At 42.8% G+C, this 105,829-nt stretch overlaps 8 protein-coding genes, 1 long non-coding RNA gene and 2 other non-coding genes across 25 annotated transcripts; 4 read left to right on the forward strand and 7 right to left on the reverse strand.

The window, feature by feature from the left end:
• The first annotated feature begins 1,264 nt into the window (after window positions 1-1,264).
• LOC119010098 (cerebellar degeneration-related protein 2-like) lies at window positions 1,265-10,949 on the forward strand. The gene is made up of 6 exons (XM_037081968.1): window positions 1,265-1,600; window positions 2,822-2,934; window positions 4,919-5,067; window positions 5,159-5,329; window positions 7,354-7,573; window positions 8,061-10,949. Exons 1-6 carry the CDS (start codon window positions 1,519-1,521, stop codon window positions 8,676-8,678), a joined length of 1,353 nt encoding a protein of 450 aa, XP_036937863.1. The 5' UTR covers window positions 1,265-1,518; the 3' UTR covers window positions 8,679-10,949.
• A 1,778-nt stretch (window positions 10,950-12,727) lies between these two features.
• Window positions 12,728-24,984, reverse strand: polr3e (polymerase (RNA) III (DNA directed) polypeptide E). Of its 2 annotated transcripts, none has more exons than XM_037082081.1 (21): window positions 24,811-24,984; window positions 23,858-23,978; window positions 22,431-22,481; window positions 22,232-22,309; window positions 22,035-22,150; window positions 21,317-21,399; window positions 20,941-21,048; window positions 20,655-20,704; window positions 20,434-20,553; window positions 20,137-20,222; window positions 19,767-19,811; window positions 19,561-19,652; window positions 18,795-18,915; window positions 18,587-18,668; window positions 18,424-18,483; window positions 17,677-17,834; window positions 17,509-17,570; window positions 16,620-17,086; window positions 14,450-14,527; window positions 13,836-13,958; window positions 12,728-13,744 (listed from the first exon to the last, which is right to left on the reverse strand). In XM_037082081.1, exons 2-21 carry the CDS (start codon window positions 23,894-23,896, stop codon window positions 13,688-13,690), a joined length of 2,076 nt encoding a protein of 691 aa, XP_036937976.1. In that variant the 5' UTR covers window positions 23,897-23,978; window positions 24,811-24,984; the 3' UTR covers window positions 12,728-13,687. The 2 variants fall into 2 exon arrangements, with proteins under 2 accessions (XP_036937976.1, XP_036937977.1); XM_037082082.1 differs by lacking the exon at window positions 24,811-24,984 and adding an exon at window positions 24,607-24,745.
• Window positions 24,985-25,127: 143 nt separating this feature from the next.
• On the reverse strand, window positions 25,128-25,209 carry trnal-aag. Its single transcript has one exon. It is a non-coding gene; the product is annotated as a tRNA-Leu (tRNA).
• An 891-nt stretch (window positions 25,210-26,100) lies between these two features.
• eef2k (eukaryotic elongation factor 2 kinase) lies at window positions 26,101-38,322 on the reverse strand. Of its 9 annotated transcripts, none has more exons than XM_037080707.1 (19): window positions 38,059-38,322; window positions 37,179-37,438; window positions 36,599-36,658; window positions 34,918-35,018; window positions 32,879-32,939; window positions 32,747-32,784; window positions 31,953-32,124; window positions 31,242-31,391; window positions 31,036-31,168; window positions 30,827-30,954; window positions 30,527-30,740; window positions 30,382-30,446; window positions 30,021-30,098; window positions 29,316-29,381; window positions 28,640-28,771; window positions 28,136-28,324; window positions 27,922-28,046; window positions 27,605-27,783; window positions 26,648-26,757 (listed from the first exon to the last, which is right to left on the reverse strand). In XM_037080707.1, the coding sequence occupies exons 2-19, from the start codon at window positions 37,431-37,433 to the stop codon at window positions 26,648-26,650; spliced, it is 2,256 nt and encodes a 751-aa protein (XP_036936602.1). In that variant the 5' UTR covers window positions 37,434-37,438; window positions 38,059-38,322. The 9 variants fall into 9 exon arrangements, with proteins under 9 accessions (XP_036936599.1, XP_036936604.1, XP_036936607.1 ...); XM_037080708.1 differs by having other exon boundaries at window positions 37,179-37,441; XM_037080706.1 differs by having other exon boundaries at window positions 38,036-38,322.
• Window positions 38,323-39,578: 1,256 nt separating this feature from the next.
• Window positions 39,579-39,660, forward strand: trnal-uag. Its single transcript has one exon. It is a non-coding gene; the product is annotated as a tRNA-Leu (tRNA).
• Window positions 39,661-40,259: 599 nt separating this feature from the next.
• LOC119009442 (probable low-specificity L-threonine aldolase 2) lies at window positions 40,260-43,604 on the reverse strand. The gene is made up of 7 exons (XM_037080713.1): window positions 43,164-43,604; window positions 42,310-42,393; window positions 42,137-42,225; window positions 41,871-42,056; window positions 41,171-41,308; window positions 40,835-41,027; window positions 40,260-40,741 (listed from the first exon to the last, which is right to left on the reverse strand). Exons 1-7 carry the CDS (start codon window positions 43,462-43,464, stop codon window positions 40,434-40,436), a joined length of 1,299 nt encoding a protein of 432 aa, XP_036936608.1. The 5' UTR covers window positions 43,465-43,604; the 3' UTR covers window positions 40,260-40,433.
• Window positions 43,605-44,964: 1,360 nt separating this feature from the next.
• On the reverse strand, window positions 44,965-48,489 carry LOC119009444 (probable low-specificity L-threonine aldolase 2). Its single transcript, XM_037080716.1, has 8 exons — window positions 48,475-48,489; window positions 47,599-47,807; window positions 46,933-47,016; window positions 46,752-46,840; window positions 46,486-46,671; window positions 46,208-46,345; window positions 45,614-45,806; window positions 44,965-45,516 (listed from the first exon to the last, which is right to left on the reverse strand). The coding sequence occupies exons 2-8, from the start codon at window positions 47,780-47,782 to the stop codon at window positions 45,209-45,211; spliced, it is 1,182 nt and encodes a 393-aa protein (XP_036936611.1). The 5' UTR covers window positions 47,783-47,807; window positions 48,475-48,489; the 3' UTR covers window positions 44,965-45,208.
• A 3,883-nt stretch (window positions 48,490-52,372) lies between these two features.
• LOC119009443 (probable low-specificity L-threonine aldolase 2) lies at window positions 52,373-55,792 on the reverse strand. Its single transcript, XM_037080714.1, has 7 exons — window positions 55,609-55,792; window positions 54,943-55,026; window positions 54,764-54,852; window positions 53,719-53,904; window positions 53,441-53,578; window positions 52,861-53,053; window positions 52,373-52,763 (listed from the first exon to the last, which is right to left on the reverse strand). The coding sequence occupies exons 1-7, from the start codon at window positions 55,790-55,792 to the stop codon at window positions 52,456-52,458; spliced, it is 1,182 nt and encodes a 393-aa protein (XP_036936609.1). The 3' UTR covers window positions 52,373-52,455.
• Window positions 55,793-67,610: 11,818 nt separating this feature from the next.
• LOC119009446 lies at window positions 67,611-71,403 on the forward strand. The gene is made up of 2 exons (XR_005071736.1): window positions 67,611-69,900; window positions 70,055-71,403. It is a non-coding gene; the product is annotated as an uncharacterized LOC119009446 (long non-coding RNA).
• On the reverse strand, window positions 71,150-78,154 carry LOC119009445 (suppressor of cytokine signaling 3-like). 4 transcript variants are annotated; one of them, XM_037080719.1, is made up of 4 exons: window positions 75,452-75,868; window positions 74,866-75,347; window positions 74,329-74,674; window positions 71,150-74,054 (listed from the first exon to the last, which is right to left on the reverse strand). In XM_037080719.1, the coding sequence occupies exons 3-4, from the start codon at window positions 74,455-74,457 to the stop codon at window positions 73,506-73,508; spliced, it is 678 nt and encodes a 225-aa protein (XP_036936614.1). In that variant the 5' UTR covers window positions 74,458-74,674; window positions 74,866-75,347; window positions 75,452-75,868; the 3' UTR covers window positions 71,150-73,505. The 4 variants fall into 4 exon arrangements, with proteins under 4 accessions (XP_036936614.1, XP_036936615.1, XP_036936612.1 ...); XM_037080720.1 differs by lacking the exons at window positions 74,866-75,347; window positions 75,452-75,868 and adding an exon at window positions 77,368-78,154; XM_037080717.1 differs by lacking the exon at window positions 74,866-75,347.
• A 619-nt stretch (window positions 78,155-78,773) lies between these two features.
• LOC119009832 (CDP-diacylglycerol--glycerol-3-phosphate 3-phosphatidyltransferase, mitochondrial) lies at window positions 78,774-105,227 on the forward strand. 3 transcript variants are annotated; one of them, XM_037081482.1, is made up of 11 exons: window positions 78,774-79,025; window positions 85,802-86,012; window positions 88,654-88,731; window positions 91,740-91,839; window positions 91,930-92,119; window positions 93,275-93,453; window positions 95,114-95,418; window positions 97,455-97,746; window positions 98,946-99,094; window positions 99,197-99,327; window positions 99,438-99,619. In XM_037081482.1, the coding sequence occupies exons 1-10, from the start codon at window positions 78,910-78,912 to the stop codon at window positions 99,314-99,316; spliced, it is 1,740 nt and encodes a 579-aa protein (XP_036937377.1). In that variant the 5' UTR covers window positions 78,774-78,909; the 3' UTR covers window positions 99,317-99,327; window positions 99,438-99,619. The 3 variants fall into 3 exon arrangements, with proteins under 3 accessions (XP_036937377.1, XP_036937375.1, XP_036937378.1); XM_037081480.1 differs by lacking the exon at window positions 99,438-99,619 and adding an exon at window positions 104,618-105,227 and having other exon boundaries at window positions 78,776-79,025; XM_037081483.1 differs by lacking the exon at window positions 99,438-99,619 and adding an exon at window positions 104,618-105,227 and having other exon boundaries at window positions 78,780-79,025; window positions 95,219-95,418.
• The last annotated feature ends 602 nt before the right edge of the window (window positions 105,228-105,829 follow it).

Consider the following 105,829-nt stretch of genomic DNA (forward strand, 5'->3'; position numbering starts at 1 on the left):
GACAAAATGGTGGAAGGGGACGTGGAGCGGTTGCTACTAGCAACAGATTGATCATCTGAAAGCAGTTCCGGCAAAAGCAGCTCGTTTTCCAACTGTTTACAAGATTTACCAATAAAAACGCTTTAAAAGGAATTAAAATCTTTATCTTGATCACATTATTATTCTACTAATCATCTGTAAACAACATTAAAATACTGAATCCTGGTGAATCTGCCTCAGTACAGGTGTGTTTTGTCGCTGCAGCGCCCCCGTGTGGCCGCCAGGACTCGGTGCGCTGCGGTTGCCAGGCAGGTGGAGCGACGGTCAGAGTCAGCAGAGACAGGTCGACACCGGAAATTACGCTCTGCGATTTTCTAAATAAAAGCACCATTTTGTGAAAGGAAAGGAACAAACAGTCATCACTTAACAATGAAGATGTTGATTTATATGTTGAGTTATTCTATATTTGTAAATGGAAATTATAATGTGCTTTTTATAGTTATGCATAATGTTAATTATTAATTAAAGAAAGGCTGAACACAATGTTAGCCTTAGATGTTTTTAGTTGTTTTTTTGCCCTTGTTATCCATTTCTATTTGATTTGCATAACTATGACTGATACCTTATTTTCCAAATGATCCGGTATTGATTTTTTTTTTTTTTTTTCCATTTGTGATAGTTATTTGATATGAAAGAGTAACTCCATTTCCAAACACAACACCCCGACAGCCTTTTGTCCCGGTCTCATGAGGAGTGTCTCCAGGCTCCTTAAGCAGAGCGGACAGGCCAGTTCTGCCCACCACGGCTCTGCTACCTGGTCTGTTTGCCACCAGGGGCAACTACAGTTTGTGAGTGAGGACGGAGAGGAAGTTGTGAATATAAAAGAGCAGGTGACCCCAGCAGAATTTTGTATTTATTTGTGTGTTTTTCATTGTTGTGTTGACGTAATTATATATTATTATGATATTATATTGGCCCATACGAAACTTATGAAAAGGTTTATTTTTCTCTCTTCTTTAAATTTCTTTTTCAAGTAAGAGCCGCTAATTGTGACCAGGCACATCCATGTTGTCAAAAGGTGAACAAAGGTGAGATCTGACGAATAAATCAACTGTCAGGCCAGAGGTTGCTTTGAAAGAGGAATGTATAATAACCAGCATGACCATGAAAACACCCCCAAAATGTTGCGTTATGACCCTGAGGGGCCACCTGGGACCACATACTCTGCGTTTATTTTGAAATTCTGTACCGGAAACATGCCCTGAACGTAGCAGAGTTTCGTCAGCAGTGAGTTGTCCGCCTGTGAGTGTGTGTGTGTGTGTGTGTGTGTGAGAGTGTGTGTCTGTCCGTCCTGAGATGAGCGCACACCGGTGCCGGCTGCAGGTTTTCTGTGCAGACATCAGCTGAAAGGCGGCGGACTGAAAGCGTTGATCACCTTGTGTGTGTTTGTGTGACTGTGTGAGTGTGTGAGCGTGTGTGTGACATGTTTAAAATCCGGATCGATCCTCAGAGTGTTTGACTTGATCTTGAACCGCGAAGATGCTGACCGACAGGATCGTGGAGGAAGAATTTGAGATCAAGGAGGAGGAACCGTGGTACGACAAGCAGGACCTGGAGCATGGTACAGTTCCCTCTCAGTCTTTGTGTCTGGAGCCTTTAAAAAGAACCACATGGGTCCTTTTATCTAACAGCCCGGTGACATTCAATCTGTAATATATGTGACATCTAATACACGTATCACACTACCAAGCCCTGCAGGTGCACAGGAAGTTGAATTTGCATGAATTTCCATGTGATTTTCTGAGCCTGTAATGTGTCATAATTTGAATCAGGATGTTTTATTTAGTGTGGAAGGTGTTGAAGCACCTTGACACGCTGCAGAAGTCAGCGGGAGGACGCTCACATATGGTGCAGAGTGGAAAAAAAAAAGACCTCTGACTGAAAGGAAGAGGTGGCTTTGACTTCCTCCATCTGAAGTGTGTGAAATCCCTCCATATTTTTACACAATTGTGTCATTTATTTTGGTTTTATTTTGAAAGGGGCACTGTGTAGTTTTGTAGAAGAAGAATGTTAATATTTACAATGTTAATGAGGTGATAATACAAGGTCAAATATATTGATTTTCTCCTTATAAGTGAATAAACAAGCTTGTATGGGAGGAAAATAAGGTCCCCAGGTGGAGAGGTGGCAGGGTCCGCCACATAAAAACAAAGGAGAAGAGAAAGATCTTCATTGAGTGTTTTTTTGTTTGTTTGTTTGTTTTTTTTCAATGCCGAAACAAACAAAGTAAACAAACTGACAGTTTCACTTTGTTGTTTAGACGTGGCGGACCCTGCCACCTCTCTAGCATCAAAGTGTTCTGGGGATCTAATGTTCCTCCGAGAGCAGCTTGTTCATTCAGAAATGGAGAAAGTAAACATTTCTGAGCAATGTCACCTCATTAAGATTGTAAATATTAATATTCTAAGTTTGAATTTCTTCCCCCAAGCCACACAGTGCTCCTTTAATATTAGATGAAAGAAGGGCCGAGTCAGGTAAATTAATTCAAATGCAGTAGCTTAGGAAGTAACCGTCAGTCCTTTACTTATCACACAGGTCTTTAAATAGTCTTAAAATCATCTTACGAAGCATTAAATAGTTCCTGTAGGCACCTGGTGATAAAAAGCTTGAGTATTCAGTTAGTAAAGGTGGATAAACCCTGTGGCACACATTTTAAAATGTGGGTTACTGGATTCCTGCCAGCCAGCAGGAATCCTCCTCAAAGCTGCCTGATGTGTCAGTCAGTCAGACTGAATAATGAGCGCTGAAGCACTTGTGGTTCTTCGCTCCGTCCCTCCTGCAGACCTGCAGCTGGCCGCCGAGCTCGGGAAGACTCTCCTGGAGCGGAACAGGGAGCTGGAGCAGGGCCTGCAGCAGATGTACTCCACCAACCAGGAGCAGCTGCAGGAGATCGAGGTAAAGAGTCCGTCAACTATAGATTCAGGCCTGCGTTAGGGCTGCATGTAGGGTAAACAAGAGTGTCAGTGAGGTACCTGCAGGTTTGCAAAGGCCTCAGATTGCTGCTCTGAAAGGATTTAATTTTCCACCATTTATGTTTGAAATGGCCTCTAAAATGGAGAACATCTGAGGTGACCTAACTGGAGTCGCCTTCACTGAGTTTGCTCCTAAGGCAACAAACAAGCTGCCCTCCTCTCATGATGGAGGTTGTGTGAGGACGACCTGCAGCAGTTATTTTAATGCTCATCATTTACAATAAAATGTTTGAAAAGAAATGTTAAAAGATACCCATCCAAGTTCTCAGGGCACAAAGTGACATCTTGAAAATGCTTCTTTTGTCCAAAACTTAAGGACTCGTCATTTACTGTCATAAAAGACAAACTAAAGCAGCAAATGTTTGAATTTAAGAAGCTGGAACCAGCTAAGATTTGACATTTTTGCTCGGAAAAACTATTAAATGAATCTGTTATTATACCTATTGCAGTTTGAGTAATTTTGAAAGGAAAGAAAAAGTGAATTGGCTCAGCATTAAAAAGAATGACCAAACCACTATTGATTAATGGAGAGAATAATCCACAGATTATTTGACAATTAAAAAAAAAAAAGAAGACATGTTTGTTGCAGTCTGAGTTGGCTGATTGGATGATTTTTCTTTCCATCGAATAATCACAGCAGCTCTAACCTGCAGACAAAACTCAGGGCTAAAAGAAGTCCTGAGCTGAAACAATCATTTATGTGTAAATCTTCTACAAAGTCTCCATGACTAATCACCAATCAAAGACAGAAAAAGAACTTTATTTATTGAGTTTAAAAGTTCACTGTTATCAGTGGAAATAGCTTTAATTTTTATCAATATCTATCAAAAAAATGATTAGTCAGTTAATTGTAATGGTGCTCTAATATCATTATAGAAGGCATGGTAACCAATTTAATCATAATTTATTATTTGCTACATTATGTAAATATATGTTCATAAAGAAAATAACATTTACATTACTTATATATTCGTGTTTTGCTGTGTTTTCACACTCTTGTATTATCGTATACAGATTTAAAAGGTGCATGATGATTTTCATGTTTAAATTTGAATAAATGATTAGTTCGAGGCCTTATGTGAATCTAAAAAGTCAGAGAATCAATATTAAGCTTTACGTTTTTGGAGATTTTTTTCACTTTTTAGTTCTTTTTATTTTTTCATTTCCTTGAGTAAGGTGGTCAGTCTGGGCTGCGTGGCACTAAATCCTCCCCCGCCTCTCTTTGCTGACAGACAGATTTAATCTCTTAAGACCTGGACTGGATACTTGTGACGTCACGTCTGATTCAAGCTCATGACCTGTGTTGCAATTAATTACCTGATTGACTGCCGCTGTTTACTGGAAGGACAGCCCCCCCCCCCCCGACGATCCACAGCTGCCCTCAAAACACTTTAAGAATAGATCCAACCTGTTAAACTGCACCGTCCTGCACATACAGGCGTGGTATTCTTTGTTTTTTGACAGTGAACTTGGGAAAGTTTGACATTGAACTGTTGTTCTGACAGCAGGTCTGTTGTCACTGTTAAGTTTCCTCAGCCGGCTGATTAGATGATGTAAAGGTTCAAAGTGTCCTGACTGCAGCGGCTGATAAGATAAACTGTTCTTAAAGAAACTCTCGCTGAACGGAGCCGCTGATGGAGCTCTGCGTGACGTTCAGGTGTCACTGGGGGGGGGGGGGGAGTCACATCATCTCTTCATTTTGTAAATGTGATGCAGCATTCTCCTAAATAGCTAAAGTAGATGGGAACCTTCTTTTTTAAAAGGTGGGGAAACAAACATGGTTCCATTCTGCTTGTTCGGTGTAGTCCAGATCCTTATTTTTCCAAAGGATTAGAAAGCTAGATGGACTGTAGCCCATCGCCATGCCATCATCCCGTCCCTGAACACCTCCTGTGTCTCTCCCCCAGTACCTGACGAAGCAGGTGGACCTTCTCAGGCAGGTCAATGACCAGCACGCTAAAGTGTACGAGCAGCTGGACGTGTCGGCCCGAGAGCTGGAGCAGAGCAACCACAAACTGGTTCTGGACAACAGGGCGGCCCAGCAGAAGATCCAGGGGTGAGACGGGAGATTTGCATTGTCTTTAGTAGTTTTAGACTGAAATATTCCGTACTGGTCGACTGACTTGAGCTCTGTTTTCTGTGTCCAGGCTGACGGAGACGGTGGAGCTGCTGCAGACGCAGGTGGAGGAGCTGCAGCATCAGGTGGAGGAGCTGAAGTTGAGTCCTGTTCAGTCTCAGAAGCCTCTGCACAGAGAGAAGTGGGCACCTCGCAGCACCCAGAGTGTGTCCTGTCTGAAAGAGCTGCAGAAGGATCTCAGGTGAGGACACTCGAGCACTGTGTATTGTTGATGACTTTAAATTGAGGGTCAGTATAGGTTTACACGTCTTAATGCTCAAAAACACATCAGTTTTCTCGTATTGTCCAGAGCTGCAGCACTCTGTCCAAAACACTCCATATAGCTACTGTCTCTTTAAGGCCCCCATCCTGAATACACAGTCTGCTCTGATTGGTCGGCTCATGCACGCCTGAGCCAACAACGCTAACAACAACAGAGCAGCTGTGCTAAATTATTTCTTACAGTACCAAGTGCCAAATTAGCAGCTGGGCACCAATTACGCAACTGTGTGACTTAATGCGATGTAGTGGAACTACTGATGAGGCGTTCAGGAGCACTATTTTCTGTGGGAGAGAGGAGCTTTGGCTGGACTTTGACCTTTTTAACTAGCGATAATTCTAGATTAATCTGATGATTATTTTGACCCATAATTAATTAGTTTTTTTGGTCTAAAATAAACAAAAATATTCAGTTTACAGTTGTAACTGAGTAAAGAAACAGAAAAATGTCATATTTAAGTAAGTTGGAATCTGGGAATTTTGATTTTGTTCCTAAAAAAATATCTAAACCAATTAATCGATAATCAAAGTAGCAGACGTTTAATTTAATATTTGAAATAGCAATACCCTGTTGCTGCTTTAATCCAAATAATGCTTATCAATGGTCTGACATCTGCAGTTAACATCATCAGTGGTGGTAATATTAAATATATCCTGGTGATTTTATTAGGAAATCATTTGGTCTATTTTTAATGTCTGAGATGTCAGCATGAAAAAAGTGTTCGGTAAACTTTCTATGAACTTCTGTTATTAACTTCACTCCTTAATGTGGTACAGAAAGCTCTTAATTGCTTCGTCACTGATCCTGAAGCTTTTTGTAAAGCAGCAAATCCTCCGCTGAGTCCTTCAACTCTCTATGTGTGCTAATCCTACACGCTGGCAGGCGGCCACGTTTACCTCACAGCGGCCTGAATGTTTCATGCTGCGGTCACTTCCTCTTGGCCCTCGACCGTCGTGTGCTGTGACAGGTTCATTCACGGCCTGGGTTTAGTCTGTGTGTGTGTGTGTGTGTGTGTGATCCTGTTAGGACTGCTCCATCAAAACATCCAGCTCAGGTGGATGGAAAGTCTCGCCGATTTACCCGACGGCGAGGCGGGTCTGAGCTGTGCGGCGTGGAGGATGAGGTTGGAAGGAGAGAGGTCAAAGTCTGAGCACGTCTCAGTATCTCTGCGGCTGTGATTGATTCCTCAGCTAATTTTTAATCTGCGCACTCCCACTGATAAGTTCTTGATTTCGCACCTAGTGTGCTTCCCTCATTCTCTTGCGTCACCTGTTTTTTTATTTGCTTTTCCTCTTGCGGTGGTCGTTGGCTTAGCGTATTCTGTCAGAAATACTCAAATAACACATAACAAAGTCACCACAATATGCACAATTAAAAACATTACCAAAAAAACAACACATTTCTCATGAGCTTTGGTTCCATCCTCACTCTGCTGTGGATTTCCTGTCACCCTTCGCTTTTGTTTGTGAAGCGATGAGTGAGAGATACAGTCGAGGTCGACTTGCTCGCCTGTTCTGGAGTTTTTGATCATATCACACGGTCTTTATCAGCAAGAGGAATTTCCCCGGTTGTTGTGGAACTGTACATGTTTGCACTTTGCATCAGGACATCTTATCCAGGCTTGGGGAGTAACTAGGTTACATGATTATGATACAATAAAAGGTAACTGTACTCTGTATATTACAGGAAAAAGATGTAATTAGGTTACAGATACATTAAGTACAACAGGGGATAACCAACAGGAATACACCTAAACTCACACTTGTGTCATTTTAATGATATTTATTTTCTCATCTTTGCCTATGTTTGGTGTTTGGAGGTAATCCAAAAGTAACAGAAAGTAATTAAGTTACTTTAATGTTGTGATAATTGGATTAGTATTTAAGAACTAATGAGCTGAGACTGAATTAAGAAAAATCTATAAAAAAGTAACTGTCTCTGTGCAGGTACGACTATGAGACCGATGGACCCTCTGACGGCGGCGAATCCTCCGACTTCTCGTGGCACGAGGAGGAGCAGGCGTCGCTCCGACAGTCGCTCCGCAGCCTCCAGACTCAGTTCGCCGCTGAGCGCGCTCGGAGGGAAGAGTCGGAGCGAGAGGCCGAGCTGCTCGCCGCTGAAAATGAAGCTCTGGAGCAGCAGCTGACAGGGATGGACGCATGTCGGGTATGTGAGAATTTGCCACCCCGGCAGCATATTGGTAGTGTGACTAAATGTAGCTGCTATTAGCTTGTTAGCTCAGTTAGCTGAGCAGCTAGCGGTCTGGGAATGTTTGGTAAGCTGGTTAGCATGCCAACGTCAGTCTTTATCTCTGCATCACAACATGTGGACATCATAACATCAAAACTTATTTCTTCACATTCTGGTGATGATTTTAGTTAATTTTTTTTAATGTTATCAACCAAAATCTTACATATTGCACCTTTAAAATCATGTAGATGAACTCAAAAATGTATCAGTTAACTTCTGTAATACGCCCTTCTGTAAAACTTTGATATAAAAGTACAAAATATAGACTAGATTGATAAAAAAAATGTTGTTGCTGTCGACTTGTGTTCCTCTGAAGTAAAGTCAGAGTGGAATCACAAGGACTCTTGGACTCATTCTCCTCTCACATCATCTCTTTTCTAATTTATTCTTCTCTCTGCTTCAGGCCAGAGTGTCTGAGCTGGAGCGGGAGGTCGATGAGCTCCGTCAGCTCTGGAAATCAGACTCCTCCACCAGATCCAACAGGCCGGACATCATCCACAGCCTGCTGCCCAACTCCATGTTCCTCCACCCGGAGGAGGAGGGTGAAGGGTATGGGGCTGCAGTGAGAAGCCCTCGGGTCCTGAAGCGTTGGGACAGCGAGCGGCTGATGAAGGCGGCCCAGATGCCCGACTCTCCTGATAGGATCTACGACCACGAGTGCTCCTGCGTGCGCCGAGCCGAGGTGGTGAAGTACCGCGGGATCTCGCTGCTCAACGAGGTCGACGCCCAGTACAGTGCCTTGCAGGTGAAGTACGACGAGCTGCTGCGCCGCTGTCACCAGGGGCAACCGGAGGAGGAGGAGGAGGAGGATGAGCAGAGCCACAAGTCGGTCCAGACTGCGTCCCTCGCCACCTCTTGTCCCGCTCTGACGGACCTGGAGGGCTTTGAGGACGACTTTCACCAGCCGGAGTACAAGGAACTTTTTAGGGAAATTTTCTCTCGTATTCAGAAAACCAAAGAGGACCTGATGGAAAACAGAGAGAGACTCTCAGCTGGTGAAGTGCTGCCTTCTTTGCATTAGAAAAGGAACAAAAAAAAAGACCTGCTGCAAATTAATTATTGGTCTTCCAGTTAAAGAGCGACTCTTTGGAAAGACTTCAAAACAGCAGCACATGAAGCTAACAAACTCTCCACTTTACTGTATGTTATTTTCCCAGAAATGGTGATCACCATGCAAAAAAAAAAGGGGGTTCAGAGATACGAGTGATGCAGGAACAAGAAGGCCGAAACACCACCAGCTCAACACGTGGCTCATATTTGCACAGAAACACCAGTGCCTGACGCTGCCGTCTCTACTGTACAATCACTCTACCTCACTTTGCACAACCCTGATCGCAGACAGGGGATCATTTCTGGGTCTTCTCTTCATAAGCTGCTTCGGTGACACTTTATTTTACGGGTCGGGTGGTATCCTGTAGTTTCCTACAAAGAACTGGACACGTTAGTGGAATTTCACAGAGCGGTTCCTGGACATAGACATAAAGATGTAATTTGGTGATAATCAGAGAGAAAACAGAGACGTATTCAATCAGTACTATTTCAGTGTGACCTTAAAGTCTTGTCGTCAGTGACAATGCAAAAGTCCGAAAAAAGTCCAAAAGTCAGAAAATCCAAAATCTTTGTTTGACTAAGTGACGAAACTCAAAAGTTTGTTCAGTTTACTGTCATAGAAGACAAAGGCAGCCAAGAAATACTCACATTTGAGAAGCTTCAACCACTTACGTTCTTATTTTTTGCTTGAAATAATGTCTTAAATGATTCATTGACTAAATTATGCTGATATATATTGTGATCAGCTGATCAACTGATTAACATATTATTTCAGCTCTAATTGCTGTAACCTTGTTACAGTTGTAACCTAAAAAGTCTTTTGGATCGGGATGAGTTAGCTGGATGCTAACCAGACAATCCCACCAATTGCGACTCTCTTTTAGCTCCATTTTTGGTCTCCACCACCCTGTGAGGGAAATATCAGACTTTTTAGCTGCTTAATGCTGCGCTGTGTTCAACAGCTTGCTTCTACCTGTGTCTGTCTGCTGTTTGGTGATGAGCATCATATATGGTTTAGACAGTTTTAGAGCTTTAAGTCTGACAAATCAAAAACAATGCTAGCAGACTGAGCTAAAATAGCCGGGCAGCTGGACAATGAGATGACTGGAGCTGCAGATTCAGGTGATAAGTCTTTGTAGGTTTGTCACCGTCTGCAGCGTCATGTTGTTTCTACATGATCAATTTAGGCTTTATGATAAAAATATTGAACGCCTATAATCAGCCAAAACTTTCGATCTATTTTCAGTGTAATTAATCCTAAATATTTTGATAATTCGTCAATCATTTCAGTCATTTTTTCAAGAAAGACATGTCAAACATTTGCTGTTTCCAGCTTCTCACGTGTAGATTTGCTGCTTTTCTTTGTGTTTAATGACAGTAAATGAAGAGTCTTTGTGTTTCGGACTGCCGGTCGGACAAGCGAGGCACTTTGAAGACGTCACTTTGGTCTCTAGGAAGTTGTGACGCGCATTTTTCACAGTTTTTTGGGCATTTTATAGATCAATCGTAAAAACATAAATGTCATATTAATCGATAATTGAAAATGTAGCCGCTCTTTCCTGGAAACTTAAAAGAAAAAAAATGAGGGAATTTCAGATCCATAAAATAAAATGTGATCACTTTAACTGCTGTTTATTTTTGTTTACTGAGCTCCGATGATCCAGCGTGAACCTTTTTTTAATTTATCTTTTCTTTCTTTGGGACTGTGTACAAAAAAGAAAAAGTAGCTTTCTTGTCGATGGGTTTTTGCCTGTGCCTGTAAGGGCAAACGAAAGAGTGACTGTCTGACGTCATGTTGGTTTATATTATCTTTAGAACAAGCTGTTGATTCAAGGTGCTAAAAATGTATAATCGTGGCAAAACAATACTTGATTATTGTACGATAGGGTTAGCGGAGTGAATGTCATATTAAAGGGAAGTTTTCCTGAAAGACTAACTGTATGTGCTGTATGTAGCTCCTGGTGTATTAGCCTGATGAAGCCATGTATGATTAGAAGCTTTTCTCTGGCTGCCTGATGTTCACGTGTCCTCGTTAAGCTTCAGACTGTGCACATAGTTCGTTAGATGTCCATTAAATCACGCTGAGAAGCACTTTAGCACATTAGCGCTGCTCTCCTGTCACTTTACATGTCTGTCTTATGTAGTTGATGTGCTTCCTGAATAATCTCGCAGTATGTACGTACGATGTTTTTACCTGTTTCATGGTTTGAGCCATAAAAACATGAAGCAAGCCGAAACTGAAGCTGAACCTGAGTTTGTCTTTCTTTGCCAAGTCAGCGTGATTTCATCTTATTTTTAGAGACAGTGTGACAGCGACGCTCTTTTGAAAATGCATTTTGTTTTTTGTGTGATCCAGAAAAATAAAGCTGGAGAAAAGAAGAAACACTGGCAGCTAAAATTAGAGATTTAACGTCCCCGAGACCTGTGGGAGATGTTGATGCTGCAGCGGGGATAAGGCTGAAAACTGAATCGTAGAATATAAACAAGCAACAACAACAGAATTTGGAGTTATGTTCAAAAGTGTCACTAGTGATTTTAACACATTAAAATGTATAGTTTACCCCTGAAATAAAAAAAATAAAAAAAAGTGGTGGCATCCATAATAACACGGTTTGGATGTTGTCAGGTTGAGAGAAAATAGTTCCTACATTTTTCTGGTTTTGGGGTGAAGTGTCCCTTTAAGCAGTAACACAGTGGGAACATTTAGCATGAAAATCGTAATAGATAAGAGTCATTTTTTAGAGGTTTGAGCTGAAACATACATTTCTTTTGGTTTTCAGAGAGATTACAAATAGCTTAGAATAAAAAAAAACTGATTATGATCTGATACATGAGAACAATTGAATCAGAATCAAACTGATTTTTGTGGAATTTGACAAGAATTTAAAGCAACCATGAAAAAATGATATACAGAGCTTTGATTAGTTAGTTAATAAGTTAAATTGTCCATACAGTTAGTTGTTAATAATTGTGTCATGCACGTATAAGTTCTTATTGGTTGCAATGGTGAAAAATATTAAGCACCACTGCAAAGATCTTCAGTCTCACCTAAATGACAAAGGTGTACCTCTGTTTTAATGTCTGTTTTCGGTACATCAGTTATAAAATGGTAGATGCTGAATACATAATAGCAATATTATTTACATTTATACAAAATATTCCAAAAAAAAGTACAGAATTTACATGCAGACACACGTAAAACGAGGCAATCCACACAGGAAGAGGGACATTAGATAGCCTCTCTGGATATTAACCAGGGTACAAAGCTGCTTCACATCGTATTAACTGACATCTTACTTAGCCCAGTTACTGTAGCAGAGAGTTAAGAGGTTACATAATCGATAAAGTGCTGCCAAGACTTGTGGGGTAAAGTCAAACTGAGCTTTTCCACTTTAAGCTGCATGATATCTTTTATAAACATGGTGAAAGTGGGAGGTTGTGTTGTTTCTGGTTCAATAAATTGACTCTGCATGACAGCAAATCTGTTAACTCGGGTGTGAACTGAACATAAAAAGGCAATTTAACCACATATATAAAAATTAATTCAGTAATATTTTATGATATTGTGGTGACGATATGAGGTCTCATCACCACCATGACTATAGCAATGACAACACACGTCAGACAATTTGACATTATAGATTTATTGAGCAAAGTAACAAACCAACGAAAACAAAACGCGCCCGTCGTGACTTGATGATGAGCCACTAAATTTAGCCGGTGAACGCAAAACACTTGATCCACGTTTCTTCTTCCACTTGAAAGTCTTCCAAGTGTTTTTGATGAGAATCAAAGCATTGTTGTTTCCATTGTTCTGCGTATGAAGGTGTGGGAGTCGGTCCTGAACGTCTCGTGAGGCAGAGGCACTTTTAGATGGAGGATCAAGAATAGCAACGCATGACCAGCGTATCCATAGCAACAACTCCCCCCCTCAGATCATGGTCCAGAGATCCAGGTCCTCGATGCATCAGTTCCACTTTCATAAATCAGGTTTTTAATGATGAAAATATGACAAGTGAGTTCAAAACTGTTATCTTTTATTGACCATCATCAAAAATCAGTCGCTCTCTTAAAATAATTCAAACTCAACATTCAACCAGGAACAAAAAGCATTTAATCCACTTTTTCTGTCTGAGTTCATGTTTCAGTTCACACTGAAGAATACAGAAGTGTGGGAGACGCCACATTGAATGCAGCCGTTTCCAGGTCCATCATTGCTGAAAACATGAAGTGGTTTCAGTTGTACAACATGAGCATGAAGACATTCAGGACTTTTTCTTTGTTTTGTTTTTTTTGCATCATTTGATGTTTCCCCTTTTTTTTTCTCTCCTTGAGTTTGGCAACGTCCCTTCAAGTGCTTTAACACGTTTTAATAATGTATCACCCCGAACTTTCGTTTGTGTTCTGAAGCTGGGGTAAATATTCAGTCGATATTCCTGAACAAAGTCAGATCTGGATGAAAAACTAAATCATGTTTTTTCTCTCCACAAGGCCTTTAACAACATTTTGCTTTGTTGATGATATGATAAAAGTAATGTTTTCTCAGGCAAAACTCACAAATCAGGAGTAAAATGAAAGCAATCTGAGCCACGTTTGCTCCCGACAGTAAACACCATCCTGATCCGGTAAAAGTTTAATTCAAAATTAATCAAACGTGAGGTCATAAATCCAGAAATCTAAGGATAAACTGTATATATAATCTTCCCATTTCTTCATTTTTTTAAACATTTTTTCATCTCAGACACTCCACACTCCAGCTCGTCTCTGTCCTCTGCACTGCGTCAGGGCGCTCATGTGTTAATGTCAGAAATGCTTTGTTGAAAAAGCTTTATGTTCTGAGCAGAGCAGATGGCCGACATCTTTGTCCTCAGAGCTGGGCGAGCTGTGATTGGCTCTCTTCTGTCTCACTGCCCTCCCACTGGACACCTGGGAGAGGATCTGATTGGCAGACGGTGACCGCAGGGGGCAGGGCGCTCAGTGTCAGGACTGTATCGTTCCCTTGAGGTACCACATCCCTGCGTGGCTGCTGCAGCACTCCTAAAAAAAAGGACAGAAGAGCTGTTAGATCAGGGATATTTACAGAAAAGCTTGTAATAACATAAATGTTCAGTCAAATCATCCATCTCACATTGAGCAGCCGGTCAACGTCAGCCTTACAGACGTCTCCAAACTCCTGGTTCAGCCTGGCTTGCACCATGTTCCTCCTGACCTTGTAGTTCTTGGTGAAAAGGTCGTACAGCAGCCGACGGTGCTGCAGGAAGAAAACACAAACACAGCGAACATTAATCTAAAAGGAGCAGTTCAGCAAAATGTTTATTTGCTTTGCTTATCACCATTTCCAGTTCAAAGCTAACCGTATGCTGGCTGTACTGCTGCTTTGTATTCAGGGTTAAGACATAACTATATTAAGGATAAACATATTTGTGCTATTTAAGGCTTCTGTGTGTAAAAGAATATCTGCAAAGTGTCAAAGTGTCTTTTCCTCCATTTTACACTAAAGAAAGAAAGAACACACTTGGCGTGTAGCTCTATCGCTGGTTGTGGCCAACAAACAAACTCATGTCCTATTTTTTACTGCAGCGAGCCAATCACAGCCCACACTGAAAGGGCGGTGAGCGCTCTCTGAAATTCATGTGAAACGTGTGATCGCTGAAGGATCTGACGTGTGGTTTTGTGGTGAGATTCTGCTACAAACATCTGCATGTAGGCCGAGACGAGAAGAACGTGCATTAATTGTTTTACCTTGTCGAATTCCTCTCCAGTCTCCCACAGACCGAACACCTTCTGTTCATCAGGAGCTGCTGAGCTCTGAGCAGGAAACTAAAGACAGAGGGAGACAGTGATGTTAGAAACACATTTAAAATCAGGAGGCTAGCAGCTTGCAGCAAGTCTGAGCAGGAAGTGAGTCTCTGAACATGATCAAAACATGCTTCAGCTCAACCATTATTGTGTTCAACAGAATTTGTCACAGAAAAGCCCCACAGGTTTTCTGTTTAAGGCGGAAACACAAAACTTGCTGTGAAAACTGTCAAGAATTTTTAAAAAAAGGTCAATATCAGATTCACACGGGATGAAAGCACACAGCATTTCATCAAAACTTTCGCTGAAGCCTCAAATTGTGACCAATTTTAAAAACTTGATTGGATTTGTCAGCTAGTTTAAGTGCTGTAGAGGAAATTGTAAAACTCCACTGTGGACATTAATATGTTGAATTAAGATTCTCAGCAGCTGATTGTCCTTTTTAAGACTGAAAGTGTGTTTATAATGCATGTATGATTGTCAAACCATTAATTTAATAGTGTGATTGCCATTTAATGCGGTAGTTAAAGGTTGACTTGATAATTTTACACATCAAAGTGAGTTTACAGGTCTTGGTGAGCACTACTGCATATAGTAGTATAAAACCTTTTGTGGCTCCAGAGGAAACTGCATGTAATTTGATAAACTGCCGTCAGTGATGTCACTCAGTGTTATGTGTAATGTAGCCGGGAGGTTGTGAAAACATCTAAAAAAAACCAAACAAACAAATTAACAAAATCAATCCTGCAGAAGCAGAGATGTCACATTTATATTCCACATAATTTTTTCTTTCTTTAATCTGGTGCCTAAATTACCCACAATGCAATGTATTTACCAGATGACATGCAGCTTCCTCAGGAGCTACAAATGATTTTAAAAGTACTTTGTGACCTGTAAAACCACCTTTATATGTAAAATTGGTGGAGTTACCCTTTAACAGATTATTGAAATGTCACATTCCTCTTTGTTATTGTTTGTTAATTTGATCTCTTGTCTGACTGCTGAGCCAAAAACAGCTAGAGACCGAGCACTGCTGTGACCAGCAGGACCGACTCTGAGTGCTCCAAACCAGGATTACCCTGCAGACAGACACGACACGCTGACCCAAAACTGATCATAGAACTGTCCGATACCTGAAAAATAATGTTCACGGTGATGTAGAAGACGAACCTCCTGATTCTACATCTGCCTGCGTTTGCAAACAACAAACCGTCTTAGTTCCTTAGTAGTAATGAGCTTTACTTTGAGGCTGATAATCTGTTGCATAACTAAAATGGCGCCGGGCCATTCCCTCCCCTACAGCGTTTTAAAATCCTCCAACGTCAAGGATGCAGATGGGATAAGACATAAGCCAGGGCAGGGCAGGTCCTGGCAGGAGAAACAAGAGCATGTGGCGGACCACGCCACTCCCTGCCCTGTGAGCAAACACCGCACCAAGTAACACAGCCAAAGAACACAATGATAACACATCAGATCCGTCTATAAGAAGCCTACATACAGCTACCTCCAAACACAGCACACAGGTATCAGGTGGTAGCTGCTGGAACATGAGAACCAGGTCTGTGTTGCTTCAGTGCACAGACTGTTTTACAAGCAACAAAGTGCTCACAAGCAAAACGACCGTTAATGTCGTTATTCTGTTTGAGAAAACTGATATCTGCATTCAAGCTGCTAGAGAGGAAACCCCCGTATTCAGCAGCCATGGGCAGTTTCAACTAGACGCAGACCAGAATAAAAGCAGCTCTGAAACAAACACTCGAGGGATTTTAAACTCAGCGCTTCAAGACACGATGTGCAGGTAAAACGGAGAACCACTCAGTTCTGATCGTCCCTGAGGTGGGGACCTTTAGTCTGAGACAAGAAATCCAATTAAGCTTGTGATGTAATCACAAATAACTACTGATGTTCAGGGGAGAAACTTGCAGTTCAACAAGTCATCCTGCAACAGAGCTGTGCTATGAAGGTGTTCAAATCAGGAGTAACATCGTCTAATAATACAGCTTCCTTAATCTGCTGATTCTGCAGTGAAAATGTCCTCTTTTGTTTGGTCCAACCAGAGGACAAAAACTCCAAAAGGTCTAATATATATGGCAAAATGTCAGCAAATACTCACAGGCACCATTATCTGTTTGCAGTGGCTGTGCAGTATGGCGTCCTGCAGCATGTGGTCCGAGATGGAGTGGAAGACGTTCCGTCCCACCGGCATAGAAGCCAGGTGGAGGTTAAAGAGCCTCTTAAACTCGTTCAGCGTCACTACAAAATGCTTCCTGAAAGTCTTTAACACAAAGTCCTGCAGCTCCAGCGCCGACGTGCTGGGAGACCCTCCGTTACCGTTAGTGTGATCGAAGGCGGGGGAGGTGGCACTGGGGTAACCGTTAACTGAGCCGTTAGGGATGGAGGAGGAGGCCGGGGAGGTCGTGTCCATAGGTTCCTCTTCCCTGTCGCTGACAGGTTCCTGTTTGATGTGGACGCGGCTTCCCGTCCGCTTGCTGTCCAGGTCCTTCTGTAGAGACGCCTGGTTTGCTTGGGCTCGTTCGTGAGCCATCTTTAGACGCTGCTCCCCGGTGACGTGAACAGGGTCTGAAAAACAACACAGACACATCAGGACACGTAGGATAACTTCTGCTAAATGTTTAATTTCCAATGCATTAGTCGAACAGTTCACCCTCAAATCAATAATACATATTTTCCTCTTAACTGTAGGGCTATTTATGTATCTAGATAGTTTTATGTGTTGCAACTTTTGAAGTTATTGAGCTTAAAGATTTGTTTCTCTTGAATATAATGGAACTAGATGGTACTCGGCTTGAGGTGCCTCACATTCGGCATCGTACATGTGAGGTTACAGAGACGTTCTCAGTGGAATCAAGATGTTGTGCACCGGAGAGGTTGTCACTTCCCTGCAAGGGGTTGAAGTGGTGTTAAACATCTTCCTTTATATATGTATTTTTGACTTTGGAATGAACTGTCCCTTTAAGATAAAAATAAAACTTGTTACACACCAGGCTGAGGGGAATTCTTTGGCAAGAAATCTTCTTTAGAGAAGTTAAAGACCTTTTCCAACCTTAAAGGAAAGACAAGAAACACAAGTTAGAACAATCTGCCTCATCCATGATTGACGGAAGCACCCTGATGAGATCCTTCAGCTCAGAGACATTCCTGTAACATACTTGCTCTGGATGCCGAGCCACAGCATGTGTTGCCTGTGGGTGATATCTGGGTGTTTCTTAATGAAGTCGCCATCAGTAGGCAGCAGGAACTCCCAGCCCCGGTTGACTCGAGGAGCTGCCACATGCTCCAGGAACTCCTTCACATCCTCTGGAGGAAGCTGACAGGGGCAGAAGGAAGAGGCTGTTAGTTGTGTTTACCTGGATGAATGGAACACCTGTGGCCTCAAGGTGAGAGCAGGTCGCTGCTCAGCATCTCAACAATCATGGCAAGACCGAGGCAGCACTGAACAGGTCCCAGGTGAAGGAGCTTTTGCTGCACTTAGTAAAGAGCTCCCTTCGGCTGCTGCTGTTAAAAATAATGAAGCAACCAACAAATCATTTTATAAGAGCTATTCTGAACAGTAGCTGCACTATTTATGCAGTAAATTGTCAAATGTTTGCAATATCACCGACCGCTTCAGCCAAACTCCAGTTTAAAAATGAGTTTAATTAGAAAAGGACATCTTGGTTTCACTGTCCCAGAAGGAAATTTGTTTTCACAGCCGGCCACTTTCTTGCAAATATGTTGAACATTTAAGAGACTAATTTACCATGAAAGCAACATCTGGGGAGAATCACAGAAAATAAAAGCAAATCTACATAAAATAGTTATTTTGGCACAAAGATGCACAACCCGGGAAATGCAATCTGTTCGGTCTCCAGTCGTCATTACCAAACAGGAACAGGCAGTCGTTTAGAGATCCTTACTTTGATGATGGCTGCGATCTCCTTCCTCATCACAGAGCGCTCCAGAGTGAACCTCCACATCTACAAAAAGGAACAACTGAGTCATGTCTAACACACGCTAAACACATTATCAGGCTGTGTAATTTGGTGTAATTTAATGAAGGGGAACAAAACAGCAGCTCACCACAAAGTCTCGGCCACGACAGAGCACTTCTGCAGGGACGCCGCTGTGAGGACTGCAGGTGTTTTTAGGATACAGAACATCACTGAGGAAGAAACACATCACTCACTTTAAATCTTAATTTTAAAACAACACTTTTAATCTGTGTCAAACTTAAAGTGACATTTTCCCTTCCTTTAAATCATTCTGATCCGAGGCTGTTTGCTCTCACCTCTTCACCACCCAGTTCCCCTGAACCAACAGAGCCACCTGTTGGATGCAGCGCAGCGCCGCGGTCGAGTCCGTGCCGGAGGCGAGGAGGCCCATGAGGTTGGCAAACGGCATCACTTTGACTGCAGACAAGAGAAGACGCAAGATAGATCACTTTGGAGAGAAGAAGAGCAGTCGAACTGAGTGTTGGTGTAAATACGATGCAGTTTCTACTGGAAGAAAGACAAACTAATGGTTGTTAAAACTGAACACCGGCCTGAATACTGAGAAATCACAAAAAAGTTCATTTTCATGTCTTTAAAATGTGTCAGTGGTCTATAAGTAAACATGGCACCCTGTATAATCTTGCTGAGCCAATACAAAACAGTTTATTGTGAAAATAACACAGCTGCAATTTCAAGCACCTTTCAAACCTTGAACAAACTCAAGCATTTTCAAAGGTTTCCAGCATTTGTACAAACACTGATTTATGAATCTTGACCTCTGAAGTACTTGTTTTATCTTTTTTCCTTCTCTTACTGTTATTTTTATGCAACAAAGTACCAAGGCAAGAACCTACTTTGCCATAAACCTCATTCTGACTTGAAACATTTCCCACAGTATGTCTGGCTTCCAAACTAATGTTTTGCTGCCCTCGTATGGCACAAAGAAAAACTACACGGTGGACTTGGATACCAATCCAAAGAATACTGTACTGTATTTGTCACAAGTTGGTGGCCGGGTATTTGACAGTTATGTAACTGGTTTGTCTAAATGTGTTGGCCTACCGTTCTTCATCAGAGTCTTCACTTGGTCTCCCAGCGGTAGAGTGCGGAGCTGAGCCATGGAGAGCACGTTACTGGGACCAACAGGCTTCACACTGACACAAACAGGAAAACACACAGTTAAACAGAATGTTATTAATGAAGCATATCTGTAATTCATATGTTATTTAAATCTCATAACGCTGGTTAGAAACTTGAGGAACACTCACACTTTTTCCTCTTCAAGAGGAGGCATCAGCATCGCCAGATACTCCCTATAAAAGAAAGAGAAGCAAGTTAGGTAGAGGGAGTGAGTGTGTAAAAAGGGAAACATCAGGAGTTTTGAGGGCTAAAAGAATTGAACCAACAGTGTGTAGCCTTTTCAAACATGCCTCAATATAAGACATCAAGGTCCAAAACTATAAGGTTGCATCTATATGGCAGAATGATCATTTAAAAGTGAGAGACTATTGACAATAAGAGAAGAAAATACTGGTTTCAAGTTATCAGTAACAAAAGAATCTGGCTCCAACTAAGAAATAATCTACAGTCCCTGTCTGAGTACTGGCATGTATTCAAACATCATTTGTTTGTACTCACTTAGGAGTTTTGACCAGTTCAGAGTTCTCTGAGGCGTCCACTGACTGACAGAAGAGGTACTGTCTCTCATGCTCCGAGCGACCATCCTGAATTTAAACAACAGAACAAAGACAAAACAGATGCTTCATGAAAAGATCTACGGACAAATATACAGCAGCAACACATTATGAGATAACATCAACTGTATTAAACTTGACGATTGTGAAAGACGACAGAAAGACTGCATAATGATTAAAAAGTACAGCTGCATCACAGAGATTAAAACAACTATTTGAGTATTTATTCTAATGAGCGTACCTTGACACCATGGTAGTGTAGGTGAACCCAGGGCTCCTCCGCCTGCTTCTTCTGGAGGAACTCATACGACTGGATCCTCCTCTGCCGAGCCTGCTCCGACTCAGGACGAGCAAACCTCACCTGGAGGGTAACAGGAATGTTTAGAAATGGTGAGTTTACATCGTCTCACTAAGTCGGTGTTAAATGTGAGTGTTTGTATGCAAGTTGTTTGTTTTTTTTACCGTGATTGCTTTGGCCTCCTCCTCAGCTTCGTCCTGGGAGGAATCTCCACCTGCAGATATGAGACTGTGGTCAGATGACAGCCCTCACAAATGATCACATCAGTTATAACATTTCAAGAGACGACAAAGAAAAAGTACAAATTCTCAGATTTGAGGAGTTTGAATAAAATAATTGTGAACGAGTGAATGAGATTTAATAAAAATGAAAAAGGTCAAAAATATTTAATCAACCCATTTTCATCTCTCACATTCATTTAATTTTGAAAAATATGTAAAGCAGACCGACCTTCATTGGCCGCCTCCCTCTCTCTGGTTTTGTTGTCAGCCTTGTCCAGGTAAGAGAAGCTCGGTCTCATCTGGAGGATTCCCGTCAGAGGAGTGACGTGAAGCTCACCTGTTGACATTAACAATAAAACAATCAGAAACACAAACAGTAATAATGCAAGCCGTGGTCGATTGTGTGCTCATGTGTCATAAGGTCGATCATATTGACAATAAATAACGCAACGCTAAAAGAGACGATAAGAAGGGTAAACTGAAATAGATTCACATGGACTCTAAACACATGAGTGACCTTTGTATATTTACAAGCAGCAGGAACAAGGTTAGACAAACCAAAACACAGACACGGTGCTACAGCTGACAACAGAAGCAGGTCAGACCTTTGCGAAAAACAGCAGCAGCATATCTTGAGGTGTTGGTGGTGGCCTGGATGGAGGAAAAGGTCTGCTTATCCATCATTTTCCTGCAGAAGAGAGGAAAGAATGTTAAATAAATAGCTGGAGATTTAGTGAAATATGCTTGTTTGTGTTTGGAATCAATCTTCTCATCAAGCAAATTTCCCGAAAAATTCAGACTTGTATTTTAGAACGATGGTCAGCATACCTAAACCTTCTTAAACATCAAATTCAAGAATGTTTAAAATACTTTCAAAGTTTAATTCCCTTAAAATCATGAACCAAACACAGCACAAACACAACTACTGTTATGACACTGACAGTTTTTATGTTTATAAAACTAGCAGGTTTTACAGAAGCCGCCCGAAAACTGAAGGGGGAGGCTTGGATGGGAACAATTAAGAAGTGCATGAAAAGAACTTAAATTTCTATTCTTGCACAAAACTAAATCCTTTTGGATGAGGCGTGTCAACTTTATCCATTTTAAACACTTCCAAAGACTTGATTTGATTTGTTGAAGAATATGGTCTCCACCTGAACACTGTCATGAGTTTCTATTGTAAATTGGTGCTATATAAATAAAACTGAGTTGACTTGATTTTCCCCATCTCATATTTACACACTTTCAAGGATTTTAAGGGCCTGTGGGAACTCTGAATCTCGCTGAGTAACACCCGGCTCAGTGTGAGTGCAGTGGACGTACGTAGAGTAGGTGTTGGTTTCATCAAAAGTCGTGCCGTCCACGTTCAGAGCGATCTGTTCTCCTTTGCTCCGACAGTAGTTTGGACTCATTGTGTTGATCGCCATTTCCAACTCCACCTGTGTTACGGGTGGTGCAAAAAACGTTACAAACATTCTCGATGTGATGGATGATAAGATAAGAGGATAATGTTTTCTTACTCGTTGCTGTTTAGGTTTGATCTTGGCTGCTAAGTGGCTGACGTCATCATAGGTCATAGTGGCTGGTCGGACAGGGTACTGTTTCATGTGAAACAATAAAAGGTGAAGAGTGAGTGATACGGGACACCAAAACAAATAGACGCTGCTCACGAATTGACTCTTACTCATCAACACTGAGTAGAAGAAAGGAAAAGATTACCTGTAAGAGATACAGCTTATCTGCAAGACTTTTGGCGAGGTACACATCAATCTGAAAGAAAGAGAAACATCGATCAAAGTTACACTCTGAAAAAAACTTAAGCGTCTTCTCAATCAAACCGCCTTTTCTACAAAACCACTGAACCAATTCAAACTATGTGCTTGTTTTTAATATCGTTTGTAGGTGCTTGTTTGTGACTGGCAGTATTTTGTTCCGTTATTTATTAATTTGGTGTTTTTGCAGTGCAGAAAACTTTCCCTTGGGTGATTTCTAATTATCAAATTTGAAGTGATGGTTACCGTTTGTTGATTTTGTTAGACTGTAAAATATTCTGCCTCCATTACATGTTTTTGTTGAGAGTGTTTGATAACCACAACTGGGGGATCACTGCAAAAAATGTGCATATATTGGCCAATAGATTCTTTACACCCAAATCTTGTTATCGCTCCCAAAAATTGCTTATCACTCAGGTTCTAGCAGACACCCTGAGACATGGATTTGAAAGTGGGAGAGAGCAAGTCAGATCAGGCCCTCTGACCTATAATCCACACCCATTGTATTTAACAGTGTCAGATGTCCTCATATGGATGTCAGCGAGGCATTTTCAAACCCTGGGTTATTAAAAAAGTTACTGTTGTCAAAATAGATTGTTCACAGCTGGCACACATACAAAAGGGATGAGACTGACATTCTTCTGTATTGGGGCTGCACAATCAATCGATGTGGCCACTTTCAGAATCCAAATCGCAGAGGATGAAAGTTTCTGGTAAAGGTAAAATATATAACCAATCAGGATGAGAATGAAGTGCTGCAGTGCTGCAGGGACATCCTGACCTACAAACCTTGTTCTCCAAAATGTAAAAAAAACATGTCTGCTTGTGCAGGCAAACGTCTCATCGTCTTGATGGTAATGGAAGTGAAAATAAACACTGATACAAAATGATTGTTGCCACTGATCAAGAGTCACATCACAATAGAAACATCTGACAGAAATGACAATCTAATTTATTTTTTTACCATTTCTTTGTGTAATTTTAAACAAATGCCTCCAAATACTACTTTCATTTATCGCTAAACGCAGATTAATCTTCACGCACTGTCTGGCACTAGGTTAATACATTCTTACCAAAGAGTACACACTTTAAGATGCAGTCCCAAACATACAGGCTCACAGCTGGACACTGTAGTATTTGACTAACTTCGGTCAAATGACAGCAAATACTGCATTTGTTGGGGACTAACTTTTTTGCTGAGGATTAATACAATGTGTGTATTTCCATTTCCAAAAAAACTACAGTGTGCATGTTCACATTGGCAATGAAGGTGTGTGCCACAGAAGAATAAGCTATATCACAGGGGCAACACTTCATATCAGGATGACTTCTTCATGGTGGTTCTCATCTTTCAACTTGTGTCTATAAACAAACCTCTTCTATAATCGGGTCATCATCGTCCCCGCTGGCCATATTGATGTGAGCAGACCGAGGAGGGGGAGAGGAGGAGGAGATGAAACAGGAGAGGAGCTGCAGCAGATCTCACAGGTCCAACCTGTACAAAAAAACACAACACAACAAAGAGACTTGTTGGATTAAATGAATTTAACCCACACAATTAACAAGTGACCACACCCAGACAGGTCATAAAAGAAAACAGATGACAGGCAGCTGGTGCAGGAACATGAGCATTGTGATTCAGCAGAATAGGTTGCATCACAATTCATTACAATTCAGTGGGGTCGTCTCAAGCTGTCAGTCCTTAGGACGTCTGCAGCGGTGGGTCAATTATCAGTTACCCCATAAAAACCCTGAAGTTAGTGGACAGGTAGATCATAATCATCCAGTCTGTCAAGTGATGCTACATCCAGGTGGGACTCACATGATGTAAGACAATGTAACCCCCATTACAAAGCTGCTCTACATGCAAACACCATGTAACAGGCGCTATAATTCATATCTAACACTTAAAACAGCCCTTTCAGATTATTAAAAGTCTCATTACAGGAAATTACCCCTAAAAAGAAGTCTTCACTTATCTCTGGCTACGTTAGCTAGCTTCATTAGCAAGCTAGCAACAAACCTCTCAGCCACTTGTCACAGGCCTGTGCTACACCACGGGTTAAAAGTCCAGTCAGACACAAAAACATACAACTGAAAAATAAATCAGGGTAAAGACAAACCAGCTGTGCGGTTCAAATCCCTGTGAACGGACGTACGAGCGACGGACGTGCAGCTAGCATGTTGGTACGCAGCCTAGCATTAGCAAGCTAGCTCGGCGTGCTAACGTACACATGCCAGTCAAAATAACACACAAGTCAGTCACCAGGGCCTGCTTTTACACACCATCCCCCCCAAACACCACCCAGACTACATTCAGCTCTCACCTGCACACTTCACCGCACAGCTTTAGCTATCTCATCCGTGTGTTAGAAAGTCCAGAAATGCGGTGCGCAGGGGGTCTAACTCCGGCTAACACAGCTGAAGTGTGTCGGTATCATGTTGACTCTGCTCCACACAGACACGTGGGGAGGAGCCCCATGCCCATAATGCACAGCGAAGGGCCATGTAAGTGGTCCCCTCTCATTAATTCTTCATAGTCATTTTGAATTATGTTCACGGTCACAGCTGGAGCTTCGTGTTCTCACAGCTTCATTCATGATTTGGTGAATACATGTTTTTGCCATTAAGCAAGAAAAGGTATTGGCAGCGGTGGGATTCGAACCCACGCCCCCGAAGAGACTGGAGCCTTAATCCAGCGCCTTAGACCGCTCGGCCACGCTACCTTGTAGCAATCACTTTAAATCCATTGAGAAATAGTCTTGTCCGGTCCAGTGAATATTAAATAATTTTAATTTTTAATTTTTAATATTAAAAAAAGAGATGAAACATCCGGATTCACACGTTTGCAAAAAGAGATATATTAAAAAAAAAATAAAATAGAGTAAGGCCGCTTCTTGGTGAGTTGCATGCAGACAGTGATGGACAATTTTTGAGTTACTTGTACTTTACTGAAGTATTTACATTTTTCCGCTGCTTTACACTTCCACTCCACTACATGTTTGAGGAAAACATTGTACTTTTTACTCCAAGTTATGTTTACTTTGGAGATCACAGGCTGCATCAGAGCCAAAGTAGTGCATTGTTAAGTGTATTTATTCTAATGAATCGGATTTTAAAAATCTGATTAAAATAATCAGAAAAATGCTGAATAGTGGAAGTAATAATTTGTCAAGCTGATATTTAGTTAACCATACTATACAGTCTATACACATACTTGCAAATATATGTATAATTATTTACTTTTACTTGTGCTTTTGACACTTAAATTCATTTAATGTCAGATACTTGTGATATTTAAACACAATGTCTTTCATTTCACTCAACGTATGACTTTTCATATCAATATATGTATGAGAAGTGGAATATGCTATATATTTATAACATAAAACCTAGAGTGCAGTCAAGCTTAAATGCATCATTCAAATTTAAATATTTAATGTGAAGGATTATATATCCATGATAATGCAGGCTCCAGGGTCAAAATGAGTCATCAGGTGAAACAATTCAGTTCATCTTGATGTTAACGTCTCTCACTGGGAGATGAATCAGCTCAGTTACACACCTTTAACTCTTGTCTACAGGAGAAAAAAACACAAGCAGATGACAAAGTGACACATTTTTTACCCAAAAAAACAATGCAAACTTTATTTTACAGTTTTAAACTCCAAGCACTTTTACATACAAACTTCCAACGTAAGTGTGTTATTGTTGGGGCAAAGTAAAGAAACCATTTTCTTTGTTTAGATTCTTCGGACTCACTTCATACAATCACTCAGCTTAAAGTTAACCTGAGACGGGATATTACAGGAAAGAGGAGTCGGGATGACGGCGGTTCACGAACAGGAAGAGAAGAACAGAAACAGGAAGAGAAGAACAGAAACAGGATAAGAAGAACAGAAACAGGAAGAGAAGAACAGAAACAGGAAGAGAAGAACAGAAACAGGAAGAGAAGAACAGAAACAGGATAAGAAGAACAGAAACAGGAAGAGAAGAACAGAAACAAAGACTTGTAAGCCTGCACACATATATTTAAAAATTATGCAATTAAAAAAAAATGTAAACGGTAACCCATCAAGTTGTATCCTTTGGGTGTTAAAATCAGCTCAGCTATCAGTCACATTAACCCTCCGTGGTCTGTTCTTGACAGAAACGTGCATCCAGTTACTCCTCCATGAGCGCCCAGGCCTCTTCAGCTTTCATGTAGTATTTGTTCGCCAGTCGACCTTTCATGGCCGCCATGGCAGCTTCTGCTGCTTCTGTAAACAGATCACCTGCAGGGAGGGATGGTGTGAGAGGTGAGACAATCATCTGCGTCTATCTATTTTAATGACAATAGTTAGAATAACGTTAGCGATATTCTGCATTTGTATTAGTGTATTAATCCACAGCAGAAAATAGTCCCAAACAAATGCACTATCTACTTCTGTAAAATAATAAATACACGTTCTCCAGCAGAGCTTAGGAACTATGAGGAAGCTATAGAAGGACAAGAAGGGAGTGTACTGAGTCACGTTAGGGATCAACACACATTGTGTTACTTTAGACTAAAAAGACAGACAATTTTGAGGGTATATACAGGTATCTCAAACAAGAAGGCAAACTTGGTGCAATAAATATAAGAGAATGTTAAGAAATATAAAAAAAATCTTTATCCTTGTGGCAAAATGATTAAAAAAGCAACATATTTCAACCACTCTTCTTACATTTGGAGCACTTGGGTTCCTTCTTATGTAAAATAACCTGATTTTCTAGTTTTTCAAAAGCACAAGACACATTTTTATCTACACTGAATTAAACAGAGCAACCAGTCATCTCTTTAGGAAAGGAAAATACATTATTTTTTCATGGATTACAATAAAATACACTTAAGACATGTTCAATGTGTTGAATTTGGGTATAAATGTAAAAGTGTCTTCACTTGTCTGACTTAAAAAAAGCTGCCTGACTCGCTCACATACAGCAACATGCTGGATTTCCTGATTTATTTTGAACTGCCACAAGGGGGAGCTCACACCCTCCAGTCAGCCCTAAATCCTAAGATTGTCAGTGGCTGAAACTACAACTTGTTTTGTATACGCCCCCCAAAAAAGCTTCTGTTACGCCAGCTTGGCGTCCGACCTGCTCTCTGTGGGTCTGCCTTGAGGTGGAAGCCTCCCTCTTGGTACATCTCTGCCTCTCTGGCCAGCAGCAGGTAGCGAGGCTCGTCCTGCGTCCCGTCGTACTCTCCCCCCTCATCATAGTCCATCATGTTCAACACAGTATCGTACCAGTGAATGGCTTCCTCCCAGTTCTGCTTTCTGGGTGAGAAATGAACATTGCACAAACCCTTCTGCACCACGAATAGCCTGTTTCTTCTTGTGATAAAAATGTACAGAAACCTCTCTACAGGGCAGTGATATCAAGGCAAGACCTGAGCTTTTCCCAGCTTCACTGACCTGTCAGCTGGCAGATCGACCCCGGAATCAAAAGCTCTGGCCACCATGATCATGGAAAATCTGTCTCCAGCCTCCGCCGCCTGCAGCAGGAGCTTAAAACCTTTCATACGGTTTCCTGCATTATCCTGCAACAACCACAGAACTGTGAGAACACATCCGTACAAAACCAAACTCAGCTGAAGAGAAAATGCAGAACAAAGTGCGTCTTATCTACCTCCAGCTCCATGTCTGGCAGGATGTGATGAGGCAGCTGCAGTAAGCACTGTCCCAGGGCCACGATGGCCTCCAGCTCTCCGCACAGTGCAGCTCTCTCCAGGTGGAACATGGCCGAGTCCTGATCCCACTGCTCGTCCTTCTCGCAGAAACGGCCCGCTTCGTGGTACCGCACCATCGCCAGGTGGACCTGGGCAGCAGGGAGGAGATGTAGGGCACGTTCAACAGATGAAACTCACTTTGTAAACCAGCTGGATCAGATTTAAGAAGACAAGTCTGAGCAGCCAAGTAGGAAACACATTCACAGATTGTGATGCTGATTATATTTATGATTTGAGTGTCATGACTTATCAGACCAAGTCCGTCGTGTTCATGAGAAATAAAAATGATTAAGTCTTAAATGATAAAATGTGTTCGCCCTCTGACCTGGTGCTGCCATCACTCTCATCAGGATTACTTTGCTTGTGTATTACGACTGGAATCAGGACAATATCTAATGTTTTACCTTTCCGAGGACTGACTGGCCGATCTTCTTCTGCATCAGAGTGCTGAGTCGCTCCACCTCAGTGGCCACGCACGAAGGACGGTGGATGTGAGCGCGAGACGAATGGTAGAAGTTCCACTTCTCCTCCGTCAGCTGAGAGGAAAAAACAATTAAAACACAAAAAGGAGAACAACTGAAGGGATGAATGTTACCGTCTGCTGTGTGCCGAAATAACCAGGAAGAAAATCATATGGCAAAGGTAAGATCAGGTGCAAGCTGACAGTCACACTCTGAGGGGTGTACCCGTCCAGAAGAGCTGGAGGAGGACATCCCTGTTAGCAGCTCAGTGAATGCAAAATCATGTAAAGCACGGGAACAGAAGCACACACACACACACACACACACACACACACACACTCATGGCGAGAATCATTAGCAAGATGGTGGAGCTGGTGAAACAGAGGTAGATGGTGTTTCACTTCCAAATGTCAATCTATAATGTCTTTGCATTTTCAGACTGCTTTCACCCACTCGACTGATAAAAAAAAAAAAAAGGGACGAGTGGACGTGGAAACAGCGGCAGCTTGTGCGATCAGACGCTTGAATCTGAACCTGAGAATCATGCGTGACAAAGCTTTTGTAGCAGTAAGTCTGCACAGCACCGCCCGGCCTACAAGCCTCCATGCTGAATAATCACCCATTCGCTGTCCGGATTGAATGAATTTAAACTGGCAGAGACTCTTGGAGGAGCAACCATCTTTCTCTGGTGAGGGGGACACAGAGAGGAGGAGGAGCTGAATTAGAAGACAGGTGAGGAAGGGCTTTGATTGGTGGGAAGAAGATGAGGAGAGTTAGAGGAGGGTTATTTGACTGCAGTGATGACGATGATGATCGAGGTGAGGAGAATTCACACACTGCTGTATCGGTTTGTTTACCCGTCTGACACTGTCGTCATCCGACTCAGAATATTGTCTTTTGTAGCGATGATGGGCCTACGTGATGATACAACATGCATTATCAGACCTACAGTCAGGAGATGTGACAGTCACAGAGGAGATGTTAACAGACTAACAGCTACAGAGAGAAGTCAGTATTAAAAATAGTTCAGAATGGATGTGTTTGTGTTGAGAGTCTGCTCACAAATGTATAAACAACAACTCACCAACAGACACATAATTCAAACGAGCTGTAACATATCTAACATCTACTCTGCGATTTAACAAGTGTACGAGGTAAATGTCATGGTAGAATATCTCAGGAATATGTGTACGTACTTCAACGATGAACCATTTTTTCTAGGTCTATTTGACAGACTGCTAAAAAAACTACAGCATAAAAAAGAGATCACTGGATATTTTCAGGCCAAATTTAAGTGAAACTGGAGTCAAATGTAAATCTTTACCCCGTCCACGTGGTCATTTGGGTCTCCTTCACTCCTCCTCTCGCTGGGGTAGCCGCTGTCCCCTCCGCTGTCAGATTCCTAGAGACAGAAATCAAAAATGATTAGTGTTAGGAACTAACTCTCTGAGACACAACAGTCTGTTAAACTGGGAAGCCACCAGTCTGAGTTTATAACGGCAATGAAAGGTGTCCCACAGGGTTCAATTCTATTCAATTTATTTACAAGTTTAGTAATATACACAAGTGACAAAAAACAGCTTCTGGAATCTGGAATCAAACTCTGAGCTCTTGGGACTTGAACCACTTTTATAGAATTATATTGGGCTCAATGTGTCACAGTATCTTTTTCATTCGTTGCTCACCTTGTGTTCACCCGTGTTGTTATTGTGGAGTCGTTCATGTTCATACATCCCAGTAAAAGACAAGCCTGTAAAATGCAGAAGTAATACACCAGCTTAACTAGAACAAATACACATGTATACATGTGCAGTACTCAGTTTAACCTACCCATAGGGGACTTGGATCCAGGTGCGCCCAGAGGGGAGCAGGGGAAGATGAGAGGGGAGCAGGGAACCGAGTCCACGTCGCTCATGCTCTCGTCTGCAGAGGACGTCTCAGACAGGCGGGACAACAGCGGAGGGGCCCGGCTTGCCGACATAGTCCGGACACGAGGGGAACCGCAGGGCTCCTCGCAGCCTCTCAGCACCGTCTGGGCCGACTTCTGAAATACACCAAGATGAATCTCTCATGAGGGAAACCGCAACAGAACTGACATTTTCCTTATTTTTATTCAAAAGTTGAAATTACGAGCAGTTTGTTGGTGCAGTCCAGCTGGGACTTCTCTGCGGGGGAGAGGTCAAAAGGCGTCAGGCCCATACTCTTGCAGATCTTGTTACACAAGTGGGAGTGGAAGAACAGCGCCATGCCTCGCACGCCTGAAGATAGAAGATATTAAATCACCACGAACCAAACATTACACGCAAGCAGCAGTTTCACTACAACAAAGTGAGATGTACCTAGATTTCCATCTCCGAAGTCAGTCCCCTTCTCTGTGTGGATCTGAGGGTCGGTGTAGAGATCTCCCACTCCTTGGATGTCCACCACAATCAGCTGGTGGCCCGAGCGCTCAAAAGAGAAGTGACTGAAGGCCTGACGGACACAAAAAGGTTGAAGATTATCAAGTGATTATTAGCTGGTTAGCATTCATAGCAACATTGCTCACCTGAGGAGTGAGGCGGATGTTGTCGTCCCTCACAAAGCCGGAGTTGGAGTTGTATTTGATGTACTTGCCCTCGATGTAATGCTCCAGGTGGAAGAGAGGTTTCCCTGGTCTGTCCACCATCTCCACCACACACATCTGCATGATGTCCACCTGAGGACAAGACAGAGAAAAACAACATGACCATCTACAGTCTTCATAAATATGCAATTATAGATTTTTATGCTGAAAAGATGAGTTATGAAAACACCCAACTGTACAGTCTCAGTTATGAAATGAAAACAAATAAAGCTGAGACCTAAAACTAATTTTTGTATATAAAAATTAAACTTCACTTTACATTAAAACACACACAGATTTAAGTGGGTTTGTCCGTCTGTTAGTCCGACTTTGTTGAAAGGATTTCTTTATATGCGACATTTTTAAAGTTAGGGTTGGAAGGTAGAGTTATGTTAGAAGCATTTTATTGTCATATTTGTAGAAAAAATCTTAACATACTGACAGCAAACACTCAATCAAATGCTCTGAGAAACATAAATAAGAGAGAAACCTGGCCTCCCTGGCATGCTCAGGCCTCTAACACACCCGACTGAATCCAATGATTGACGATAATGAACCATAAGATCTTTTCCTTTTCGAGGGATTACTACTAATTTTATCAATAGCAGCCTGTCCCATTAACAAATCAGCGGGCTGTCAAAGTTTGTCCTGTACCGGTTTGGGAGGTCGGTGGCGGCTGTACTCCTCTCCCCAGAGTTTAGCCTCCATTTGCAGCTTGACGTCCTCGAAGTAGACACTTCTGTCCACCGACTCCATGTAACGCTTGGCCACGTAATTGGACGCCGACTTCCAGTTGCTGCTGTGTGAGAAATTCGACAATTTCTTCCTGTAAGGGAAGGAAATACGGGTTACACTTACATTCACCCACAGTTAGAAAAACTCTTCAAAACACTCAGCAGTGACATTTTTGAGCACAGCTTCAACCAGACACGATGTTAGACGACAGAACACACCAACATTAGAGACGTAGAGCTTCTTTAGGAACTTGTTTGGGCTTGTAGGGTCTCGAGGGGTGGGGGTTTGTTTTCATGCCCTGGCTTTTGTCAGTGTTTTTTCTGTGGGATACTCCAAATAGCAAACAGCTGAGGTGGTGGATGCCTCTCTTTTGCATTTCCCACATAGCTGAGGATTAAACATCCACAATTAAACTATTGTCCCTTTTCTCTTTCGTTCTGCGATGCCATGCTTCAAACTGTAAACATCCAGGGAATCGATCCAGTTAAATATAAAGACGCAGTGTCATTATGGAAGACTTGATGTCCCCAGCATCGTCTTCGGCTCTAAAAATTATGAAGCAGCTATCCTTGGGAGTCGCGGAGGATATGTAAGGAATTTGGACTTATAATACCCCTTTGCTTTGTTTACACTGACACCACAGATTCCTTGGTTACCAGAGCACGAGGGCAATAACCCCCTGGAAGGGAATTTAGAGAAATAGGTCAACTTACGTTCTGAAGCACTCCCTCATGGCCCCTCTCCCAAACGGCTGTGAGAAACCAGGCAGGAGGAACAAATTAGGCGAGAGATAAGAAACTCTACAGTACGTGTGTGTTTTTTACATTGCTAGAGAGCATGTATACCTGGGCAGCCATCTTGATGTGGACCTGGTCCTGAGCCCACTCTCCTGTGATGGCATTGTACCTGCGAGGAGGAACAGCAAATTAAGTCAAACAACAATGAACGACTATACAGATTACATTCACTCAAACAGGTCCAATCAAATGAAAATGTGACATGACTTAGGCTAACAAATTTACACACAAGGTAGTTTTGAAGTCTTATTTAAATTTAGGTTCACTGGGTTGGACTGAACACAACTCAGCTACATATATAAAACACACATGGTCCATCTGTGGGTCTTTCTAACATCACAAGGCGACACGGTGACCCTGCTGCTCTGTGGGGAGAAAATGACACTTTTTTTTGTTTTCCACCTGTTACACTGCAAATCACTCACACTGGACGCTCTGCAGCGCTGAGCCTGCCGCCAGGACTCTTTTGTCTCTTGTGACTCTGTTTACTAAAAGCCTCGATCACGGTAGCCAAGTTACTCTTTGCCCTTCGTGAGCGAGTTCGCCTGGGGTTCTTATCATGGCAGCACATAAAGCATAGAGTTTCCTCTCTAAGGAAGAACAACAAGGACGAGGTTGTGTGTGCCCTCTTTCCAAAGAAAAGCTGCACCAATTTATTGTATGACTGTTTCGGATCTAGAGTTAAAGGAAGTAATGTATCGAGGAAAGAACTCCCACGATCGATATGATGGTAGAGATGCTTGTGTACACACTGCGTGTCTGGGTCAGTGTGTCTGTTTGGCTTGGCAGGAGGGCGTGTCCTGGGTTAATGAATGCTGCATGAACTGTCGGGAAACTAAAAACCCTCACACTAAGCTCTCCGTCTCCACTCGAAGATCAGCGCTGTTCTCCCCGACTCAAATCCAATCACCAACCTGCCAACAAACGTTTCCAGCCTGGGAACACGGTGTACCGTGACATTCCTTCCATCAAGTTCATACGACAGGGGGGGTTTAAGAGAGGGAAGGGAGGGTGAGGTTTCGCGTGGGTAAAATTAGCACATGAAAAGAGAACACCAGGGCAAAATCCCAGCTCCTGACAATCCCTTCTCCCTCTGTAGTCTCAGCCCTGTATGTTACGTAACAGACCTAAAACACACACACAAACAAAGGAATCCTTTTTCCTGCTGCTTTTATAGCCCACACCCACTCAAGTTGCGTGTCCTCACCTCCTTGATATAACGCTGCCCACATCTGAGAACTCTGCAAGATGTGTAACTGTATATTTATGTAATCGTTATTTTGGCCACGATATCTCAAGGGTCCCATCTACATTACAAGATTACAAAAAACAAAAACCTCTTGGGGCCAAACGACGTCAGCGCTTAATGTGCCCAGAGGAGGGGCAGCGATGTTTATCAACAGACAGTATTAGCACTACTGACCGAGACACATGCCAACTGTGAAACACGCTGCCAGGCTCAAGATGCGGGGTCATACTAAAGTGAGAATCTGTCAGCATTGAAAGATACTTTACAAATACTTTAAAGCTAATCTGATCAATGTTTTCTTATTTTTTCCAGTGCTCTCATCAACATCATTTTTAGCAAAAGGCTCTGACAAACCCACTGAATGCAGCTACAGGGTCAGATGCCTCACCTGAGTCAAACAACTTTGCAAAATTAACGTTATATGTTATTTAGGATGGGGCAAGCAGCCCTTTATGCACAGTTCACAGCCCCGCCCTCGTGCAAAAACAGGCAACAACCCAGAGAGCATTAGCTCTGGTTCTTCAAATAGTCTTGACACCTGAGTGATATCTAACAAACCAGTCCACATTTCCACCAATTTTAAGTAGATCAGGTCGTGGAAAACTTTTTTTTGTTCCAGCTGGGAACCAACCCTTCTGGATTCTGGATCAAAATGCTCAGAATGGCTCAAAATAAGGTGTGTGAACTGGACTGGAACTGGTTCCATGGTGGTTCCACTTGACCAACGTTGATAACCAGATCTGTCTTTTATTCAGATTTTCCTGCTATGACAAGTCAAGAAGCCGTGAAAAAGGTCTTTTCCAATTGCTGATCCACAGCCACACAGAGTTATGCATACCTGTAACGAATGCAGGGTTCAGTCTTGATTTCCTCCAGGTGAAACTGTGCCCAGGGGTCGGGCATGGCTTTGGCCTTCTCGATCGCATGTTTCCATGCGTCCTGTCCAAGTGAACAAACACAACTCGTTAGCTGCCAGTATTTGTTTTGACAGAGAAGAAAAGAAGAGTCAGTTTCCTGTCAGGTTCTCTAGAACAGTTAGAAGGAGAGGAAGCCATTCAACACAAGAAACATGGAATTTGATTTTCACAATAAAAGGCAATTTCAAGCCTTTCTTGTGCTACAATACAGTCGAATTGAGCAAATTACATTAAAATTCAATTAAAGCACTGAACAGCTTCCCCTTATAGATAAAGTATCAAGTATTTCCATTTAAAGGGTAAATCCACCAATGTTTCATAATGAAGCGTGTTTGCAGGTCTTGGGGTGTGCTTATGCATATGTGACCCCACAGCTCCACTATGTGACTACATTGCATTGTGGGTAATGTATGCGGCATGTTTTGAAAGGCATTGTACTCCCAACACTATATGGACAGTTTAAAAACAAATGATTGCGCCTTTTTTATTCCATGCATTCTTCTTCCATTTCAGTACCTGGTGCCTGTATTACCCACAATGCAACTTAGCCCCTTAATGACATCACTGGAGGCAATTTATAAGATTACATGCAGCGTCGTCTAACAGCATGCAAGTAAGGAAGGAATGAAAGTTATGGAAAGAAAAAAAAACTCTTCAACTAGGATGAAAGAATAAAACAAGATCTCCTGTTTTATAATAACTTGTATAGAAACCTGCCACCTAAAAATTTAAGAGACCACCATGTGATGCTCTGCCATTAAAAAAAAAATAACTTTCTTCGAAGAAACCATTAATCAAGTATCTCTGGTAACCCAAACCCGGAGCCGTCCAGCAGCATGTCGCCAGCATTACTCCACTGCTCACTGTACTGCAGCCGTTCTGGACGTGGTTATTTTTAGATCGAAGGGTTTATTTACAAGAAGAGCAATTTGAAAGGTCGCGTTTTCAACTGGTAAGGGGTGCATCTGTTTGTGAGGAGGAGCAAGTGACACATTTACATCAGACATCGTTCGTCTGCAGGAGTGTGCAGCTCCTTGGTGCAGTCACAGATATCACAGCCTAGTCACAAGACTTAAAGGTGCAATACGCAAGACATTGACACCTGTTGAATTCATACTCAAAACAGATCGATTACTGTCGCTAATAGCTGCCGTTAACACATTCTGTACAAGATTTTTACATATTGAATCTTTAGTGCTTTAATAGCAAAGTCTAGTGCGGCCATGGCTAAAAAACTTTTCTGGGTCAGTCTCTAAAACAAATTTTAGAGCAGCACCTATAATAAGTCAGCTTTCTGAAACCAAAACGACAATGAAAAAGTTGCACATTTGCTTTCATTGTCCAGTGTAGTTTTGTACAATAGCAATATGTACCATTCCATTAAATCAAGTGTAAGAAAGCAGTCTGAAGGGAGGGGAGGATGCGTTGATTAGGGTCAGTCATAAAAGGAGAGTTATGGGAAATGAGAATAGGAGGAGCGAAAAACAAATGCAGCGGAGGAAAAGTTCAGTAAATTACAGAGTGAAAGGGGAGAGGAGGGAGGCGTGGATGGTCACTGGTGAAGAGGGAGAGAAGGAAGGTATAATTTGATCTGCAACATACCCGTGCGCTCTCAGACAAAACCTTGTACGACCGAGGTTCTGCCTCTGTTTCTGTTTCATTCTATGTAGAGAGGTGAAGAAAATGGACGGCCTTTCATCAGCAAAGTACAAAGAACATGAATTGCATGAATAAACAGCATAGCTACTCAAAAACTAAAAAAAGGATGTTGAATCCAGCAGTCGACCAGAGCGCAGTGGCTCTGCACTGCATCACGTCCTCATGTGTGAGAGACGTGTTTACGTGCAACATAAGTGAAAACCAGTCTCTGGTACTTCCTGTTCTTTAGAGAAAGTACAGTGAAGCGCTGGCTGACCAGATCTCCACTTCACAGATATACATACAAGCAGCACACACACTGCTGTGTGTGTGCAGGCATGCACGGATCAGCTCTCCTTATAAGGCAAAGTGCTGTTCTAATAGAAAATTGCAGAACTGTGATGATGCACTTGAGTTCACACTAAATACGAAATGTTTTGAAGCATGACTAAACAATCCTCCAACGCTTGATTTCAACACTTTCTGATCATTTTCACCTCTCTGGTACGATTGTGCGCCTCGCACCGTGTGGGGAAATGCTCACCTTGAACACAAAGTTGCTCTTGGGAAGAGAGTTTGACAGCTGCCGGCTGTAGACCAGATTCTTCAGGTAGTGACAGATCTCTTTGGCGGAGTCGTCCAGGATGGGGCAGATGAAGTGGTCGTCATCGTCGTCATCGCTGGCGTTGGCGTCGCTCATGGAGGAGGCCCTCTTACCGGGGGCCCTGTGTTGGGCAGGGGGTCTCTTGGCGCTGCCTTCCTCCTCGTCCTCCATCCTGAACATCAGGTCCTCCTCCATGATGTCTGCTGGAGGAGACAGGAGGGTGAGTGGACCCGGGATGCAGAGCCACAAAACCAACAACAAGGCAAAACCTACTTGGCAATACATTCTGGTTCCCGTAAATAAAGTTTGGAGTTATCTGTGGCGGCCATGTTAGCTCACAACAACACTGCATCATGGCTGCACAACTGTAAATCTTGTGCCATATGTTGAGGGTTATCTGTGTCAGCATGTAGTGTCTGCACTGTGACATCATTTTCCTCATCATATCATGCATGAAACTTAAAATTAAGTCAAATATTTACTGATCTAAGCAATAAATAGTGAGTATCAGCATGCAAGAGCAATTTCGCTGATTCAATCTGTGTTCCCCCTGCAGCTGTGAGCGCCAGTCGGTCATACAGAGCTATTGTGTTTGCAGATGTTTGAAGTGACAGCTGGCAGGTGGAGAGGAATGCCATCACAGACACACACAGATACACAGAGTTCCTGTTCCTGCTGGGACAATGTGCAATCAACACAACATCCCACACAACATGCTGCAGTGAGATTATCCCTAAAAGTATTAACTTAATATGGATCACCTGCTGTTCCATGCACGTATTAAATAAACAACCAACCTTATATCCGGGGCCAGACACACCTTGAGCACTTTATTTGACAGATAGTGACAGAGTGTTTCCAGTCGCCTCGCTCTTCTTCTTCTTTTTCTTCCGTCGCTCAGTTTCGGTCAGAAGTTAAACCGACGAGTTCTGGCAGCCGCAGATAAACTCTCCTCCCAGAACCGGAGTGGGTCGGTCCTGGTTCTCCGCGGTGTCCTGGCGGTCCGGGGACGTGCCTGGCAGCGAGGTTGTTACAGTCCACCACGGAGCCGAGAGCCGTCGGCACGTACTACACTGTTCTCTGACGGCCACGCCCCTTTCACCACTGCTGCCTTCACTGCTGTCGGACATATGACATGCACCTATTCGTCAGCCTACTAGCACCAAGACTGATCCTACTGTAGTTATATCTAAACAAACTCTTTGCTTTCATGACTGAATGAACTGAATAAACAAACTGACCTCAATGGACAATACAATTTCATACTGTTTTACTTGGTTAATATGTGGCGGACCCTGCCACCTTTCCAGATTCAAATGGTGTCCTGGTGTAGTGACCTAATTTTATTTGGAGAACAGCTTGTTTATTCAGTAATGGGAACAATGAATATTTCTGACTTTGTATTATTACCTCATTAATATTGTAAATGTTAAAATCCTGACTTTAAATGTCTTCTTAAAAGCTACGTTTTGCTCCTTTAAGTAGAAACGTTAGCTACATTTTGTTGATATACAGCCATGTAGCAAATGTAATGTATTCAATTTCCGTAGAAGCACTTAGTGTATCCCTTAGACTTAATGAAATCAACTCAAATGAAATTAAATGTAATTAAAATAAATAACAGTTTAATTGAAAAGAAAAAGAAATGCACATGAACAGACAGCATGGGAGTGTAGTCTGAACAGATGTAAAACAACTTAGGATCTATCTTAATATTCCTATCATTTCAATAGAGATTAAAATCTAATTTTACCCGTTTTTCAACATTTCATATTCAAGTAAATTTAGCAAATTTCTGAACAATATGTCAAAATGGCGCGCGAATATGTTAGTTCCGACTACGGAAGAGCACCTGAACGCACCGCACTAAACGATAGCGAGCTGTACATTCTGTTGTCTGTAGCAGTTACACGAGTATCACGTACGGTGATATCAGAGTACTCAACGTCTTGGGGGAAACTTGAAGCGCTTCGTCAGGAATTTCGACTCCACATATAAGTTATATGCTAACTAGGTAGTGTGCCACATGTGACATGTAACACAGCATAACGTAAACAAGCCGCTAAGATAACGTATTTACGAAGTTGAGTAACGGTAGTTTTGGCACTTGCTAGCATCCTGGAGTAATGGCGACTCGGAATGATGTGCAGTGCTACCGCCGCCAAGGCTGCAAATGGTTAAATTTCAAACGCGTGATTGGTAAATAGATAACCAGAAACCGAAACAGTCAGTCATATCGTAAAATTCAGCCATTGTACGGACGTAAACAGATTCAATCAACACCTTAAATCGTGCTTGTGTAGTGATTTCAAGCCTCTGGATGGCCCTGACGAGTGTAAGGGTAGCGTGGCCGAGTGGTCTAAGGCGCTGGATTTAGGCTCCAGTCATTTCGATGGCGTGGGTTCGAATCCCACCGCTGCCATATGTTTTCACAAATCTATGTTTACCTGATGTAACGCTGTCTGCAGTCATTTATATTGAAATACCTTTGATTGATAGACCATGTCTGTCATTATGGGGGATAGAAAGGTTGATAAGAAATAAGAAGTCCTTACATAGTGACTGAGCAATGCCATCTTATGGCTGAATCTCTTCCCTACAAAATACATTATATTGGATCAGCAATAACATTTAAACCACTGACAGGTGAAGAAGGAAAAGGAAGAACTTTTATTTAATCACATATCACATAACGTAAAAAACTGATACACTGGGTGGGTTAACACCAGGACCAACTCCAAATCTTGGGTCCTGGCATTCATGTGGTACTGACCCGGTCTCCAATGGTGTTTGGGTTGGTGGTGCAAGGACGCCCCTGTGATTGGTAATGGGATCATATGGTGATTTAACCCAAACTCTTCCAATTTGCTACAAAGGAGGCTGGTGGCTGAGGGGTTAAGGTGCCAACAATGAGCTGTAGCACCCCTAGTAAACGTTGGCTTCCTGTAGTCTCTCAACAGTATATGTCTTATAAAATATACCCCAGATAAACGTAAAGAAATAGAACAATCTTTGACAAGAGACAGTGGTTCATTAAATTTAATGTATAATAATGGCAAAAAAGTTTAATAATAATTAATAATTACATAAATACTTCCGATGTTTGACATCATTCAGTCCTTTTCTAGATTAGTCTGTGTAGATTTTCAGTAATCAGTTCGAGTGATTAGATTAGCTCTTGGGAAGCATCAGATTTCACTGGGCCCCGAGTTTTTCCTTCGAATACTGAGAAGCCACAAATTGCATTTTCTGGATGGCAAGCTGCGTGTCTTCCGGGGATATCCCTAGATGCCATACAGCCCGTACTGAATTTCCAAAATGGGGGTACATGAGAACTTGTATCCCCTGTCCAAGTGCAGCCTCCTCCCCCTCGTTAACCTGACCCATGCGGGCACAGAACTCGGAGGGACTTAAACTGGACTCCTGCAGACGGAAACGCAGGATGTTTGTCTCCACAGCAGCCATGTCTACAGCGAACAGGGGAGGGTCGCAGTCGAGCAGAGCTGAAACACGTGAAGACAGAAGAAGTTAGGAGCAAGACTACAATTGCAGCCGTTTAATGGTTTGATTTTCAGAAACAAAAATGTGCTACTCACCTTTAGCAAAGGTTTTCGCATTGCGGTGATCCTCTTCCAGTCGTCCTGTCATCTCCAGTAGAGACAGTTTTCCTGCTGCTGCTAACACACCAGCCTGCCGCATCCCCCCACCCAGGGCTTTACGGCAGCGTACTGCCTGTGATATGAAGTCTCTGGGTCCAGCCAGGATGGTTCCCACAGGGGCACCCAAACCCTAACATACACCGAAACATGAATTCCACTTTAAGCCATTTTATTTTGATTGTCTACACATTCATCGTTGGTTCTGCTCATATGACCAAAAACATACATTAATTCTAAGTTCTTATTATTCTCGTGTGTGTTTTGCAGACCTACCTTGGAGAGGCACACACTGACGGTGTTTGTGTGCTGCAGTATGGTGGATGGAGGCACCCCCTGGGCCACAGCAGCGTTCATCACCCTGGCTCCATCCATGTGAACGGACAGACCATATTTATCTGCTAAAGCGCGAACCTTGGAGAGGGAAACAAACCATTTCAAAGATGATCAAACCTGTGAGAGCTGCTAGATTTCTCCATTCTGTCATAGTAAGCAAAAGGGCGGTGAGTCTATTATTTCATATAAAGCGATGTCCTGACATCCACAGGGTAATCCACAGATCAAGTGCTGATCATTAGCAGATTGGATGAGGGCAGGTGAAGTAATTCATCATTAATGTGATGAAAATATTAATTAAATTACCCTCAGCAGAGTGTGTCCCCTGAGTGCATTTATGCAAAACGGCACAGCAGCTTATCTTCAGTGATTATTTAAAAGTTTTGACATGCCAACATGATCAGTTGCAGTCTAATGTTAAACCGTTTCTGTGTTCTTGGTTGATTATGGTTTAGTTATGAACACATTGACGTTGTCCTCCATGGTCGTTTAAACAAGTATGATGTGGACATACCCCGCCACCTGTGACAGTACAGCAGGTACAACAGCTGCTTTCACATGTTGATGAATAAAAATGGTTCCGTAAACATGACATACTACCAGATGCAGTGTTCCCAACTGGACACATCTTTACACACACCTCCTGCAGGAAGGTCAGGGGTAGCACACGTCCTCCCTGTATGTTGTGTGTGTTCTCCAAACATATGAGGCGTGATCGGGGGTAGTGGGGGTCAGGGTACCCGTGGCGGATCTTCGATTCCAGCTGCTCCAAGTCAAACGTTCCATTGGGTAGAGTGGTCACAGTGGTGGCGTGGACACCAGCCAGCTGTGTCAACACACAAATACACATGGAGTGAAGTGCAGACAATGAGGAAAGAGTCACAGAGGTGCATGTGGTCCACTCACCTGTGCGCTACCTCCCTGCTCATAGATGTGTACATGGGACAGATCACCCACAATTATCTCATCGCCCCGCTCCCTGCAGTGCACCATCACTAGACAATGAAATACACATTTATGACCATGTTGACCTAAAAAGAAAAATGGACATAGACTCTGCCAGTAACTGCACAGCTCACCTGCAATAAGATTACTCATTGTTCCAGAGGGAACAAACAGTGCGGCCTCCATCTGAAACATGTCGGCTGCAATCTTCTGCAAGTCTGCAGAAATAAAAATGAATACAGGTAACACTTAACAGACTGAGGTGCAGGGGGTGCACGCAGTCACACTGAATGCTCGGCTTTAAAGGGACGAATCTCAGAATTTTTACAATACTCATTAGGTAATGACACAAACTCAGAATTTTTTATTTTCCAATAACTGAAGAAACAAGCTGTTCTCAAAGGAAAACAAGGTCCCGAACACTGTTTGAAGCTAGAGAGGAGGCGGGGTCCGCCACATATGAACAAATTAGATCACTATGAGACTGTGTTGTCCTTTATGGTCAGTCATATTCATTCAGTTTATACAGTCATGAAGACGGAAGAGAGTGAATGAATGAGTTTTCTCTTCTTCCATAATAATTATTAATGTCGTCAACAAAACTACATAGTGCACCGCTCAAGGAACACAGACACAGTAACTGATATGTTTGTTCGAGCATATTATATAATTCAGAATCGATTGCAAACACAGTTAATCACGTCTACACTAATCTTCACATGCAGACAAATCACAGACTGGTTCATTATGCATCCAGTCAGAATCAGACACACTTGATCCTCACAGGTGAGAAAGATGCAGCTCACTCAGTTGCCTACACAGAATGAAATCATATGTACATGTAAACTTAGTAAATTTTACTCAGTTTTAACACATCGACAGTGCTGTTGTCCTCCAGTCGGATCTACTTCTCAACCACTTTTCAGCTGCTCATGAGGAAGTCAGTTTCTGATTTGACCCTCGCGCCCTCAGCAGCAAAACGGTATACCGTTGATTGTCGGGTCTTCTCCCATCACGTCATCTCCGACCTCGGCCTCCGCCATGGCTTGCCGCATCGCCGGCCCGGGCTTGGTCACCGTGTCGCTGCGGAGGTCCACCACCCGGGAGTGGGCCGCCCCGCCCGGTCCCGTGCATCGGGGTGTCCCGGAGTTGTAGTAGCCCCTCGCGGAGCTTCGTCCCAGCACGGCTGACGTTGCATGTCGCGCTGCACGGAGCGGTTTACCTGAAACGACGCCACCGTGTTTTAAAAGTTTAAACAAAACCCTGCTGGAAAACGTTTTCACAGACATGATGCTCCGTTTCCGACCATGTTGAACTTTGGATTGGTCACCGGTAATCGACAATCATTGACGGCAAGGAAAGTTAATGGATGACCTATCTGCGGATCATCATGCGCGGAGCAACGTGGACCTCAAGGTGGCGACATACACCCAACAACGCTTATACTACGCATGCGCAATGACAGGTTTGAAAATGCTCAGATCAGCTGCAGCTCTTATTTCAGACCTGGGGCTTGATTGATACCATGATCCAGAATGTTATATTCCATTTGTTTATTTCACCTATAGATTATGCACAAAATATCATAAATTGCAACATCATCTTGATGGCTGACTGCTGTGGCAAATAAATTTCCCCATTAGTGGGACAATAAAGGAATACTGACTGACTGACTAATCTGTTACAATATTAGTAACATGAGGCTTTTTGTCATGTGACATCCCCAAAGAACAGGTTCAAATGCTGTAAAGCAAAAAGGGACCTGGAGGCGCTGTTAAATGTAATGTACATACATAAAAAAACAGCCTTAGGCACAAGGAAACAGGATGGTTGACATTCAGGGCACATAGAAAGACACACACACACACACACACACACACACACACACACACACACACAACATTGATGTTGTCCATAAGGTTAATGTGGTAAACATCAACTCAGTGCAAGGGAGCTTACAATCTGGTTGCTGCACCAGTTTACAGTTAAATGGAGTGGGCACTAAAGCAAATAATAAAACTAAAACAAGGAAAACAACGAGAAGAAAGATTAAAAAAAGACAGTGGAGGCAGTGTCTTACAAGCTGCAAACCAAACCAAAACAAATGGACCAAATACAAATACTGCTCACAACAGAACCAAACCAAAAAGTAAACACTACAAACCCATCAACGGATTCCCACAATTACCCTTGTAAACCTGTGAAAGAGGTAATATGACGAAGAAGAAACACATCTTTCTGCATACTTTCTTGGAGCCGCCAGTCGTCAACACAGAGCCAAATTCTTCTGCACAGTAACAGAGGCAGAGCAGCAAGGACCACAGTTTCCCTGATTAAAGCCAAAAACAGCAATTCAGGTTCGACGTGGGAATATAACAGCAGGAATCATAAGACGGTCTGTAGAAACTACTCATAACCTGCCCTGCATCAAGCCCACAGACAGACCGACCATCTTAAAAAATTAAAATGTTACACATCTACATAAATATAAAATAAATATTAACATGAAACCATGACCAAAAATAGATTATTAATACGCTAAATATATATTTATACACCTAAATACAATGAATACATACCCATCAATGTCTTAAATGCCTTATTTAAGTGAACCCCAAAACCTTTTTCAAATAAGCTCGACTTCAACATTGTTTCTGTTTGTTTTTGTTTGTTTCATTCTTCCACAGCACAAAGCAGACTCTGATTCCATGTGCATTGTTTTATTTTGTCCAGTACTGAACATGATACAGGGCCATCGTCATTTGATGAGGCTTGGAACTGTTGGGCTTTGGCGGAGGTATGCACTCTACTGAATGCCATTCTAGTTCTATTGTCCATGATGGATGCCTTCATGCACATGCCCGCTTGCTCCCCGGGAATTCACTCGGGACAGCTGTCTGCTTCATCCAGACAATTTCAACCAAAGATTTCGGCTTTTGTCAGAGGATATTCCCAGATGTTGCTCACCTGGATTTAGGACTAGCTGACAGGGTGAAATCAGTGACAGTGCGCGTGTGAAAGGGGCTTTAGATTTTACTGAGCCCTGAGTTTATCCCTCAAGTACTGAGAAGCCACAAATTGCATTTTCTGGATGGCAAGCTGGGTATCTTCAGAGGATATTCCAAGATGCCACACAGCCCGTATTATATTTCTGTGATAGGGGAACATATGAACTTGTATTCCCTGTCCCAGTGCAGCCACCTCTCCAGCACCAACCTGACCCATGCGGGTACAGAACTCATAGGGACTCAAACTGGGCTCCCGAAGACTGAAACACACAATGTTTGTCTCCACGGCAGCCGTGTCTACAGCGAACAGGGGAGGGTCGCAGTCGTCCAGAGCTGGAAGAGGAGAAGAAAGACGTTAAGTTACGAGCAAGAGCGATGGCAGCCAGTTCGTTATTTAATTTATATATTTAGACATTTATGTGCAACTCACCTTGAGCAAAAGTTTTTGCATTGCAGTGATCCTCTTCCAGTCGTCCTGTCATCTCCAATAGACACAGTTTTCCTGCTGCTGCTAACATACCAGTCTTCATCACCTCCCCACCCAGGGCTTGGCGGCACCGTACAGCCCTAGATATGAATTCTCGGGGTCCGGCCAGGATGGTTCCCGAAGTGGCACCCAAACCCTGTTATACACCGAAACATGAATTTCTTTTAAAGCAGTTCTAGTTTGTCTCCAAGTTCCTTGCTAGTTCTGACTCTGCCCATGTAAATTTCATACAAAACACACACCAGTTTTATTCTCTGGTTCATTCTGTGTGTAGAGGGGCGGCTGTAGCTCAGCGGGTAGAGCAGGTCAACTAATGATCGGAAGGTCGTTGGTTCAAATCCCGGCCCTTGAGTGAGATGCTGAACCCCACATTGCTCATCAGTGAGGGCCCTGCGATGAGTTGGCGACTTGTCCAGGGAGTACCCTGGACAAGGCTGGGATTGGCTCCAGAAGCGACCCCATGGAAAGGGATAAGCGGTTATGGACATACATGAATTCTAAGTTCTTATTATTCTTGTGTGTGTTTTGCTGGCCTACCTTGGAGAGGCACACACTGACGGCGTGTACATGCTGCGTTATGGTGGATGGAGGCACCCCCTGGGCCACAGCAGCGTTCATCACCCTGGCTCCATCCATGTAAACTGACAGACCATATGTATCTGCTAAAGCGCGAACCTTGAAGAGGGAAACAAACCATTTCAAAGGTGATCAAATGTGAGGATCATTCTGTTACAGTAAGGCACATATCACAGCTGGCAACGTAAAAATAATTTTCAGCATGAAATACTACAGCATCTAAACACACACACACACACCTCCCGCAGGAAGGTCAGAGGAAGCACACGTCCTCCCCGTATGTTGTGTGTGTTCTCCACACATATGAGGCGTGATCGGGGGTAGTGGGGGTCGGGGTAACCGTGGTGGATCTTTGATTCAAGCTGCTCCAAGTCAAACGTTCCATCAGGGAGGGTGGTCGCCGTGGTGGAGTGGACGCTAGCCAGCTGTGTCAACACACAGATACACATTGAATGGCCTGCAGACGATGAGCACAGAGGTGCAGAGGTAAAGTTGGTAGACTCACCTGTGCAGTCCCTCCTTGTGCAAAGAGGTGCATATGGGACAGATCACCCACAATTATCTCGCTGTCCCGCTCCCTGCAGTGCGCCATCACTAGAGAATGAAACAAATCCACATTCATGACCATTTTGACCTCAGCGTTTTGTTTTTTTTCATGAAGACTACAATACAATACTACAGCTCACCTGCGATAAGATTAGCCATGGTTAGAGAGGGAACAAACAGTGCAGCCTCCATCTGAAACATGTCAGCTGCAAACTCCTGTAACTCTGCAAAAATGAGACAATTACTGCAAGATTTAGGTAGCATGTCACAGAAACGATGCAGGTGTGCTCACATTTATAAAGAACTGTATTTGAGGCATCAAGTATGATGACACCAACAGCCTTGTGTTGCTCTTATATTATGCAGAGATGGAAAGTATAAACTTTACTGACTGACAGTTCATCTGTACTTTCAGAGTATCTGTTCTGATGAACCTTGTCCTGGGATTATTTAAAAGCTGTGCAGTAGAAGTTCTTCATAGTATTTGTGCAAGTAACGTAAGAAGTACTGATTACAAAAATACTGGATTTGTTAAGTACTTAAGGAAGACGACATTTTTATCTCACCTCAAAGTTGGAGGAAAAATGCCTATTCCATGAATGATGAAGAATGAACTTTGACCCCAGATTACTTAAAAACTCCACAGTAAAAGAACTTTGTCAAATTCCTCATGTCTGTACACAATGAAGCTGATGAGTGATCGATCAGTATCAACTTTTTAAAAGTTACTTCCTGTCAGGTTTCCATTTTTGCTTTGTACATTTTTGGCGTTAGTAACAAACAAACAAAAAAAAAACTTTTGTCACCTCTGGCTGTCGGGTCTTCTCCCATCAAGTCATATTCGACCTCAGCCTCCAACATGGCCTTGCGTATCGCCGGTGCAAGCTTGGCCACCACCTCGCTGCGGAGGTCCACCACCCGGGTGCGGGCCACCCCGCCCGGCCCGGTCTTCAGGGTGGTGCAGTAGCCCTGCACGGAGCTCCGTCCCATCACTGCAGCTGCAGCATCTCGTGATCTTGAAGCGAGGACACGATGAAAAAAAGACAGTGTTTTCGAATACATGACGCTCGGTCTGGAACGTTACCTCTGACAGCTGTCAGCAGGGACACGGCATTATTTGTCATCCTGGGACGGATGTGATCTGACAAGACCGGCTCTACTCTCTCTCTGATTGGCTTGGTCTCAGGCTCACAGCTATAGCATAATGGTATAACCAGCATAACTTGTTAAACCCGACAAGCAAAATCACCATCAACCAACCTAGCCCAGGCCTTTCTCAAAGATAAATGTTTCAAAATGATAGAATACATTTATTTGTCAGAGCACACACAAAATGAGAAAGTTCAGTGCTTAAAGTGAAACTAGCCAAAATGCAACCTAGGCATTTTTTTTGTGAATGTACCCGAGTCAAACATTTTCATTTAAAAGCACAATTATGATGAAAGAGGCAATTTTAAGATTTACTGCATTTTCGTTTTTGGTTCAAACTCATTTTCAGTGGGAGTGCTACGAGCACTTTTACAATAGCATCAAAATATCTATTTTTAAAACACTGAGGAGGCTGGACATAACATGAAACTTTGCTCGTAGTATCACCAGGGTCTCCACACATGAACACATGCATTGACAACATTGTTTGTGTACACAGAGTTTACTAAAAAGAACGTTTTTGAACAACTCACGTTACAGTTGCTTGTTCCGCTAGCCGCCATCCTGCCAGTGGAGAAGTCTCGATTTCCGAATGCGACATAACATGGAGGACAGTTTAGGTGGAACGCTCCCAAAGCTTAGTTCCATATAAATGCACTGATAATTTGTTGTTTTGTCATTAGAGAAAAACAGTATGGACCTTGAAGTTGAAAAAGGAGCCTCATATAAGGAAAAAATACTAAAATAAAAAGCCGGAAAAGTCACGTGAGATTTTGCATCGCAATGTTGCCGGAAGACAGTAGCATTCCACCTCAACTCACGTCCAAGTTACGTGGCATTTGGAGATCAATACTTCTGGCTGGCAGGACAGCGGCTAGCGGAACAAGCTACTGCTAAGGTGAGCTTCGCTTTAATAATTTTGGTATCCATATACATTGTCAAACGGTTCATGTGAGGATGGATGGGCAGGAGGGTAGGGGGAGGGAGGGTTGTGACTTCACAGTGAAACAAGTAGTAACAGCAGTGTGAAAGAGTTTGTGAGATTTCAGCATGGAGGATTTCCACTGTATCTGACTGCACTCACGCTTGCCGCATATTCTTTGGGTGTGTCTGTGTTTTTTTGTGGCAGCTGCTCTGTAATTCAAACTGCCTGCTGTCCCAAGTAAACACAACATCCCCTTCAGCTAGCCGAGCGAGTGTGGGTGCGAGCAGGTGGTCGCAATCGTTAGACCGGGGGGACAGACGGATGGCCGCTCACTCGTCACCCTCACCCACTACAAAGCATCTAATATTGAAAATTAGTATAGTGACGCTGAGCTAGCAGTATAGCGGTGCTGCGTCACTGTTCCATTGTCTGGGGAGAACCCTGACATGAAATTATATGCAGAGGAAAACTCAGGAGAAGCAGCCTCTAGACGTTTATCTGCTGACCCCAAGAGAGTGGGAGATTGGCGAAAAAATCAAACTGAGCCTCAGCGTCTGTCCGAGGAGGACAGCAACAGGGCCAGGCTGCTTGGTGGAGGGAGGAAGAAGTCTAGCCAGGAGCTTGAGATAAACATGCAGGGCTGGCTTATCAGCAAACGGGCACACCACAAGAGAGTGTCCCGTAAAATGATCAGGGCGATGGAGAAACAAATGTGCGCCACAGTGAGTGACAGCAGAGATGAGGAGTTTGCCGTGAGTGCTGGTCGGCTGAATCGTTTCCTCCGCCGCAACAACTTCACTTGCAGAAGACGTACAACTTTATCCCAGAAGGATGCCAGAGAATTAACCGAGAAGCTGGAGAAGTTTGTGACATTTTCATCTCGGATTTTTGAGAGGAAGGAATTAAACGCCTGTCCCAAATTGCCGCCTGGTCCCAAATAAACGCCTGGTTTGTTTGTTAAATGATTGAAAACAAATAAACGCCCCGGCTATTATTTGGTATTTTACAGTAAGCATAATTCTTTCATCGATGCATGAAACTCAAACAGAGTGGAGAAACATACAAATGAGCTTCCTGACTCCAGGCCTACCCCAGCCCAACCCTTAAGCCTGTCAAGTTGTCACACTTAAAAACGTGTCCAGCTGGTTTACCGAACTGTCATACTTTCCACTTCAATAGTATGTATGTAGTAAGTCTTGCCATTTCACTCACAAACCACAAGGGTTAGGGTTAGGGTTAACCCACGCTCTTGTGTTGCTACTTTGGTTTTGGTCCTTGGACACATTTTCCTTTGTCATCATTGGTTTTGTTTGTCACTTCAGCTTTATTTAATAAAGCTCACCTTTTGTTTTCCCCCTTTATCCTGCCTCTTGCCTTGAGAGAAACTGCTTTTGGGTCCACCTCCCCTTTCCATAGTCTTCCCCTTTTAACCCCAACCTGACAAGCATGTTAATACTACACTCTGGGTGTTGCCAATAACTAGTATTGAAAATAAGTGTGAGACTCAAAAACTGAAATATTGATGTCTTGTTAATAATAGACATTTGATATACCATGTAAATAGCATAAAATAGAAGTAGAATTGAATAGATTTTTTTTCTGTTTAAGAAAAAAGCAACGAAACACAGATAGCAGCTCTTTGTATGACAAATACAAAATATGGACAAGTATGAAAAATAGATGAAATGGTAAGAATATTTACAACAATAGTAAAATGTATACAACAAGATAAATAGAGAGACATAAGATTCAAGTGAGTATTTAAATGAGTTGTGTGGGGGTGGTAGCTGGGGGGTTTATTACACTGGTGTGAATGTCTTTAGAGAATGAGGAATGAAGCGGAGGGAGGGGTTGTGCTTTTCACTGCCTGTGGGAAGAAACTGTTTTTCAGTCTGTTTGTTTTTAGATCTAGTAGATCTGTTTCTCTTCCCAGAGGGCAGGGAGGAGAACAGGTAATGTCCGGGGTGAGTGGCGTCTTTAATGATACAGCTGGCCTTCTTCTGAAGTCGGCCAGTGTGTGAGTGCGCAGCCTGACGTGCGCGGACGACGAGGGCCAGTTCATTGTTGCTTGCAGCTTTAATTAATATTGCTATTGTCTTTTTTTTGTAATATTCTGTCCTTTGGCTGCTGTGGCAAACAAATCTGCCTGTTAGTGGGACAATAAAGGAATACTGACTGACTGACTAATCTGTTACAATATTAGTAACATGAGGCTTTTTGTCATGTGACATCCCCAAAGAACAGGTTCAAATGCTGTAAAGCAAAAAGGGACCTGGAGGCGCTGTTAAATGTAATGTACATACATAAAAAAACAGCCTTAGGCACAAGGAAACAGGATGGTTGACATTCAGGGCACATAGAAAGACACACACACACACACACACACACACACACACACACACACACACACACACACACACACACACTCACACACACACAACATTGATGTTGTCCATAAGGTTAATGTGGTTAACATCAACTCAGTGCAAGGGAGCTTACAATCTGGTTGCTGCACCAGTTTACAGTTAAATGGAGTGGGCACTAAAGCAAATAATTAAACTAAGACAAGAAAAACAACGAGAAGAAGGATTAAAAAAAGACAGTGGAGGCAGTGTCTTACGAGCTGCAAACCAAACCAAAACAAATGGACCAAATACAAATACTGCTAACAACAGAACCAAACCAAAAAGTAAACATTACAAACCCAACAACGGATTCCCACAATTACCTTTGTAAACCTGTGAAACAGATAATATGACGAAGAAGAAACACATCTTTCTGCATACTTTCTTGGAGCTGCCAGTCGTCAACACAGAGCCAAATTCTTCTGCACAGTAACAGAGGCAGAGCAGCAAGGACCACAGTTTCCCTGATTAAAGCCAAAAACAGCAATTCAGGTTCGACGTTGGAATATAACAGCAGGAATCATAAGACGGTCTGTAGAAACTACTCATAACCTGCCCTGCATCAAGCCCACAGACAGACTGACCATCTTAAAAAGTTAAAATGTTACACATCTACATGAATATAAAATAAATATTAACATGAAATCATGACCAAAAATAGAATATTAATACGCTCAATATATATTTATACACCTAAATACAATGAATACATACCCATCAATGTCTTGAATGCCTTATTTAAGTGAACCCCAAAACCTTTTTCAAATAAGCTCGACTTCAACATTGTTTCTGTTTGTTTTGTTTATTTGTTTCATTCTTCCACAGCACAAAGCAGACTCTGATTCCATGTGCATTGTTTTATTTTGTCTAGTACTGAACATGATACAGGGCCATCGTCATTTGATGAGGCTTGATTGAATTAAAAGGAACTGTTGGGCTTTGGCGGAGGTATGCACTCTACTGAATGCCATTCTAGTTCTATTGTCCATGATGGATGCCTTCATGCACATTCCCGCTTGCTCCCCGGGAATTCACTCGGGACAGCTGTCTGCTTCATCCAGACAATTTCAACCAAAGATTTCGGCTTTTGTCAGAGGATATTCCCAGATGTTGCTCACCTGGATTTAGGACTAGCTGACAGGGTGAAATCAGTGACAATGCGCGTGTGAAAGGGGCTTTAGATTTTACTGAGCCCTGAGTTTATCCCTCAAGTACTGAGAAGCCACAAATTGCATTTTCTGGATGGCAAGCTGGGTATCTTCAGAGGATATTCCAAGATGCCACACAGCCCGTATTATATTATTTTGATAGGGGAACATATGAACTTGTATTCCCTGTCCCAGTGCAGCCACCTCTCCAGCACCAACCTGACCCATGCGGGTACAGAACTCATAGGGACTCAAACTGGGCTCCCGAAGACTGAAACACACAATGTTTGTCTCCACGGCAGCCGTGTCTACAGCGAAAAGGGGAGGGTCGCAGTCGTCCAGAGCTGGAAGAGGAGAAGAAAGACGTTAAGTTACGAGCAAGAGCGATGGCAGCCAGTTCGTTATTTAATTTATATATTTAGACATTTATGTGCAACTCACCTTGAGCAAAAGTTTTTGCATTGCGGTGATCCTCTTCCAGTCGTCCTATCATCTCCAGTAGACACAGTTTTCCTGCTGCTGCTAACATACCAGTCTTCATCATCTCCCCACCCAGGGCTTGGCGGCACCGTACAGCCCTAGATATGAAGTCTCGGGGTCCGGCCAGGATGGCTCCCACAGTGGCACCCAAACCCTGTTATACACCAAAACATGAATTTCTTTTAAAGCAGTTCTAGTTTGTCTCCAAGTTCCTTGCTAGTTCTGACTCTGCCCATGTAAATTTCATACAAAACGCACACCAGTTTTATTCTCTGGTTCAGTCTGTGTGTAGAGGGGCGACTGTAGCTCAGCGGGTAGAGCAGGTCGACTACTGATCGGAAGGTCGCTGGTTCAAATCCCGGCCCTTGAGTGAGATGCTGAACCCCACATTGCTCATCAGTGAGGGCCCTGCGATGAGTTGGTGACTTGTCCAGGGAGTACCCTGGACAAGGCTGGGATTGGCTCCAGAAGCAACACCCTGCGACCCCATGGAAAGGGATAAGCGGGTTATGGACATGTGTTATAAGTTTTGCGGACCTACCTTGGAGAGGCTCACAGTGACGGTGTGTGCATGCTGCATTATGGTGGATGGAGGCACCCCCTGGGCCACAGCAGCGTTCATCACCCTGGCTCCATCCATGTGAACTGACAGACCATATGTATCTGCTAAAGCACGAACCTTGAAGAGGGAAACAAACCATTTCAAAGGTGATCAAATGTGAGGATCATTCTGTTACAGTAAGGCACATATCACAGCTGGCAACGTAAAAATAATTTTCAGCATGAAATACTACAGCATCTAAACACACACACACACACCTCCCGCAGGAAGGTCAGAGGAAGCACACGTCCTCCCCGTATGTTGTGTGTGTTCTCCACACATATGAGGCGTGATCGGGGGTAGTGGGGGTCGGGGTAACCGTGGTGGATCTTTGATTCAAGCTGCTCCAAGTCAAACGTTCCATCAGGGAGGGTGGTCGCCGTGGTGGAGTGGATGCTAGCCAGCTGTGTCAACACACAGATACACATTGAATGGCCTGCAGACGATGAGCACAGAGGTGCAGAGGTAAAGTTGGTAGACTCACCTGTAGAGCTGTGTTGAAAAAATCGATTTTCAGATTCTGAATCGATTTGCATATTAATTCCTCATAATCGATTCGTGTGTCCGAAAATTGATTTTTAAAAATAACAAGCGAGCTAATTACCTAGCCTTCTGGCGAGGTAGCTAGCAGACCAGGCTAGCCAGCTAAGCTAGTTTGACAGCTCTGGGGCTGAACAATCGGCGGAGAATGTTTTTCTCTTAAATTATTATACATCAACGTACCTATCGTCCCAACCTAGCTTGGCCACCACCGTGTTTACATCATTTTACAACTTCATTGAGTGTAGAAATGCTAAAGGTTACCCTCCGGTATGATTGTTATGACACTTGTAGCTAGGTTACACTTAACGTTAACGTTACAGTATCTCTACTGTAAAAGTCGGTTGTTAAACCTACGACCACACCACATGTCTCTGTCACCTCACAGACAAATTGTCATTTTTTTCTTGCACTCCACACTGCTTGTCAAGTACAACTAGTTACTCAGACAACATAAACTCAGACTGAGGTATCAAAATGTCTGACTTTAAACGAGAGATACTAAGCAGCGATTTCAAACAGCCACAGCTGCGACTACGATTTGCATATTAATTCCTCATAATCCGATTCGTGCGTCCGAAAATCGATTTTTAAAAATAAGTTTAAAAGTTTTAAACTTATTTTTAAAAATCGATTTTCGGACGCACGAATCGATTATGAGGAATTAATATGCAAATCGATTCAGAATCTGAAAATCGATTTTTTCAACACAGCTCTACTCACCTGTGCAGTCCCTCCTTGTGCAAAGAGGTGCATATGGGACAGATCACCCACAATTATCTCGCTGTCCCGCTCCCTGCAGTGCGCCATCACTAGAGAATGAAACAAATCCACATTCATGACCATTTTGACCTTAGCGGTTTTTTTTTTCATGAAGACTACAATACAATACTACAGCTCACCTGCAATAAGATTAGCCATGGTTCCAGAGGGAACAAACAGTGCAGCCTCCATCTGACACATGTCAGCTGCAAACTCCTGTAACTCTGCAAAAATGAGACAATTACTGCAAGATTTAGGTAGCATGTCACAGAAACGATGCAGGCGTGCTCACATTTATAAAGAACTGTATTTGAGGCATCAAGTATGATGACACCAACAGCCTTGTGTTGCTCTTATATTATGCAGAGATGGAAAGTATAAACTTTACTGACTGACAGTTCATCTGTACTTTCAGAATATCTGTTCTGATGAACCTTGTCCCAGGATTATTTAAAAGCTGTGCAGTAACAGTTCTTCATAGTATTTGTGCAAGTAGTGTAAGAAGTGCTGAGTACAGAAATATTGGATTTGTTAAGTACTTAAGGAAGACGACATTTTTATCTCACCTCAAAGTTGGAGTAAAAATGCCTATTCCATGTATGATGAAGAATGAACTTTGACCCCAGATTACTTAAAAATTTCCACAGTAAAAGAACTTTGTCAAATTCCTCATGTCTGTACACAATGAAGCTGATGAGTGATCAATCAGAATCAACTTTTTAAAAGTTACTTCCTGTCAGGTTTCCATTTTTGCTTTGTACATTTTTGGCGTTAGTAACAAACAAACAAACAAAAACTTTTGGCACCTCTGGCTGTCGGGTCTTCTCCCATCAAGTTATATTCGACCTCAGCCTCCAACATGGCCTTGCGTATCGCCGGTGCAAGCTTGGCCACCACCTCGCTGCGGAGGTCCACCACCCGGGTGCGGGCCACCCCGCCCGGCCCGGTCTTCAGGGTGGTGCAGTAGCCCTGCACGGAGCTCCGTCCCATCACAGCGGCTGCAGCATCTCGTGATCTTGAAGCGAGGACACGATGAAGAAAAGAAAGTGTTTTTGAATACATGACGCTCGGTCTGTAACGTTACCTCTGACAGCTGTCAGCAGGGACACGGCATTATTTATTGTCCTGGGATAGATGTGATCTGACAAGACCGGCTCTACTCTCTCTCTGATTGGCTTGGTCTCAGGCTCACAGCTATAGCATAATGGTATAACCAGCATAACTTGTTAAACCCGACAAGCAAAATCACCATCAACCAACCTAGCCCAGGCCTTTCTCAAAGATAAATGTTTCAAAATGATAGAATACATTTATTTGTCAGAGCACACAAAAAATGAGAAAGTTCAGTGCTTAAAGTGAAAGCCAAAATGCAACCTAGGCATTTTTTTGTGAATGTACCCGAGTCAAACATTTTCGTTTTAAAGCATAATTATGATGCAAGAGGCACTTTTAAGATTTACTGTATTTTAGTTTTCGGTTCAAACTAATTTTCAATGGGAGTGCTACGAGCACTTTTACAATATCATGAAAATCTCTGTTTTTAAAACACTGAGAAGGCTCAACACAACATGAAACTTTGCTCATAGTATCACCAGGGTCTCCACACATGAACACATGCATTGACAACATTGTTTGTGTACACAGAGTTTACTAAAAAGAACTTTTTTGAACAACTCACCTTAGCAGTTGCCTGTTCTCCTAGCTGCCATCCTGCCAGTGGAGAAGTCTCGATTTCCGAATGCGACATAACATGGAGGACAGTTTAAGTGGAACGCTCCCAAAACTTAGTTCCATATAAATGCACTGATAATTTGAAAACAGTATGGACCTTGAAGTTGAAAAAGGAGCCTCATATAAGAAAAAATACTAAAATAATAAGCCGGAAAAGTCATGTGAGATTTTGCATCACATTGTTGCCGGAAGACAGTAGCATTCCACCTCAGCTCTCGTCCAAGTTACGTCAAGTTACTTCTTAGTGTTTTAAAAATAGCGATTTTGATGGTCATGCTTTCATCGTTGACCAGTAGAAGTTGGTCAGCAGGTGTTGAGGGAGGTGAGCATGCTTTAGCTTCCTAAAGAAGTATCATCTCTGTTGGGCCTTCCCCACCTAACCCTAACCCGTCCCTGGTAGAGCCGAACATGTGTCAGCAGCAATCTGCCAGCATTATCAGACGATACCAATTCAAAAGGACATTTACGTCATTGATTTTTACTGATTCACTGTATTATCATATAGATATCAATTTATAGAAATACACCACCTGGTCACTTTCATCTCTGACATTAGTTTGTTATAATGTACATTGATGTGAAGTGTCTGTAACTCCAAACTCAAAGTCCTTTTTTTGTACTCAGCCAAAGTATTTCAGTACTTTTTTTAAGAGTAAACTTGTTGTGATGTGACTTAAAACTGAAGTTCACTGTTTAAGTCTTCATGTTCCTCCTGCTGTGTGTTTAGCTCTACTGTAAGCTGTATTCAGTCTCAGTCAGCTGTTAGCTCCATGTCCATGTCAAGCTGTAGGTCTAGAAACAAATGGTGTTAGAACAGACTTTCACTGTATATTTCTATTGCAAATGAACCCCCTCACAACCTACACATGAGACAAAAACCAAAACATCTCCCCTCCATCCAACAAATAACATGCTCTGTAAATAATACAAAAAAGCAAAAGCAAGTCCTGTACAAGATGGGAGAATATGTTGGTAGTTCTAGTCTTTCATATTTAACAATCTTGATATATAAAATAGCACATTTATTTCGACAGTGATGGATCTGGACTCAGGCGTTCTCAGCACATGCCTCGCGCCTTCTTGCCACTAGGAGGCTCCAAAGCAGCATTAATTCATTAACATTCAGACTCAAATTTTATTTCACTGTTAATATATATTAATTTGTTTATTTTCATAGAAATATACATGTGAGTGCCAGCATGCAGGAATAAGAATTCCTCGTTGAAAGTAAATGTAAAATCTTCCATTTAAAATATCTAAATCTGAAAAAACTTGTAAATAAAATGTATAATATAGGGCTATACTTTTCCAATAAATGCATGACTGACCAATTGCATATCAAAACTGAAATATAGATATATACAATAAATATTAAGTATACCTGACAAGGTCAGTGAGCATGATGCTAATCATGTGTCAGACAATCTAGTTGTTTTGGGGGAGGCCATACAGTCTGCTTAGTGTAATCTATGCATTTTCTCTGGCTCTGAATACACAGAACAAGACCAAGAACAATGTATTGAAGAAGACACACCACAGATCAGGCAAATAATCAATAATGTGATTTCTGACAGATAAAAGTGAAATACATTGCTCTGTTTCAGTCTACATATTTTTTTAAATTAATTCTGTAAGTATTTAATTCTTCTTTACAGTCATTGGAATGTAGAAAATGAAGTCTCTGAAACTCCAATTTTTCACTCGTCCCTTTTTTTGAGGTCTAAATGTTGGCTTGTATGGTTCACTGGTAATCAATGATCATATGCTGCGAGGAAAGTTAATGGATGACCCGTCAGCCCTGTATTATGCACAGAGTAGTGTAGACCTCAGGGTGGTGCTGTTAACCCAATGAAAACACATCAGTTGGCAAGGATCAGGAAGCTCTTTATCACTGTTACTCTCTCATCCTTTCAGAACTGCAGCCAAACTTGTGAAATAATCCAGAAGACTATAGTTTTCTCATTAGGTGAACATTGTTCTGTGTCTACTAGAGCGGAAACCAATGATCACTTTAGTTACCAAAGTACTGTCTTGATTAATCCATTGTTGCTCTGTCTACAAACAACAGAAAGTAATAAAACATTTTTACTTTGAATGACTTGTTCACCATGATACCTACATAAAACAGAGAAGAGAAAATCAGACATTTGAGAACTTGGGACGTTTGGTTTCTAATTTTCTTTTGATCATCTAATCAACCAGAAAGGCTCTCAGTAGAGTGAATACCTCTGCCAAAAGCCAATAGTTAATTCAATCGAGCCTTACCCAATATCCTTTTTATTCCCGTATAGAGGCTGAAAAATAACCAACCTCAATGAAAACCTATTTTAATCTGCTAGACAGAAAAAAAGGCTGTGAAGGTGCCCTCTAGGTGTCCTTTCTGTGGCGAAAAGATGATAAGTGCCCTCTACGGTGCCCCTCCAGTGGGGAAAACCTGATATAGTGCCCTCTAGGGTGCCCCCCCAGTGGAGAAAACATGATAAAGTGCCCTCTAGGGTGCCCCTCCAGTGGAGAAAACATGATAAAGTGCCCTCTAGGGTGCCCCCCCCCCAGTGGAGTAAACATGATATAGTGCCCTCTAGGGTGCCCCCCCCAGTGGATTAAACCTGATAAAGTGCCCTCTAGGGTGCCCCTCCAGTGGAGAAAACATGATAAAGTGCCCTCTAGGGTGCCCCCCCCCAGTGGAGAAAACATGGTATAGTGCCCTCTAGGGTGCCCCCCCCACCCCCCCACCCCCCAACCAGTGGAGAAAACCTGATAAAGTGCCCTCTAGGGTGCCCCTCCAGTGGAGAAAACATGATAAAGTGCCCTCTAGAGTGCCCCTCCTGTGGAGAAAACATGATAAAGTATCCTCTAGGGTGCCCATCCAGTGGAGAAAACCTGATAAAGTGCCCTCTAGGGTGCCCCTCCAGTGGAGAAAACCTGATAAAGTGCCCTCTAGAGTGCCCCTCCAGTGGAGAAAACCTGATAAAGTGCCCTCTAGAGTGCCCCTCCAGTGGAGAAAACATGATAAAGTGCCCTCTAGAGTGCCCCTCCAGTGGAGAAAACATAATAAAGTGCCCTCTAGAGTGCCCCACCAGTCAACTATAAATGTATCAAGACTTTCTGCACACTGTTGCCCCATCACATACAGCTGGTGCCCTTTTTTTGCCCCTGTCCCTCAAATATCCCAAGTCCACCATTGCTTTATGTGATCTTTTGTTAAAACAGATTTCATGAAATTGTTTTTGAAAAACATATTGTTCAGGAACCAGTATCGAAGTCAAGGTATCCATACAGGTATTGAAGTGTTTTTAGCAGTACCCAGCCCTACATGAATGCAAATGTCCGTGTGCATCTGTGTGTGCCCGTCTGTTCCTGTGCCAGCACGTACGATGTGTTGACACAACATCGTGGTCACGGATGCTCTGAAATAACTTTGACACCCCCGGATTCTTCAGGGGTCACAGACCTGCTTTTGGCTTGACCTTTATCCTTGCACTGAGCTGTAAAGCTAATTCTACATGCGTGTCACCAGTCACCCATTTGTCTCACTGTGGAGGGCGAGAGAGGAGGTGGAAGCATGCCCACAGTGAGCTGGTTATATCCAACCCTATCCTCTATTTTTATCAGCAATAATGCCCCAAAGTTTTTTTCTTGGACTAAGTCAATATTTGGAGGTGAAGGCTTGTGGGAATTTATCTACAGTGGACTGAGATTAGTCTACTAGGGAGGTGCACTCGTTTCAAAACAACTCCCTCCTCCCTCTGACACTTTTTCTTTCTGACCCACATGTGGCACAACTACATTCACATCACAAGCCCCGTCTCCCCTCTCTCCTCCCTCCCTCCCTCCCTCCCTCACACATTTCCCACTCTCATGCATACTCATGCTGTCTTGTCTGATTTTAATCACTCGATAAATGTCCCAGTGTGTGTTATCAGGACCGCACCATGCTGTAGTTAAAAGTTGATATTGCCAGTAACAGAGCCAGGTTTTATGAGCCATAACAAGTCGTCATTAAAAGTCATTAGCAAACATCAGCGTCGTAAAAAGGCCACAGTCGGTCTCGAGAGCCCCACTAGAGCCGTGAACGGAGAGAGATAAAGATGCATCCGTGAGCGAGACAGAGCAGCGATGGATAACTGCGATAAGAAGGGCAGGGAAGTGGGAGACGTCCTGAGCAGGAGTTTTTCCGGGATCACTGCTGGCACTGCGTTCTGTAACCTCACACTTTTGCCTGTGTGTGTGTGTGTGTGTGTGTGTGTGTTTTGTTTCTCTCAAATGCCTTCCAGCATTCCTTGCCTGTGCGTGGAAGGGGAGAGTGGTGTTTTGGAGAAAATATTGAATTAGAGAAAAAGAGGCAGAGAGGGAGAAATGAAGGAGAGGGAGAAATATTGACTCCTTCTGGGAAGGAGCGAGACGGCAACGCCTTTCCAATAACCATAAACCCACTGGGCTGAAAATAGACGGGCCGAATGAATAAACGAATGTGTTCATCCCACATGAGCTCTTCTCTTTCACAGACGGAGGGGAGTGGAGGTGACCCCCCCTCCTCCCTCTCTCCTCTCTCTCTTTCTCTCTCTCCTCTTTCACTGAGGCAATCATTTCTTCACCATGACGAGAGATATTAACCGGAACAAAACAGGTGTTTATGGGAAGCCCTCCTTCAAATGAGGTTTTTTTCTACACACACACACGCATACACACACACACACACTTCCCTGTGCAGTGTAAAGGTGTCGACATCAGTGCCTGTGAAGAAAGAGTAACATCTGTTTCACATTTCGGACTGCTGCCCCCCCCCATCATATGTCATGCGCCATGTGGACATGCTTTACTTCACATAGACACACACACACACACACACACTACTCCTGGGATGCAGAGGAGGCTTGGTGGTGTAAAGTCTTTCTTTCGACCAAATTTGAAGAAACTAACGTATTTTGAAGCGTCTTTCTTGTTGGGTATAATGATCCTAAACCGTACCAGTATGTAATTTCTGCCAAAGCCCCAGGAACAGCGCCACCCATTTTTCGCAATGTGCTCCAGTAACAGTTGTGCAAGCATGGTGCCCGGATGAAGCACAGATTTACATAGAAGAACTAGATACCAGGTTTAAAGATGGCGCCCATACAAACCAATGAGAATTGGAAAAAACGTTTTCCGGTTATGCGTAGTAGAGTTTTTCACGCTGGTGTTGCAAGTTCAGTTTACATTGTTTTACATCACTTTGATGTAAGTTTTACAAATATAAAACCTCCATTCATAATAGAAAGAGTCATAAATGACCTTGTTTGCTGTTTTGCTTTTTGGGCAATACCATGAGTGGCCACCAGGCTAGATTGGAAGCACCCAATCTAGGACTTGGGATGAACCCAAAATCCCAGGAAGTACACCAGGCTTTGAACCCAACAAGCCCATGTCACTTGACTATCTGTGGCCCACAATGGCTACAGGACACAGTTTTTTGAGCATCGCAAACCCTGCGAAATGATTTGTTTCACTGTCATAATTTGAGCCATTCAGTCTGCTAACTTTTGGAAGGGCCAGAAGAGCCACACTATTAAATAAAATCTTTCACAGGATTGAATGGTGCTCTGCCTCTGACGCTGTGTCCATATTTTCCCTCAATAGATCCATGAATAACTTCCACTAGAGGTCTCAATCAAAACAAAACATGATTTAACTCAGGAAATTGGTTTACTTTTACTCTTTATGACATTGACTCATTTATCACCGGATGTTTCTGAGGAAGTTAACAGCTACAGTCGAAAAGTGCTGTTACCTTGAGCAAAATAACAGATTTCTGCGGGTTTGAACAGTAGGAATCATGTTAGTACACAAGTCAACAATACGTATGATAAAAGTCTAGACTTTTTTTCCCCATTCAGCCTCGAGAGCTTCAGTGAGTTTGGGCACTGATGTTGGGGCGATAAGGCTTCGCTTGCAGACAAACGCTCCGGTTCATCACAGAGGTGTTTGATGGGTTTGAGGTCAGAGCTCTGCCAAGTTCTCCCACACCAATCTCGGAGGACCATTCCTTCACGGACCGCACTTTGTACAATGTTGGCATTGTCGTGTAGAAATCTTTCCCACAGTGCTAGAAAGTTGTAAGCACTGTTGTCTAAAGAATCATTGCCTGCTGTAGTATTTACACTTCCTTTCACTGGACATGAGAGGTGTCCATGTACTGGCTGTGTGGTTTAGTTTTGGTTTATATTGCTTTGTCTTCAGCTCATTTCTATGGAAGCAAGTGGAATTCCACTGGATCGCATTTTTCGTTGGAACCCATTTCAACAGAATGAATAGTCCCAATGAAAACTCGTCACAGCAAAGTGTGTGGATGACAAACAGAAAACAACAGAGGATAGTGCTCAGACAAAATCGAATTTTCTTCCATTACAGCCTCAGTGACTATGTCTCCGTTTAAATGACAACAGTATTGCTAAAAAAATGGAAAAAAACAAAACAAAACAAAAACTTTTGCTTTTAAAAATGTTCAGCGCTCAACAATAACACTGAAAACAGTCATTGTGCACATGAACTCACAGAAATGGTTGAAGACGCTGCAGTGTGCAGGTCAAACCAATAGGTGGCGGTTTCTTCTACAGTGCAGTGATCCGTCACGTCACAGCAAATTTACACTTTGTGTTAATTAACACAGTCAAGTCGGCAGCTTGATAGTCTGTCATTGTTCTTGTTGAACTCATACTCATGTACGGTCTTTCGGCTGAAAACGTAATATGTGTAAATTTGGGCCGTGGCATCCTGATTTGTGTTTCATGCCCCCAGAACACAGTTTTAGCATTAACAAATGGCGAAAACGCAACAAAAATGTACAATTTTAAGCAAAAATCCATGTCATCCATCACATTGCAGTAATGGTTGAGCAAAATTACATTTTGCGTTTAGAAACAAAGCTCGATAGTCCGCCATTGTTCTTGGCTATTGGCTGAAACTGCATTAAACAGGTACGAATCAGGGGTTGTGTTTTCACAGAGATTGACAGTTTACATGATGGAAGTGAGCTTGAGTTTATTTCAAAGATTACACTTTGCATTTCAGGCCCCAGAATTGGGACCAAAACGTAACAATATTTGACTTTTTTGTGCAAAAAACAGAATTGTGTAAACAGCCTCTATATTTCCTTTCAGTGATCATCTTGTCTTGATTTACTAGAAAAAAGTTAACTCCCTCCATATTTGGAGGAACTGCTCCTTTAAGCATTGTGGCGAGGATGGTTGCAATATGACAGGTTTAACCAGACCATCAAGATCACCCGCTGCAGTAATCAACTGCAACCACCATCACCCCATGTGCACTCATTCATTTCATCCTTCATTCATCCCCTCGGTCACTTCTCATTCTGTTCATTCAGCTGTAATTATAAACCATCACCAGCCTGTGCGATCTCACTTCCCATCACTGTGGCATCCTTCTCTCTCTCTTTTTTTTTTTTTTTTTTTTTTTTAACCAGACCTTCAGTTCACCCCTCGCAGAGATCCTGTCACCTCACTGACCCTCTTTTCACTCCTCCTCGTCCTCCTCTTCATCCTCCTTTCACCACAGTGCCGGTTCCTCTCGCTCTCTCTTTCTCTCTCCCTCTCTCTCTCTCGCTGGGAAGTCATGTGACTTCTCTGAAGCTGAGCCCTATAAACCAGCAGTACTTGGGGGGCTCAGTGTCTATACAGCTCTCTGATTGGCTCTTACATTCAGATGCACACACACACACACACACACACACACACACACACACACACAGAGCAGACCCCCTGTTCTCTTCTTTCAGGAACAAATGTGATCCCTCACAGTTAAAGCGGAGGAGGAAAAAGGGGGCCGTTAATGTGTTTGAATGCCACATTTTGCAGGAAGAGGAGTGTTCAAATGGAGAAGTGATTGGTCTTTAATGAACCGGCAGTTCTTGCAAGGTGAAACGCTCACCCCGGAGAGATGCCGTTTTGTTTCCTATCACGCTCTGTTTATATCGTGCCGCGGCAGATCAATGGCTGAATGGACTCGGCGCAGAAGGGCTCAGCTCCGAGACTCGTTTTAATCCGATTGGAATCCTCGTTGAGACGAAACACAGCAGCCCGTCAGTTATTGGCAGAAAAGTGCCACCGTCCAAATGTCCAGTTTCGGGCTTGAAGGCTTCTGTTGTTTCTAATTTGCAGTGAAAACCTTGTAAAAGCCCAGTGTATAATTTAAAACAAAACGCATGAAAGCTGTTTTGGTTTTTAACTCCCACGTTTAAATCTGACGCTGATATCCCAGCTGGTACTGTATGTGTAGCTGCAGGGTTAATGATTTGAGCCAACATGGAAACCACAATAGAAGAGTATTGATAAAGAAACGCTGAGGGCAGCGCCGCCTCTTTGATGTCAGTCGACTCTTTATTATGTAACTGACGGACGGCCAAAGAGCGACACCCTCCCACACAGTTTCCTACTGCTTCATACAGTCAGTAGTAATCTTGGCTCAAATAGTGTGTGTGTGTGTGTGTGTGTGTGTGTGTGTGTGTGTGTGTGTGTGTGTGTGTGTGTGTGTGTGTGTGTGTGTGCGTGCGTGCGTGCGTGATCACATGCTGGCAGGTAAACAGTAGTGGGAGTAACTACTGGGAAGGCTGTGTAAAGGGCCATCCAGCTATTTTCAATTCTAGACCACATGTTCCCGTCTTTACCTCTATTTACCTTTGTTTTTGACATTCATGGCGCCCGGAGGATGACTTTTGTTGTCCCTGACTTTTCCATCATCCATCCCGTCCGTGTTTACCTTCGACGAAGAGGTTATGTTTGTTTCGCCCTTGTCTTTGTTTCTTTGTTGGTTGGTTTGTCAGCAGGATTACACAAAAAATACTGAATGGATTTTACCAAAAACTTGGATGTAGGATTGGTGTCGGCCCAGAATAGACCCCATTAACTTTCTGTGCAGAAAATTTTCTCAATTTCTTTAACGTTGTGAGGCGTCTGATCATATCTTGCACGCTACCTTTCCTTCTTACTTGATTTATTCTGCCTCTTTCCTTAATTTCTTCACATCTATAGATAAATGACCCCAAAACTGGAGATGCAAGGTTTAGATTTGACACTGAAACTGATCAGAATTTGTTACTTAAACAGGCAGTAGTCAACTTCTTTGCTTCTGCTTGTCATTCTGAAGAAGGGGAGTGATAGAAACTGAGGTAAACCAAGAGTGAACTAACGGGCATTTACTCAGTGGAGAGCACCGGTGTTGTGTCAAAGTCTGTTCCCCTGTTGATATGTGTGGTAACAGGTCAATTCAAAACTGGCATTTATTTTTGCTGGATCATTAATTAACAAAACCTGCCTACTCACTAATACAACCCGTCTTTTTGCTCTTCCATTCAAAGCACTGAGATGAAGTTTTATAGACAAATTCTGATTCTTATGGTCGTTTTTTTGCCTGAGACAGTAGCCAAGCCGCTAGTGGTAGCCACGTTGCTAACGTTGTGTTTGAAGGTTGAAACGATTTGTTTATTTCCACTTTTAAATGTGTACTTTTACTTTTGTCACTTGACATTTGACTGCCAATTATTGCAAACTATGACAGCTGTTAAATTTTGCATGCAAGAATTTAATCGTACATGCAGTGTTTTTCTAAAAGTGATCAGATCTTTTTGTTGATTCTTTGATATAAAAGCAGTACGACACCAGCGCCTGCTGTTGTAAAGCTCTTTGCTGGAGTATGGGGGCATGCAAGTGATGACGTGATGCATTTATATGTGATTTCATATGTGATATATCTGATCAGACCCAATATAGGTATTAATAATAATAACTATATGGAAATAGCAGTCTTTTTGCTGATGGGCTGGTTTGCCGTCACAGGTCGTTTATAGTCGTCAGAGGAATCACGAGAATGTTTCATGAACATCTCAAAGTTCCTCGTAGTCACTTTTAAATGACTTGAGCATTTCTTCCATCACTGAAGGTAACTCCTGGGCGTTACCATTGATTCATGACCAAAAGCCCCTTACTCACCACATATGTATGTGCACATGCTGGCACTTCTGTGCGCCCGCTGCGAGTCTCATGTTCAAACGTTACGCATTCGTATTCGCTGGCTGCGGGGACACGGTGACACCTGAGAGTGTCGGAGGGTTTTGGTCTGAGTCCACGCTGTTACAGTAAGCCATTTGGCATCCGAGCTCCTGTGCCGCTACGCTCCCACAGCTGTGAATGGAGAAAAAAAAAAAAATCTACCCCTTAGACAGAAGAATGCTACCGCATCAACATGCCCCACAACCTGTTTTGTACCTTTCAGGCCGTCCGAGGTAGTTTTCTTCTTTGTTCCGGAGCCAGAAACAGCACGGGCGTGCCCATCCGTTAGGCTGTCCAGGTGTTACGGGAAAAACCATTTCAGTGATGATTTCAGTGAAAATAAAGTTAGTCACAATGAGTCTGGAGCAAGGGGGGATGGTGGTGAAGCCCGCTTAGAAAAATATTGTGGTTTGAGTGTATGTGTGTGTGTGTGTGTGTGTGTGTGTGTGTGTGTGTGTGTATGTGTCACAATGAGCTGGTCAGTGAGTGCACGCTGAGTCTTTACAGGCTTGCACACCACGACATACATGCATGTTGAGCCGTCTGCACGCTTCCCATATGGTTTTTATTGATCCGTGTCCCTGTTATACCCCTCCTGCTCCCTCTTGTTCTCTCTGTCTCTCCCTCTGTGCGCTGATGGTGAAGGAATGATGGAATGCTGGAGGGTAAATCTCTGGTTTCCTGGAAGCTGGTCTGGCTTTATCAGAAGCGGCTGTGACAATACTCGGGCTGATGGGCCAACCAAACGTCTTTCCTATAAGCGCCGATCAGCCAACAAAAAGCCTTCCTGGAAGAAATAATCAGCAAACCGGAGGCCCTTCCTGGAAGACCTCTGCGGATCGCTCGTTGCAGGGCATATTCTCTAACCCTTTAATATTCTTTCCACCTTCTGCACTTGACAGCGTTGACATTGGCGCGAGCCCAGAAGTGAAACGCATGGAAAAAGCAACTGTTCATAACACTTAGATTTTAATCAGACAGCAAGAATGTTATCATACAAAGCAGCTCACATTTAAAAAAAAAAGACGTTGCTCAACTCGTTTCATCGTGCCACATTAAAACACAACGTTTTATAGCCGTGAAGGGGGCAAACGTTGGTGTGAATGTTTTGATTGTTCAACAAGTCCGACAAAAAAAAAAAAAGTTGCTCAGTTGTTAGAGAGCCGGGTGTTGTGCTTGGCCCGGGGACTCTGTTGACAACTGTTGAGCTGGACACAGCAAGTCATTACCCGAAAAAATGAATCACGGTGGAAAGATTTTCTGTGACTGTGTGAGATTCACGAGAAGAGCGAAAGGATACAGGCAAAATATTCCAGCCCCGCTAACCAGGCAACTACGGGGAACATAAAATGAGTCATAGTGAGCTGAGCTGGCTTATTTAGACAATGTGTGTGTGTGTGCGTTTGTGTGTAAAACTGGATTATTCTGGTTGGATTTTGGGAAGAAGGCTCACTCATTTCTGTTTGTCTCTCGCACTACGTCAGTTTCGTCTGTAATTGCCCCCGTTGCTCAGTCTTCCTCTCATAAACATGTAGTGTCACCCACCTACATTCACTCACACACACACACACACATACGAGAGCAAAAACAGCAACTTTTGACACACACGCACATTTTTTCCTACAAGTGTCATAGCAAAATAAGGAACTGAGGCAACTCACTTTTGAATCATTGTAATTACCTGTACTGAGGTAGGCAGTAAAAACAGTTGTTAAACATTGTCACCTCCATAGAAGTCTGTTGGCTTGTATCCAGATATGTGTGTGTGTGTCTGTGTGTGTGTGCATGTGGTGTTATGCATTGTATATGTACTATTTTATCAGTGACAACAGTCAACATTAACCCTTTAAAATGTCATTCCACTTATGCTCAGTGCTCAGTTGAGCAAACTTGGCACTCGATGGACCTTGATCCACCCTCCCGTCCCCTGTTAAACTTTTATGTGCTAGTTTTGTCTCTGCTGACAAAGAAGAAAAAACAAGTTCAGAAGACGGTTGAAAGATGCTGATAGGGGACCACGACCTGTACTTTGATACCCTGATCACATGGAAGGCGTGTCACATCTTAAGTTTGGCAAATGTTGGCAAAACGCTCCTAACTAGCTAATGTGTTACTTTTAGCTAAGGTTAGACCCAAGAACGTTAGCTAACGAACAGAAATTAATTACTGTTAGCCAAAAAAATGTTGTGACATTATATAGATGGCATTATCTCTGAGGAAACGTCACGTTGTATGTCACATCTTAGCTAATGTTAGTTATAAATGCTACCTAACTTGCTAGCTAACTGTTTGCTAACATTACATCAAGGGGAGTTCGCCTAATGTGCGATCACCGACGCCAGCCAGGTTTGCTTCCATCTTATTTTTGCGGGAAGACCAAAAAATATTTGGAAATGGACAGAGGTTGGGTTGTGACGTTGTTTTAATTATCATTAGCCAGGAAACACAGCTAAAAAAGGTTACGTCACAATGTTAAGTCACATTATATTAGATGCCAAGATCTTTAAGACACATCATATTGTACATTCACATTTTTTTGTTAGCTAATGTGTAACTTTTAGCTACTAACGTTATATCAAGAGGAGCTAGCCAAATGTCAGCAACGTTAGGCAGGGTTGCTTTCTCCCTAGTCACGTGGAAAAGACTTGGGGAAATAAAAAAACAGATAGGTTAGTTGTTGACACATTTTTAACATGAATAAGCTAGAAAACAAAGGTTACAAAAGTCATTAAAATGTAAAGATACATTGTTAAGATTCAGTGATCTTCACGGGCACATCACATTCTGCAGTCACACTTAGCTGACGTTAGCAAACTGCTACCTAACTTGCTAGGTAAAGTTTAACTGTTAGCTAATGTTACAGAAAAGCTAGTGTAATGTTGGCCAGGTTTGCTTCCTCCTTGTCTCTGTATTGACGTTCAAATGATTACAAACAGACAAACAGGTCTGCTTTGGACTTATTTTTAATATGACAGACATGAATTATCGGTACCCAGACGACAAAGGTATCACTATGTCATTAGATAGATGCCACGATCTTCACGGGCACATCACATTGTATATAGTCACATATTAGTTTGGCTAACGTGTAATGGTTGGCTAACGTTACATCAAGAGGAGTCTATTCTAGTTTTGCTTCCATCTCATTAAGATTCTGGTTAGCTAGCTAGAAGACATCAAGGCTTCTCTTGTTTTGTCGAGACTGGAATGACTTTTCATTAATACACAGTTTTGCCCTGATCATAAAACGAATCATTATGAAAATATCGTACTGTACTCTTCCATTGCGTACTGTATTCCTTGCTCTCGGCTTCTTGGAGCCATATGGTATAATGTGACTCTAAACTAAAGATAACTGCGGCGCGAGGCTAAACATGACCTGCGTCGCCATGTTTCTATTGTCAAGCTTGTCTGACTTTACAACTGTAAATAAGCCTTCTTTCTGTAATACTTTGAATTTTTCTACTCCCCTTCTCTCCAGGTGAAGTCCTCCATCTCTTTCTCAATCTCTCTCTCACACACACACAAACACACACACACCCATTCTCTTACACAAAGACACCTCACTCACTGTTTCTCATACACACACTATCACCAGTCAAGCCGTAAAAAGTCAACTCAATTAAAGTGCCTCATTTCCTGGAAGCCAGCCTCAGACAGAATAGTAGGTATGCAGGGAATGGGACCTGTGTGCGTGCGTGTGTGTGTGTATGTGTGTGTGTGGAGTATAGAAAACTGAACTCACCCTCTGCTTAATTTTACCAGCAGCAATTTACACACACACTCTCTCTATCAGCACTCTGAACACTAAAACCGCAGGCCGTCATAAATCTTCTCCACGTGGACCCTTTCACCTATTTGACCTCACACACACACGCACACATGTATATCCACACACACACACACACACACACACACACACACACACACACACACTCTCTCTCTCTCTCTCTCTAGAGGACACCATCCTCACTCAGCCCCTCAGGCAGGATGTATAAAACCGTACTGCATTCCTTTCCAGTTAGGTCCAGCCCAAAGTGAGCTTTCTACACAGTGACTGCTGTGTCAAAGTGTGTGTGTGTGTGTGTGGTGGTGTTAACATAACTGAGTGCTTCTGGGAATCCCTTTGTTGCTGTGTGTTGTGTACTCCTTTCTGCAGGGCACGTCTGACATAAACTGTGACGCCCCCCCTCCCTCCCTCCCCTCCTTCCTATATGCTCTCTCTGATGACTATGGAATTTACCCACAATGCTCTGGCAGAGAAAAAAAGAAGTGATGATTGCAGTAATTTTAACCCTGCGATGAGCGTGTGCGCATCGTCCCTGCGCTCGGCTCTGCTCTTTAAAAAAAAACAAAAAACAGGCCTGCCGACTGAATAAACACCGCTTTGTTTGCCTAGGAAATCCCATTTGTCAGTAATAATCTGGTTTTCGGGCCGGGCAGTGCCGGAATACAAACTGCTTCACAATGTTTTACGGTAAATTAGAGCTTATCCAGTAAATATTGACTCAATTGAGCAACAGAGAAAAAGAGGAGAGACACACAGTGAAGCAACACACGGGGCAAACGCATTGACTTTTGTAAAAATAGTGCTCTTTAATATAAATTATTGAAATATTTTAGAAATATAAATATGTGCAACGTTTCCATTTATTTTATTTATTTCTTTTTTTTTTGTAATGCTTTGTCATTTTCAGATATTACAGCTTGTGTTCTGCCAGACTAGTGGCCAGCCTTTGAGCGAGAGAGTCTTTATAAAAGACAAATGGTTTCACATACATGTGTGGTTCCACCGGCTGCGACACATGTACCAACAAAAAAAAAAAAAAACAACAAAAGAAAAGAAAACTTGGTGTTGATGTGAGAAAATAAAAGACTTGAGATTCGTGTCACTGTGGTACATTTTCAGCGCTCTTGTCTCAATGAGATGGCAACATGAAAGGGCGACCACTCCAATATGGATCACAGGTAAAGTACGAGCACTGACACACACACACAAAAAAACAGCTTCGATCAAAAATCCGAGTCTTGTACTTGTCTTATTTTACAAAAAGGCTTTTACTTTTTAAGAATCATGTTAAGGAGGTGCCGTGTAGCTCAGGTGGTAGAGTGGGCGTCCTCCCATGCACAGAGGATTTGTCCTCGCTGTGGCGGCGGCCCCGGGTTCGAGTCCCGGCCTCTCGTCCTGTTTCCTGTCATGTCTTCATCTGTACTTACAATAAAGGCCAAAAAACATACTTTAAATAAAGAATCACGTTAAGGAAGTCTTGTGTTCCCTTGACATTAAGAGAGAGGTAACGACGGAGGGTCAGTGGGGGTGAGAGAGAGAAAACCTTCCTACAGTTACAGGGATTAGAAAAAAAACAGTCCGCGCAAACAGCTCGTCTCCTCTTGTGTCCTTCATGAATACCAGGAGAGGGAGAGAGCTAAAAAAAAAAGAAAGAGATGATAATGTTAGGAAGGATTTTAAGACTCGAGCCCAAAACTTTTTTTTTCTTCTTGTCTTCATGAGAGGCTTTTGGAGCAAAAACCTGGTGCTGCATGTGCAGGAGCGGCGTCCTGTTGAGCGCGATCGTTTCCTCTAAAGTCCAGACCATCAATCACGTCAGTGTTTTTGTTTAGCTGTATACCAGTATGTCTCCTCCCCCTTTCTCCCCCCATCGCCCTAGCCCACTCCTCAGCTCTCTGTCCTCTCCCTTTTCCTAATCCCATTTCCCGCTCTCCTCTTTCTCCCTCCTTGGTTCAGTCTTTCCTCTCTTCCTCCCCCCCCCCCCCGGATGATCTCTCAGATGCCCGCGGTCGTCATCTCTCCCCCCCCGAGGAGCTTTTACAGTGTCGCTGACAGTTTTCCAGCCAGTCTGGATAAAAATAAGTTCTGCTGTTTTGTTTGGTCTTCCGCCAAAAGGCCTTTGTCTCAGTAACAAGCTTTTGTCTCGGCAACAGAAGTCTGTTTTCTGTCACTGTTGAAGCGCCACATGCAAAAACAAAAAAAAAAAAATGATGGGAGGAGGAGGGAGGGGGTCAGGGAGTGAGTAATGGAGGAGGACCAAGAAACAAACAAGGAGAAGGAGAAGATGCTTTGTAATGCTTTTTTTTGTTCCCACGCTAACAAAACCTACATGTGGGTCTGTACCTGTGTGTGTATGCGTGTGTGTGTGTGTGTGTGTGTGTGTGTGTGTGTGTGTGTGTGTGTGAGCATGACCACCACACTCCCCCCCTCTGTAATGAAACATTTGCGGGAAGCAGCAGTGGAAATGTGTGCGCCACCACAACACACAAACACACACACACACACACACACTCAGACAAACAGTGTAGGTTCTCTGCATCGGGCCCCTCGTCTGGACTTCTCTCTGCAGCTCCTCCTTCAGTCGCCCCCCCTCAAGACTCTCTGCTCTTTGCCTTTCTTTCTCTCTGTCCAAAGTGTTGCAAATGTCAGACCGTCCCCTCCCAAAGCCCACGTCGACCCACAACGACCCACAACAGGGACCACCGGCACGCGTTATCGATCACGCCGTCGCTGTCATCGCTAATATCTACCGGTCAATCTAATCTTCTGCGAGGCTCTGCTCTGCGTCTGAGTCAGTCGTAGGGAGAAAAAAAAAAGTCAGCCTTTGACCTCCGGCTTCATCTGCCACTCCACCAGAGGTGGTCAGTTTGTTTTTTTTGCAAGGCAGGACGGACGAGGTAATCGTTGGTTACCCAAATCACACTCCTCTTCCCAGAACCCAAGTCAGCGGCGGCGGTGGGGGTGGGAGGGGGACTTTGGGTAGATGGTGTCCGTCAGTGTTGAAACAGAGCTGGGATCAGCTGATTCTGACCTCACATGATAAACTCTGATGGAGCACTCATCCACGTATGCACCGAGAACTGGTCGGCGCCGTCCTCCGGGCACATAGTCCATGTAGCGGAACCTCTGCGGTTCCTGTCAGTCATATCGGAGCGTCGTACTCCTCCAAGAAGTCTCTGAGTGTGTGCGGGAGCTGCTCAGCCCGCTCCGGCCCCCCCAGCCCCCGGTTGTTTAGGGTCCTCCTGCACATGTGCTGCAGGGACGACAGAGAGGTCGACAGGGGCCGCCGCAATTCCAGGGGAACCCTCTCTCCGTCGGTGTGGATCAGATAGATGCTGCGTCCCTTCATTTCCGCTTCTCCCCCACACGCCCCATCTCTGCTGCGTCCGGCGTCTGACCCTTTGCCCATGTAGTGTGCTATGAGCTTCAGCACACAGTCGAACTGTGGCAGCTCCTGGGTGTTTTGGGGGTCCGGCTGTAAGAAGAAGCCGCCTCCCTCGCTGTGGATGCGCAGGTTCTTGGTGCCCTGGGCCGTCTGGACAGAGAGGGTGAAGAAGTGGTGGTGGTCCGAGGAGTCGCGGATCAGGAAGGTGCCGGGCGGTTCGGAGCGGAGCATTGAGCTGGCCTCCCGGCCGCCCACTGCACCCCAGTAGAACCCACTCTCCTGCAGCTTACGCAACGCACGCATCACCTGAAACCAGTGCAGAAAACCCACATTACCACACAGTATTATGAAGTGTTATCAGCCAGGGTGAAGGTTCAAAGTACACACTGACAACTATAATAACATTATTGTGAGAGAACTGTTGGAGTTATTATGATGGATTTTGAAGAATGATCAATTTTGCATCACAATTTTCATTTCCACTGACAAGATCTTTGGTCATGGACGTCTCTGCAGCACCACAGTACTTGCAATCTGCAACTTGCAATACATTTCAGTCATAAACTCAGGTGTGACTCACCTGCTGGTAGTGCGCGTGCGACCTGAAGGGCTTGAAGTGATGCGGGGTGAAGCTCGACCCCTGAACCCTGCCGTCCGGAGAGGCCACGCTGCTCATGACGAGGGGGCTGCTTCCGCCGAAGGCTACCATGGTGCCATGGCCCCCTGCCTCCGCCTGCTGGTCGAGAGGCAGGGGGCCCAGGAAGGGAGCGTCGGGGTGGACAGGTGGGAAGGAGGTCGGGGCAGAGGGAGAGGTGGGAGAGGGGGAGAGGGGTGAGGGTGGCGGGGTCACACACCGGGTCCAGGGCCCCGGGGGAGAGGAGTCTGATGCATCCAGAGAGGGGCTGGGAGAGAGCACCTAAACACAGCTGGAGAGAGAGGATGGAGGACGGATTACACACACATGAATAAATGAGCACTTTGCCACACTGGTGCTCTCGGTTTACCCCCAGAAAATGCAGTTATGGCGGCTGTGACAAATGCATAAGGCAGAGACCAGCAGCCGGCAGCCAGCAGCCGGCAGGCAGGTTATATTTAGTCCACATGAATCCTGTCGTACTCGCAGCGATCCTGCTGCAGCGTGCAGCCAGACAGCAACTGGATCCTGATTGCTTTCAATTGTCTTCGATCGGGCGTACCGCAACAAGGGATTTCAGAAACGGGGTCACAGCGAAAGTGTCCGGCGCGCTTTTCTCTCCCCCCCTTGTTTTCACCGGACAGCTCCTCGTTCCCGGCGACACAGAGGCCCCATTCTCCGGTTACACTGTGACTACAAAGGTGTCCCGTCTGGTCTGGCTGTAACTGTAAGTGTGTGTGTGTGTGTGTGTGTGTGTGTGTGGAGGAGGAGGAGGAGAAGGGGAGGAGGGGGGGGATTAAAGCACGTCTCCGGGACGAGGAGGAGGAGGAGGCGCCATAACGGTTTCAGAGCCGCTCCAGAGCCGCCGGAGTGGAAGTCGGTCCGCTCGCCACAATATTGCGAAAACGAGCCCGAAAATGTGGAGCTGCGGGACGCTTCGGCTGCACTGCACCACCGAGCTGCTGCTGCAACCGTGACACAAACACGTCCTATCATCTCATCTCCTCCACTGAACCAGTACATATATATATATATATATATTTATATATTTCATTTCATGTTAACTTACCTTGCGGGTTTGCTGAGCCGCGCGCCGCAGCCGCTCGTCGCCAAACGCAAAGACACGCAAACTACCCGAGAGTAGTGCTAGATGAATTATTAACTCAGGCATTAAAATCCAACAGCAGAAAGTATCCAGAAAGTGTGGTGAAAGTGAAGAAGAGGAGGGGAGGAGGTGGTGGTGGAGGAGGAGGGGGTCTCTCTCTCTCTCTCTGTCTGTCTGTCTGTCTCTCTCTCTCTCTCTGTCTTCCCTCTTCTCTCTCCTGAAAGCGGAGGAATGTGACGATACGCGCCGGAGAGATCCCGTCCGTGTGTGGAGGAAGGTTACAGGAGGTTGTTTCCAGAGAGTGAGTAAAGCCGATGTTCGTAAGGCTCCTCCTCCCTCCGCTCACAGCCTCTTCCAGTAAGCACACACACGCACGCTCCCTCCCCCCTCTCTCACCCTTTCTCTCTCTCTCTCTACCCCTCCCTCCCGCGCGCGCACACACACGCAACCCCCCCACACACACATACACGCACGCAGGAGAGAATACAGACGCTCGCGCTCTCTCTCTCTATGGCAGATTGCCAGTAAATAATCAGCGTGACCTTTGCCGGGCCGCTTCCTGGTACTGGTGGGGTCCCTGCTCCACAAGGTGAGGCACAGTTAAAGGCTCCACAGCGTTATTTAGATTGTAGTGTTGCAGTTCTGACACACAGGCGGGATATTTCATAATCACAATAAAACTGCATGTTTTGTGTAAGTATTAGTTGTTATTTAAAAAAAAAAAAAAAAAAAAGAGGCTTACAGTTACACTGAGATGGCATGTAACTAAGTACATTTACTCAAGTACTGTGCTCAAGTATCATTTTGGAACTATAATAACAACATTAAAGAGAGTATTTTCCATTTTCTGCTGCTTCATACTTCATCTTAGAGACATATTATTGGTATTTTTTACTCCTCTAGCACAACATGCATTGGATACATTTAGTTACTTTGCAATAAGTATCACATTTACATTATTTTTATTTAACTTGCTGTCTGACGTACATAAACAAAGGTAGTATTTTTTAATAATCTCAATGTTTTGATGCTCTTTTTTGAGCAGGCTCATGGTAGTTATTTTATAAAGTCACAGACAGAGCAAAGCAATGGAAGAAATGGCTCAAAGAGACAAGAGTGTCACTTAGCAAGGAGGCAATTACACAGTAATGGTATGTAACTAAGTACATTATCCAATAACTATGTTTTTGGGTTCAATTTAGAGGCACTCGGACTTTAATTTCTGCATGTAAACATCAATAGAACTATAAAAAGGCAACATGAAGACAATAATAACAACAGTAAGGTGAGTATTTCTATTTTCTGCTACTTCATGCTTCCACTGCACCTCGTTTTGGAGGCAAAATACTGTCATTTTTACTCCACAATGGCTGCATGTATACGATAACTTTAGTTACAAGATATTTTGCAGAATGCATGCTGCAAAAAGAGCATTAACCAGTGCTGTAAAAGGTACCCACAAGTCAGACTTAGAGTATGTGATATAAAATGCATTTAAGCATCAGTAAGTAGATATAGAAATAAATGCAATTAAGTATCACAGTCAGATTCAGGTTGAAATAGATGTATTCAAAAGCCACTCTGTTTCTAACTTACCAAAGTTATCAAACGTGTGTAGTGGAGTAAAAAGTTTGTTTGCTTCCAATGTGTAGTGGAGAAAGAGCATAAAGTAGCATAAAGTGGAAATATTCAAACACACAAGCACAATACTTGTTGTCTACCACTGCAATAATGTTTACACTGTATATAACTATTAATATGCCATATTATTTAATTAGTTATTTAATTTGAATAGTTAATCATCTTACTGTAGTCTCTCTGATGCTGATGTAACACATTAATTCCCCTCACTGAGGAGCAATAAATTAATAAAGCCTTACCTTAAGTGGCTCAGTTAATCTGTTCTCAGATCAGGCTTCAGTAATAGGCTGCAGCACCTTTTCTTTCTTCTGCCTTTCTCCACAACATGACAGATGAGTAACATTTCACCTTGAACAAACCGGCTAATGTTTAGAGATAAAGTCCCTCGGGCCCTCGTGTCGTGTCAGGAAGCATCTGACTTACTGAAAACGCTCTTGAGCAACAACCAGCTCTGCTGCTCCGCTGCTGACCTTAGATACTTTATTACAAGCAAAGAAAAATGCTCCCGCGCTCAGAATCTTACTCAATTAAGTGTGTATGGCCTCTGTGAGTGTTATATTATCATTTATAAGATTGTTTGATGACTGTTACTGATACATTTGTGTGTGAGCAGCATGTAATGTCATATCTGGTCAGATGAGCAATAATGAAGTACTTTAAATCTTTGGGTAGATGTGTTATAAAGTACTCCATATACTGTATTCACTTCTATTTGTTTTATACTCCAATTACAGGTTTTAAAATCCCCATCTGTAGGGTAAATTTAGCCATTAATAGTGCAGTGAAAACTACAATATTTGCAACTGGGATGTAGTGGAAGTTAATGTTAAGTAACATAAAATAGAAATAGAATAAAAAGTGAAAAGTAATTACTTTCCAACACTCGTGACAAACGAAAGCAAAAACATTACGTGCACTATCAAAGAAGATTGCATGAAAGTAAACAAAGATAACTTACTATTTGTGTATGGAAACTAATTAACAATATGTAGCGAGAGAAAGACGTTAATAACATGACTGACACTCACAGTTAATGTTCACCTCATGCTACACTGATGATTACCACCCTTACAATAATCTAACAGACAGTTTTACAATGAGCGCTAAGTGGGTGTAGCAGGTTTAAGGTCCTCCCAGGAGAGTCTGAGAGTCGGAAATCACCTGTTTACACTATAAACTCCGCGCTGCATGACTGGAAATCTGTGGTGAGAGCTGAGGTCACACCTTCCATAGGTTATACAGAGGGCAAAGATCAAGGAAGAGTACCAGATATATATATATATATATATATATATATATATATATATATATATATATATATATATATATATATATATATATATATACATATATATATATATATATATATATATATATATATATATATATATATATATATATACACATGTAAATATATAAATATATAAATTAGGACACACTCACTCTGCTCTGTGTGACTATTTTGTAGGTTGACTTCAGAGTAATTATTGCTGAAAACACATAACCACACTAATAAAGGTGTGTAGTTGTTTGTAGGTTGACCACTAGAGGTCATTTAAAACAGCATTCAAAGTATCCAAAAGATAAATAAATGACATGTTCTCTGATTTGTTTATTTATTTATGTATTTATTGTTGTACGTAAAAAAAAAAGTCACCACTAATCAATATGTTGATCAGTCCAAGCTCTTAGCTTCTCACACAGACAACAGTGGGACCAGTGTGTCTGTGTACCTGGTGCTCGTGTCAATAAAGTTTTTTCAAAGTCCCTCCGCTGCAGCAATGGCGGCTCCCATGTCCTGGAGGAGGCTGGTGTACTCCGTGTACACACCGGCCATCACCGGGGTTTTCACCCGAATATCCGACCGACTCCTCCGGGCCCGGGACAGAAGAGGAGGGTAAGAGACGCGGCTCGTCCACGGAGGCGCTGACATCGCGATAAAACCCGCGTATTTTTTTTTTTTTTTTTTCTGTCGTAGCACCCGTCAGTCGCGTGTCAGAGATGCCTTGCTAATGTTGTTCCTGCTAGTGCGTCCAGTGTGTGACGTTTGCCCAAATATTTGTCTAGTTTTGATTAATAATCTAAAATACATCTATAGCACGTTAGTGCACCATTTTATAGAACACTTGAGGTGAATCTGTCGTGTTTGCAGAAAAGGTTAAAGTCAGTTATCGCGTGATTTGACACATTTCCATCGGGTAACGCGTCTCCTGTGACTGTCAGGCTAGCAGGCAGGAGCTAACCTTCAGGGAGGGCGATGGTTTCCAAACACATGAACTGTACATGCTGTTCTCCTTGACGTCTGTTATGTCATGCGGGCTGTCATTTTCACCATGCTTGAAACCTGACACCTGTCTGACACTCTCCGTCACATCATGTGACACTCTGGAGTTTTACTTCCGGTCGATGGTCACACAGGTGATGTAAATGATTTGCACCCCTGAGGTGAAACTAGAGGAGCTGTTTGAAAACAAATTAACCAGCTGGTAGTATAAAAAAAATTATTTCCTCAATGTTTGAATTGCTAGGGATCGACCAGTGTGGCTTCTTCAGGGCATGTAGTGATTATTTATACTCAGATAAAATGTACATTTGCAGGAAAAACTCAGTAGAGCGTATACCTCCGCCACATAAAACATTTTTAAATCTTGGAGCTGCATCAGATTGTACTCACTTACAGATACTAGCCACCTAAATATGACTTTTTTTCATCAAGAGCCACACACTTTTCCTGTCGGGAAACACCTTATCTCATAATATTAAAGAGATAATTGTGTTACTGTCCCTTTATCTGGAACTGCACCAAAGTTAATGGCGTCTATTCTGGGCTGAGACTCGTGTTGCATTCAAGTTTTGTGGAAATCCATTGAGTAGATTTTGTGTAATCCTGCAGACAAACCAAGAAATTGACATGGGTGTTAACAAAACGTCCTTGGCACATGCGATATAAATCTTTGTGCAAACATTTAGAATAATCAGTGATTAAATGTAACTAACTGCAGCATATTTTAGTACAGTGTGAGGTGCTTGAGTATTTCCATGGTCTGCTACTTTATTCTTCTTCTTTATCAAATAACTCGAAAGTGCAAAATGTAAGAAAACGTCCATTAATTAAGAAAAGTTATCAACAGATTGTGATGAAAATAGAGTTTTGACATCATGTCAAAGATGTCGATGTATTGCAGGCTAAGCAGCTAACCTCTCACTAGCTGCTTGTTTAACTGAGCTAACAAGCTAATAGTAGCTACAGTCATAAACAGAATACAGGTAGTAGCAGTTGCCTACTCTAATGATTGCTGCCCCCGTTTGTTTGCAGAATTCCACAGATGGCCAGTTCTTTTGTTTTTTACTTTGCAGATTCAGTTTATTCAGTGCTGAAAGGCCATGACTCACGAGATGTAACCAATCAGATCAGTGACTACAGACAGAGATGCTGCATCAGAGTGTTGTGTTTAAAAAGACGGGTATTTTATTCACAGTTGGACACAAAGAAAACACAGATGAGGATAATTGAAAACATGTTTTATCATTAGCCCTGATAATCAGTCTGTCCCTGCTAATAACACCAATAATGTCTTTGTTCCATTGAGCCCCGATGAGCCGCGACGGTGTGGAAACCAGCAGAAGTAAATGAAAGTCAGGCAACATTAATTTCATTATTAACACCAGGGCTTTTACCACTGTGGCATTCCCTCTGCGAAAAAAAGGTCCTTTAAGAACCAAGGAGACTTCTGTGATGAAAAGGTTGTTGTGGAAAATGACTGTGACATTTTTGTCTCTGTTTATGAAAAGGAAACAGAGTTTGGGCGGGGAGCCTGGACTGAGAATGTTATCAACACATCTTTATTATCTTATCTTCCTCATTCTGTAATTGTTTCTTACTGGCATTTGACTCTGGTTTCGGTGTGAGGTTTGGATTGTACATGGCAGAGATACAGCAGTTCAGATTTGATAGTAGGGTGGCAGTAATTATTAGGACTTAATCATATGACTCATGTCGGAGTAGGGTACAGTTTTATTTTGTTTTGAAATAAGGAAAGTGTCATTTAGCAAACAAGGAAGGGAAGTTACAGCTCTGAATATGAAAAACAGTATAATGAAGAAAACGGACAAAAAGTCAATAAACAATTAAAAGCAAATTAAACAAAGATAACATTACAGATGCCTCATAAATCTAAAACAATGTGGAAACACCCATGTCACTTTTGCCTGCGGCTGGTCTTTGTGGCTTAAATTTGTAGTTCTCATTAAGATAAATCTCAACCTTACAACTCTTTTGACAGCTGTGGGTCTTCAGCCTTGTGCCAACAGTTTAGGAACAAGCATTTCCCGTTTCGACGTGACAATGCAACTTTGCACAAAGCTGTAACCATAAAGAAGTTAGTTTTTTTTTTATGTGTCCTCGCTTCATTTGGAAGAATTTGATTGGTCTAACCTGACCTCAGAAATTCCTGCAGCCAGATTCTAAACTCTTGTGAAAAAACCTTTGAAGAAGAGATGAAACTCTCAGAGCTGAATGTCAAAAGCTCGTCATTTGGAGGCAAATGTAAAAGATCACACATCATCCACATACTGTGGGCCGTTTAGTGTTACGATAATTATTTAATCACTGTACGAATGGACGTACGTGACCTTGCTCGTGTTCGCCGGCCTGACCTCAATACTACCGGTTGTGTTTACGTGCATGTTTGTTACATAAGATTGTCACTGACATTTTTATTGGAGCGTGGCGACTCTGCTGCAGCGCTGACAGGTTTTTATTCAAATTCTAATCATTGGTTTGTTTGTTTTTGTCGAGGATATTTAAATATCTTTTTCGCATACTGATGTCTGAATATTGAGAATGAATGAAAAGTTAATCGCTCTTTGACAGGATGCACTCACTACTATATTATTATTATATCAGTAGAATAATTAAAATGACACTACTGTTAATCGCAGTTATTCCTCTGTTTGTTGTGATGTAGTCTGACTCAGCGGATGTAGACTGTTGGTGTAAGCAAGCGTTCAAAATACGTTTCAGGCCGCCTCCTCCTACCTTTTGGCTTTCTGTGTGTGCTGTTCTCAAAATCCTTCATGTAATTCTTTATCCTTAAACTACTTTAACACTAACCTGGTTGCTAACAGTACACATTTCTTTAGGCTTTATCGCAATGTGTTGAAATCTTCTGAAAAAAAGCACATTATAAATGTTGGGACTGGGTGACAAAATCAGATATCACAATATTGTTGACTGAATAGGCCCTACTGCAATACTGATATTGCAACAGTATTGTAGGGATGAGTATTGGTACTTTCACAAAATATTAACACAGTGACATTTTTGATAAATAATCATCAGTCATGGGGATGTTATGACTCACACAAGAATCAGAGCATGAAGACCAGTCAGTCTGGTAAGCTCAGAAAATGACTTCGCTGTAATGCAGCTTTTAAAAGAAGAATTATAGTCTCATATCACTTAAACGATATAATAACGATCTATTGCCCCGCCGCGGATCTGCATCTTAAGAACTAGAAAATAAATCTTGATCCGTTGAGAAGGACGAGGATCTAAATCCTTTAAGGATGTTATGAGATCACACAAGTTCCCAGTCGGGGGGAATTTTGGATTTTGAGGAAGAGGGAACAGAAAATGTTCCTAACACATGCTTCAAATCAGGAGGGTTATGGTGCAGTCACATACCGAAGTAAACAGCCCCTCTATTCATAGTCTGAGTCTCATATTATTGCATTAGCTTTTAATGTCATTAAATGCTACACTGTTGGAAAAGATCTTTATTTGGATGTCATCTAGGATGCTGACGATGCAAACATTTGAAAAAAACTGCACCTTCTTTGGCTTTAACATCCTCCTGGACTTATTTCACTGTCGCTGGAGGTTTTCTGGTTGTTGATGTTGTCGTTAAAGCTGGAACATTCCTCACAGCATCTCAAAGAGAGTTCCTTATCTCCCGTCCCACTATATTTAGATTTCACCAGTTCCCGATAATCGTAAAGGCTCCAGGGTCAGCTGAGAGGTCCATCACTTTACATAAGCCCTTTATCAAATTTGATGTGCTCATTTAGATAACGCTTGTGATTTGCACCGCCGTATAAGATGGGATAATTCAGCTTAATCTGTAAAAATATGAGGAAGTTCTCTTTCATGTTACAGCCCTTTTATCGTAATACTCTTTGAGGAACATGTGAGTTTATGATTTAAGACTTGGATGCCAAACAGCAGGGAAATCCCCTCTCTCTTGCTGCAGGACTTCTTATTAGGCATGGTGGCTTTGGACAGAAGCCCTGATCTGCGTTTTCTGTTTTTACGCGACTTTTGTTTCCTCCAATGGCTTTTTCTTTTCTTTTTTCTTTTTTTTTTTTTTGTGGTCCGAGTCCAAACCGAGACGTGAAACCACGTGAATGTGTGTGTTCTGGATGAAATCTGGGTGTAACAGTTTGAAGGGGATTGACCTGAATGACTTGTGACAATCAGCCTGTGAGGGTCACAGTCAGGTCTGAGGTCAAGTCTTCTATTTGATGTGGTCGCAGACCAAACGGTGAGATTGTATAGCATGGATGAAAGAGAGCTGTTGTGTTGGGGTGAATTTAAGGACACGCTGTGAAATCTCATCGTTCTGTGTCCGTAAGGATTAAAGGAACGATGAATCAATTAGTTGGTAGGAAAATTAACCTGTGGCAACCTCCCATGTATCGATGCGTGTTGCGCCAGTTGCCAGGACAGTTTTTGCCCCATTTTCCTGTCAAAATAAAAGCCTGAAGATGATGTATTAGCTGTTCAAAATTTGATAATATCTTACTTCGGCTGAAGCCTATGAAACAGTGTCTCTGTGATCTATCTAAATACCAGGAATCCACAAAGAAATGTACGTTCTGCGCTTGCGCGAGATGCAATAAGCGGGTGGCGCTTGTGTTGTGAGTTGTAAACGAGAGGCTTATGCACGCAACTCTCTTTACCTTCGATCAAAGCAAAACTTAACTATTTCAGATAAAAACAGCTGCATACTAAACATGCAGCGAGGCATTACGAACACAGATGACGGAACGGAGTGCATAGAAAAACAAAGCTCATATAGTATTCTGCCCCTCCCACACACTGCGCTTATTCACTAGCACACCACCAATCAGAGAATCCAATGGCTCAGACGTCCAACGGCCCACCTCCTCAGACTTCGCGCGCTCAATCGGAGCCGACAACGTCCGTGCGGCTCCGAAAGCTTCCGACGCAGCTGAACACACCAAACATATTTGTTCCCGACCTCGTCCGAGTCTCTCCAAACGCTTCAGACGTCCATCAGTTGGGCCGGTGCGTTCCTGCCTTTAAGAGAGTGAATTTGACCTTTTTAAATGAGCCATAAAGACTTTTGTAAGGTTGTGATGTCACAGCTGTACTCTCACCACCCTAGGCCACGCCCCCAGTATGGCCGTGGTTGCAAAAACACTGTTGTGAGATGTAGAAGCACGTCGGGCGGTGACTGCTCAGGCCTGCGAGAGCTGACAAATCAGAGAAACCTGTGCTTCCAAATCTGGAATCTAAACCGGTGACTGGCACTATGAATATATAACTAGAAAGGAAAAGTCACATTTCTCCGTCGCTGCTTATATAGGTCATAAAGCAGCATAAGTATTAAATTGAAACTGTTTCATAACCAGTTAAAAGTTCCTTGTTGTTGCTTAAAAATATATCAACCAGTCTTTGGGAGGTGCCACCTGAGACTGGTTACATGATCTGTTGTATTGTGGCGAGTTCAGGTGCTGACAGGAATCTCTGACGTTTGACATTCGAGAGTGTGCTGGCGGCTGCAGGACAGCACAAAAACAAAATATCTGAGACACCATTGTTTTTCCTGTGATTTATGGGACAACTGGCTCGTTTTGTCTGATACAGTTTCCCCGAGGCAGCCAGAAAGAGGGACGCATCCATAGAGACGTGTCTCATTTCTCATGAGTACATCTCTCTGGAAATCTTTCAGTCAGCCGTCAAAACAGACAGTTATGGAGCCGGTTTGATGTGAAAAACAAAGTGCAGCGCCAGAATGTTTTCACATCCAACTTTGTGAATTAAAGGTTTATTCTGACCAAACCAGAGTTGGTGATTGTTGGAACAGTGGATATTCTAACCAAGATGTTTTTTTGTGTTTGTTTTGTTTCTGTTGAGTTAGAATTGGGTGTGTTTTTACAGTTATCTGGACCATAGAATGTCACTGGATGTCAATTGTCAGTGGAGTCTGGTTGTTGAGGAGAAAGTTATAACAGCTTCTGGGGAAACTTATACTTTAATTAAAAATTCTGTATTTGTACGTTTTCTTTCCTAATTGAGTGAGACAGTGTGGTTCAGTGAGCAGTTTCACAATAAATTAAACGGTATTTCACGATCTTTACAACAAACTGCAACGTTTTTGATCTGCACAGGTATCTTTTTAAATTGACAAACATCATGTGTGATTCTACTATGGTGAGTTCATTCTTTACATTTGAAACATATTTCAATACTACTAATGAACCTACTACTAATGATTTTGTTAGTTAATAACATTATTGCTTTGAAACAGGCAGTTGTTCCCAATTACACAATTAGTCTTCGCCAATGACTTAATTGTCCTGTCGTGCACTGAAAACACTGCTACGCTGTGAATGAGTGAGAATTGTTTTCCGACATGTTTCCTCCAGGTCCTCGGTGCTGCTGCTGGCTCCCCTCCTGGCTGAAGCCGACCCAGCCCCACGTCGTGTCTCCAGGCCCACGGGGTCAGCCGGAGCTCAGGGCACAGACGGCCTCTGCGCCCATTTCCGATGGATGGAAGAGCACGTCCCCGCCTTCAGGGTGCCGGGCACCCACATCCACATCCTCACCTCACCTGACCAGTTCTACCAGGCCATGAAGGTCGGTGTGTCATTGGAAGTGGAGGTTTTGCTTGAGCTGCAAAGAATTGATAAAAACTATAAAAAGCAATGTATCGTGACAGACGGCAAATGAAGCAGAGAGTATTTTGCCAGCACAGTCTCATTTGTTTACACCGCAGCACCTGATCTGGCAGAATCTCGCTGCAGTTGACAGGAGTGAATTGTCCTGCTCTAAAGCAACTCGTCTCCCGTAGACGTCTACGTCACAAGTGATCCTTTCAAAATATGTAATTGGCTTGAAGTTGAGACAGTCATAATGAACAGCACACCTCTGAGAAATCCGGTGTAGAGAGTAACACGTTTCCAGTTTCTGAGTCGCAAACTGGAGTTACTGCAGTTGTTTCTTTCCCACACCTGCTGTGTGTCACCACATCGGAATTCTTTTATGTTTCCTCTAACTTTAGCCAACTCAGCCGCTCCAGGAACAAAGCAACAGGAATCTGCTGCTGTTGTGACAGTCAGAAAATAGCTTCCTCCATACAAAGCTTGTTAAGCTTCGACATTAAGAGTATCAATACGTACAAGAAATTAGCATTAAGTGACTTAGTGACCCTTTTGATTCCTGATGTAACAATCGGCAGTCAATTTGAAAAGAGCTCCACCTCATCGGCTCCATTGATCTTTTGTAAATGTGTGTTTATTCTGAATGTTGATGGCGGTGAAACGTTTCAAATAAGTTGCGACAGGAGCAACAAAAGACTGCAAAAGTCGGGAAATGCTAAAATAAATAAAACACCTGTCTGGAACATTCAACAGGTGAAAGTGTTCAAAGTGAAAAGGGTGCATCCTCGAGAGGCTCGCCAGGGCGAGGCTCACCACACATGACTTTACAAAGGATGTTTTGATATTAACACTATAAGGAATATTATTACACGGGGCTCAGAGCCACTGTGTAAAACTGTAGTTGGTAACTGCAGTCGGTCTCCTGTTGATTCTCTCACGGCTTTTTTGGAATCAGGGTTTTATTTCCCCCCCGAGGCTGAATAACACCGCGGGCAACCCTGCAGTCGAGTCGCATTGTTAGCATGCTCATGTACGTTACATGTGAAAGATAATCTTTAGCGCCATGTGTTTTGTGTGTGTGTGTGTGTGTGTGTGGATGGGTGTGATTCTCCAAACCGTGTCACATGATTTCTTTGTTGACACTTCCCAGTAACTTAACGACATCTATTGTCGTATTTTTAGAACATGCTTGGCGCACATGCTCGATTACCTCCCATCTCTAATTGATGTGTTTGTAGATGATGACAAGTGTGTGTGTGTGTGTGTGTGTGTACACGAGAAAAAAATGTGACTGTCAAAACGGGACACTTACTCAAGTATGTAACTGGGTAGGTTTTCAGGTTTGCTGTACTTTAGTTGATTGTTTGCATTTTGTTCTACTTTTATGCTCCTTTGCATTTTTTTACTACTGAAGTTATTAAATTTGAATTATTAAAACACAAATAGATCCATCATTATAATAGATTATTATGAAATTCTGCATTACGAGTACTTCATCGGTACTTCAAGGTTATTATCATGCTTATAACTTAAATTGGCAACAGACAGTTTCCCCCCCCTCACGTTTCCAAGTGGTTTTATTTATGCCGCCGCTGCTGCAGAGACAACTGGATCAGAGAACTGAATCACCTGTGAACCCGACGCCTGATGGCAGACAAAAGCCAACACCAGTCACCACTGTAGTATCTCCCTCTTTTACTTTAAGTATGAAAAATTCACAAACAACAGGATAAAATAATTAAAAAATGCAACATGACCTCAGATTTCTGTCACAGGTGAGAAAACTAGATGTGTAACTCAAAGGATTTTAATGATTTGCACTAATGTGAAGGACGACGTTACATTTCATTGTAATGTTTACCTCCGGGAGTTCCAGTTTTTCAGTTGTGAAGGTTTACTGCACACTCAGTGGTGATGTGTTTATCTCGATGCTGTAAGAACGGAACTTCATGTAGTTTCAGATCGATGATGCTGAGCGATCGTCCAAACACGCTTTTATATTTGTTTTGTTTGACTAAATTGTATGTTTTCTGTCAGTGTGATGTTGTTACTAGATATATAGGCGTAACATAAAGATTTGACAGCAACACAAAGCAAATAATTGTAGCCCTACTAGAAACAATATCTTGGTCACTCTGTGTAATTTCACAGACCTCCCTGCGAACAGTTTTCATTGGATTTACTTTATGTTGGAGAAAGACTCGCTGTGAAAACTGTTGACTTGAATTTTTGTGGATTATCCAGAGTAAACAGGACTTTGTTTCTGTTCTGTTGAATTTTCTTTCAGATGTCAATTTTCAGCCCCGTAAGCAGAAATCTCAGAGACATGGGTGAATAAAACCAAAAGCCCGTTTACTTAATAATCCATTTTCACTTCTTTTGAAACCTTGTCCTAGATTTGGAGATTTGATTTGTTCATTTTTTTTTCCTACCTGATAACACACTGATTTCTTTTATCTGGTTGTTTTTGCTCGGTGGGTATGACTGGCAGGAAATGTACCCTCTGTTTACAGTTTATCATTTCTTGGTATCAGACATTCGTGACCAGAGGCCAAACACCCACATACGCTCGCACAATAATTCACTGCTGTGTTTGTTTGTGTGTCTTTTCACTCCAGGCACGTATCAAGACTGCGAAGAGGCGAGTGGTGATGGCCTCATTGTATCTGGGAACAGGTCAGCTGGAGCAGGAGCTGGTGAGAAATGTAGTGTTTCTGTGCATATTTGTGATAAGCAGATTTTTTTTTTTTTTTTGCATTTCTTTAATTTCAGTCAGGTGAGAACAATGCCGTCCAAGCACGGGCGCGTTGCCAAATAGTGGGTTGGAGATGCCAGAAAACTGTGAGTCAGTGTTGTCTTCCAGGAGAACCACAGTGCGGTTTGTTCGAAATGAAAGCGCACGCCAGGCCAGCTACAAGGAATGACCCCAGAAATGCAAGGGTTTATGGGAATACGGAGACCAGTTTTGGCATGTGATAGCCTGCTGTTCTTCATGCTTGGAAAACCTAGCATAACAACACTAACCCAGAACAAACCACAGTCTGGACTGATGCTCAGATTCAGCTGTTTTTCATGTTTTTTTTCCGAAGCTCGTACGAGCAGCCGGATTACAGAAAAACTGCACAGGCGAGTCAAACACGCTTAATTACAGTTAAAAGCATTTGAATCAGCCAAACTCTGTAACCTCACAGGATGATGGATTACTAGAAATGTTGAGTCAATGAGGTGCAGTGAGTCCGCTTTTATGTTCAGGCCCAGGTTTGCCTCTAATTGGACACACTGAGCTGAGCTCGCTTCAGAGCAAAAATGCGACTTTGGTTTGTGGTTTAGACTGAGGAATGAGACCTGCAGGTGTGATTTCACCATAAAGACCAGGTCCCGCCAACACAACCCGGGTCCTGGACCCAACACAACAGCTACCTGACTGATACTGACACTCACACCTGTGCACTGTGTTTATTTAAGTGCAGGTTGTGGGAGTAAAATGTAAAGAAAGGCATGTTTATCTATAGCACACACCATGTAAAGTTAATTCAAAGTGCTTTCTAGAAGTGAGACGGTTTTATACATCAGAGTCTGTGGACAGCTGTTGTCGCCTTCTGTGGCTCCAGAGGGATCTGCTGATAAAAAAACGCCTCACGTGATGTCACTTGAGTCGGCTTCAGTTGAGGAAAAAAAATAATGAAAAAAATCTGCAGAAAGAAGTCAGTTCACTCACGCGTCTATAATTTCCTTATATCAGTGAAACCAACCTAGACCGCCAACTGAACTGTCTTTGGTCGAGTTGCATTGTGGATAATGTTGGACAATGTTCTGAAAAGGGGAAGAAGAAGGCAAGACAACATCTCTTGTTCTGCTGCATCCATTTAAACCGTCCATCATTAGGACAAGTTATAGGAGCAAAATGCTAAACTGCAAATCAGTCCACTTGTAACAAGATCAGATCAAGTCAGTGGTGACTTCTCGGGTTGGGCGATGTCTGCCGATGACGGACGATGACATCTCTGTAATCATCTCCTTCTCTCACTGACGGAAAACCTCCAGCTGTCTCACCCAGCGGAGGAAACTGTCTCCTGTCACCTCGGCTGGGTCAGGCTGATTACTGGTGCAGATATTCAGCATATTTCCAGTTATCTGTGGTATCTGTGAGTTTCTGTCAGATTGCTGATAAAATAAACTTGTCACAAAAAATGTGCTTCTTAGTGAAGCAACATCCGCTCACACAACGTCCCGCACACACCACAGAAAAAATGAATAATCTGAATCTGCACGGTAACTAAATGTGTCGTTTAGATGTAGTGGAGAGGAAGTATAAAGTAGCAGAAGAAGAACCTCTAAATTGTGTTTAAGAAGAGCACTCGAGGAAATTGTACTTCTTTGACACTAAGATTTTAATTTTTACTACAAAGTGTCCGTCCCAAATATCAGTCTCCGAGAAAAACGAGAACCAACGGCGCAATTTAGATAAACACATAAACACTTCACAGCTCCACAGAAAGGAACGCGCTGCCAGGAACTTAACTGAGCGTCCTGATCGACGGGAACACTGAGTCCTAAAATGCGCTCTGAGCAGGAAGAAAATGGATTTTAATTTCCTCTCCCAACCCTGTGATGGCTGTCAGCCATCAGTGAAGGACTCAAGCATCGTTTATCGGCCCAACCCTCTTAATCACCACTAGAGGATACCATCTCGGCGCTCAGCCAACATTTTTATCTCAACTAATCACCTGTAAAGTTTCATGACTGCATGTTGCGTATGTTATAAAAAAATCTGTCCACAGGGAGAAGCAATTTGAAAAATGTGCTTCACTGATTAGAAACAATGAAATGAAAACCAAGAACAACAACGTACAGGATGAACGTTGACTAAATCAGGGGTAACGAACGCAAGCTGTCGGCTGCTTTCGTTGTCTCCATGGGGGGTATTTGAAAGGTTTCCTGCAGTTTGGATAGTTCATAAAAAATTAATGTTAAACTTTTTATGTCACTCTGAAGCTGAGTACTCTCCTTCAGACTTAGCATGTTAACTTGCAGGCTAAATCTGAAGTCTGAAGATTTAATCAAAAGCCAAAGAGACCAAACATTTTCCCTGGACTTTGAGGCGGTGAGTGTTTTGTAGTCTTTGCTTTAGAGGATAAACAAATTCTCTGGCGTCCCTCACAGCTCCGACTCACGATCACATCTCTCCCCGGAGCAGAGCTGCTGGAAGTGTCGGTGTCCCCACAGAGCTCTCTACTGGAAAACAAGAAAACGATTTACTGGCATGCTAACAGGCACTCTGTTTGGAGTGACGTATCGCAGAATGCATTTGGGCACCAGATGCACAATTTAGCCGAAAGTGGGGAAACATGTTCAGGTGGGGGAACAAACACCACGCAGCATCTGCACGGGGCTGCTGGTGACGCACGCTGATGAGCAGCCGCTTCCTCTTTGAGTTAACAATGTTTCCCACGCTCTGCAAACAGATAATAAAAGGCTGCCGGCGTTTGATAAATGCTGTCTTCTGCCAATCAGTGCCAATAATTGTTAATCAATGACTTTTTGTTTTGCGGCGCCTGGCTCACCTGCCAACCAGAACGAGTTATACGAACCTCAGTTTGGACTGAGAAGTGACAACAAGATCACAGCATCAAACACAGTTGAGTCAGTCATTTAATCACATGTGGATGTTTGTCTTCGTCTGTCTCTTGTTTTTTTTTTTAAGGTGGACTGTATGGAGGAAGCTCTACAGCGCTCACAGGCAAACGCTCACGCTCCCGATCTGAAAGTCTCCATATTGCTGGACTACACTCGCGGGTCACGAGGTTGGTTTTTCCCCGTCACATCTTTGTCACCAGTTGGTACACAGCACAGCACTCGTCGCCCTGATTGCACCCTGTGTTTCTCCCGTGCAGGACAGATCAACTCGAGGACCATGCTGCTGCCGCTGCTGCAGCGCTTCACCTCTCAGATGCGGGTGTCTCTGTACCACACTCCGGACCTGAGGGGGCTGCTGCGGCTGCTGGTCCCGCAGCGCTTCAACGAGACCATCGGAGTCCAGCATATCAAGGTCTACCTGTTTGACGACAGCATCATCATCAGCGGGTGTGTTGACTCTGGCTGTTTGACTTCTTGTCAATATGGCCGTTTTCACACTGTGTGTCTGAGTTCAAACTCAAGTCCTCCTTCTCCTCGACCCGGCGCTGCTCTCCCCACTTGTTTAATCCTGTTTTGGTCCACGCAGTGTTTGCATAAAGCTTTCCTAATCAGAGTTCAGGTGTTTGTCCCCACTGCTGGGAAATGTTTCTCAGCATATACCTCTGGGTGTGCTCCAAAATCAATGTGCACAGTTCATTTAGTTCAGCACACGAAGTGGAACTTAATGCTCACACTGAGCTTAATCAACAGCTTCTGGGTGAACAAAACAACGTGCTCCTAAACACATTACTGTGTGTTTGTTTGAATATAAGATGAACCTTTAACAGCACAGACTTTTTGAGATTCAACACACTTTTGCTGACACTCTGCTGGGAAAGTTTCCCTCATTCTTCACATTGAATTACACAATTAAAGCTGAACATTACTGGAGGCAAATTAGCGTCGCTTCTCTATCAGTCACACACTCGTGCGCTGGAGGAAGCAGCTGAATGATTTTCTCAGGCAGTTTTCAGACCTTCTCTCTGTCTTTCAGAGCTCCTCATCGTCTGTGACTGCCTCGCTGCCTGTTTGTTATCGTGGTTCAGTTTTCCTCTGTGGCTGGAAGACACATCACACAAACTCCTGAAAATCACTAAAACATCATGAAGAATAATTTGTTTCCCTGCTCCCATCCTGCAAACACTCATGACAGCATCCTAAATGGAGGTGCTTTTATACAGTCATCCAGCACTGAAGAGGCAGGTCAGAGATGAAATTAGCCACAACAGGTTGCACACATCCCAACAGACAACGGTTTTACTTTAATAAAAGAAATACAACTTGTACTTAATAAGAAAGAAAAATGTCTGAACATCAAACAGAAGTTATTGCTAATTAATTCCCAGGAGGATTGTCGATATCTAATATTTTGATCTGTGCTAATGAAAAGAGTTAGGAGAGATACCCTCGTTGAATTGTTTGCACCAATCTCTGCAATTCGGTTCAGTAAAGGTTTGACTAAATTTCTCTTATTTTCGAGTCCTCTCTCGCCAAAACACTCCTTCATCCTGACTCTTTTCTCTGTTTCCCTCTCTCTCTCTCTCTCCCTCTCTTGTTGTGCAGGGCCAACCTGAGCGACTCGTACTTCACCAACAGACAGGACCGCTACGTGCTGCTGGAGAACTGCAGGGAGGTCGCCGACTTCTTCTCCGACCTGGTGGAGGCCGTGGGAGACGTCTCCCTGCAGCTGCAGCCCGACGACTCGGTCACCATGCTGGAGGGCATGGTGCACCCGTACAAAGGTAGGAACCAAACGAGTGTGTGTGTGTGTGTCTGTGTGTATACAGAGCCGTGTTTGCCCTCCAACATGTTTTGACACTGTTTGACACTTCGTGCTCAGTTACGGTGGCACCGGCCATGTTCTCAGCAAGAGGAGCCGATGGATTTCGCTAATGGAGCTTGAAAGCTTAGACAGATGATGGTCAGTGTGTGTATGTGTGAGAAAGATGGAGAGAGCTCTTGCGGTTGGCTAGCCAGGCAGCCGGATGTGAAATTGTCAGGATTTTCTGTCCACACACGCACACACACACACACGCACACACACACTCTTGAACTGTGTGTCCGTAACTGGAGCACAGACTGCCAGGATGTTAGTTTGAGAGGTGAATGACATCATGTCTACAGGAGCTGGATCGCCGCGGTAACGAACACCAGGAATAGAGTTGTGATGTCATAGTGTTGCTGGAAGACGATATGGACTGGGAACAAACACACACACACACACACACACACACACACACACACACACACACACACACACACACAAAAACACAGACACTGGTGAAATTCTGATGAAAGACATTAGTGAGACTGACGATGATGAATGAACATTAGCTGCTGATTGTAATTAATGAGGTTTCCCGAAGTACAAAAATAACAGATGAGGTAGAATTCAGCTGTATTCTCCCAGCGAGTGTTAACTGATAACACGTCTCATTACGCTGCGGCGGTGCAGATTAAAGGGCTGTTTCCACTAGATCAGAGTTTTGTTTCATTCACTGCGTGATGCCGTGCAGGTTTTCTTGTTCCTGTTATTTTGCTTCATTTTTCTCTGACTGACTCTGTGATGGAGCTGCAGCAACGATGACTGATGTTTATTCTTTGATTCCAGCGTCATAAATGTGAATATTTGCTGGTTTCTTTACTTCTTCAGGTTGAGGACAAAGCAAGACATTTGAGGACGTAATTTCAATCGATTTAAATGAGAAAATAAGCGAGATTGAACATAATCACTAGATCTGTCCCGCTGTCTTTATTAGTTGTCGTGGAGGCTGCAGTCGTCGGGTGCAGTTCACATATTTATTTACATGTTTAACAAAGAAATGTGTTAATTTTAAGAGAGTCTTTTTGTTGCATGTCATCATAACCATGATCAATCCAGTTTACAGTAAATATTCAAGGACAGTGATGCAGTCCAAATATCCCTCCAATGCATTTTCTCCGGGGTGCGAGCAAAAAACATATTGTGGATTGGAAACTTTGTCATCTGCCCAAAAAACCTACCAAGAAAAAGTGTGACAGAAAGTTCAGTGTTGATCAGTGGGGAAGATTTTAATTAACCGCACACCAGAAAGAAATGCTACTCACCTGTTGGTTTACATTCATAAAGAGCGTTCCCAGGCTTTCATTGGTAACTAGCTAATCTAAATGCGTCACATGTTGGCAGCCAACGATATTAAAACAAACAGTATCTCTTTTATGTTCCTAGAAGTGCTGCACATTTCCCAGGAAGACGGACAAAAGAAAACAAATTGAAAGTAATTTTTTGATGTCATTAATGGCCTCTCGCCAGCCAGTCAGAACCAAGCTGTTTCTGAAATAACAACCTTTAATAATAACCTTTCAGCTGAGGTTGTGTTTTCATTCCTATCAACATCCTCCTCTCCGCTCCGGGCTCCTAAGTGGCTGTAAATCCTCTCAAACACTGTCAGAGCCGAGAGCGCCGTGACCCAGAGATCAGACTGACCCGGCTGCACCCGCTCGCCTCCATCTATGTGTCCCAAACAGGCAACAGGCAGGACTTCTCGGCGGCGGCGAGGCAGCGGATCATGGAGGTGGTGAACGCGGCCCACATAAGGCAGCGGCTGACGGGCCGGTCGGAGGACTCCGAGGACGAGGGGATGAGCGAGGGCGAGGAGGACACCTGGGTGTTCCCTCTGGTCCAGATGAAACCTCTGGGCATCCAGGTGGACGAGCAGGTCACGCAGGTGAGCCGCCAGAGCTGAACATGTGACGACAGCAGCCTCTTCTGATTGGCTGAGTCACAAAGAAATATTTAAAACTTGGCGTTAAATATTTTGTACTGTGCACATTTTTCTTCAAAGCTTTGTCGACCTTTTGCTCGTCTGCGTGACAACGAGTTGTAAACCTCATTAGTCATCAGAAGTTCTCTGAAGTCTTCACGGGATGTTTTAAAATTGACTAATAAACTACCGTGTGACTAATAAAGCACGAATAAATATTTGAGCATTTATTCAGGGTTTATTAGTCACATTCTGGGAGTGAACGCAATAAAATGATCATGAGGAGGATATACTGTGATTTAGAAAATGATAGTCGCATCAATTATTTATGATTTTCTGAACTTATGTTTTTTCATCCGCTGTTCCTAAACTGGAAGAAATACTCGCCAGTCTTACAAGGACCAGAGCAGTTGGAGCAGATTTCCACCCACATGAACCCAAAACTTGTTTCCTTCAACTACATGAAGCAATCAACGTTTTTCTTTCATCTGCCAGAGAAACATTTCCTGTAATGAAGAAAAGAGAAAAATGAGGAGGGCAGATTTGGATTATCCACCAGAGAATAGAGCGGTAAATAGTGATTGCGTTACAAGTTGTAGTTGTTTTATCTGGACTTCTAAATGATCAGAATAAACACCAATAAATTCCATTTTTTTTCAAACTGACAATAGATGCGTTTTCTTAGCTTTAATTGATTATTTTGAATAAAATGTTGGAATACAAAATCTTATCCCTGTAGAACACGGCAGCCCAAAGTAGGGCCCATGGGCCAGAGTTGGCCCGCCATCGAGGTTGTATTTTCACCCACGTCTGCTTGTTTGTTGGTTTGTGACCAAGATTACAGGAAAACCACTGAACAGATTTCCACGAAACCTGGATGTAGGATGGGTCTCGGTCTAGAAAAGACCCCATTAAGTTTTTGTGCGGATCCGGATAAAGAGACAGATCCAGGAATTTCTTCCTCAGTTCCTTTTAACGTAGTGAGATTGGACATTTTTTCTGCATTTTTGTTGATTTCTCAGGGAGTGATGTATGGAGCTAATTTAGGGGTATTGAGGTGGCTGGGGACGGTTTGGCGGAGGTATGCGCTCTACTGAGAGCCATTTCAAGTCTGAGTTATTTTTCATTTTCTGTGTACGGTGGGCAGAGTGACGCTTTGTGAAGGAATTCAATCAATTAAAGGAGCTTGTGATGCTGGCACTATTATAGATCTTGAAGATACAGACTATTACAACAGGTGTTCAACGTGTGACCCACCATTAAGTTTCATTTCCGGCCTCTCGGTTCTCTGTAAGTCTCCTTTTCACCGTGTCTGCCACTGGGCACGAAATCTCCTGGGAAAATAAAGGCTCGGGGTTTTCTATGTACTTTAATGTCTCCATTAAAGACTTAATGATTAAACCCACGTTTTGTCCTCCGTTGTTGATGGTCGCTACTCTGAGGAAAACAGAAAGTGATCCTGTTGACTTTGTGACAGCGGCGCCAACAAAAATACCACTTGGAAATGCTAAAGGGGGCCGAAGTCATCTAAAATAATAAGCCGGGGCTAGAAAAGTAAATAAAATGTTTAGAATTCCCAAACTTATGAATCTCTGACGGACCTGAATGTACTTAACTTACAATAAATAAATCTCATATAATTAAACTCAGACCAGCTACAACAGCCAAGTGACCTGTAACCAGTAAATCAGGCCAGACTCCACTCAGAAAGTCCACAATATCAAACTGCTCATGAATTAATTAATTAAGGCAAGGGAATCAGAGCAAACACCAGGAAGGAAATGAAACACACTGCTGTATTAAACAGCATGTTATAAAGATAAATCTGACAGATCATCCTGGTAGATTTCATGATGCTCCGCTCTGTAATGAGCCAATACAGCAGTAATAAAACACTAATGACCATAATATAATAATCACTTACATTTTTCACTGTCAGGGTTTAGAACCGTGACTGTAACTCCTCCTTCCTCACTTCCTGTTTCTCCTCAAACCTCCAGCGCCTGCTGACAGACGCCGGGCCGGACTCCACTGTGTTTCTAACATCGGGTTACTTCAACCTGACCCGGGCGTACATGCGGCTGGTGCTCGGGGCCGGAGCCAACTACCGCATCCTGACCGCCTCCCCCGAGGTCAACGGGTTCTTCGGAGCCAAGGGCGTCGCCGGTGCGATTCCCGCAGCTTACATCCACATCGCCAGGCAGTTTTACAACCAGGTGTGCCGACTGGGCCAGCAGGAGAGAGTACACCTGCACGAGTACCACAGGTCACAGTGGACCTTCCACGCCAAAGGTGGGAGGAAGTAAAAACACACACGCCTGTTTGTGTCAGCAGCTAACGATCGTATTCATCTAGTTTAGTGTAATTTACTGTTTGGTGACAACTGAAAACACTCTAAGAGCCCAAAATGGTGTCCTTTTGTCTGACCAACAAGACATTTAAGAAGATATTTCATTTGAAACGATACCCTCAGTGATCAGCAACAGGTGGCTGCGTTTAAAGCTACTCATCATAGTTAAAAATCAATGATTGAATACAGATCAAGTGAAAACACATCATCCATTTATACAGTAAAATGTTTTAAGTGTACCGGATATTTACAATATTTAGCCCTCTCTACCAAACTCCATTGACAAAAACAATAATTCTACTTTGTATATTTGTGTGACTTCTGTGTTTCCTATCAGGAATTTTGTGGCAGATTTTTCTTTTATTGTTTTCGGATGATTTTGATCGTCATTCTTAACAACACGTAGAAAAACTCAGATCAACAGTTTGTCCCCTGTGTGGGATAGAGCACCAGCAGATCTGTGTGAATCTCTCTCCAGAGGTCTGGAACCAGGCTGAATTAAGAATAAGTAGACTGTCCTCGTCTAACATTTCATTAACAGACGAGACGGATCGCGAGCTGAGTCTAATGAAGATCCGAGCCGGAGCGCTGGAATCCTTCTGGTCTAGCTGCACAAACTGAGATAGAATCGATGTGTGGACAGACAAATATTCGCGATAACCGCAGTATGTAATTGTTGGTATCTCCTTACACAAAAAGTGTGATGAATCCAATTTTCTGTTCACATTTAGCTCTCTGTGGATCAAGTTATTGGACGGGAGTAAACTCCCACATGAGCGTGGTTTACGAGAGATTACGATCTGATCCCGGGCTCGCCGTCCAGACCGGGTTCTGTTTGGCTCAGTGAGAATGATAAAACACATTACTCTCGCTGTTCTTCTCCCGGCTCTGCTGCTCTTCTTGTGGTAACGCTGGTATTTAGCGTGAGAGGAGAGGACTTGTACAGTCATCCTGCTGTAGCCTCGGGACAAGGATGTACACTCACTCTCTCTCATTCTTTGGGGTTTTGGATCGACGCTGGGGATTTCTGCATGTGCTTCCTTTTAGTTGTGGTCTGGGCCCCGACAGAAATCCCTGCTGGAAGGCGGCTCTCTGAAGCATCGCCTGCTCGCTGGCTCACTCTGCTTTTCCTCTCCTACAGGTCTGTGGTATTACCTCCAGGGGCAGGATCGGCCTTGCCTCACTCTAATTGGCTCCCCTAATTTCGGTTACCGCTCAGTTCACCGTGACCTGGAGGCCCAGATCGCAATAGTAACAGAGAACGAGGAGCTGCAGAACCAGCTGCAGGAGGTCGGCTCTGTTTTTTTTTTTCTCCTCCCTTTAACCACAAACAGAAATGATGATGAATGACGGTGTAAGTCTTTACTGAACAACTCACACCTGTGTTTTTAGGAGCAGGAGACGTTGTACCAGCGCTCCACCGAGGTCTCCAGCTCGACGTTCGAGCAGCCGGACCGCCACGTCCAGCTGTGGGTGAAACTGGTCACTCCCCTCATCAAGAACTTCTTCTGAGAGGCCACCAGGTGTTCACACACACACACACACACAAACTCACTCACTGCACATGACTTTTACTCGTGTTTATTCTGTTAGAGGATCATTTTTGGATTATTACACATATTTTCCTGTTTTGGAGGGAAAACTGGGGAAAATAACACACGCAGTCAGTCGGCTGCACCAGTCAGCTTTAAAACAACAACTGATCAAAGTGTGAAAAGGGGTCGATCACAGCCACAAACCCAACAACACCGGCAGACCGAAGCTTCATGAAACATGTGACACAGTTTTTACACAAACACAAATAAACCCTCAAAACAAGGTGAATGACTTTGTTCCTATTTCCAGTAGACGAGCTGCCTTCCTGTTTTTTTTTTTTGTTTTTTTTTTTACTTTACAGTTTATGCACCAGCGTCTGGAATTTGAAAGTAAAATTTGCATTTCCTGCACTTCCATGTGTCATGTTCCCATGGCAACCAGTCAGAGCCGGACCGCCTGCGAATCAGTTTTCATGTTACGAGAGAATCAGCCGCGTTTCCACCCAAAGTGAAGTCAACTTCTACCCCAAAAAACAACTTTTTTCGAGGAGCTGTAGCCTGATTTCCACGACAAGTTTTCTTTTTTTGCGCTTTGAACCGTTCTGTCGAGGTACCTAGCACACCGATCCAGCACCTGAAGGTTGAAGCTAGAAAAAATGATGCAGTCCATTAATTGGTTGGCAAAATCATTACTGCTGCGCACTAAGTTTCAGCAAAACACTGATTAATTATTGATCGAGGTTCCTTCTGCCTAAAGTTGTCTGTGTTTCTGCCGCAGTCTAAAAACCTGAGAAGATGAAATTACCCTGCTGACGTGGACGGCTGTTTGTACACGTGACGGTACGACAGCAATGATCATTCGTCCATCTGTTGTTAATCTGTGAATTGTTCAGGGTTGAAAGCTTTACTTCCAAAATTCCCCATTTTTTGGAAAGTACTGCTCCAAGAACAGGGACTTTTTCTGGGATTAAATAAATTCCCTGGAACTTAAAGGAAACCCTGTGATGGAAATACACCTGGGGTCTTCTAAATTGTTGTAGTTGCCGAGGAAAGATCTTGTCAAGGAAACATGGCGGTAAAGTACATAAAACAACAACAACAAAGATTGAAATATGTGTTTTTCTTTTTTTTATCATAACCAATAAAAAAGCTGACCAAACTACTAAACTATAAAAGACTCAAACTGTTAAAAAAAAAATAAATCTGGATTTATTTTAAAGCATGTTTGACATAGTTTTCTTTTTTTAACTCTTATATTTTGTCAGTGATTTTCTTGCTTAGTAGTCAAAATACAGCCCTGAACATACTGTACAGAAAGTCACACACACACACACACAGTAAAGTAAGAGTAAAACAGGCTGCGGCTTCTTAGAAATGCCTGCAGTCATTGTGGCGTGTCCCAAATCGCAGGTCCCGTCCTCGCCTTCCCAGCAGCCCGAATCACCAAAGTGAGAGCGGGGACAGCGAGTCGGCTGATTCACTCCTGTCAAGAAGTGAGTCAGCGCCGTGTTATGGTGATGATTTGACAGTGTGGTCTGTGTCGGTCCTGTCAGGACTTGGCCGGGGTTGGAGTCAGAGGGTTCACCGCCTCTGAACCACAGCGAGTGAGTTCAGGTTCAGTTTAAAGTTGTTTGTTACTAACTGATCAAAATAAAAGATGTTCAAACTGCAGACACACTCAGAAAACGACCCAAGATAGGAAGATATGTCTCACTGGAGTTCTGGCCCAAAGGGAAACCTAAACAAGATCAGAGCGGAAGATTGAGGGGAAAGACATTTTTTTTATTTTTTCATTTTTTTTAAATTTGCTTTCTGGGAACAGGAAGTGTCACAGGCTGGATAATGACGGTAAAAGGGTGGTGTCTTATCGCTACCTGGACAAAGTTGAGGAAAAAAAGAAGCTGAGTGATCTGCTGCCAGGAGGAAACTTGTAAATAGATCGTCTTTCAGTGCGGGGTATTATTCACAAGTACGTGCGCAGTTGAGGTGACACCACCTCTCACAATAATGTGAACAGGACGACTTTTGGGCCCATTGTTAGTGGGCGGCCTCGTGTTACCGACCCGATGGCACAAACACAGAACACATTTAGATACAGACTCCTCAGCGAGCGGATGAGCTACTGCAGTGTGTCAAAGTCAGTGTAAACAAACGGAAGTACAGAGATTTAATTTTACTTTTTAAAGGAACAGTTCATCCAAAAATAAATAAAACAGTTCAGTCCATTATCTGCTCACCCTCATGTGGAGGTAAAGTCGGGTGACGTTGCGTAGTCCACAGAAGTGTTCTGGAGCTTCGGAACGACTGAAGGTAGATGAAGACTTGAGATGAATACGTGACGTGGAGCACGGCAGCCGAGTAAAAGAGCCGTTCGCTTTGGAATTAGTTTATAAAGATGCAAAGTGCCGATTGGCTCGTGAGCTCAGATGTAAAAACTGGGATTGGATTTGTGCTTTCAGGAATGTGTCGCCTCTTTAGACCTTGTAAAAATATTTCTGCACGGAATTTTATCTCACACACACACACACACACACACACACACACACACACACACACACACACACACACACACACACACAGTGTTTCTGCAGCTATAGACATTTAAACACACTCACATACTCAGATTTGTGCCTTTAGTTTCTTAGACATGCACGTAAAAGATGATTTACTTCTGCAGACGGTGAAATAATTTGCGAACATCGTTTCACATGCTCAGAATCTTAATGACCCTCATCTGCTTCCGTAGTTTATCCTCGATTTAAAATGCACTGTTTTGCCTGAGGGAAATTATGTGAATGTTCGCCGTGAGAACTGTTCTGAAAAGTCTACAACAGAACTGAATTTACACGTGACTTCTTTTTTTTTTGTTTGTTTGTCTCATGACAAGCAATCTCTATAAAATAATCACCAGTCCTCATGTGAAAACCAACAATGAATTGACCTAGATATCGTCCGTGAAGCCCAAACCTGTTCTGTCTTCTTCCACTGAGAGCTGCACTGTCGTCCAAAAACTGTTACAAACACATTTTGTCAGCTGTAACGGCTCGTCTCCCCGGACCCCACAGGAAAACTGCAACATTTTTACATGATTACGTAAATCAAACAGAAGTGAAAGGAACATTTGAACACACATGAAACAGGAAATGTAATATAACGATGTGCATTCAAATAATTTAGTCTGTAATTTTGTCACCCAGTTCACAAACACAGAAATATCGTCATATAAACTTCACAAACAGTCACAAATCTATAATTCATTGGCTGATTTTCTAACCCACCAGAGAACCAGATGTGTATTCATCCACACGTGAAAATAGTCCCACACAAACACAGTTTACTTCTGTCTGACAGCCCAAACACTACAGCACTACAGATGTTTTCTAAAAATGGCTTTCAGTTTCTGTTGTTATAACCTCAACATAACGTATCATTTAATGTCTCAATGTAAGTGTTCAAAAGCCTTGAAGAGAATCTAACTGGGTTTTATTTAAGTTGTTTACAATTGTAAAGCTTTTTATTTATTGTTTATTTATCAGACTAAATGCAGACAAACATTGATACACAGGAGGAAGAAATGCAATAAATGTAATTATTACAGAGCGTCCCTGTACATTTGCATTAAAACATATAAATATGACACTATATTTTTTCATAAACAAGCCATTTTAAAAAGGAACTGCTAATTTTATCCTCTTATTTTTTCCTTTTCTTTGTCCGCCCAGTCACGTTCATGGACAACAAACTGACCTCTGAGCAGTCAGTTCACTCTCACTCCTGTTTGTGTCCGTCTGTTATTATCATCTGTGAACGTTCAGCTCTTATCTCGCCTTTTTTTCCCTCCTGACAGAGGAAAAAACAAAACACGGCCCTCCAACAACAATAGCTCTGCCGGTTAAAGGGACTCAAAAAAAAAAAAAAAACACAAAAAAAAACTTATCGGCAGCGCAGCACACGTCTATTGTTAGTAGGAAGTGACAACAGGTTGGAGCCGCTCCAAACAGTTTCTCTGTTGTACAGCTGATGTCCTCACAGACAGACAGGCAGACAGACAGGCAGGCAGGCAGGCAGGCAGACAGACAGGCAGACAGACAGGCAGGCAGGCAGGCAGACAGGCAGGCAGGCAGGCAGGCAGGCAGACAGGCAGGCAGGATGAAGTGTGATGGAGCCGTCTGCCCTCTAGTGGTCGAACTGGGAGCTCTCACAGTGGTTTCACACATTGAACTGGCCCCTGGTGACCCATCATCAACCACTGACTTCTATCTGAACACTTCACAACAAAACAAATTTGTTGGCTTATAGAATATTTTTAAATGTGTCACAGCTCCAGTCGTCTCTTTAAATGTAAAATTAGAGAGAGAAGAGACAGACGTGAGCGCACGTCTCCTCAGAAATGGTTTTCAGACAATTGTTTGCATAACTTTGATAGTTGAAGCCGAATGTTTACAGTTGAATTTGACATTTAACAGGATGTTATAATACATTATTTTGACGTATTATCAGAGGTGTAAACAGCAGCTGTGATCAGTTTATTGCCAGTGTGGCACTAAATTCTCTGATCTGATCATATGATTTATGTTTCTACCAGCAGCAGAATATCTTCCTCCTGTTAGTTTTCCTTTTTCTTCCCTCTTTCAGCCTCACTTCAGACATATTTATATTACAGATATAGTAGATATAGTTTACCTGCAGTATCCCGTCTTTATAGAGACAAAGGATAAATTGTCAGTACCTGTCTGATTGTTATATTATTGACCAGTTGATCATATGTGTTCAATAAGTCTAACAATGAATTACATTTATATTATAACGATTGATTTTCATTGAAATAAAAAAGAAATACATTTTTTCTTAGACCGAGCTAAGAACAGTCTTAAACAGTCATTTAAGTCCAGATCCCTGATAGATTTAATATTGAATTTTTCAGATACAATAAAAAACATGTTAATAAAGTTATTTGTGTTTTTTAGATTTTTCAGTAGATTTTTTTTAAAAAGGTAAATTATTTTTTATTCTTTTTTTTTATCAGATTTTTAAAAAATTCTAAAAATACGATTACATTTTTTTTAGAATAAATTTCACCTTCTTTTTTCCCCCTCCCGATTCACAGCAGAGGTTTTTAAGTATTCTGGGAATATTTTCTTAACTATGATATTAAGTGACATCCTGTGTTGTATGAGACAAAAGATGAGACTGAAGTTAAACACTCATTGTAAAAACGTCAAATAAAACCTTAACAGAACTCTTATTAAATATTATCTTCCTGTGTTTGTGTTTCCAGCAGGTGGATTTGTTCGGTCCGGAGCTCGGAGGTCGGTACACTCCTGCAGATGGGTACGAGTACCACCGACATCCTGGAGATGTGGGCTTCACCTCGGCATGAACCAGTGTGTCCCAGGAAGTGACTCTCTCTCTCTCTCTCTCTCTCTCTCTCTCTCTCTCTCTCTCTCTCTCTCTCTCTCTCTCTCTCTCACACTCACTCACACTCACACACACACACACACACAAGCAGATGTATGTGGTGCATTCAGGGGGTCGAAACCTCTTTGTTACACAAACTCCATTTGCTTGCACATTAACACCTGACGTCATCACACTGGACTTCTGGTTTTTAACATTGAAAAAAAATAGATAACCTTCTACTACAGTTCATACCTCTCTACAGCTACATGTTGCATGTAAAAGATAGCAATAGAGACTTCTTCAGATGATGTGATGAAGACTGTGACGAAGGTGCGGTGAAGAATTAAAAACCCCTTGAGGAGCCTTAATGAGAGCTCTCACAGTGAGTTTACAGCTCTGCCTGCAGCAGGAATCAAAGCTAACTGTACAGTGTCTTTGTGTTGTTATATTTGTAAATTAAAGGAAGACATGGAGAGTTTTTAAAATGACTTCTAATGCGTCACCTTTTTTGTGTCTGTGCAATCGATAAACACAGGAAGACAACATTTAAACCTCATAAACACCAAAGACAGCAAAGGGACGAGGTTTTCAACAAAGGACCCGTCGTACGGTAGAGAAACTAAACGAGCAACTGTTTGGTGAATATGATGGAACATTTAGCGTTGGATTGATCAGGTGAACAGAAACTAGACCCCAAATGAACAATAACGCTGCCCCCTAGTGGCCAAAAAAATCAATTACTGCATGTTTAAGGAATTACTAAATGATCTAAGTTGTAAAGTTAAAACGTCCAACAACATTTAGACCTTTGTTATCCTTTATGATGAGTTGTACTTCATTATCCTGCCGAATCTAATCCCACCATGGCATTTATAAAAAAATGTATTTTTTATTAAATTGTGCAATTACAGAATTTTTTATTTTTTTTAATGTTCTGTCAGGTCAGCGAAACAACTTGTTAACACGACATCAACATAAGGTTTCCTTAACACTTTATTATTTACACATCCAGCAGTTACGGAGCGACATGATCATTCATTCAGTCTGGTCACCTGGTGAATTTAACCAGTATTAATTCTCTTTTAGCTTC

This window comes from Acanthopagrus latus, chromosome 20 (assembly GCF_904848185.1).
Source record: "Acanthopagrus latus isolate v.2019 chromosome 20, fAcaLat1.1, whole genome shotgun sequence".
In the NCBI taxonomy this organism is placed as follows: Eukaryota; Metazoa; Chordata; class Actinopteri; order Spariformes; family Sparidae; genus Acanthopagrus; species Acanthopagrus latus.

What these genes read in the sequence shown, in the direction of transcription:
- LOC119010098 (XM_037081968.1), top strand. Translation starts at nt 1,519, where the DNA reads ATGCTGACCGACAGGATCGTGGAGGAAGAATTTGAGATCAAGGAGGAG. An exon ending in CAAGCAGGACCTGGAGCATG is followed by an intron (nt 1,601 to 2,821) that starts GTACAGTTCCCT and finishes TCCCTCCTGCAG; the next exon opens with ACCTGCAGCTGGCCGCCGAG. An exon ending in GCCCAGCAGAAGATCCAGGG is followed by an intron (nt 5,068 to 5,158) that starts GTGAGACGGGAG and finishes TTCTGTGTCCAG; the next exon opens with GCTGACGGAGACGGTGGAGC.
- polr3e (XM_037082081.1), bottom strand. Translation starts at nt 23,896, where the DNA reads ATGGCCAGCGGGGACGATGATGACCCGATTATAGAAGAG. An exon ending in AGATCGCAGCCATCATCAAA is followed by an intron (nt 17,835 to 18,423) that starts GTAAGGATCTCT and finishes TGCCCCTGTCAG; the next exon opens with CTTCCTCCAGAGGATGTGAA. An exon ending in CTGGAGAGGAATTCGACAAG is followed by an intron (nt 13,959 to 14,449) that starts GTAAAACAATTA and finishes TTCTTCCTGCAG; the next exon opens with CACCGTCGGCTGCTGTACGA.
- eef2k (XM_037080704.1), bottom strand. Translation starts at nt 37,433, where the DNA reads ATGGAGGAGGACCTGATGTTCAGGATGGAGGACGAGGAGGAAGGCAGC. An exon ending in GAACCCTGCATTCGTTACAG is followed by an intron (nt 32,940 to 34,917) that starts GTATGCATAACT and finishes TCCTCCTCGCAG; the next exon opens with GTACAATGCCATCACAGGAG. An exon ending in ACATCCGCCTCACTCCTCAG is followed by an intron (nt 31,169 to 31,241) that starts GTGAGCAATGTT and finishes TGTGTCCGTCAG; the next exon opens with GCCTTCAGTCACTTCTCTTT.
- LOC119009442 (XM_037080713.1), bottom strand. Translation starts at nt 43,464, where the DNA reads ATGTCTGTGAAAACGTTTTCCAGCAGGGTTTTGTTTAAACTTTTAAAA. An exon ending in CCCTGACCTTCCTGCAGGAG is followed by an intron (nt 41,309 to 41,870) that starts GTGTGTGTAAAG and finishes TCCCTCTCCAAG; the next exon opens with GTTCGCGCTTTAGCAGATAA. An exon ending in TGCGAAAACCTTTGCTAAAG is followed by an intron (nt 40,742 to 40,834) that starts GTGAGTAGCACA and finishes CACGTGTTTCAG; the next exon opens with CTCTGCTCGACTGCGACCCT.
- LOC119009444 (XM_037080716.1), bottom strand. Translation starts at nt 47,782, where the DNA reads ATGGGACGGAGCTCCGTGCAGGGCTACTGCACCACCCTGAAGACCGGG. An exon ending in CATGGCTAATCTTATCGCAG is followed by an intron (nt 46,841 to 46,932) that starts GTGAGCTGTAGT and finishes TTCATTCTCTAG; the next exon opens with TGATGGCGCACTGCAGGGAG. An exon ending in TGCAAAAACTTTTGCTCAAG is followed by an intron (nt 45,517 to 45,613) that starts GTGAGTTGCACA and finishes CTCCTCTTCCAG; the next exon opens with CTCTGGACGACTGCGACCCT.
- LOC119009443 (XM_037080714.1), bottom strand. Translation starts at nt 55,792, where the DNA reads ATGGGACGGAGCTCCGTGCAGGGCTACTGCACCACCCTGAAGACCGGG. An exon ending in CATGGCTAATCTTATTGCAG is followed by an intron (nt 54,853 to 54,942) that starts GTGAGCTGTAGT and finishes TTCATTCTCTAG; the next exon opens with TGATGGCGCACTGCAGGGAG. An exon ending in TGCAAAAACTTTTGCTCAAG is followed by an intron (nt 52,764 to 52,860) that starts GTGAGTTGCACA and finishes CTCCTCTTCCAG; the next exon opens with CTCTGGACGACTGCGACCCT.
- LOC119009445 (XM_037080720.1), bottom strand. Translation starts at nt 74,457, where the DNA reads ATGGTAGCCTTCGGCGGAAGCAGCCCCCTCGTCATGAGCAGCGTGGCC. An exon ending in CGCACGCGCACTACCAGCAG is followed by an intron (nt 74,055 to 74,328) that starts GTGAGTCACACC and finishes CACTGGTTTCAG; the next exon opens with GTGATGCGTGCGTTGCGTAA.
- LOC119009832 (XM_037081482.1), top strand. Translation starts at nt 78,910, where the DNA reads ATGGCGGCTCCCATGTCCTGGAGGAGGCTGGTGTACTCCGTGTACACA. An exon ending in GACAGCATCATCATCAGCGG is followed by an intron (nt 92,120 to 93,274) that starts GTGTGTTGACTC and finishes CTTGTTGTGCAG; the next exon opens with GGCCAACCTGAGCGACTCGT. An exon ending in TGCAGAACCAGCTGCAGGAG is followed by an intron (nt 99,095 to 99,196) that starts GTCGGCTCTGTT and finishes CTGTGTTTTTAG; the next exon opens with GAGCAGGAGACGTTGTACCA.